General features: G+C 41.5%; 1 protein-coding gene and 3 long non-coding RNA genes across 7 annotated transcripts; 3 read left to right on the forward strand and 1 right to left on the reverse strand.

Annotated features, from left to right (window-relative positions):
* The first annotated feature begins 10,746 nt into the window (after positions 1–10,746).
* On the forward strand, positions 10,747–101,503 carry TSC22D1 (TSC22 domain family member 1). Of its 4 annotated transcripts, XM_063149338.1 has the most exons (4): positions 10,747–11,211; positions 11,837–14,688; positions 99,053–99,104; positions 100,094–101,503. In XM_063149338.1, exons 2-4 carry the CDS (start codon positions 11,870–11,872, stop codon positions 100,349–100,351), a joined length of 3,129 nt encoding a protein of 1,042 aa, XP_063005408.1. In that variant the 5' UTR covers positions 10,747–11,211; positions 11,837–11,869; the 3' UTR covers positions 100,352–101,503. The 4 variants fall into 4 exon arrangements, with proteins under 4 accessions (XP_063005408.1, XP_063005405.1, XP_063005409.1 ...); XM_063149335.1 differs by lacking the exon at positions 10,747–11,211 and having other exon boundaries at positions 11,828–14,688; XM_063149339.1 differs by lacking the exons at positions 10,747–11,211; positions 11,837–14,688 and adding an exon at positions 98,362–98,643.
* Positions 40,744–51,479, forward strand: LOC134414582 (uncharacterized). Its single transcript, XR_010026799.1, has 3 exons — positions 40,744–41,647; positions 48,156–48,406; positions 49,374–51,479. It is a non-coding gene; the product is annotated as an uncharacterized LOC134414582 (long non-coding RNA).
* A 2,949-nt stretch (positions 101,504–104,452) lies between the features above and the next one.
* Positions 104,453–106,497, forward strand: LOC134415198 (uncharacterized). The gene is made up of 2 exons (XR_010026960.1): positions 104,453–104,565; positions 105,073–106,497. It is a non-coding gene; the product is annotated as an uncharacterized LOC134415198 (long non-coding RNA).
* Positions 106,498–112,590: 6,093 nt separating this feature from the next.
* On the reverse strand, positions 112,591–121,106 carry LOC134415199 (uncharacterized). The gene is made up of 3 exons (XR_010026961.1): positions 121,048–121,106; positions 119,259–119,324; positions 112,591–112,829 (listed from the first exon to the last, which is right to left on the reverse strand). It is a non-coding gene; the product is annotated as an uncharacterized LOC134415199 (long non-coding RNA).
* Between the last annotated feature and the right edge of the window lie 23,073 nt (positions 121,107–144,179).

The raw sequence follows: 144,179 nt of genomic DNA on the forward strand, positions 1-144,179 counted from the left end.
GGCCAGCTACTTGATGGAAATGGCATTGGCCAAAGCTCACTCCCACACTGTGTTCCAGATCCACTTGGGAGACTGTTACAGACACAGGTCAGCACCACGCCAAGCATCATTTGGATAATTTGACAGTACAGAGCATTTGAATTTGAGTGGCCAAAACTGTTCCCTGGGACTGTTTGATGTAGTACAGAAACTCAAAAGGGAAGGGTTTAAGAATGTCCCATCCATAGGAAAAGCTTGGATCAAGGTCACTACCATATTAGACGAGGGAGAATCCAAGAATGAAGTACAAACCTTTAGGGAATAGGCCTCATTAAATCTGTTTCTGACAGAATGACTTGTTTAGCTGATGGCAACTTATTTAGAATTCACTCCCACTAGCAACCCCTTTCAGATATGATACAGAAACTCTCAGCCCTGGATGCCAGATGCATGAGTTGTTTTTGTTTTTAGTATTTATATAGCTGTTCAGATTTTGTTCTCTAGTTTGTTTGTAGTAGCTGCCACATTATTGTTTTTTTAAGACATTGTAATTATGTGCACCTTTATTGCTTAACATGTGAATCAGATAATTTATCTTATTTGCTATCTGTAGAGGCAAATGAGAATTCAGATTATGGCCTCCATAGCTAAAGCATGAAGATGTTAAAATCTTAGAGTATGAAGTCTGCTAACCAGCAGCTGCAAAGTCTCATCTTCCAGGGCACAAAGAGAGACAGAGGACAAATACCAAGTATCTGCACACTGGGTATCTGGAGAACAGCCTCCTGCAAGGATAAACAGCTGAAAATTGTAGCAATGCTGAGACGATTTAAGACTTGGATGAGCTGGAAACTTGAATGCCCATGAGGACTCTGAAAATTGTAAGCTGTAGGCTCTATCTCTTGGGTACCAGAGAATGAAATCTCATACTCCTGCTGCAATATTATTAACATCTGTTTGTATTTCACTGGCACCTAGTGACCCAAATCCAAGACTAAGCCAACCATCTGAAAAATGAATACACATGCACCATGGGTCCATGATGTGCACACACATGAAGAGAAAGACTCCAGAGAAGGAAACTCTTTCTGCATGCATCTTTCTTTGCCATAAATGCACTTGTTCCATGAATAACAGCAATAACAACGCTTGCCTACAGACTTTTGCTGTGTACAGAGCAGGTCTCCATCCTTCCCAATTCATCAACATTTTTCTCCTCACCAGAACATTGCCCCTCCTCAAGCCCTTTCTGCCCCCAGAGAGGGCTGTGTGGTGGCTGGCCAGACCTTGCTGGCTGAACCACAGTGCTGTGGCACTGCCACCCCAAATGGCTGCAGTGTCACCTGTTGCTCCCTGGAGCCTGTGTTAGGACCTCATCCTTTCCTAGGCTGCAGAAGTGCAGGATCTTCAGTGCTAGCATACCTTTGGGATCTCTGTTCCTCTCTGAAATGAACAAACAGGTTCAGAGTTATTAAAGAGGGGCTGACAGACAAGCAGACAGACAGCCAGGCAGAACAGTTGTGTAAGCTTTGTTTCCTTAGGAAAGCAGGCTAAAAAAAGAAACAAAATGCAGTATTCACTCATCATTGTCTACAAAAACACTGAAATCAGCTATTTAACACTTTGCAATGAGTGTAATGGCTCAGCAGAGTTATTTATTCTGCTTGAAAAACCTGTTTCTAGGCCTCAGAGGATTAGTTGAGAAGCAGCATAACCTCTGTGTGACCCTACCCGAGAAGAAGCTGGTCTAACTGGAAGCCTGAAAGCAGCATTTTGAAAGTGGTGGCAGCTATGTGTAGCTGTTCTAGGACTGAAATTAGGGGGAAGTTTTGCAGAGAACAGAAATATTCTAAGCATCAGAAAGGAGAAGGAGTCACAGAAAGTAAGTGAAAAGTAGGATTGAAGACAAGCAAAGAAAAAACCTCAGGATCAGCACATTAACAAATGCATTTAAGTGGGATAAGGAATATGGTATATAATTAATATTATAGGTTAAAGGTATGTACAGATAGTTGTTAAAAGCTGCATGGTGAAGAAATTTGTACAACACAGATTTGGTGTTCCTAAACACTTTTTAAATCAACATGAAGCATCACTGCCTCCAAACACAGTGGATGCCAGAGCAGAGAAAAGACGACATCATCAGTAATATGAAGCCAGGACTTAACCCAAAAATCTGCTTTCATCTACCTGCCAGTGTTGGGTTTGGAAGGTCATGTTCACGTGGACTGTAGAGAGATGTCCAGTTTGGGAAGAAGGAAGATAAGAAACATGGGAAGGAGCTCTCAGCTGCACAGGCCAGGCTAAACCAAGCGCAGAGCACCCTTGGCTAATAGCATCTGACAGCAGGAGGAGGTGGAATTGTCAATCAGCAGACAATGAGAGCACCACCAAGTTATGTTAGTAAACGTTATTGAGATTATTATTTCCTAACATATATGTTAGGAAACATATATTAAGATTATATATATAAAACAATACAATGTATATTTTCAAACAGGAAACCACAGATAAAAATATTTACTTACGTATGCACATATTTATATACATGCATAGATTTATCTATATAAAGAATGTGATTTTATTCCCCAGCATAATGTTAAAGACTAAAATCACATTCCTTTCTCCTCTGGATAATCACTTGTCACTTTAATCCTGGTGTCAGGTAAAAGTCTTCAATTATTGATTGTTGTTCTTTGCCAGATAAGAGTATTGTATATATTAATGGTAGGAATAATCCTACGGATTATATGAACCCTCTCTTGGTAAGCATAGGATTACTCTGTACAGGCAGTTCTTTAGTAATTTATCTTGGCTAAATTTGAGTGTCACTGAAATTGATTTTCTACCCTTTTCTCATGGGCTGTCATTCACTGTTAGTGTTCAGTGTACCTTCCAAACTGTTTCTTCTAATGTTCAGTCTAAATATTCTTTTTCTGATGCCATGGGCTCACATACTTCCCACTTTACCCAAGGTCCCTTTTGATGGACACCCACTAGACATCTAATTACCCTGGATTCTCCTAGCAGTCAGTGGAGACAGCTCCAGAGCATGCAGAGCTTGTAGGTGAATGTTCCTACTCTGTTCGAGCAATGTTACAGCAACACTTCTAATTCAGGTACCTCACTGGGGTTGAGCTGAATTTGGATTTTGAAATACTACCCCTCCCCTTTAAATAGTCACAGATGATTATCTTGTGATTTAATGCCTCAACCTGAGGACACTCACAAACAAACACATACTATGACTGAAACTCCTGCTTTTTCCAACATCAATGTTTGCTGCATTTTTCTGGGCTATTTGCTGTTCTCCAATATATTTCTAGTACCACAATGTTCTAAAATTATTACAATTCACAGGGCATATCAGCAACAACAGCTCCATAAATGTCACCAAACATTAAAAATGTTGCTTTGCATCCATTTTATATTCCAAAATCAGGTCTAATTTTGTGTTTACTAAGCATGTGAACTAAGCAAACACTTCCGGAACTACTAAGCCTGCATGTTATTTCCTGGACCTGTGTGATTGACACAAACACCACCTCTCACCTTCATGTCAATGAATTTCATTTGTATCCCATTCACTTCCTCCTTTATGCACCATGAAAAAAGTGCCATCTCCTGCAGCCCACGCCAAGAGGGAGTAGTTAGGAGTCCTCTCACCAAGGATTCCCTTTGACCATCCTCGCTAGGCTGCTTGGAGGAGGCACTTGTCAATTGGAGAGCAAGTGTTCTGCATGTTACTGAGCTCAGTTTAGCATGAGTGCTGACCAGGGTTTGTCTTTTGCTTCCCACAGATGGTTTCAAAGAGACAGCTGGGAAACACAGGGCAGGGGGTGTTTGCTGCAGGAAGCAATCCCCTCACTTACAATGTCACCACATTTTGTCTCACAGGACAGACACACTGACATACTGCCCTTTATTCAAGTAGGATGGGCTCCATCAGCACAGTCTGAGGTGTGTTTTGACACTATTTCTGCCTTTCCTCATGTGTTATCTAAGAATTCATTCAGCACTGAGATGTGGCAAGTAACCCCAGTGGGTTTTAAACTCTCATCAGTGCTCCCATGCTGAAACTACTAATAAAGGTATTAAGACTGAGGAGGAATAAAGCGCTTTCCAATCAATAGCAGCATGCATTTTTGTTAATGGCCTATTTAAAATAGGGAACTTTCTGATTTCTTATGAACAACAATTAAGATGCCTTAATAACAGATAAAAGTGGAAACGAGGTAATGTAGCTTGAACCTAAAACCTGCCGTGAAATATTGCAGGACTGGCTTTTAAGCTAAGACACAAAGCTCCATCAGATATAATGTCAGCATCTTTCAAAAAATATTGGCAGCATGAGGAGTAACCTTCTTCTTGATAAGGACTCAACAGTGTTACCAACTAAAGGTAAACAAAATCCTAGGTCTCCATAAGGCCACACCTTAGCACATACCTCATCTTTTTGTCTTCTAAGCCTACAAATATTTACACATTTAATGTTAAGTTTTTAGGGGTTTGGTGACCAAATGTTAATCAAAGGGACTATTCACATGACTGAAGTTAAGACTCTGACTTTGTGTTTGAACTGTCAGGACTTGGCACATCTTTTGTTCTACTGAAAGTGATAAAGACAAATTTTTTTCTTGTGCTTGACTTAGAAATCCTAAACCTGTTTCCAACTGAATTTTGTCACAAGGGCATTTTTAATATAACTTTCAAGGCTTGTCAGTGTATGTGTGCAGAAGCAAAAGTGACAGGTACAGTATTTAAAATGCAGAGAAAATCAGAGACAAGATGCTTGAAAAATTACAATATAGGGAAACAAAGACCTCACAGATACAGAAAAATTAAATTTACTGCTATTGTGAATGAGTTTGTAAGTCCTTTAGCAGAGAAACAGTGCAGTATATATAACTTGTATTATTGAAGTTATCAGGAAACTTACCAAGAGACTACTGATAAAAATTGTGTTTACTTCTGCTGTGCTCATGACCAGTCTGTGCTTACTTTCAGTAAGCAGTTCAGTTATATTACAACGAATGCATATAAAAAACAAAGCCAAAGTTTGCTCGAGTACTGTCCCATAGTAAATTCTGGATCTCTGCAAACAAACCCTTACTTCCACAGAATATGTTTTAAATGGCCAGAAATACTGTTGACACAGCCAAAAGGGAGATGAAAACTAGATACACAAGCTTCAGACAATTAAATGAGTTTAAGAAGAATTTCTCTGTACCCTCCACAATCAGGAGATCCTATCTGCCTCCAGTTACTGTGTGATAATATGACAAAAATTGTGTGGCTGTACTAAATACTAACTAACTATACATTCTACTTTTCCAAAGAATTCAGCATTGAAGAAACCCATCTCTTCAGGGGAAAAACAGAATTTAATTCTAGGCTGAGATTTTAAAGATTTGTGCCTTATCACAACAGACACATTCACTCATGACCATTCAAGAAAACCACACATAAATCACAGAACTTTTAGACATCACAAAATTCCCAGTGTAGTGAGGGAACACAAAGTACGTTCCCAAACAAAGCATTTTCCTAAATGCTTTTCTCTATCAAGTTTAGGATCAGCCAGAAGAAAACAATTCCACACAATCTTTGTAACTGAGAACTACAAACCAAGAGCTCACATTTTCTGCATTTTTATACAGTCCTATGCAATTTTTTATGATTAATTCATAAAACCTAATCTAAAAAAATGGTTGACCCATTACTTTGCTCATTGATTTACCAGACAAAAAAAAAAGGGGGGGGGGGAGGCTCTATTTAACTGTATGACCATTTTCCATTGATTTGATCATCTATTTTATTTAATCTTCAGCTTAATTATATATACCATTTGGCTGACTAATCAAAGATCAAACAGTTAGCAATCTAAGACCTGTACTCTACAAACACTTAATTAAATAAATGATCTCACACTACAGTGGTACTGCATTCATTACAGTTGCATGTTGAGGTATCGGGGAAATATTTTCCATAATTTGGCACTTCTGTAAGATGCAAATTCATCAGTTGACTACAAATTCGAGAGAAAATGGAGGAATAAAGGAGAGCAAGATGAATACAGTGATAAAATCATGGTGATTTTTTGGCTGTTAATTCATTAGTCATGGGCTGGTGCAGGGTTCACTTTTAACCTTTGCTCCCACAATACGGTTAATATAGTCCTGTATGTAGTCTACACACCTATAAAATTTAAAGTGATGATAAAGCTTCTAAACATCTTTCATTAAATCTGAATTTGAATACAATCCCCATTAAAAAGACTGCCTACTTGGCCACATTCCCCGAGTGCAAGTATAATGAATATTTTAAAACAACTTTTCCAGATGATCTAGAAAGATATGATTTTGTGTATATTGGCATTGGAATATACCTTACTAGTCTAAAGAGAACTGACTTTTTTCCCAAGACTGCTAGATTGCAGTCTTGAATTGTTAATTTCTGCAAGCATTTATTTAATAAAAACTTGTGAGAAAACTTCCCTTTCCCAAATGTTCAACATTATTTAATAAGAATTAAAATAAGGGATGAAAAATGTCTCAGTAGGCGTTTTGGAATCAGCAAACTCAACCAACCAACTAACCGGCCAACTAAAAACAAAACAAGAAAGGAGGATCAAGACTTGACTTGAACTTTCCAAGAAAATGCAGAAGCAGAATTACCACTTTTTCAGGGCTGAAAGGTGAGAATTTTCTTATGACAACTTCTCTTAGAAGGAAGAAAAAAATGCATACACCTTTGCAAATCAACTGAGAGACTACAGTCAGCAATATTAATGAAGAGAGAAGCTTTCTGTCTAAACCAACAATGGCAGATTCATGGAAAAAAATTCTTTTCATTAAATTTTTAAAAAATTATTTATGAAGCAGTCACACAGGATTTAAAGCATGCATCAGACTGATTTGTCATAATTCTGACTGTTTTGAGTAAAAACCCCATAGTATTCCTGCTTGTTGGCTTTATAATTACTTGGTACAAAGACATAAACTACTGCATATGCTAGGATGAATGCACGCAACTGTGTCAAATAGTAAAGGAGCCAAAGAAAAAAAATATTAAAATACTGCTTCTTTTGGTATCCTTGGAGAACCTGTGGTGGTAACAAGGCTTGTTGTTTCCTGTCTGAAGAAATATTACATATACAGGAGACAGATTTCTAAATATTTACACTTTGAAGATCTTGTTCTCTTGCACTAGCCCAAATTATAAGATTTTAAAGTTGAAATAAGGGTTATTACAGACACTCACTCTCCCATCAAGCTCATCTGTGCCTGTTCATTTGGGAAGCACGTATGTAAGAGATGCAATCCAAAGGGATTCCTCTATCCTGGCAACCCGCCAGCACTCTTTGGTCTGCAGCTGAGGTAATGAAGGGACTGCAGGACTGGCTGCCTTGTAGTCATGAGCACTGCTCACGGTCAACAAGCTGCTGAATCCATCCAGTGATGACACAAGTAACTCTGGTTCCAGCTGGCTGATCAATACAGTTAATTAAAAAATAGCAGGTAGACCTGTTTGGAATAACTACTGGGTAATTTCACTTACTTTCCACACATGGTCGGTTGTGTGGTGGCTGAATTTTGAAATACCTGGTGTTTTGTAAATTAGGTATATGATGAAATTTCGTTTCCCACCTTGAACAATGAAAGAACACCATCCATAACAATTATAAATTTCAGTTTTTAATTTTTTCATTTTAATTTCATATAGTTTAGTGGACATGAAAAGGAATTAAAATTGTTAATCTGAGAATCCCATTTTTATGCTTAGACTAATGCTAACAAAAAAATGAAAGAAAGAGAATTAAGCTTATACCTGAAGAAAATAGGCAAGGAAAGAAAAAGGGTGTAACATGAAAATATTCATGTTTACAAACAGCATTAAAAAATTACTTTCAAATGTGCCACTTCCGATGAGCTTTGTCTAGTATACGCCATTATTTTGATTGTTAACAGATCAGTGACCACATTATGCAGATAAGTTAACACTGTAATCTAAATTTCATTTTTTCTTCAGTTTCTCTTTATAAGAAGAGAACAATATGGACCCAATTAATAAAACCTCCATCTCACACACTGTACTATGAAGCAGCACAACAACTCAAATTGAATATAAGTTAATTAGCATAGGCAAAGCAAACATTTAATTACTAACAGTACTGCTCTTTTAATTCTTTTTCAGCCTTGCTGATATTGATTAGGTACATACAAACTTTACAGCTCAATCCTTTTTAGGTTGCTTTTGCACAAATTTTTAAGTCTAGAAACCAACTCATCTGTATTCATAGCCTCTGTATTCATAGCTTTAAAAGTAGTTGGACTTTGTTCAAACATTCAAAAAATCATCTTTGAGCTGTGAATTATTACAGAAGACTTAATTCCTCAAAGGAAATTGTTCTGGGAAAGTCATAAGCAGACAGAACAGGGATTTTTAATGGCAGTTGACTTGCAGTGTGGAGCTCTCATCTCAAAAATGTTTACATGTGTGAGTATCTCATTAAAGACAATCTAAGATTCCAATGTTGCACCAAGGATCAAGATGTAGACAGGTTGTGGGCACCTTTGTGATGCTGTCCTGAAATCTGTGAAGGTTACATGTAGGCAGCTCACTTTCAGGTAGTATGGTCTTTAAGTATAGGCTTCTGTCTGATTATCAGTTTTTTAAAAATAATATTGGCTTGCCCTCAGGAAAAGAAGAATCTTATTTAACTATGTGTCAACTGTTCTTTAATTTCTGTATAAAGACAGTACAGCCATGGAAGGAGCAAGAATTGCAAGTCTACCTGTCAGGTACCTGGAGACCTGAGTTGAATGCCTGCATTCCAGATAAAAGGAATTAAACTGCAAAAGGCAGGGTTTTCTCAAAAGCCACCCCTATCCCCACACCAAATGGGAGCTAGATAAGCAAGGTTAGCAGAGAGAGACAAGATGGAAGTCTGAAACTCAGGAACAGACAGCAAAAGCTCTCACTGTGTGTGACCTTGAATCCTTATCCTTTTCACAAAATGGAGCAAGAAAAGCAGCTTTTTAGTTCCTCTGTGATTAAATGCCACACACTAAACATGGGAGACTCAAATCTCCTCTCTGCCTAAAGGAACTAACATTTACATCTCCCATAAGAACTCTCTAATGACTCAGCTGTATGATATAATACCTTGGACTCTCACAACTTTTTTCCCCATTAAAGCTCTACCACTCTTCCTTATGTGCTTAAATATTCACTGCAGCAAGAGCCAAGCCCTGTTTTTTCTCCATGCCCTGTTGAATTGCCCTGACCTGTGGGCTCCACAGTCAGGGTACAACACAAGCCTGAGCCCTTCAAGTCCTGCAAACACTTCACTAGTGCTTCCAGGCAAGCCCCACCAATCTCAAAGCAGTGATTTGAGACATCTCCTGCCTGCTCATGGATGTCTCTGTTTGAAGACAAAGCCATGCTGCCAGGAGTTGAGAATATGAGCAGCTCTCCATGGTGCACACCATAGGTAGCATCAGGCTGCTGGAGAAGCAGGGCAGAGAGTGTGAACCTGTCCCCATCTCTGTAGGAATGCAGGACACTTATTGAGCTCTGAAAGGCTGGCTGGAGAAGGTTCTACTGCCAGGAGAGGGAGAGCAGTGCCAGTGACGGGGATCCATTGGGCTGGATCCATTGGTCATGGTGGGGCCATGAGATACCTGCCAGGCAGCTCTATGCAAGCCAACAGGCACAATAGCACAAAGGAAAATCTCAGAGCAGATCTGGGTGCATCGAGCATCTCTGGAGATCAGGTGCTTTGCTGCCCACCGAAGGGGAGAAGGTAGCTCCCTTTGGGATGGGACGGAAGCAGCCTCGCCGTGGTGGGCGTGCTGAGCTTTGCCGCCTGGCTCTGGCGATGCCGGCACTGGAACAGTGAAGGAAGGTCGGCTGATTTCACCTCGATTCCATTTAATAAGTTGTGGTGTTTTTTTTTTTGTTTTTTTTTTTTTTTTTTTTTTTTTTTTAATCAGCGCTTCGGTACGGTTCTACTGGAGCTTTCATGAGAAGCTCCTCCACACGTACACACACACGCACATTGACACACCGCATGTGGATGCGGATGAACGATTCCACCTGACCTCCGGGCATCCCTGCCCCGGCACCGGCGGTGCCCAGGGCGCCTGCGGTGCGGGTGGCGACCCCCGCCGGGGCTCGGGGCCGGGATAGAGCGGGGCACCGCGGCGAGCCGCCCGCCCCGAGCACAAAGGGAAAGGCGGCCCCGAGCAAGGGGGATGCGCGCACTCCGCTTTCCTCCCCGTGCGCGGGGGAAGGAGCGGGAAGGAATATTCTGGACGGAGGGAGGGGAGGAAGTAGAGAAGGTGATGAATAACTTGAATAAATCTGCAGCAGAGCTGAGGAGAGGGGGAGGGAGGCGGCGGCGGCAGGTCATGTGAGGCACAGTCATGCTGCGGGCAGAGAGGGGGCACCTGGCGGGTACACGATGCGGCCGGCGAGGGGAGGGGAGCGGGCTATCTACCGCCCGCCATGGCCGTGGCCGCAGCCTCGCCCCCTCCTCAGCCGGGACACCCCCACCCGCCCGCGGCGGGCTCGGCGCCGCTCGGCCATTTCCGCCACGCGAGCCGAGCCCTATTTCCGCCGGCCCCGGCCAGACGGGCTTTATGTCTGCCGGCGGGCCGCGCGTGCGCGGCGACCGCCGCCATCTTACGTTGTCTCTCGCCCGCCCTCCCCTTTGGCGAGCTCTCCCCTCCTCCCCCCCGCGGCGCCTCCTCCAGCGCTCCGTGAGGAGACGGGGCAGGCACGGGGAGGGAGAGACCCGCGGCGGCGGGGAAGCCGGGAGTAGACCCTGAGGGAAGAAAGGACGGGGCGGACGCACACGCGGGAGGAGGAGGAGGAGGACGGATTCCAGGCGCGGTTCTGCGGAGGACGAGCGGGTGCCGCCTGTTATAAAGGGGGAGGAGGCGGCGGAGGGGGAAGGAAGAGCGTGCGGAGCGGAGCCTCCTCCAGAGACAGCCAGACACAGGGAGGAGAGAGAGGCTGCCTGGCTGGCTCCCCCTTCCTCCCTCCCTCCCTCCCTCTCTCTCTCTCCTTTTCATGGACTCTTTTGTCGGGTTGCTGCTGCTGCTTTTCTTCCGTCCTTATTCCGTCTCTCTGATACCCAAAATGATTCAGCTCCATGGCTGCCACTGACGGGGATGTCCCTGCCCGGCTCAGCCTGCCGCTGCCGCCCTGCTCTGCGCCAGTCCTGTACGTATCCGCGCCTTCCTCCTCCTCCTACTACTAAGAGCGGTGATGGCGAGGGGCGCCGGCCGCCTCGCCGGGCTGCCCTGCGGGCCCGCCGGCTACCCTCGCTCCGCCGAGGCGGGGAGGGAGGGAGGGCGGTGCTGCCGGCTGCCGGCGAGCCGCGGCGCCCGGCGGAGCCTCCGCGGGGAGGAGGAAGGGGCTCGCCTCCGGGTCGGCCGGCTGGCTGCCCTCCCGGGTGAGGCGCAGTCGGGGGGCTGGGGAAGGGGGGGGCGGCCGAGCAGGGAGGTGGTGGTAGAAATCAAAGGGAGGCGGGGGGAGGGTGGTAGGGAGAAAGAAAGTGAATGGCGGAGGATTGAAAGTGTCACATTCAGAGGCGGCGGAGGACCGGTGCTCGCCCCCTCCCTGTCTCGGAGGGGAGGAGGAGGAGGGGAGGGGAGAGGGGTGGTGGTGAGCGGCGGTGCCGAGCCGCCTCAGCCCGTGCGCTGCGGGAGTCGGGGGGTTGTGCGTGCTGGTGTCTGCCCTGCCCTGAGCACACAGCTAACTGTGTGTGTGTGTGTATGTGTGTCTGTCTGTCTCTTTCCATACCGGGGGATTGCACTCTTAAAATACACTCGATACAATGCACCAGCCTGACTCAGCCGCAGACATTAGTGCTAGGAAGATGGCGCACCCGGCGATGTTTCCTAGAAGGGGCAGCAGCAGTAGCAGCGGCAGCAGCTGCGTTACTGCTCCCACTGCACCAGGTACCGGCGTTGGGAGCGCTGCCCTCTCCGCCGAGGATTATCAGCCGCCTTTGCTGGTCCAGCCGCCGCCTCCATCTCCTGCAGCAGCTTCAACAGCGGGTCCACAGCCGACACCCCCTCATCCACAAAGCTTGAACCTCCTCTCGCAGTCTCAGCTCCAGCCACAGCCCCTTGCACAGACTGGAGCTCAAATGAAAAAGAAAAGTGGCTTTCAAATTACCAGTGTCACCCCTGCTCAAATATCAGCTAGTATGAGCTCTAATAACAGCATAGCCGAGGATACAGAGAGCTATGATGACCTGGATGAGTCTCACACTGAAGACCTGTCATCTTCAGAAATCTTGGATGTGTCTTTATCCAGAGCCACTGATATGGGAGAACCTGAGAGGAGTTCTTCTGAAGAGACTCTAAATAACTTCCAAGAGGCAGAGACTCCTGGGGCTGTTTCTCCTAACCAGCCTCACCTTCCCCAGCAGCATGCTCCTCTGCCTCATCACCCACAGCAGAGTGTTGTGATCAATGGAAGTGTTCATCCCCATCACGTTCATCATCACCACCATCTTCACCACCACCATCATGGACACCATCATCCATCCCATCCTGGGGTGGGTAGTGCCCCAGTTTCTGGAGGACCACCGCCCAGTCCATCGTTTAGAAAACTATCAACAACTGGAAGCTCTGACAATGTTATATCAACTGCACCAGTTTCTGCTGCATCATCCACTGGTTCCCCGGCATCTGCCGTGTCTAATATCCGCACTACAAGTAGTCCTGGCAATTTAGGTATAAGTTCTGCTGCTGGAACTAGTACCTTAAGTAATATTGGTGCTGGTAGTTCTAGTGTGGCAAGCAATGTGCTTGGTACTATAAATTTAAGCAACATCATGAGTACTGGTAATGTAAATGCTTTGTCTGGAACTAGCAGCAATGCTAATGTGAATATCTTGAGTGGTGTTGGCAATGGTACGAGTGCTTCCTCTAGTGTCATTAACAATGTTACTAATCCAACTGCAGGAATGGCAGTGGGATCAAGCCAGCAGCAGCCTGCATCTGGCACGTCAAGGTTTAGAGTTGTAAAATTAGATTCTAGTTCTGAACCTTTCAAAAAAGGTAGATGGACTTGCACTGAATTCTATGATAAAGAAAACACTGTTGCAGTTTCGGAGGGAGTAGCAGTAAACAAAGCAGTAGAGACGATAAAACAAAACCCGCTTGAAGTGACTTCTGAAAGGGAGAGCACCAGTGGGAGTTCTGTTAGCAGCAATGTAAGCACACTGAGTCACTATACAGAAAGTGTGGGAAGTGGAGAAATGGGAGCACCTACTGTGGTACAGCAGCAAGCATTTCAAGGTGTGGGTCCGCAGCAGATGGATTTTAGCAGTGCTGCTCCTCCAGCAATTCCAGCATCTAGTATACCACAGAGTGTTTCTCAATCACAGCTTGCACAAGTCCAGCTGCATTCTCAAGAAGTAAACTATCCACAGCAGAAGCCAGGGGTCCCACCTCCTGCACAGGCCAGTCTAACCACTGTTACTGGGGTTCAACCAGCCCCAGTTAATATACTAGGTGTATCCCCATCTCTGGGCCACCAGCAACCTGCCCTTCAGAGTATGGCTCCACAGCAGCTGCCGTATTCGCAGCCGGCGCAGCCCGTGCAGACTTTGCCAGTGGTGCAGCAGCAGTTGCAGTACGGACAGCAGCAGCAGCAGCCAGTTCCTACGCAGATGGCCGCGGGTCACGTTAAGGCGGTGAACCAAAACTCTGTCACGGGGGCTATGCCAGACTACATTCAACATCAGCAGATCCTTCAGACTCCAGCCCCTGCCATGCAGCCAAGTTCTACAGGAGTAGGAGCTGGGCAACCGGTTCCTGTTGCCCAGGCACAGGGCATGCAGCCTTCAGTGCAAGCACATCCAGCTGCTGCCCCGGCTCAGCCTGTTGCACATGCTCCAGCAGCAATACCAGGTGTAGCTGCCAGTGGTCAAATGCTAAATGTTGGCCAGCAAGGAAGTGTAGCTGCTGTGGTGCAACCACCATCTGCTGCAAACCAAATTCCACCTCCAGTTATGCCATCAACGGCTGCTCCTCCATCTTCCCAGGTAGTGCAGCCTGTGCAGACAGGAATAATGCAGCAAGGATTACAGGCCAGTGCCACAGGCCTTCCTCAACAAATGGTCATTGCTCAGCAAAACACCTTGTTACCTGTACAGCCACAGGCACAAGGAGTGGAATCTGTAGTCCAAGGGATGACTGGCCAGCAGCTGCCTGCGGTAAGCCCTATACCTTCTGCTAGTACTGTTCCTGCACCAAGTCAAGCTGGTTCAGCTGTGCCTCCTGGCATACCTTCTGCTTCCGTAGGTTTGGGACAGCCACAGAATATAGCACAGGCTTCGGCTGTGCAGAATGGCAGCTTGGCTCAGAGCGTTAGTCAGCCTCCCTTGATATCAACAAGTATAGGTATGCCAGTGGCACAGAGCGTGCCACAGCAGATGCCATTAAGCTCTACCCAGTTCCCTGCACAATCACTAGCTCAGTCCATTGTAAGCCAAATGGAAGACGGCAGGCGCCCTACAGAACCTTCCTTGGCGGGTTTACCTCAAGCTGCCGGCGTCGAGAGCGGTGGTGGAGCATCGGCCGCTTCAGATGGCGCTAGCAGCAACGTGCCGTCCTCGGCCTCCCTCTTCCCGCTGAAGGTGCTGCCCTTGACAACGCCTCTTGTAGATGGTGAGGATGAGAGGTAAGACTGCCTGTAACTTTATTAAAAGATGGGCTCTCTGATAGTTTGATTTGCGCTAACTTGCAGGTCTTGTTACAGCCATTCTGTGAATTGAAGCAGTGTGATGTTTCTGTCTAATTAAAATACTATTTCGCAGGTCTCAGCACATGCAGATATTGTATTAAAGAACTTGTTTTCCACTTGAGGGGGTGGGTTGTATTGATTATGCTTTGAAACTACTGTGTGGGTAAATTGTGCTTAACAGTCTGTTCAGTGTGTATATTCCCACTGAAGACAAGAATACTGTAGAGTGTGGATATACTAGTGGTGATTGCAGTTTAGATTATTTATTGTATGGAAATAATTAGTATTTATTCTTAGGTATATTTTTTTCACAAGCCTGGACTTCATCCTGCTTTAGTTTGTCTTTTTAAAATATTGACTTTACTAAGGTTGAACCAGTTGCGATTCTGTGGTGTATTCCAAACCTCTTTGACAGCCAAGAGATGCTTTAGGCAAATGAGTATGGTGGGATAAGGGATGTTCAGCAACATTGTTGTGGCTCTTTGAATTGAACCTGGGTACTTTTGGTCTTGATGGTGTTGCTTCAAAGCGTTAATGCATGGTGAGATCTGCTCAGGCCTGCCAAAGGGTGGTGAACCTTTGCATCTGCTGCACCAATTCTGTGCAGTTGGAGTAAGAAAACTGCATTTTTTTTCCCCATTTTCACCAGTTCAAACTAAATGTATTCTCCTTTTCAAGTAAATGACCACTGCCTAGTCTTAATAGTATGTGCATGTGAACATTCTCCTTTCTTTGACATTGTGTGCAGAGAAGTTGAGACCATTGTGTGTGCAGGCTGAATTGATTGAAACATCAATTTAAAGTGTCATGGTTTGATATTAATTATGTGTGGAGAGTCCTCCATGTGTTGAGGACCTCTTGTGATATGGGTTTCTGAGTGGCCAGGAAAACTGGTGCTTCTTCCAAAGAACTTCTTGTCTAAGAAGCTACATTAATGAAGAAGTAACTTTTAAGATAAATAACCCTCCTTGGGAATGTGGAGCAGGACAGAAAACACTAGAAAAACTGAGACTAGGGTGAGGAGACAAATAAGGCACTAAACACAAAGTGGGAAAAATGCTGTAGCAATGGGAGGTGAAGCACTTTTTAAATACCTTCTTGGTGCCATAACTTTAAATCAGGAGTAATACCAGTGGCCAGACTATATTAATTTTATTTTTTTTAAATAAAATGGGTTGCTGGGAGAGGCTGGATTCTTTTCTTAATATTGAAAATCCTAACTCTATCAGCAGTCTCTGATTATGTTGATCATAAGGTGTTGACGGCCGTAGTGGCTTTCATCACATCTTTCTGAGATGCCAGAGAACTGTAATGAGTAGCAGCTTGTCTTCCAGGAGTGCTAGAAGACAAGTTCCAACACTGTTGCATTCTGATTATGTTTTTTTAGTCAATAAGTACATGAAGGTGATAGAAGACAGATTGGGGTGTTAAAGCCAACAGTGTCACCATTATGCTGTTAGCAGTTTTTCAGAAATATTTTTTGGTTTTCTTTCATTTGAATTTTGTAAACTGAGACCCTAATCCTTCTATTCATGAGTCCCACTGGCGTTTGGTGGTGTTGTTTGTTTTTGTTGTAGTGTGGTTGTTGTTTTTGGGTTTTGTTTTCTTTTATCAACCAAAAAATCCCCCTAAGCCTTCAGGGGATCCTAGCCAAGTAGAAAAATCATAAGCCTAAAGATAGGGTTTTGGAGAATGACATCTAGAATATGTCTGTACCTTGATTTTAACAGCATATGTTAACAGTTTGACATGATTGGTAGTTTTTCCAGAATGTTTAAATCCCTCAGGGTAACAATAGCCAGAAATACCTTCTTCCTCTGTTGTTTGGCCAGCCAAAGATCATATCCTTTCTTCTCCCATGCACGTTGCGTCTTTGTTCAATCTGTCATCTCCAGGTAGGCTACACTTTTGTTTCGCTGCAGTTGGAAAACCATTTATATTCTTTACACAAAGCAGGATATGACTCTATTAAATGGAGACCAAAAATAATTGGGGTTTTTTTTGCACGCAGTAGTGGCCAGGTTACTTTTGTGTACAGTCAGACCATTTGCAGCAGCACGTCTCCCTGTATTTGTATGTGACCTTAAAAACCCGGTGAGATTGCTTCTGTTTCGCTTCCAGGGGATCTCAGGGCAGGGTCTTTCTGTTGTCATCCTCACTGGACTTTCAGGCTGAAGCTGAGAGTTTGTTACTCACTGAAGGCAGTGCAAGATATGTTGTTACTGCGCACTTTTCTGGCCATGGGATCTCTCTAGTTCATTTTTTGCTGGTTTGGTAGGTTATCCCCTCTTTCACAGGAGGTAAAGGGTAGTGTATTGTGAAAGGACATAACCATTTCAGAAGCAGGTGTATTTTAATTATGTGTGTTTGAAATCCCCATGTCTCTCTCTCTTATCTGCACACACATATATCACTGAAGATTTCTATCAATACATCCCAAGTGATTCTAAACCTGGCAAAGGAAAAGGTAGGAGAAAAGAAGTGAGTGGTGACATAATTGGGCCAGCGAAGAAGCTGTAAAATTCCATTTAGCGTGCCTCTGAAAACACATCTGACCCATGTAATACCTTGTATAGATTAACTTCCAGCTTTCCTTAAAGCTGTATATAGCAGCCTTTAAGGCTGTGCCAGTATCTTTAACTCTGTTCAGTTTTTAGAATGCCATTTGCAGCTCTTTCTATGCCTGTTATCAGGGCATGGCCTTTTAAATATAGACAGTGTGGAGTGTATCTGCTTTGAGAGCCGTAACCTTTACTTCCCCAGTATGAATGACTTTTATTTCAAGTCATAGTGAAGATTAGATATTAAAAATGAGCTGCTTGGCAGAATGCCATATGGAAAATTAGTTTGCAAATGTTAATAAATAAAGAGGATGTGAATAATACTCCCTGTATTTTCTGTATTAAAAAAAAAAAATCAAACTGCTGAACAAAAAACCTCAACAAAATCACCAAACAGATTAAATTTTTCTGACTAGTCTTTCTTAAACCTGTTGTGTGTGCCGTAGATGTTTGTGTGTTGGTAGGTTCATCATCTCTTCATTTTTTGGTCTACAAAAATGCTGGCCAGTTTTTTGGTTGTTAAATACATTTTTTTTCCCCTTCTCCTTAGCTTGAGCCATGGTATGGACTCAGTGCATAGTTCTTAATTATTTTCTTGGATTTGGAGTGGTTACCTTGATTTATTCACTATAATTACCAAATCTTGCTAATTGTAGACATGGTCTTTTGAGTTTAGTATTTCATCTTTAGAACTGTAGAGCAGGATTGCTTTTATTTTCCTGTGTTTGATATTTAAGAGTGGAAGAATACGTGTTTGTATCACAGTGAATCTTTCTATGTATTTATACTTAGTGTTGCAAAATCAGTCTTACATCACTGTAGACAATGTTTTGCTGTACATGCTTGCAGCAAGATTTTCTATGGACTTACATTATTTTTAAGTTACCTGTAAAGTGAAGACTTCAAAAGTTAATATATTTTACAGCATCCTGTGAAGGCTGCTATATGTGAATTTAAAAATAACTTAATCTGAAGTGTTGTTTGCCATTACTCAAAAGCAGATTTTGTGAATGAAGGATAAGAGAACTAGTAACTGCCTCCCTGTCCTTGACAACATTTCCTGCAGAATTGTTTGCATTCTTTAGGCTGGTGCAAGTTGTGTTCACCTGTTTGTGCATGTCATCCAACGAAGCTGAAGAGAAAGGAGGAAAAGATGATCCAAACACAAAACAAGCACAGGGATTTAAAATATGTTTTATTATCTGACAATATCATTATTTTTTAAGAGAAAATTTTAATAAAAGATCCCTTTAGAAATGTTTTTTTTTTGTGTAGGATGTGTCTTTTGGCTTGGTACTAAGTTTGTAGAGGGGCTGGAAGATGAAAGCTGAACATGAGAATCAAGACTTGTGAGCAACTTTTGAGAGATCTCTAGCAGTAGTAACTAGTACTAGATTGTAAAGTGAAGTACATCAGGAAGCTGGATTAATGTTCATCATGTATACAGCCATGTAGTGAAAAGGTTTACAAGTGAGATTTTTACAGATGTAATTCAATACTTTTTGAAGATTTTAGCAAGCAGTAGTGAATGAAGTAAGTAAGGTAGAACTGGAAGGTTCAATTATATTTTTGCTGCAGTAACTATTTTGCATACTTACTTTGATTGTGTAAGTGGTTTTAGAGTTTATATGGGCTTTTTTGTTTGCTGGAAGTTTTGCTGCTCTATATTCGGTAAGAAAGGAAATCAATACTTTACAACAAAGGATTTCTGGTGGATTAGCATAGATTTATAGTGATTTTTTTTTTTTAGTTGCATTTTAGGGGCACTGGTGTTATTTTCTGTCTTGCGGATTTTAAACTTGATTCATAGTCTTGCCACCATTTTGAAAATCATGTAATTTAAGTTCTAGGAGATGAGCTGTTAAAAAAATCTGTTCATATGTTCAGTTGAGCTTTCTGTGGAACTTGAAAAAATTATTAACCTCACTAATGTCAAGTGAAGTGAGTAGAAAGAGAGACCTTCGAGGAAGAAAATGTGTTTGCTGTTGTGTCATGCTGACAAGTCCAGTTTCTCACTTTGTCTGATGGAGTAAGAGACCTATTGTTGGTGGAATTGACTTTGTTAGTTCTGCTCTAAGTGAAGAATAATGAGGAGTTTAGGGTGTGCACCTTGTATGTCTGCTGACCAGCTGTAGGTGGCAATACCTTTTTTGATGGAGCTTTTCCTGGCGTCTTTTATGGATGTCTTTTCTGCATGCCATGATACACTTTGAACTAAGGGTTGCTGCAGTGCTTGGTGTTACATTGCCTTTCAAGACAGGAAGAACCAACTGATACCAGGGGGTTATAAAAGCAATAATTTAGCACTTAAGGCAGATGCTGAGAAATTATCTCTTCAAGTGACTTCCAGAAACCATTCCTTAGCACTGCAGTTCTGGTTGCTCTTTGGAGCAGGGTATAAATATGAAACCATCTATGTATGTGTATGTGAAAATGAACAAACAAGATTTTGAAGTATTTAATTAAAGAAACAACCTTTGTTACTGTCTCAAGGTTTGCATTCTTTACAGGCTAATCTGAAAATTATAATTAAACCCACTGACAAATGGATTGGTAGTGAAGTGTTTCAGCCTTTACAAGTTACTGTGATGTAGATAATGGGGAACAGAGTAAAGACTGTATCAGTCCATCGTAAGCTAGCAAAGTTAGCAGAGTGTGAGGGGAAAATAATTAACAAACAAACACCACCATCCTCTCCAAAAAACCCTAACGCTAGCAACCCCCAATATGTTAATGTATCTTGCTTAGGCATAAATAAAAGGCCGTATGGTTAGCACACCTATGCTACAAAAAGACCTCCTATAACCTGTTCATCTTACAGATGGAAATAAAGTAAATAATCCTTTTCAGACCTGTCTCTCAACAGCTTAGGAAGTACATCAAATTGTAAATAGCAATATTGCTAGTCTGGTCTTTTAAAGAGGAAACTGCACATGCCTGAGTATCAGTGCAATTATAGGAAGTGATTCTTGGTATGACCTTTCTGGGAATAATTTGTGATCTGGGTTTGCAGTGTGATGTAGGTGAAACATAAAAATGACTAGAAAAGAATAGTGTGTCTTTGTTCTCATTGATTTAATGCACTGGTTCTTTTTCTGTTCTTTTGATTAATTTATGAGACTAAAATGTACTGTGTGTAATACATATTATACTTTAACAAGTGACTGAAAACTTCTTAAAGTGAGCCTATACCTTTCATTTATGGATTTACGCCACCAAAAGCTGTGCTATTTAAGATGGACTAAGGGTAAGATTATTCAGTAAATTATTTCATGGTAATGATTGCTGTAAATAAGAAACTAGTTTATTCTCAGCATGGTTGTACAGGAAACTATAGCCTAAAGCTAAGATGGAAAGAGTTCCTGAGTGACTGGAGATACAGCATTTTATTTATTTTAGACTGTTCTAAAGCATTCAGACTTAGGAATTGTGTGATGGAAGTGCAGCGTAATTATGGTATCAAATTGGAGCACCTGATCATCCTTCTGGCTTTAATGTCTGGGAACACTTTAACTCCTTTTCTGCCTTTGGAATTTGCTAACAAAGATAGTAATTGTGCTACAGTCAGTGGTGTAGAAATCCTTATCAGCTCATTTTGTGCAAGCCTCCAAACACCTATTGTGCATTGTCAGTGCTGGAAGCAGGATTTGGTTTGTGGTTGCAGTTATATGCAGAAATCTCTGTCTTCCACTGAGGCTGAATTGACTTTCCCAAGAGAGGTATTTAGAGGTTATAAATGTTTGGCAGGCAGGGATTGTAATGATGCCATACAGGCAAGTGGAAGAGCCTGTGGTAGTTCAGGTGTTCTGACATTGTTGGTTACCTTATGGACTCAGTCACTTGTTAGTACCTACTAAATGAGGGCTTCTGATTTTGGTGTTGTGCAGAGATGAAGAATGGTATTCATTATGTTCAAACACATCCTTATGCTTTAATAATAGAACTTGCTCAATTTTATGAAATTTTTTCATACTTGCAAAAGTAAGATCTTTAATGTGTTTTGGTAAAACAGAAAAGTCACAGTGAAATTTTTCACTGTTTTCTTTGAGCAAACAGTTACTTTGATTATGCTTCCTTTAAATTATTTTGGTATTGTTGTGTACCAAAAATGACTCCTGTGTTTTATCTTCTCTTCTCCACTGGGTTTTGTTAGATGCTTGTCCCTCATGTTTAATTGTTTATTTTGCTGTTTTGAGGTGTTGGTGAGGCTTCCTATATTGATGACATCTGACACTCAGGATGTAAATTTAAGAATTGTAGGCATTCAGATTTGTAGTTCTTGTTCCAATTTCTGTTTCTTCTTGCAGTGCAAGGTTAGTGATGGTCCAGAACAGTAAAAGTAACTTTGCTTCTTTCAACAGAGTGTGGCTACCAAAGCAAACTACTCTTTATAAGTAGCCTTCCTTACTGGGGCTTGTAGGTATTGTACAGTCTGAAATGGGTACAGAATTTTGAAAATGTGCTAGAAGAACAGAGTAAGAAGTAAAATAGTTGGGGATTTTGTTTATCATTATAGCTTGGGAATTTAACACAGTTCTGGAGCTTACTGAACTCCTTAAAGAGCAACAAATACACCTACCACTGATGCTAATTTTTTTTTCCTCAAGGAAATTCTCAGAAAATAGCTTTGTAGTTGTTTTAGTTAAATTTAAGGGGTATCTTGTTCATCTGTTTATATACTTCTGAGTAATCAATTTTTTGAGTTCTGTAGCTGAGAAGTACCATTTTATAAATTGCTAAAACAGGCAGCAGAGGATCTTCTCTAAGTTTAGATTTAGAGATGAACTTGCTGCTAGGTGAATGGGACCATAGTCTGTTAAAAAAGACAGGCAGTACTTCTAGTAAAGTATAGATTTGATAGCAACTAGAAGTTGGTTGTAGAGTGTTTTATAACCTTCTGCTTAAGTTGGTTAAATGGCTTGGCCAGGCATATTGTTTGAGCTTCTGTGTGATTGTTTGAGCTTTTGTATGGTTTTGGTATTTTTCTAGCCTTCTTTTTTATGTCTTTTCTTTTCTTTTTTTCTTTTTTTTTTTTTTTTGGTCTTGTTTTGGTTTTGTTTGGTTTTTTTGTTTGTGTGTGTTTGGTTGTTTGAATTAGCATGGATATCAGCAGGAAGTTTTCAGGACTCTGATTTCCCGGTGTGTTACTGAGTTTTGAACTTCTCCAGCAGCTGTTTAAGCAACAGTGTCAAAGTACTGTGCTAAATACTAGGGATAGTACTGAAAGCTGCTGAAAATGTGGATACACATTCAACAATAGTTTTAGCATCTTAATGTATTTAATAATAGGGTTCTTTTTTACCTCAGTACTGCAGTGTAGCTCGTAATGATGAGTTACACAGGTAATGTAATTTCAGCATGCAGTGCTGTTACTGTGTGGTTGTGTCTTTATCCTCACTGTTACACTTGGTTCATTCCCCCTGTAAGATCACAAGACATTGATCAAATGTAAGCTACACCATCTTTTTTGCAGATGTTGTTAGCCTTTTATTTGTAATGCATTGTCTTGTGGATCCTAGTTATTGATAACTGAGTTATCAATATGTTGATTGTCTTTGGTTCTTACATATCTAGTTAGTAGTCCTTTTAGTTACATAAAGTGTTAAATTCTGAGTTTGGTATCCATTAAGTGTTGCTTATGCTGGTTTATAAATAGTGTTTTCCTCCAAATCCTTGTAAACAAATAAAAGTTATAGAAATAGCTCTCAATGTTTCTCCAGTAACTCTGAAGTCTGTGCAATGTAGAGAGATGAAATCCCTCATTTCCCTCAAGATGAGAGAAAACTTAAATGCCTCTTAAGCTTCCTCTGACCTTCATTTCACCCAATTCCATCACAGTCATGGATAGATAAAAAAGAGAGATGATGACTGGCAGTTGACTTATATATATAAGAAACTGTAGAAATCAAAAATGTTAGAATGTAACCATACTAAGTTGGTTTCTATAATATTTAGTGCTCTTATAGCTAAAAAGGAAGACAGTGATTAAAAATTAACCCAGTAATTTATGTATGATTGCTTTTATGTCTGTTGTGACTGCAATTTTGAAATACTTCTCTTTTTGAAGAAAAGCAAGCAAAAATTTCTCAGACAGAATCTGAATAATGAGTGACTTGTTTGGCATATATTGCCACTGAGCTGGGATAAGCAAAGGGGAAAAAAAGGCTTCTGTAGATTTCCTGGAAGATTATTTTAAGCTTCATAATTTTACTGGATGTATGTGTGTTGAAATATCATAATGTGTTTTTGTACCATATGAAAGATTCCATATTTTTCTGAGGAAGTCTGTCTGTGGACTATAAACAGCGTTTTAATTTGTACTTCCAGATTGAGCCTGACAGAAGTGGAATGCTTTTCTTTCCCTTTAGGATTTTGTGAGGGTTCATGCTGTAATGCCTGCCATATAGAAAGGAATGTAAGGGGAAGGAGAGCAGCTTAGGCTGTTTCATGATTATTGTGTGTGTGTGTCAACTTGTGCATGGTATTAATTGTAATTTTCTCTTGATGTCATTTTCAGTTGAGGATTCTCAGACTATAAGCATCTCTGAAATCTGTCAAAAATGATTTTATAGTAATAATTAGTTTATATTTAGCATTATGGTTTATGTTCTAAGCTGTTCAGTGAGGAATCTTGATCTGACCTTAATTTGAGATGTCTCCTGAACATCTTGGTTAATTTGCTTTTGAAATCCTTCAGTCTGAAATTGTTCACGTTCCTTACCTGTATTTACGCATATGAGAGTATATAAAACTTTTTTTAATAAAACAACCCGAAACCAGCCTACTGGTGAAAGAATGAGCAATTGCTGCTTTTACAGTCTCATTTCTTGCAGTCTTACAAAATAAGACCAAGTGAAAATAAAATAAAAGGACCCATGAATTAATGACTACGTACTTTAAGTACTTGTTAAATAATTTACTGTAGCACCCAAATGAATTCCAGGTATAAATGTACCTCTTTAATCTGCTGAATGAGGTTATTATGTTAAGAATGGATCAGCATATTGCACTGCCAAGTGTTTCTGTAGTAGGCCTAATATCCCAAATTGGGTGAAATGTCGAATTGCTCATAAATGTTCAGGGATTGGTGTAGGATGTGTGTCTACCTCTGTGTTTTTTTTCTTTCCAAGTGTCTGAGATTCCTTCCAGTTCTGTAATTGCTTGTGAAAAAGAGGAGTTGCTGAGCCTCTATTTGATTGGAGAGAGAGGAGGGAGGGGAGAAGGTGTGAAAGAAATGCTCATGATGCTGGTTTTGGTTTTCTTCTTTATTTCTGGTGGGGAAAGGGATTTTAGTTTTTGAAATATTGTCAGGCATGCAGTGTGTCAGTCAAGTATATGCAGTTGTTGGCAATACAGCCTCTTCCTATTTATGGGATAGTAGCAAAAATGCCTTGTTGTGAGTTGGTGCCCTGCTTTGCTGCCTGCTTTATAACAAAGAGCAGAAAAGATAATGGTGAAGGACTTGGTGTCTGATGTCCATACAACTTCTGAAGCGATTTTAAGACAGAGATGCTTTAAAGCAGGCAACATCCTAAATGTTTTTAGTGGTTTATGGAAAAACAGAGCAGCAAAGCAGGATTAGTAATCTCTGTGTTCTTGTGGAGTTGTAGCCTCCTAATAATGAAGTGCATCATCTCAGGAATAGCACTGCACCGACAGTCGCTGGAGCTGCTGTTTTGCCATGAAGGCTCAGTCAGCCTCTTCAGGAGGTCGCACCGAGTGCCCTTGGGGTGTGTAGGTCTGTAGTGCTGCTCAAGTGTTGGATGTGGGGAAGAAACTGAGCAGTCTTGTTATTTCACTGGGATTTAACATGGAAATGGAAGATAATGATTTGCATTAAGATACCTCAGCTTCTAGAGCACTGTGATCTGTGGAAGGGGAGAAAGAAATGTTAGCATGTTATAGCAGACAGGTGTAGTTATCTTCACTTCCTGCATTTGACCATCAGAATCCAATGTAGAATCTTTATTATGTAGGTTTACTGTCAAAATTCTTAAAATATTTAGAACAGTTTTTTTTAATTCCTGTGAAATTATTGACTAAAAATATTTTCTCTGAAAAAGTTCTCCTAAGAATTTTGTAAAGGACATTGAACTTGTATGAGGTGTTCATACATATTTTCAAATAGAGGCTTGTCTTAATACTTAGAGTATTTAAGCAAGCCATGTAATCCTCCCTCTTAATACTTTTTATCTGGGGAGATGTTTAAGGAAAGCTGTCCAGGGTTTTAATTTTTAAAATTTTATTTTAAAAAATTTCCTCCTATTCCAACCTCTGAACATGATAAACTAAATCATTCTTAATGTTTCAGAACCATGTACATTTTATAACTATTTAAAATGTTCTAATTGTTTTTATATTCCAAGAACAACAATAAAGAACAAAAATACACCCAAACTCTGGGATATCTTTTTATGAAATAATGAAGCTTACATAATATGTTAGCCAGAAGATAAGTCAGATCAATATAAGAGCCATGCAGTACTGAAATCCCAGACATCCATCCTGCTAGTTTGGCTTTAAAATCTTATGATTTTGTGGATTTACAGCTACTCTTTAAAAATACATTCTTGAAGTTGCTGTCAGGTTGCTCTGGATTACATCTGTAGCCTTTGTGAATGCAGACAAATCTTCTCATGCTTTTGTTACTGTGATCACTAGAGTCATACATATTGTATTAATCAAATGATATTGCCATGTAGCCATGCTCAGCTTGGCATAGGCAGATTGGCAGTGTGAGGTCTGTGCTCACAATAGGTCAAGTCTAAGTTTTGGTTGTCTGTAGCCGATGGGAATATGTGTGATGTGTAGAATTTCTGTAAATTAAATGCCAGAAGTTCTTAAACAATGCATTTTCTACTAAAAACTTCAGTTTTCTTGGATACCATTCTTAAAAATGTAATTATGAGAAATCATATTAAATGAAACATATTTTCTTTAGTATTTTATATACTGAATTATATACTCTAACCCAAGGTATGCTTTAAAATGATGTTATTAAAATGGTTTCTTCTATTGCAGAATTGTTCAAGCATATGGGTAACCCTTTATTTAAATTTTTTTTTCCTCATCTGTTTCATGTTTTTCACCACTGATTTATGTTGTCTGCTTCTGATGAAGAGGCAAAATTTAGAAACGAAGCCATTTCAGAAATCATGGGATTGCTGGAAAGATTTGCATTTTGTTTCAGAAATAAGAGTTAAAAGTAGCTATCATTGGTAGTCTCATCTTCCTAATGTGACCACAAGAAAAATGTACCAAAAATAATTGCTGAGAAAAGTAGGCTTTTTTCTTCATGAAAGAAGGTCCAACCATGTCTGAATACTATTTAATTATAGTGTCTGTCAGTGAATGGACTAGTTTCTTTGAGATTGTTCTTAAGTCGTGAACGAGGGTTGTTTTTAATCTCAAACTGGTAAGAAATGGTTTGAAGTACTCTGTTTGAAGAGATGTGCAATTTTTTCTGGTGAAGCATGCAATTTTTTCTCTAAGTATTGATGTGGGGGATTTTATGAAGATGGCCCAGATAGGAAATATGAAAATTAGAACTTTTTGCTTCTGGCTGTTTTGAAACTTAAAACTGAATAGGAAGTGTTTGAAACATGGTGATAAACACCTGGAATGTCAGTGTGGCTGCTGTTGACTTGGCAGAGTGATTTTCTTGAAGGATGATCAAGTTAATTCACCTAACTGAGCAACTGATGATAACACTAATAGAAAAGAGAGATGCTGAAGAGAAGGCTCAATCTGAGCCTGAGAAGGCTCAATATATAAGGCTCTTCACCTCACCCTATGAGGTGAAGAACTTGGAAATCCTGGATTGAGGTTTGTCTTTTGGACCACTTTGGTTTTGAGTTCCAAACTTTTACCTACTGGAAACTTTTGAGTCTAGAAATCTATTTCTGTCCTATTATACCTTCAGTACAATTTCTTGGGAGGGGGTAGAAGGGTTATTTTCTTAATGGTTCGTGGTTGGAGACCCATTGCCATAGGGAGAAGTGGCTAGTGGAGAAGCATTTGGTCGGCTGAAGTGGGTTTTGTGGAGTCTGGCTGGTATGACTGAGTGTTGTGGGGATGCCATATGTCCTTGAAAGTGACTGTTTTAGTCAATACTTAACTGTTGAGGCTAAGACCATCCACATTTATATGCAGTAGAAGCAATTGTTTGATGTTAATTGTAGGTTTCCTAGGCTAGTATGTTTTATGTGTGTACAAATTGCATTTCAAGATTTTGTAGTGTGTTTTCTTTGCTTGGCATGAACTGTTTGTATTTTAGCTTCATTATATTGCTCTGCTTATATGCTGAAGGACAGGCTTCAGAACTTTGTTCTGCTTCTTTCCTAATAATGTTGGCAAGATGCAACACTTGCCAAGCTCAGTTACGCTGCATGAACTAATGCATCCCATTTCTAAGTCTGGAATAATGTCTTAGAGTTCTTTTGCTTCAGGTTTGTGTCCTGTGCTTTTTCCATTTGTCCACTTTGGTTCAGCATCTGCTGTTTGCTTGAGGACTCCTGATGAATGTTAAACACTTGGGTTCAGGAAAGTGAGGCTTCTGTTGGTGAGTCTGAAGAGTGGAAGCAATAAAAGGGAGTAAAGAAAAGAATGGTATGAATGATTTAACTAAAGTTGGTGTGCTGCTAATTCCTCATCAGATTGTGAGAAGACCTCCATTTGTATTATTTTCCCTTCTTTGTATTCTCAGAAAGTCATTCTTAGTGAACCAGAAGGCTTTTGTGTTGTCCTTGTAGGTTTGCTTGCTCCAAACATTTGGTGTCTATAGGAAGTGGAGCCAATGTTAGGGTCACTGGCTTTCCTTTTCTCTTACGTCACTGATATGTTCTCCAAGTACAACAGAGAATCGTACCCTGGTCATTTTTGCCTTTCTGAGGATTTTTCACTCTCACCCACTATTACTATGGTGAATTAATATGTTGAAGAGTTCAAATCTCTTGCTAAATGTGCCAGAAGGGTCATTTGGTTTTGGTGTGGACTGGTGAAAAGCACAGAATGTCCATCTTATAAATGAAGATGGTACTTCAACTTGGTTCTTTGAAAACAAAAAGCTGCTGTTGCTGAGGCCTACAACGTCTCAAAATTGAGTTGTGGTGTTGTATTTTTCTTAAATGACAAAAGATAACCTTTTGTCATTTAAGAAAAATTAGATTAGAAGGGATTAGAAGGAATTCAAAATGAAACAACCAAGTAATACCTAAACCAAGAAGTAAATCTCTAAAGCTGAATGATAAACCTACTTCAGACTTCTGATTGAGACATTGACTCATAAGGAGCCTTAAAGCTATGACAGCATAGTCACTTCCTTGTGCTTTAAATTATAAATGAGGGCTAGCTTAGATCATGAGCTAGACTGGATGTGCCCTCAAACAGTTTGGGAACAAGAGACCATGGGTAGAATTTCCTGGGCTAATATTAAGAAAGATTTTGTCTGTGGAGCCCATTGGCCGAAGATCCTGTGGAGACCTACAAGAAAAAACCGTTTAGAGGTTGTTGCACCTTTGAAGTAGGGGAAAGGGTAACAACTGCTCTATCCTGTCAAAGCAGAAATTAAGATACTGTGTAAGTAGAAGCAAGATATTTGTGGTGTCATTAAGAACAAAACCACTTATTCACAATTATTTTTTGGGAAGCTGTTCTTATGCTTGAAAAATGTAACGGTCAGCACAGCAATGGCTCAAAATAGCGTTTTGGATGTTACAGCACTGGCATTAGAGCCTCGTTGGCAAACATCCAAGAGGTCTGTAAAAGAAGAAAATGCCTTAAATGTGAAAGTTTCAAAAGCTTCTGCTTAAATTTAATTTAAATTTTCATTTATATTTAAATTTAAATTTTCTAATAGTATCCAATTATGTACCTATTTAGTCAAATATTTGAGAGTGAACTTAAAATCCTGTGAAAACACACTAGAATTCTTATTTGCAGCGCAAAATAATTGTATTGATTATAGGAATGCATGTAGGTAGGTAGCTGCAAAGAATTGCTCAAACTTTTTGTGTACAGAATCAAGTGGTCACTGTACCAGTGAGATGAAAAGAAATAATTTCAGTAGCTGTATTTTTCTGTTCTCCCTGCTTGTGTATTTTTCAAATTCTTAGTTCCATTGTCAGGTTACAGTGTAGGCCTTTCTAGGTCAGTTCTTTCTAAACATACAAGTAGGTTTAGTGGTTACCTGATGCAACTGAGGTGTGTTTGTCCTTTTGCAGGACACTGCTGGTGCCAGAGGGAGGGCTGGCCTTTAGCAGCCTCCTTCTCTGCTTTTCCCTACTCTTGGTAGTTACATCCTGCCTCGGGGTAGGAAAGGTGCCTCCTGTTGTAAAACCCCTCTTAGAGTGTCTATGGATAACTCCTAGCTGTTGCTAATGAATGAATAGGCAAATGGTGAGCATTTAATATTACCAGGTTCTCAGTTTTACTGCTGTGTAAAACAGGACTTGGAATAAAGGGTGGTAAATGCTTCCTGTGCTTCCATGTGTAATTGTATTGGCTAAATGCTGTTACCAAAGTTGCTGTGAAGTGTCTTCACAGTAAAAAAAAAAAAAAAACCAAAAAAACAAAAACCAAAAACCAACCAACCAAAAAAAAACTCCGAAAAACCCCAGAAAAATAAAGGGAAAATGGACGTTTTAGGTTGATTAATATCTTTGTGGTCATGTTTGCAACCAGGAGACTAGGAGTTACTTTTTTAAATTAGTTACCAAGTCTCTGACATCTGGCATTAGTTTTAAAAATATGCCCTCATCACAGTGCTCCTTTTTCAAATGTTTAAAGTAATTATCATAGAGGAGCAATTTGACTTTATGCTGCTAATAAATGCTGGAGCACATTTTCCAGGACTCCAGAGTTGCTGGCATATCTGATTCTCTGCAGATCAGGAAGCACGTCAGAGATCACTAAACCCTAAAGGAGACAAGTAATCTACTTAGGCATTTGGGGGTTTTTCTGACTTTATTTATAACTTCCAGTTTGAAATACATTGAAAATACCTTTCGTTTCATTGTGCTGTATTTTTGTTTTAATCCATCCAACAGCAGAGAAGGATATTTGTATCTTGTCCAGTGTGTGGAAACAAGTGTGCTTTAGACAACACCTGAATATGATCCCCCAAAGGGTACCATTGTGGGAAGGACTTGGGTCAAAACCTGGGTTAAAGACAAGGCCCAGGTACTAGATCTGCCATTTCTCTCTGGCTAAGTATTAGTGTTGTGTTTGATCTACAGCACCTGTTCCAGACCCCCACTTCAGAGGCTGGAGGAGTCTGCAAACTTTTCAGGGGTTATACTGAGGGTGTTTGGAGAGGATGTTTGATTAGGTTTTAAAGTGGAGTGTGTTGTGGCTTATATAGAAATAATGCATAATGTTGCAAGTCAGCTCTAAAAAGAATAAGAAATGCAGGAAGCCTGTTGATCTTGTTTTCCATATAAAATGTTTGGCAAAACTTAAGCTTTTTTTGTAAAAACTAATTGCAGTTATGAAAGTCAATAAATAACCCTATTTACTGTATAGAAATACAGAAATTGTGGCAGCAAGCAACATTTGAAGTAACATTTTCTTTACAGTATTTACTGTATAGAAAATGTTACTTCAGATATTGTTTGCTGCCACATGAGGTAGCATTGGAAAGAATTACTCTGAAAATACAAAATTCAAAACCCAGTGTAGTATACTCCAAGGCTTTGCATGACGTACAACTAATGTATGAGGCCAGTTAGCAAATGTGGTTTTGCTTAGTGTTAGTCTTGGCATGAATTTCTATTCTTCATCCATTTTTTCTGTCTATAACCTATTTTATGTAGTAAGTTGATCTATAGTATCTTTCCATAGCCTTAGAGAAACATCTTGAATATGAAATTATAATATGCTAAATTACTTGTGCCTAAAATAAGGATTAGCCAAGTGTTCTATTTATACTTCAACTATTATTCAGGAAATTTTTCTTCCTCATGCTGGGTAGTCATTTACATCATATTATTGTCTGGGTGATATTGTAATATGCTGTTTGCTGAGAACACTGAGGTGATGGATTACTTTTTCAGTAGGCTTTGAATATCTTAAAGTTCTCTGAAAATAGGTGCAGAATTACGAAAGTGGAATAAAATACACATAAAGCAATAACAACTAAAATTCTTACTGTGTTAGTCCTTGCCATGTGCCACATCTTGCTCATGTCTACTGGAAGAGGCACAGAAACATGAGCATTTTACATTCTTGGAAGAAAAACTGCTGAAGATTGAGGAAGGTAGTGCAATTACGTATATAAGATACTTGTGTAGCTTTACTCTTAAGAAAATGTACCTGATCCTCTCTAATATAGCTTTGTTGATTTGCTCTGTAAAGCATCCTAGGAGAAAGGGGTCTGAGAAAGATGGGACTTTATTGATCTCTGATTTTTGGGCTTGTTTTGTATCATGAAAGGGACAGCAATTTGTATATATGGCTGAGCAGTAAATGGCCTCTGAAGATCAGGAGTAGAAGCTTGACTGCAGGGGAAGATTGTGCTCATGAAGGTGGTAAAGTACCCAACATACAGGATAAAGAAGGGGTGCTGATAATAAAGACTAAAAGAGTATGTTCTTTAGTAAGAAATCTTCTTGTAGGGAATGTTTATAAACACTGGTGGGTGAGAAGGGGCAGGTAGGAAGATAAAGCCAAGGCTGTAAGTATATCCTCCTCTTCCTCCAGATACTGCTCTCTAACAGCAGGTGCTATTTTAGCCCATTATTTTAAGCCACTGTACTGAGTATCTTTAGGTATATGTAATTAGACTGGCTAGCATATTTCAGAAACATGTTCCATATTGTCATTGACTAGAGCATTGTGCTCAACTTACAAGTGTTAATCTTGTCTTCTTGTCTTCCATATTTATGGTACTGTATGATATTTAAGATGTGTCTGTAAGAAGTGTCTGCGTACGTGCTGCTTCCTGGATGCAAGCAGATATGCTTGTGATGAACAGCTCAACAGCATATGAAACTGAACTCCTCTGAACTAGCCATGTGATTCTGTAGAACAGTGGCAATTGGGTTGGATAAGTTTATAAATCTAATTAGTCTAATAACTTGGTGCCAGAAATTTTAATAGGTGCCTTTTGCAAAACCTTCTATTATGCAATCAGTTTGGATTTCAGCGTAAGTGTTTGAAGTATGCAACGTTGGTTAATAGGCTTTGGAGATGGATGGAATTTTATTTTTGCTGGATGAGGACTTTAAGCTAAGGTGCTCTTGATATTCTTCTTTTTATTTATTTAAAACCAAGAATTGTATTGACTCTCTTTTGCCTTTGAAAAGAATTGTCACTGCTATTTGTGCTTTGGAAACTTTCATGCTCTTGTAATTAGGGGTTTGAGACTAATGGAAGAAAGCTATGAAAGGGATTGCTGAGTTTCTAGTATTGCCAAGTTTGGATAGTTAGGTTTGGTTAATTGATGTGGATTAAATAGATTTAAAAACTGTGTACCAAGATGGTACTGAAGTTCTTCTAGCTAAAAAAAAGAAATGTAAGTAGAGTAAGGCTGAACACAGAAGAAAAAATAAGCCAGAACAGCTCAGTGCATAATTTATGCTATGTAAATTGCTTTGAAATTAGTGACCCCTGATGTCAATGCCCTTAAAAAATGCAAAAGGAAATAGAAAAGCTTGCATGTTATGTACATCTTGACTGTAAAGCTTATTACTCATTCTAGTATGTCTTACTTGAAAAAAAAGATAAACTGTTAAAATCCAGAAGCTTAAGGAGTTATCAGATGGAGTAGAATAGATGTAGAAATTCAGTGACTGTGTTTATCAATAAATGCACTATTTGTTGGAATATGAGACGGAAAAGCAAGTACTTTTACATTATTTGAAATTCATATGGAATATGTGACCAGTTGTAAGCGCTGTGGGACCTTTGTGTATTTGTGTAATGCCGATTTTCTGTTCTGGTTTGGATGATCCCTCATGTAATTTAAGGTTTTCACATGTTGAACAAGTGAACCTTACATTGTATTTCAGCATCAAAACAAACTGTTAATTTTTTTTTTTTTGTCTTTTAAAGGTTAATGTAATTGGTTCAGATGATTAGCTATGTAATGAAAAGCATACTTAGTAATAAATAAAATCCCATTAAACCTCAGGCTTAATGCATGGAAGTCCAGCTGAAGGGAGATGAACAAATACTTTCCTTAACTTTTTAATTGATACTTAATAATTCTTGCAGTACTAGATAGATCTAGGAAAAGCATTCCTAAGATATTTGTATGTGAGTAGTTATTTCTGTGCTGTATCTAGGCAGAATGAATTTCAAAGCCTTTGACAAATGCCTATTATTTCTAGATATTTGGAGCCCATTTTTCCCCCGAGGAAGAGTGATGTATCTAGGGAAGAATTTTCTATTGGAATTTACTCATAGCTGCCTAAAAATTGAATATTTGTATTATAACTGCTTATCAATGTTTTGGGGTTTTTGTCAGAATGGCTCTCTAAGGAACATCAGCAAGACAGTGGGAAATGTGAATTGCCATGGTTTTGATACAGAGTTGATTATATTAGTTCTTTGAACTTCATCTATCTCTTGTAACAATGAAACTCAAAAATAGGAATCTAGATACATTCCTTGAAGATTTTAATTTCTCATAACTTTGACATTTGAGTAGTTTTTGAAGTTATTTATGTATTTAATATAACTTCAGTTGAAAACATGTATGTACTTCAAGAGATTTTATTGAAGTCACTGAGATTGCACATGTTGTGTTATATCTCTCCTAGTGTGTTTGCAGTATAGTGTGTTCTTTATCATTAATGTGGCCATTAGTTTATGAAAGCTAGAAGAGATGTCTTAGCTTAAAAAAAAGTCTTTGGTGTTTAAAACTTTATTTTATAATACTTAATAAAGAAGTGTAATATGGAATGCCCATGACAATTTCAGTCTTTGGTCCAGTTTAAATAAATCACTGTTTTTAATGGGTCCCAAGTAACTGTCAGTGTTTACTTGAAAACTTGGGAAGAGCAGTTTTGTCTCTTTAATTCTTCTTATGGATTTAATATAACTCAACACTTAAATGCCACAATAACAAACTAACTCAATCAACCAAAAAGTCCCTCCTGCTTGTATTCAGGTTCCAGGTATGTTACTTGCTTTCTTGCTCTTTTGGTTTATTTTGTAGTCTTGCCACATACTCTTTTCAAACATGTGTGTTCCAAAGCATCCCGATGAAAATCTCTTGAAGTCAATCAAAATAGTGTCCCTGAATATTACTTGCTGTCTTTGCACTTTTTGGAACTTGCTCTTTGAAGCTTCTCTGTCTGTTCACACTTTGTTTTTTCATGTCTTTTGGTGTTTCCTAGGTCTTGCAGATAGATAGAAAAAAATTCACACATTTCCTGTAGCTGTCTCTTTGCTCTTTGGTTTCAAAACAAGTAGTTATAAATAAAAAATGCAGTTATTGGACTGTATCAGTTGGAAAAGAATTTAACAGCTTCACTAAATGTTTACACTCTTGAAATTAAGACTTTAATATGGCAAGCTTTTTATTTGATACCCTAATTCTGCTGTAGAGAAGTCTTTAGTAACAAATCAGTTATAGACAGTTCTTGACAGTGCGGGCATGGTATATGGCCTGGAAGAAATTGCTGACAAATAGAGAAAGGCTTCCCCTAAATTGGGAAATATCAAATTGTGACACATGTGTAAACAAAAAAGTTTACCAATTTGATAATCAGGTGTCAAAATGAGATGTTAAATATAGTTGCCTCGTGGGCTGTGGCACATTGTGCATCACTGAATGTTTGATAATTCCTGTAAAGAAAAAGCCTGTTTTCCCAATAAGTAGAACACAGGACTCTAAAATGAAGCTTCTCTTTCTTATAAAGGGAAGTACCATTGTTACTCACTCTAAAAAATCAGGCAGGTAGAGAGGAAGGTGGTCTGTTATTTGCTAGCCCCATTTGTTTCTGCATCTCAAAAGTTGGCACACTGTGGTGTATTCTTTTGTAGCTTCTTACTGCCTTCTGCTAGCTGGCCCTGCCATGAGCAGTGGTGTTTGGACTCAGTGGTCTCCAGAGATCCCTTCCAGCCTCACCTAGTTGGTGGTCCTGTGAGAAATTCAGTACAGTTGCATAAATTTATATTTTAAACTCTGTTTCTTACAAAGCAAGGTGATGAGATACTTGTTTGGTAATTCTATTTTTTGTTGCCTTTTTTTGAGAAATGAACGTAGAAATTGGGACCAGTAATTGTAAAACCAGAACTGAAGGTGGTGCTTCACTAAAACAATGTTCTTCCTCAATCACAGAACTGAAGCCAGAAACTCTGAGTATTTTAGGATGATGTATGGACTGCAAGCCAGAGTTTTATTAATCCTCTTAAGCTTGCACTTAATTGTTGGTTCTCTAGAACACCTTTGACTTGCTCATGATGCACACCTGTATTTTATTTAGATTTTTTTTCACCAGGAATGTTATTCATGAAACTTTATATAGATACTGCTGTAAATTCCAGTGGCTGCCTTGTTTCAAAGAGATTCCTTCCTATGGTCCCTTTACTTTTCTCTGCCTGCTGTCTGTACCTTTGCCTTTCTCCCCAACCTGTTGGTTTGTTCTATTGAAAGGCTTCAGATGGGATGTTTTGGGAAGATGAAAGGAAAGATGAATTCACTGTAGTATTTTTCCTCTTAAGCCCATGGTTGTGGCACTGTTTATTATTATATTATTATCACATTATTATTATTATATTAATATTATTAATATTATTAATATTAATTCAAATACATTGTACAATTGTAAGTTTAACTTAAAAATTGTGAGTTTTAGGAAGTGATAAAATTTGTGTTTTATATAACACAAATCATAAAAATAAGTATTTGCCATCAGTATATAACACTATGTGTGAAGATGGTGAACATACTTTTAAAATGAATTTAATTTACTACAGTGTAGTTTGAGAGAGAGAACATCCAACTTTAAATAAAGTTTCTGGAAGGACCATGAAAAACCTTACTGTTCCTTCTGCAGTCTATAACTAGTGCTTGCCTGTTTTACCTTTTGCTTGGTTATAGCCATATCATGTCCCCTTTTCTGGCTCCTACAGTCTTGGAATCTACAGTGCTATTGGCAAAGCTGCTATGAGCTCCAACTGTTGGAACTGAAGGATTTTAAATTTTGTTATGCATATTTTTGGGGAGATACCTAAGGAATGACTGTCTTGGTGTTGTTCCCATGTTTGAATTCCTTTTCACTGCTGTTTGTAGAAGGGAACAGAAACTTGAAGTAAAGAATTGCAAAGTTTGACAGAGTATAGCAGAGAATTTGCTGCTTTCTGTCAGCAGTTCCACTTTTTGTGGTGCACTGCTAACCCATTGCTTTGGCAGCAGCCTGCAAGCTTCTGGACAGCTGACAACCTGTGCAAGTCCAATAGTCCTTCCAGAGGAAGCAGCAGCTGGATAGGCAGGATTGGCACACAAGGGGAGAGACATCTATTGTACTTGTTGTGTGCATCTCCAATTCTCAAGGGTTCACTATGCCTAGTACTTCAGACTTACTGTTTCTGGATATTCTAGAACTGGAAAGTTTCTGTTCATCACTTTCTCATTTTGTGTCTTCTGATCTGGTAGAGAATGTGGTATAAGCGCATGATGGGAGTGAAAATGACATGCTCAGACTATCATTAGACCAGTAATTCAGAACTTGTTAGGTCTTCATGTGGGTTTACTTTGGCCAGTGAGCAGACCAGAGTGAGTGTGTTGGAGCCAAGGAAATGGAATATGCTTTTGAACCACTGTTCAGGTTTATTCCAACTCTTCTTCCTCCTCTTTGCTGAATTGTTAAATGGCTTTGGTAGGTAACTTGAGGGAAAACAAAGGTGGAGGAATTGGCAACTGCATGTATGTCCCCTGTTGTGAGCCTGTTGATTACCTTTTCGTGAACTTCTGTGAAACTTTTTCAAAAAGCTTGGATGTTGAATATTAAAATAAACAGGAGAGGGAGATATCTGGAAGTCTGTCTTCCCTTAGCCAGGTCCTGTGTTTTGGGGACCAATAATTTCATCATGACAGTGGTAGTTTTACAAATGCTGAATGTGTTTTCCCATGGTGTGTTTTTAAGATACATTTGCGTTAGGGCTGACAAACTGCTAGTGTTGCAAATGTCATCCTGAATGTGTCTTGATGAAAAGGAAAGCAAGTCTGAGGATCAGGTCAGCATGAGAAACAAAACAATGATTTTAACTTCCTAATTGAGTTAAATTACGTGACAAATCAGACTTCAGAATGTTTTCTGAGGTTGTAGGCTGTCTGAAAATTGTAGGAAGGCACAGCATAGGAACTGGGGAAGGCTCAGCAAAACTGCTTAAAAGATTCTGTTGCCTTCCTGCTACAGTCTTAGATTGAGAATTCCCAAATTCTTTTCAATTAGCCTTTCAGGTGAGTGTTTTTTAATGTTGAACTCTTTCTGAGAGGGTATGGCACTAGCTTTCATAAATGTTTCATAAGTGTGGTTTTGCTTCTTTGGAAATACTTTGAACTTTGGTTTGTGTAGGTGAAACAAAAGTATGGTCACGTGTATTGTACTTTTGACTTAACTATTGCATTCCTTTTTTTTTTTTTTTACTGGTTTGTTTTTCTAATAAAACTGCTTGAGTTATGGTTAATTCTCAATTTCATGCTGTCTCTTGGATGATACTTATTCTAGCACAGAATAGTCTCATCTAATATTTTTCTAAAATGCACTTGTACTAGTGGTCTCAAAAGAAGAATGCTCCTGAAACTGGGACAAGGATTCTTCACTCAAAGCCATTTGCAATTGGAGAAGACATTCAAAACATTTGTTCCTGATTTGGTTAGTGCAGGAAGAGATTTCTAAAATGTTGGGTGCATAAAAACTGGGAACTTAATGTTCTTCTCTCCCAATATGAGCAATTAAAACAAGTGTGGGAAAGAACAATTATATCTATTGCAAAATATTCTTGACAGGGCCTAATTTCTTCAAGTACTTGGTTGCCAGCTCTGGTAAGTGCTAATGTGTTCACTGATCATCCAAAAAATTTTGTGTAAAAATTCAGAATTAAAAATACATTAAATTGATGAGCTGTAAATTCAACTGATGAGGCTCTTTGACACACAACACAAATAGGTGTGTACTGATTGGAAATTTTCAAGACTGAAAGCTGTCTTCCTGAGAATTCCTCTGCTTTGCTTGTTTAAACCTTGATACAGTCTGATTTTTGAAGTGTCCGCTGTAAATTCTTGGGCCTCTATTAGAAAAATTTTGGTTGCAGGGTACCTGTGATGCTTTTAAAATTTTTTTGCACAGTGATGCCAGATGTTTTTACCTTCATTCAGCCTAAAGTAGTAACATGGGACTAATAACAAAAAATGTTTTGCCAGCTTTGTGTTACTTAGAAGGATAGATTTTAATGTCAGCTCTCTTGTCAAGCATAGCAGTCACTTCTATGAATAAATATTCTTAGTAGTAGATACTGTTGTGTGATATTAGAATGGTTCTTATATATTTGGCAAATAAGATGGCAACTTGCATTGGAACAGTGTTTGAAAACCAGATAAAAACCATACAGACTTGCATCAGATCATGAAAGAAACTGAATTGTACTTAAAAATAGCATGGCTGATGCAGTAGTCAGGCTAATGTTGAAGCCTAAGTATTTTACCCATAACACTGACTCTAGTCCTGCCAGTGGCTTCATAAATGAATAAAGTTAATGCTTCAGGAGCATTGAATTCAGTGGAGTTCAATCCAGTCAGTGGTTCTGCTACAGGGTTAATGTAGGATGTAGGAACCAGCCTTGAAAGATTTTATTTTCAAGTATGTTTGCCGCCCTGGGTATTTTTAATATTTGAGAAAGAAAAAGATCCATGAGTACTGGAGTTTAAAAAAAACCTGTGTGCATGACTTTCAGGGGTTTCTGTCAAAAGTCTCGTTGGCTGTGGCACTGCAGTTACACTTTTTCTATCTCCATGCTGCTCTTCACTTTGCCCCCAGTATTTCAGTTTTCTCATATCTCTTTCCCATGTTCCCTATTGTAGTTTCCCTTTTGTTTTGTGTATTTTGACTTGCTGACTGTCTGAAAAGAAACCCTGGCTGGCCTGCTGTTGCTTTTTGCACTTGTGGTGTACTACCTGGCCAGCTGGTGGTTGTCCATCAGAATAAGTAATGTTGGGGATGCCTCTTTTATGTTCCTCACCTTGTACTTCCAGAGGCAAAAATAGGACCATGCTCATCTACTTCATTGGTCCAGTCTTCTGTTCTTTGAGGTGAGACACTGGATATAAAATTGTCAGTGGCTTCAAAAGTGGTTTTGTAGCAAATGTGCAATAGAAATACTTGTTTTCTTTTGTTATTTAGGGTTTGTGTGCTTTTGAAGACCCAGTAAGAATTGTGCAGTAGGCAGTAATCTTGTTGAGTATGAGAGTTTTATGTTTGCAAACTACTTAAATGTAATAAGTAGAAAGTTTGCAAGTCCATGGAGTTACAAACCCTATGTGTGAACTAAATACATTTCTATTAACTTTGTCAATTTCTGAACAAAATGAATGGTTCTAATCAAACATGGAGATGAGTTAGTTGTTACAGTAGCTATGAGCCCCCTTTTCCTGTAACTTGTATGTTTCTGTATTTAATGCTAGCTCCAATTCTGAGAGATTGTTAAACTTGCTTGGATTTGGCTTCCTCATAGTAACTCCACTTCCTCCCTTTGAATTGTGTACTTTGCCTGGGCCATGGGGAGATGGATTACTGATGTCCTTGTCCATAGTATCGTGTTTTTACATCAGACTAGCTTTGGTTTTGCTGCATATTCATTCTGCAAATGAATGTGTAGTGGTAGTTTGAATCTGCCTTATGATACTTGGAGAACAGGGTAATCAGATGATATTGGCTTTTCTGATTGCAAGCTGCTGCACAGGCATAATTTTTTTTACGTTATTATTTAGGACGCTGCTCAGAATAACAGTTTGCTTAGCTGTAAGTGATGAAGAGGAGGAAAGGAAGATGTGTTAATGCATACTGGGGAATGGAATGGGGAAAAAGATGGATTGGTAGTGTGTAAGAAGAATGTTAATGCTCACATTTTATCTCGTAACTTTCCCTTTAAAATACTTAAGCTTTGTCAAGAATGTCTTTTACCACTGCTACTAAATTGCAGTTAGATTCCTTGAACCAGAATGTTTTGTGTTGAAAGGACCTTAAAGATAACATAGTTCCAATGCCTGTCATATATTTGCATACATTTTTTTAGTCTGTACTCAGTATTGTCTTGCTGCAGTTAAAGAACTCTAGATATAGTAGAGTTCAAAAATCTGTGCTATCCAGTTAATGATTCATTTCCTTAAAGGCCAAGGTTATCATGGTGAAATTATCAGCTCTTTGAGAACAGTCTGCCACATGCTTCTAACAGGTGATCAAGTGATTCCACTGGAGTTGTGGAATTATACCCTTCCCCATGTGCTCCCCTGCCCCAGTGCTCTATGTCCCAGCTTTGGAGATGGGTAGCATCTTCCAAGTAACTTTTTAAATGCAGACTGTTTTTTATTGCACATTATTGTAATGAACTGCAGTAAGTATGAAAGCAAATCATTACCTGATTGTGGTTGTGAGCTACTTGGTATTAGGCAGAAGCATTTTATTAAATGTAACAACTCTTTTGAGGAAACACTGACCTTTACTTATGTTTGATACAGCAATCAGAGATCAGGCAACTCATTTCATGCTAAAAGAGTCATGTCAAGAATACCTCCATTGTATGTTATTGTCAGACTTGCTTCAAAATAAACTCTGCGTGTTGTAGATATTCATCATATACAGAAATGTTAGGTAATGATTCAAAAGGTAGTGTTGTTTTCAAGAGGGTTCCTAAGTTTTCCTACCGTAATGATTCTGTGATACCGTCTTGCATGTTTGCCTGAGTGCGTGGGAAGCTCTTTTCTATCTGCCCTGGATTGTGGTTATTTTTATCAATGAAATCTCGACTCAAATGCAGGAAAGAGGGTCCTGTGAGATTCAGTGTGTGGTTAAACACTCTCCAGCCCAGATCAGTCAGTGGGGTAAGTTGCTATTTTGGTACGGTTATGTGATGTCTGACTTTTTTCCTGTTGTGAATAATTTTTGTGAAGACAGTATGCCTAGCCTAGAAATCAGTGGTTTTGTATGTATTCTTTTATGTATGACTTGATACTGTTTTTTTTTTCTTGTATACAAGCTAAACCAAGTGCTAATATTTCAACAGATACAGAATGACAGTCAAACACTACACACTGGTATGCCTGTGAAGAGGCACTGCCAAAGTTAATTGTGTCTAGTGCAAAAGCTTGGAGTTCTGGCTGATCAAAGCAGGTAGGTGTGAAGGTGCTTGCATGGAGAGAGGATAAGGGGACTCAATGCAAATAGTTTTACATAAGCAGAACAAAATTATACATTCCAAATGGCCTTTACCTCAGCTGACTGAAACATTTTTAAAACTTGCAATGGTCTTATTCCAAGCGGTTTGGAAAAAATGATGCAATTTTAATTTCATACTGAAATGTGGGTGAATTGAGGCACTAGTCCAATAAGGAAAGTTAAGTCAGCAAATCTTCAGAAAACATTAAATTAGCTAATTAAAGACAGCATATTTTGTATGCTGGTAGCAGTACAGGACAATTTAGAATGCTTTTTTCATATACTGTTAACACATACTAGGTAAAAATATAAAAATGCAATTCTGATCTAAAGCATCACTGGCTTCATATGAGACTTTTTAAACTTGTATCTTGAACCTGAGAGTCAGACTGTATTACAGACGTGTATCATGGTGTGCTTGCACATCATTTGCAAGTCATGACTAAATCAGTTCGTCTTCACTGTCAACTGCTCATGTTAGACAATAATAATCCTCTGTTGATCACAGACCTGTTAATGCTGAAGAACTAAGACAGCTTACAATAGCATTTGACATCACTTTGTGCCTGAGCTGTAACAGTTACTAGAAAATTCAGTTTTGGCTGTAGACTTCTTACTGCTTCTGAAAATGAAGAAGGGATCAAGCCCGTTGCTCTGAGTGCATTCTAAATTTATTAACTCTAAGAGTAAGAAAACCCTTTGTAGAAATCAGGACTTGATATGGGAAGTAACCTAAGTGCTCAAATATGAAATACAACTTTTGAGTGCTTTCCAAAATAAAACTTTGTGAAATTTATGACTTTAAAAACCCAGGTAATTTGTTTAGCTTTTATTTATCAGTGCGCCCATGTTGCCTTTTACTAGCATTAATCTATTAAATACTTATATTGGAGTAAATATTGCATGAAAGGGGAATTTCTCTGCTGTGTTTGAATTCTCCAGAGGGAAGTCACGAAGTGTCAAAATTTACAGAGAAAAGCCTTGAGCTGTTCTCATCTGGAAATTCAGATAGGACCTCACCCTACCTCCAAAAAGCCCAACAAAAAAACCAGAAAGCCCACCCAAAGCCCCATAAAATCAACCATCCAGTTTGATGTGGCTGTTGGAACGGCACTGAAAGAGCACTCCTCCTAACTGTGTGGTATTTCAGCTTCCAGGTTTAGATAGCTGGTCTGGAAGAGTCTGACCCGAGAAGTGTAGGAATTATGTGAAGATTGAAAACTTAGTAAGAGAAATGGTGCTTTAAAAATTGTGTAAGAAATTTCTGTTACCTAATTGTATGTAAATAGAATCAAATTATTTTGAGCAAGCCATGTATCAAGAGCTACAAAGGAAAATACAAAAACCACTGTTAACATTAAGAAACTACAGGCTTTATTTAATTTTTTCAAGGAAGTTCAAGGTATAAAGAAATGCTGTGACCTTTATTTCTCTAGTTGGCTTTCTAAAGCAGAAAAAAGCAAACAAATTGCAAAAAAATCACAATCGTATGATGTCTTAAAAAAAAAGTTTTTTTAAATATTGGCTCATGCACTCTGCCCAGAAGCATAGAATTTCCCTAAGACTGAAAGAAGGTCTGTTTTTATGACAGAAATGTATGTTAGTGCCAATAAAGTCTGTTAATCTGATTAAAATGTGGTTTAGTTAGGCCAAAAAAGGTTTGCTTTCAACTGTACTTGGCATAAAAGCTGACAAGAAATAAAAAGCATGTTAATGAGGACATTTAAAAATATTCTTGCAATATAAACAGTTTTAAAAAGAAAAATAATTATAATATTGTTTAGCAAATACCCATTTCTTTAATTGCATAAAATTGATGCTTCTATTAATGGAATTGTTTTTAAAAGGTAGTATTTTCTATAATCAACCAATCATTCATTTTCATACCTCTAGTGTTTTCCTGTTGTTGTATATGTGCCAAGAAATATTGGCTGTGTGTCTCAAATGTGTGGTGTTGTGATAGCTATATATAATTTTGGAATTCTGTGTCATGCTGAGTTCAGAAACGCCAGGGTTTTTTGCCACTCCTAAACTAGGAGTTTATGGAGGGTCTCTCAGGGATTGGTACCCCTGCCAGTCTTAACTAGATATTGTCTATGCCTTGTCTGATAATCTAGACAATGCTGTGACCCTCTGGGTCTTTAAAGAAGTTGAGCACAAACATTTCTGGAGAGAGGCCAAATGCTTTTAAAACACCTCCTGGAATTTAGAAAGTCAAGATTGTTGCCATTCTGTTTGTTGGCATATTTATCTTTTAATGACAGGGTGCATGATAATCTTAAAAATAACACTTTGACCAAGGTTTTTGCTGCCTTTTCTATCCATCTTGGGACGAAATAACATTATATAATGTAGCTATTATAATGTTCAAGGACTTCTGCCCTTCTCTCCAATCAAGTCTCCTCCTTCTGTCTCCCTGTCCCCCCCCAAAACGCCCTAAACCAGAAATTTTGGAAAGCTGCTATTTTTTTTGTAGTTTCAGTAGCTTGGAATTTAAACAGCTTATATCACTCATTTTGATACTTAATATATGAGCCATGTTGGTGCTAGTTTCTGGGAAAATTATGTTTTACTAAAATTTGTTGTTCTTGTAATGTTTATTTTGAATAACAGTTCAGCTGGATGCTGGTGTGTAGATCCCATGGTGGGTTTGCAGCCTGCACATATGTCTAGAGGTATAATTAATGGCAGCAGGAGACAGCAACTATATGAGCTGCAAATGCTCTGCAGGGGTAGTTGCACTTTACATCTCAAATAATTGCATATTGCTTTAAAATTTCAGTTTGAGGCTTGAGAAGTATTAGACCTGACTGCAAGTAACTTGAATTGGGTATGGCAATTTGTCTGTTTTCTATATTCTTTCACTTGGATCCTGCAGTTGTTGGAGCTACAGTATTATAAGTATGAAAAGTATTGTTGCTTATATTCTGTACTATTAACCAAATATGGAGATTCAATTTTTTGCTTATTTTGCAGATGATATCCTGTACAATTTACTCATAATTGTTTAAACTTTCAATTTCTTGGCTATTGAGCTTCTGCTCACTGATGCAGACAAATGGAGACCACTCCTCAGGGACTTGTGAATTGGCTGTGGAATGTGCCTTATAGAGAAGGAAGAAAGCAATAAAGGGAATTTTACTCTAGGCATATTTATCAACAGTCAGGGCACTATGGAAACACATTGCAGAGATTCCTCTCTTTGCCCAAAGAAGAAGAGGGTATTGATTATAGGATTCATGACCATCTTCCATATGCTCACAAACAGAAGTGCTGGTGCTTTCCTGACTTCATCTCTATCTGTAGATCACCAGTGTGTTTTTCTTGTGTCATCATGGCCATAATTTCTTTCTGCTTCAGCCCAAAGGATCCCATCAGAGCCTGCCCTGTCAACAAACTGCAGTACAGTGACTGAGAAAAGCTGTTGGATATTCAGCTGCTTGAAGCTGACTTAACATTCCATCTAGGTAGTACAAATCACTTCTGGTGGTTGATATGAGGCAACAAAAGAACTTTTCCCAAAATTCCTGTAAGAGGGATTCAGGTACTTTGGATGGTCTTTTCTAGACTTCCTTTTCATTCTTTAGAATTTTATAAGGGCAGTGGAGTATTCATTAACATTTCTCATCTCAAAATGCAGAAAGATTTAGTTGTTTCAGCCTGAAATACATATCTCTGTGTAGGAATCAATCAGGCTAGGGTTTTTGATAGCTAGAACACAAAAATTACCAAGCTCATTTATTCTATACAGTTCAAGACAAGTCTGCTCAAGGAAAGAATTCTGTAGGAAAGGATAAAAAGAAAAGAGTTCTTCCTTTGTTGTAAAAAGAGCGATACCATGATCTTGATGAAAGAAAAAGAATTTAACATCAAGTCATTCCTAGCAGTTTATTTCAGATTGGTCTTCCAGAAGCTGTTCAGCTGTTTCTGTGAGAACACCAATGGACAAAATCCTCAGAATGCTTTTTATTTTCCCCTTAAATTTCACTTTGGATCTTCGTGTCTTCTGCTGAAGAAGAGACACGAATCAAATAAGACCAAGTGCTCCTGTCTCCTACGCCCCTGAAGCTGCAATAGGTGATGTCAGACTGTTTAGTGTATTGAAGGTGATCTGGAGTTTTTTCCATTAAATAGGGTCTTTTGTGTTAAGGACTATTTCTTACAGAGGGCCTAGACAGATTCCTGTCTGAAAGGACCCTGCAATAAGCTGGGTCATGCTGCTTTGTCTGGGCTGATCTGCTCTGATACCTTCTGTTGTTTTGAATGTCTTGATACCTTCTGTTGCTGGAAAAGAATATTGACTTAGAAAGTCAGTAGTGCTTGTAAGCTTCAATGCATCACCTGAAATGAAGCTTGTAGTGCTGTGAATGGCATTGTAGTTTTGAATGATAACTAATATTAGAGTTATAATATTAACAATATTAATATTAATAATAACAACTTGCAATGCCTTGAATCTCATGAACATATCAAATTATCTGGTTAAAAAGAACCTTCTCTTCACAAGGGAGTCTTTAAGAAGAAATAATGCTTTCAGCTGCTACTGTCCTTTTATAATATTGTTCTTAGCCAGCAGATAGAGAGCGATAGACACTTGGGTTGAACACGTTCTGTTTATTGTTATTTTGTCTTCTTTCATTTTCTTCTGTCTTCTTTACTGGAAGAGGAGAGTACAAACATCAGCCTGGAGACATCTCTTGGCCAAGTGCATTTCTATTTGTGTTCATCACTTACTCTTTCTGAATAGGAAGAAACAAGAACATGCATGTGGGATGAAAAGACTGAGCCTCACTCTCTAATCTTTGAAAGTTGGTCTGAAATAATAAGACAATGTTTTGTCCAGTTGAAAGGCATAGAAACATATCTAGATCTTGAATTGATGAAAAGTAATGAAATGACAATAGAAAGCCCCCCTCTTTTTGTGAGCCACTCTTTCTATTTAGACTACAAACTCTTACCTTAGCTTGAGATACTGTAACCATATTCAGGAACAAAGAAGCAGAGTATCCTTCTGCATGCCCAAGCGGTTTCTCTAGAAAGAACTTGCTGATTTTTCTGTTTTAATTACTTTAGAGTATCAGAGTTTGTCCTTGATGGCTTTATCTGTCACGAGTTTAAAAAACAAAAATGTTTCCTGTATGCTACTCTAACTGCAAAATTGCTGTGGTTTTAATGACAAAACCTTCCCCCACCACCCCAATTTTCTTGTGTTATTTTGAGCACAATGAACAAAAGAAAGCTTTTTTGAGCAGCAGAAAGCTTGTAATTGAAGAACATGTGAGGTATCTAACCATCTGAAGCTATTTTGTTTAGGTGTGTGCTCTAGAGGAGAGGATGAAGAAATACCACCAATTGTCCCCAAATGAATTAAGCGAAATTCTTGGAACATAATGAGTAACGTACCTCCTTGGTTAACTGTTGGATCATGCTCTACCTGATGTCTTGAGAGCAAAGAAGAGCCTGCCTGGTAAAGTGATGGTGCCTTGTGTGCCTCAGCACAATGACTGCCCCACATGCAAATGCCTGGCACTGCTGTTGTGCAGAAGGTACTGCAGTGGATAATAACCAGTAAATGCATATGTGAGCAGCTATCCCTGTAGCTATTGGCAGTCCAGTGACTTCTGGTTCTGTTGTGTTGTATGTGGACTCCATGCTACTTATAAAATTTCACAGGAGTCTTAACCAGCTTTCAGGATTTGTGAAGAAGAAAATTTCAGCTCTCTTACACATTACTTTTGTTTGCTGTTTGTAATTTACAACTCCTAGGGCATTTGGGTTTTCAGGAATAAAAAGAGGAGTATTTTAGAAATCCAGAAATATGATGCAGGAATTTGAGTAGGTTCTTATCTTCCACAGCAATCATAATCTGCCTAGGCTAGATCAAAGGTTGTCACAACAGCATTAAGATACTATTAGTGTTCAATCAGTCTGATTTTGGCAAATAAAGTAGAAGACCTGAGATTGGACTTTACAGAGGAGTTGGGAGAGGTGTTAGGAAGTCATTGGTGAGGGAAACATTCAGGTAAGTATGACCATTTCTTCTTAAAAGAGATTATGGGGAGATGTTCACTGCATTGCAATAGATGCCATTTTTAATTCACTTGAGAAAAAGTGAACAGAGGAGAGATTTGAATTATTTTTCCAAGAAATGAGCACTTAAATTTCCCCCTCCCCCCCACCTACATCTACTTGTAACAAACTGAGAGAACTTTCTGGACAAAACATCTTATGATTGATCTCATCTGTTGCTAGATGTCTTAATAGTCTTGAAAGTTCACAGTTCAGCACTTTGGGGTTGGTTTTTTTGGCATCAGAGCATGAAAAAACTGCATGTACTAGTACTCATCTCTTGTCATCCTCCCCTATTGCAGTGACTATGTGTATGTCTCTGTGTGGCAGAAAATGAGGGAATACAGATCATTATTCAAGAAGTTACCAACTAGCACTTTTCCTTCCCCTCCAGTCTTTCTGCCTCCCTACCCTGGAAGTATGGAGTCCCTGCCTCAGCCTACGGCTTCATTCTTTTTCCAGCTGCCCACAAAAGTAAAGAACCAGTGTGAGAGTTTGAAGAAAGAATCCGCTCAGAGTCTCAAGCAAAAGCTCCAGGTTGCAGACTCAGAAAGAAACTTCCTTTGGGGAAGGATCTGCTTCCAGGATTTGCTCGTCTCTTTTTCCTTGGGCAAACAGTTCTTGAAGCAAACGACAGGGTTGCAGGTAGGTAGGGCCCCTTTGAACTGCCATCCGCTGAGGTGTGAAGGATGACTTTATGCTGTTTATATCTGCATTTTTTTTTTGTTGATGTTGTCTTCCACCTCTCTAAGCTGAGAGAGGGAAAGAGTGTGAACATTGTAAAGAAAAAGTGTTGGGGAGAGAGAGAGGAGAAAAATGTTCTGGGCCCTTGGAAAGAATGCCTCTGTGTAAGCTTCCTGTCCATGGGTCATATTTGTACTTCAGTTCTGTGAAGCACTAATGACGTTCTTGGTGTGACCCTTCTCTAGACGGGAAACTCAGTCAAGAGCAGAAACTGGTGGCTGGAGCCAAGATAAGGCCAGTGATTGTGTATGGTCCATAGCCACACAGTTTTCATCTCCTCCCTGTCTCTTTACACTCCTGCTAGGTTTGAATGTGCAGTAAGGCAGAGATCATCAAATGGGTTTGAAATCTGATGTGATTCCCAGCACTGAAAAAGTTTCCCTGTTCTAAAAGTGTAAATACGTTTCTTCCTTTAGAGGAGCCTGTGGCTGCTGGGTTTGTAAAGTCCTGTTCTTTTGTCCATGTGAAGGAAATAGACTGAAATACTCTGATTAAAGGGATGTGCTGCTATCCCACATGATCAGCAATCCCTCAGGCCCAGAGAAGGGGAATCAGCTCAGGTAAATTCTGCCTTTCTCGGTTCATGCTGTGCAGAGCAACAGCCTCTTCCTTGCAAACATCGGTAGCCCACAGTCAGACCTTTCTTTTTCCAGCTATGTCATTGCTGGCACGGGAAGTTTATTCTAAATTCCTTTTTGATTTTTAGCAAAAGAAATCACTTGAAAACTGGCAATGAAATTCTAAGGAGATTTTACCAGTTCCTCTTTCGTGCTGAGTTTGAAGTCATTTGGAACTATGTTACGTGCATTATTACTTTGATGCATCTTGTGACTCTCTCTCCCTCTTCATTCCCTCCAAATTGCTTCAGGACACCTTCTAACCTTTATACTGCATCACAAGCCTTCAGCAGAAGATCTTATGTTGCTGGAAGATGACTGGGTTTGGATCTTGGCCTTCCCTAAGCAGGATCTCCTGGCAAAAAAATGGGATTGGGAAAGAAATGGCTCCTTTTTCCATCACACAGAACCACCCTAGAAATGGAGGCCTAGGCAGAAAATTACTTGTAATGCATTGTTCTTTAGGGAATGTGTTTGGCCTCCCATGGTCCTTTTGTTACAATGTCATATAGATATCCTTTATAAAACCTAAACCTGGCATCTTGCTATATGAAGATGAAGTCAATAAATCCAAGATAAAGAGTGTACAGGTATAATAATGTGATCGGGTCTTGCTGTCCCTTGCATAGGAGATGCCACGTGAATCTGTGAAACAGGGTTCTGCTGTGGTTCAGACTGTTATATTTGTAAAGCCTTTTCTACTTACATTAAAATCATTAGAAATAATAAAGGTTCTTGTGAAAATGGTATTTAGACTTCTACCTTGCTGGGTATAGTTAAAAAATAAATTTGAGCCAAAATGTCACAATGGGCAATATGGGAAGTAGTGCATCTTTTGAGGTTTCCTGTGGCTTTGTGTCACAAAGAAGTGTGTTGGAACGGTTGAGAGCTATAAAAGGGAAAATCTTAGATTTTTCTTTAAGAGTGAGAAGTTGTTTGTTAGAAAGCAGAAAGCTTTTAATCGTTCCCCCTAAGGGATTGTGTAGTCAAACTTAATTAAATGTCTTCTAAGATCTCAAATGAAAACCTTCTGTTTGGCAGTAGCGAACAGCACACACATGCCTGTGCACTTGTGTTGTTCTTACTATAGGAAATTAGTTTTGAAGAATAGGGCTTAGTTCTAATGTTCAGATTAGGAAAGGGGAAAGTTTTGTTCTGAAGCTGAATGTGAGAATAGGAGGCAGGAGGGTGTACCAGACCCTCTGGCAGTAGGTGAAGAGCACTTTCATTTTTCTGTTTTCTGCTTCTGGCAGTTGAAGTAAACTAGCCAGATGCTTATACTTGAATCCAATTAATTTCTTGAATCAGTTGCCACAAAACATTATTTTTTAACTAATGCCTAGATCTTTTGTTAAATTCACCAGCTTATTTAAATTATTCAATAGTTTTAACATAGCCCTGAGGCTACTGCTTCACGGCAGTTGTCACTTCTTACTATTCTGGAATGCACTGCAGTCCTAGTACATTCTAAAAATAATTGTTCAGATGGTGCTGTTTAAGTACATACTTATGTAGTGAGCCATTTTCACTGGACTTTCTGAAATTGGCTTTCTGTTGGATGGCTTTTTAATATCTTATTTTGCTGTGATTATCAAACTTGTTTATCTTGGTGCTTCTGTGGTTATTGAGTAAAGTGCTGAATTTATAACCCGGTATTTTTAGAGAGCTGATAGTCATATGCCTGTGTTAAACTATGCAAGCACAGTAACAGTTGTTAACTTTGAAGTTTAAAAAAAAACCAGTTTAATGTATCAAATTCAATCCTATTACAATATGTGGAAATATGTATGTGATGAACTTAAAATTGAGTAGTTGCTACAGATGTAGACATGAATTGTATACTGAACAGAAGTAATCTAGACATTAATAGCTGAAGATCTGTGGGTCTCAGAAATGAATTCTAACATCTGTGACTAGAGTTTTGTGCCAGCAGTGCTTTTAGTTGAAAATACCTGTTTTTCAAATTTCTAGTCCATTTGAGGTCTGATATCCTTTGTGCCTTAATAGGTTTACTTACACTTGCCTCAGCCAGTTTTTGGTCATTTTGATCTGTAGTAGGTAAATTTAGGATTGTCAAATACTTACGAAACAGGCACTGAGGCCTGTTTATGTTACTGTCTCAGTTCTTAAAATGGCTTTACTCTCCCCATCACAATTAGGAAACAAAACCACCAAAACAAAAGGAAAAACCAAACTAAAAAGCCTGTTGGAATTCTACAATTGGTATTTGACATTTGTCTTATCACCGTAGTGTTGGCATGTTTCTCATGCTGAGTTTTACAGTTGGAATCCTGGGTTCTTGGTACATCCTTAGAACAATAACTCATGCCTTTGTGTTGCTAAATAATAAAGATACCTGAAACAATTTTCTTCTTGTTTATATTGTACTTGCCATAAGTGTATGTATCGAGTGACTCCTCTGACAAACTCTGGAATGCCAGGAAATGTGGAAAAACACTTTATGATTTCAGAGATTTTTAATGCCTGGTACTAACAGAATTTCAAAAAACAGGCCTATTTTTCCTCTTTCTATTCTCTTAAATATTTCTTTTGACTATTTGAGCTACCTAACTCACTTCACGTGATCCTTTATGTCTTCTTGACCAGATACCAGCCCCTTATAATTGTTTCATAGCCAGTTAATAAAATCCTGGCTTTTGACACTGTTTTGCCTGTCCCAGAAGAGCTGTCTTGTGTAACTTGAAAGTTTTGCTTTCTTTTTTTCACCTTATGTCCACGCTTTGTGGCTTATGCTGCAGCTCTTTCTCTATTACAGGATGCTTTGAGGAAATACGCTGCAAAGATCAGGAAATTTGGGGGAAATTCTTGCTGATGTTGCTACTTCAGCCAGAGCTAAACTTGTCATTTGTGTGAGAGATGCTTGGTCAGTTTAGTTTCAGGAAGGGAGATGTATCAAAAAATGTTATTTTTGTAAGCCAGAAAATTACTTTGATTTTATAAACAAGAAAGTGGGACTAAAGAGCATAGGTTCTGGGGTGTTTCTATTCCCTTGCTTTATACTTAGGAGGTGGGTAACAAAAGATGAACAATTTTATGTGATTTTCTGTAAGCCAGACATGTTCTTTCAGCAATGGTGTTACTTAAGTTAGATTTCTTTAAGTCCAGTTTGCAGGATGTGGGGATTTGAGCAGGTAACAGTGTCAAAAATATTTTTCAGATCTTTCTTTAATTGAGGAAAGTAGGCTCATAACTTGGTTTATCAGACATGAAAGCATCCTTGAGTCTCAAAAGAATGAATGTGATTTAGGGGTAAGTTTAGAAAAAGTGTTTTTAACTGACAGCTGGAAAAAGGCATTTTCTGCAAGCAGTGGTGACTAATGGTTGAACCATTCCAGTTTTGTGTGTTGCATGGACTTTGAGAAGAATTGACGGCTGCACGGCTCCTAGGACAGGTCCGTAAGTTGATGTCAGCAACGTGAGGTGAGTTGGTGGGTTGTTGCAGGAATTGCTGTTTTACTATTTAACTTGAGTTGTCAGTTTAAAGACCATATTAAGTTTGTGATTCTTTTGCTGATGACAGTGACACTTCCCTGATCACTTGCTAATTTTTTTAAATTATATAAATTTACTGTTCTCCTGAACTGTTCTGTGTTGTATTGTTTTGTTTCCTTGGTTGCTCTCACTCGAGTGGCTGGCTTTCTCCCTGGTAGAAAGTGACATTTCTTGTTTTTTCCGTATACTGAAGAAGTGGAGGACAGGAAAATGCGTAGGTTTTAGCCTGGTGTTAAAAAACAGTAAGTGAAGAAATTGTACCTTGCACAGATGGGTGTCACTTTCATGGGGGCAAGATAATATTTTATCTTGAGAGAAGGTTGTAGGAGGTTGCACAGTTAAGGAGGCATGTGGGTTTTGGTGGTTTTCTTCTGGGTAACTACTTCAACAATTGTAACCATACCAGTATCTGACCTCCTCTTGCCAGATTCAGGTTAAGATATCACCTGTAATGCTGAAGAAAATAGCTTTTAAATAAATAACAACTTGATGGTTATAAATTGATTTAATGAGATCATAATTGGCCTTCAAAGATAGAAATGTGATTTATATAGATTTTCCCAAACTATAACTTTGTCCTGACTTAAACTGAACTTTCATCATTGGATGAAATTACTTTAGAGCTCACATTAAAGCATCCTTATCCATTTGAATGTTTCAGAGGAATTTCCACATACCTGCTGCTGATGTATTTAGAACTTTTCTGAATAGTAAAATTTGAACTATTTTTTGAGCTAAAAATGGTTTCCTGGTCTCTGGTAGCACTTTGTATTAGATGAGAAAGCATGAAAAATTGATTTGCACAATCTTTGTGTGCATATATAAACAATGGAGAGATGAAATCAGACGGAAGTGTGTAAGAGTAAATGAAGAACAGCTGACATCAGCACAGCTGCTATGTACAGATGGAATGTTCCTGGCTGACTTCAGGATTACAGTGAAATCGAAGCTTAGTTGGATACTGGAACGGCACAGGAACTGGACTTACAAGCAGCTAGCTAATGTGGGAGCTCTCCCTTAACAGGCAGTAGACTTGACATAAAATCACTTCAAGCAGCTAAGTCTTTTTTTCCCCCTGTAAGTAATGATAGAAAAGTCTGGACTCCCAGATTTATAGCTTGTGTGGTTAGGTTCTCTGGTGTATAATAGAGTACAAGTGCTGAATTGAAGCTTTATTATACCTCAGGCACTAGTTGTGCTTATCACCTAGTGGTGTCTGAAACCTGAGTTGATGCTGCAGCTTTTTTTAAGGGGAAGAAATAAGGGACAAGTTAGAAGGGCTTATGGACTTGTACATTTATTCTTCTGTAGCTTTTTAAGACCTTTTATATCTGTAACACTTGCAGCTGCTTGAAATTAGGAGCAGGTCAAAAAATTGAGAAGAACATAGGAGTAAGGATATTCAAAGAAAGAACTTACATTAGTTTCTTTCCTAATAAATTAAGAGTGGCGATGAAAACAAGAATGTGCTATTCATCAAAAGCCAGTATCTGTTCCCTTGTATTACTGCTAAATTTTATAATAAATTCTTAGCTATTCTTCCCTATGCTTGCATCTGTTCTAGAGATTTCGCCCATTTATCCCTTTTCAATGAGTACGCTAATCTTTGATACTTCCTTTTTAACTAGCTCGGAACTGTTGGGTTTTTAATTAAGTAGCTTGAGAACAATGAACAGTAATGCTACATTTGTTCAGAGAATAAAAACTTCTGTTCCCATGTCAGTCTTCACATCATTCTCCAAAACGATATGCTACTTGGAAGACCTGACTGTATCTCCTGTGCTAGCAGTCAAACCAGTGCTTCCAGTGTGGTAGTACTGAAGCTACAGGGCATTTTGCCTGTCTCTCCAGGCAACATTGACACCCAAATTCCTGCTTGTAGTTGAACTCAAGTTACTGTTTCAGATTAATTTTCTGCCTCCTTCAAAGACTTTTTAAAAACTGTAATTTTGATGACAGTGTAATAATGATACAAAAAGCTATCTGTGCTCCTTGCTCATTCTATACAAATTTGCCAGTTGAGCATTTTTCTCCAGTGTTTAGCACCACATATGAATGGATAAGTCTCAGATCTTCACTTGCCATTGCTCTTAAGCAGTGAATGGTTTGTATTGCCACGTTTTGTCACCCTGAACTACCATCTGTTTTGTGTCCCTCAAGCGCCTGCTGTTTCAAAATCTGGCCTGTTTTTTTGAATCTGTGTACATTTTTCCTAAAGAAATTCTCCTTTCTGCTGTTCTGTAAATACCAAAGTGTATGCAAGATGTTATGGCTTGACTAGCTGTTCTTGTTTGGTACAGAATGCAGAATTAGATTGGAGATGTTTGAGAACCACACTGTGTAATCCTTTGGTTTAGTGAATAATCTCATCAGTTTGATTGACCTGTGACATTGACTTATTCTCAGGTTGTTACTTTTTGGAACTTTGTTTTTATGTGAACTTCACTGGAATAAATCATGTAGTAACTGGCTTTCTGTGAGGCAGGTATTCTTGTTGCCTGAAGGATTTTTTTTCTGCACTACCTAAAAAAATATACTATAGAACTGCTAAAGCCCTGTATTTATTCCCCTTCTTCACTCTTGTTTTTGCTCATTAATTTCTGACACAATTAAGAGGTTTATTTACTTGGCAAACTCCATCCACCATTTGGAGAATCCATGCAGGTTAGATAAGCCTGGAAAATTAATTGCTTTTAATATGATCCATTATTTAATTTACAAAGTACATTAATATCAATAAAGCCTCACCCTGTATCAAAATGTAGGAATTTACCTTTCAACTTAAAATTACAGTGACTGTAAAGTGATGTAAATGCTGTTTCCACCTACTCCCTCAAACCTAAAATTCAGCTTAGTCTATATAAAATTCAGGATGTAATTATTTTCTCCTTTTTCTCTCTATGCCAAGAAGGAGACTTTGCTTATTACATGAGACCATTGGATGGTGTTTCAGTACAAACATAACTAATTTGTTTTATAAGGCAAGGGATTTTATTTACACCCCAAATGAATGTCAATTCCTCATTTGCACGTAAAGTTAAAGATTGTTCCCTCAAAATTCTGTCTTAAACATAGTCTGTCATACAAGGATTTTGCTATGGCAGAAAAATCTCCCTAAGGTGGAGTTTTGGGACCTGTAGTATAAAGTATGGTGTAATATGTGATACAATATCTCTTCTTAACATGACACAAAAATAATTACCTTCAGAGACTGTACTCTCTTGGGATTTTTTCCTCCCAGTCTGAGGTGTTTTAGAAAGGAATAATTTGTACTTGTGAATGGTGTGAAGCTTTGTTAGTGAACACCACCATTTTTTAATAAGCCCTCTGCCCTTGTTGCCTAGTTGCTGTCTTACTTAGCACACTGACCTTTTTTTTGGCTATGTTTGTAGTAGTGTCTTCTTCATCTGAAGACAGTAGAAAGACTTTTTTTTTTTTTTGTTAAATATTTGAATGTTTATATGCTGCTTTTTTACTGTGGTGTTAGTGACAGCTTCACCTGTGAGTTTGTTAGCCTTTTGCTAAATTAAAACATTCTTACAGATAGGGGAACAAGGTATGTATTTTTAGTATTTTTTTAAATAAACATTGTGCTCTTGTAAATAGAAGTGGTCAATTAAATACAGATATCTTATTAAAGAACTGCTTCATGTCACTAGGCATTCATACTGACCTTTAAAATGAAAGCTAAACCCCAAAGAAGCTCAAACTAAAGCAGCTAACATGACTGCTTTCTAAAAACCACACTAAGATAATGAGTTCTCTGAGTATTCTGGGAGAAGCAATTCCAGTGGTCATAAGGAGGTTGGGTTAAAGATGCAGATGATTAAAGTGAGGTCACTTAGTGAGAGAGGATATTGTTTTCTTCAGCTCCAAACCTATTACTTTTTGGTATCTTTTTAAGTGCTTAGTAAATTTAAAAAATGAATTTGTGTCAACTCCAAGCTCCTGTTGCTTTTAAGAATAAATTGGAGTGCTGGATCTATTTTGTCTGTGGAAATGGGATTATATGTCTGTATATAAACAGATCCATAGCTATGTCTATTTCTACAGTTAAAGCAAGTTGGTGTGGAATATAATTTTGTTAACAGCTTTGGGAATTTAGAATTTATATTTGTTCCATTTGATTTTAAAGACTATCAAACCCAGCCTCTAATAATTAAGTACTACGGGCTTTAAAATAACTTTCCCCTAGCTTTTCAAAGCATTGTTATTATACTGCAGTTATCTAGTTTTTGATGATTCAGCACTAATGTATAATCAAAGGGGTTTGTCCCCCACAAGGAGCAGTGATCACCCTCTGCAGCAGTGGTGTCTCTCTGTCTCTACATGGGGCCAGCAAAGCTTTTTTTGCTATTTTTTGTTACAACTGTGTGCTGATTTTTGGACTTGACCTGAATGCTCTTGACCAGTAAGGGCAGTAAGGTTTAAATGCTGAGCACAGACTGATTAACAAGGCATTAAGTTAATTCATCAGTTAATTCTTTCATTTTTAAATAAAGTATTAATGTGGTTTTGGTGGTCACTGATGTGCATTACAAGTTAAACAGATAGCTTATATAAGCAGTGTGGATTTCTAAACTATTTGAAGATTTTGGTAGTTTTAGTCCTCAGTCTTAAACTGTGGAGTTCACAGAAATTAGGTTGCTGGATTTGCTTTCTCATGGTAGCTGTTGAGGTATTGAAAAACAGGTATGTCACTAACTTGTTTAAAGAGGAGGGTTTTAAATGAGTTTGTGTAAGCCTTGCTCTGTAAATGTGGTTCTTAGAAGTGATTTTCCTGTTTTACAAAACAACTCTAGATTTACTGGGCAAGAGGTGGCTTTGCCACTCCTGTGGCTTAGTACCTGAGTGCTGGTTCAGTGAAACTTGAAATAAAGTGGGCTAGGGCTTGAGGAAGGTGGTAGTCATGTCTGCTAGATGGTACTGAAATAACATGACCTATAACCTAATTTTTCCATGCTTTATAAACTTCAGATATGGTGGACTTCAAGTATTTCTGTTACATCCATAATGGTGGATAAGATTAAGACCAAAAGTTCCACTGGAGGAGAAAATAAATTTAAATCCTTATTCTTTAGAAGTAGTTTCAAATGCTGAAGAGCATGAACTAAAGATTTCTGTTTTTAGAAGGTGCTTTTTAGTCCTGAGGCCATCTGTAAAAAGATTTTTCATGAAAAGATCTTACATTCATCTATGAATTCAAGAGGATTCATTAATACCACTCTTAATTTTCATGGAATTGTAGAATGTTCCAAGTAGGAAGTGACCCACAAGGATCATTGAGTGCTCTGTGGGGAAGACATAAGAATTCTGTATGGCTTTAACAGAGGACCTGTTACTGCAGGGCAGCCTCCTTGAGAGGTGTCTGCTGAATTTTCATGGAAATACTGTGGTGCTCATAGATAGACAGACACTATCCAACGCTGTTACCAGCTTGTGCCATCTTAACCTCTTAGGACTCATTTTGATTTATGCTATTGTGAGTTGATGTACTTTTGAAGGACATGCTGGCATTCCTGGTTGATATAGTCACCTGTTGTATGCCTTGCAAATTATGGGGTGCCTTCTGACTCTAATCACGTGCTTAATTAATCCTGTTGCTTGGAAGGATGGCAGTGCATAGGACCATGCTTTTCCCCCAAATGCTCTGTTGAGCAGTCCTGCTGGGTCTGTTCTAACATCTCACCTGGAGATCTGGGGCATATTAACAGGTTTTGGATTATACTAAACCTGTTTGTTACAGCATGTTAGAATAGATGTTGTGTTTGGGGCATGTGTAGGGAGAAGAGACAGACTTCAGGAGAGGCTGAGTTCCTGAGAACTCTTAACAATTGTGTAAGACTTTGTACAATAAATACAAGTACTCCAGGTTTATCTTGGCACCCTCTCCAGCTGTGTATCTTTTGTGTGAAAGGCCATTAGTTATGTTTCTGGATGCCAGAATAAGATAGAGAAGTTTATTGCTTGCAGATGGTGCTTCACATGCATAAATAAATGATTTCTGCTCATGCAGTTACACGACAATGTTACACAGCTTGGTTGTAACTTTAGAATTGTGCTAACACACATCTGAGGCCGTAGTTCTTGGGTTTGACCAGTCCTTTTCCTAAGGGTTATTTTGATGTTATGTAGACCAACTAAAAGCTCTTAAAAGGTTAATTGTTACAACAAAGGAATCACAATTTACTGAATAAATCTACTGCTGTCTTGCTGATGGCCTTTTAAAGTAGGATTGAAAGTGTAAGTCAGTATAGGAAATGGCCTCTGAGCCATAAAGATTTTTTTTCCTTCCATCATATATATACTTTGGACCAAGTACTGTACTCATGATTTTACATGAGAGGAGAGTCTGCACAAAGAGCAATTAAAATAATGTTGGTAATGTTGGTGTAACAGACTCTTGGTGGTCAGTCATTTCCTCTGTAATCTGAGTGCTGAAATCTCAGCAGTTTGACAATTTTTAAGTTTGTGTTTCTCTGATATCATCACAGAAATTGACAACATTCTCTTTTTTCAGTAATATTTCCCTCTGAGGATTTTAGGCCATGCATAACTACTGCATCTATCTAAAGACAATTTCATGAAAGGCCTCTTCTCATGCCTTCATGTTATCATGGTGATACTCAAGTTTCAGCATAATTGGATGTGTCAGGACTTAGCATTAATTTTGGTCCAACTTGTTATTTTGATAATGGCATTAAACTTGTACAAATTTGATGCTATCACATTCAAATTCTAAAGGTATCCTAGTCTATCAGTATGTGAGTAGTTCTCCATTGACAGTGATGATGGGAGCTTTGTTTCCATTCTCTTTTACTGTTATATTGAAATATTGTAGGTTTATTATAGGATTTAAAAACCCATGACTGTTAATCTGAGTAAGCCTATATAATGTACTTAAAAGCTTCTGTCTGTCTTGTGTCACTTCCTTCTGACTTTCCCTGGAAAAAGATTCAAACATTCAAAGATGTAGTCTCTAGAATATCTTACATTTTAACCCAGAGACAGAATTGAAGTATAGTCCATTATCCACAGAGACTTTTGGTGTATTTGATGCCAGGTAATGCCATTATATACATATTACGTGTGTATTGTTTTATAAAAGTATTTAACCTGAAGAAACTATTATTCTGCTTGGAATGTGTTTTTGTTAATGAGCAGTGCATGTTAAGTAGGCATTGTAGGGCTGGAGAGGTAGGCAGTTGTCCTTTCTCTTCAAACTTACTCTTTCTAATTCTGATTCCTGCTGATAACCAAAATTTTAGGAGCATTGCCCTGGAAGTTTTTTTCCTTTTTAAAAGGGTAGTAATATTCTTCTGTTTTGGCAGCCCACTTCCACTTGGTGGGTAGGACATTGTTCTTGTCACTTCTTCCTCCCTCTGCCCCAGCTGTTTTATTGTTGACTTTGCAAGCAAACTGAAACTTCCTCTCTGATGTTTAATATAGAAAGGAGATTCTCTGTCCTAGGACCTTCCCAAACTATGCTAAGAGGTCGATGTTTCTGCAAAAGCAGCTTAAATCTGTTATCTTATCCTCTTGTGTGAGGGTTCTTGCGCTTATTTCTGTGTTGAGCTTTAGGCTGCAAACAGTGATGCTACAGCTTCTCTGGTAATAGTACAAGTAGGAAATTAATAATCATGAGGGAAAGAGCAAACCAAAAAATAAAGCATTTAGTTAGGGATGTCTGGTATAACCTAAGCATGTGGCTGTGTGGGTGGCCATAGACTTTTTGGAGCTCCATATTTAGAAAACCTGCCTAACTAATATTTGGATGTTTCTCTAGCTAGTAGAGCATTCAGTTCCAGACACTTGGTAATCAGAATTTTTGTAGTCATGCCCACTGCTCCAAATTCCTGTCATTCATCTGTGTATTTTAATGTGTCTCTTGTGGAGTAGTTGTAAAATTACCCACTGCTTTGACCTGACAAATGGGAATATGTGAGTTCCTCCTGCTGCTGTTCAGCTGGTGTATGGCTGCTTAGACCATTGAAGTGAGATGATACTTCTGCATGGAAGAATGGGGCATGTAAAACTATATGCTGACTTGCTATATGTTTGACCTTTCCATAGCAGTGACAGACAGGGTCAGCTCATCACTGCAGTGTTGAGAGTGTGTTTTGTTTATTCAGTCAGATTTTCAGAGCCTCTCACTGAAGTTCAGCCTTTACAAACTTGCTCCCATAAAAAAGCCTGTTTTGCTCACCCTTAGTGGGCTTGCCCAGCCATACTTCCTCCCTCAGGTTGTGTGGCCAAGCTCATTGCTCCCTCAGAATATGAATTTCTGTAGGATCTTTTGCACAAGGCAGTGAGCCATTTAACAGTGAGACTTGGGAAACAGGGTGTTAAAAGTTATCAGTAATAGTAGCTCTTCTGCTAGGTTGTACATTGTCATTGAGATCAAATCGTTTGGAAATAGTGAGGTTTTGATTCAAATAAAACATGTGCTTTTCAGAGAAAATGGAAAGGAAGAAGGATCTGAAAGAGCTATCACCCTCTGTACTGGTGAAGGAGAGCACAGGCTTACTGGAGAAGGCAATATGTAGGAGGCAGTGGAAGGGGACAGCTTTTTACTCCTAACATAAAACCCCAGCCCTGCTTCCTCTTTGTCTGTTCCTCTTCCATTTTCTAAGTAATTCTTTTTCTTCTGACTAACTCTCTTGTTCTGTACGTGAACAGATTTGCATTTTGCAGCTACTGTAACCACTAGGTAAGAAGTGATGAGTTCTCTCACCTTCTAAGCATAAAATGTGTTTCATGAATTCCAGATGATGTCTGCAGTTCTAGTTCTGCCTTGCTGAGCTGCTGTCTAATTAAAACTTCAGCTTTCCTCTTATCTCCTATACAACCCAAACCTCCCATGTTTTTTAATCTCTTTACAGTTCAAATTTCTTAAATACTAGTGGTGAATGAGTTTTTGTCATCCAGTGATTTGGATAATATATCATAAGTTTTAAAAAACCTGTTCAGTGTTAGTTAGGTGTGTAATTCTGTGAATTGTCAACCAAAAGAGTTGAAAGTCATTTATTTGCTGATAGACAGTGCTATGCAAATACTGTATGGTAGATCATCCAGTTGCTTAGCAATAACATTAACAGTCATGAGTGTTTATAAAGCAAATATAATACGATATGGTCAACAAGGTATGTGGTGCTTTTTGTATTACTTAAGTGTCCTGATAACTGTTGGAAAACGTTTATTAGGATTACACATGAGCCAGCACCTGACACTTAAAAGCAACAACTTGAATGAATAAATTGGATAAATTATATGCCTGTGTTTTTTAATCTAAACCCCCACAACTTGAAACAAGTTGTGAACATGATGGTTTTCCAAATACACTAGCTTTGAACTTTGAAATGTTATTTTCATGGCTTTGATAAATACTCTTATAATGGCTTGGGATGTTCAGGCTGGAAATACTAAGGGTGATAGGTTATGTGATTGAAAGGCTTGTCTCCGTGTGCACAGCAAAGCCCTGAGGCACAGCAGTGCATGGGGGAACTCGATAACCTCGTCAGAGAAATGAGCCCCCCTGACCTGGCTCCTGCCAGGGCTGTCACTGGAGACTATCAGCCCTTGGGGACCTGGGTGGCAGACACTTGAGTTAACAGAGGCCAGCTTGCAGACTGGAAAGGGGTAGATGCAGGTAGGAACATTTTGGAATCATACCCAGCTCAGAATGGGATGTTTGGGGAAGGGAAAAGGTTGGGGAAAGGAGGGATCGGTGACTTTGTGGGGAATGAACCATGGGTAAAATAAAGGAGCAAAGGGAGCTGCTTGTGTGTAAGCAGGTGGCTGCTCAGGATGTTTGTGAGGCCATGCCCTGGCCTCATCAGTGCAGTCTCATTGAACTCTAATTGTTTGATTGTGTAAGGGGCTCAATGCTGTGCGTGTGCCTATAGGGGGTCTCAGTGCCAGCAGCTCGAGTCTGACCATGGGTCACAAGGGCCCACGTGGCGGGGCAGGTGAGGGGGTGTGTGTGGGATGTGATGACTGAGGACAGTGAAGTGGGAGAGGAGACTTGGGAGTGGCCATGAAGTCCAGAAAAAACCCAGTGTGCATCTGTGTGATACAGCTGCAGGAGCTGGGAGCTCAGGCCAAGTGCTGCAGAGACTCTGGGGTGCGGCGAGACCCCCGTTAGTGTGCGTATTTGTGCGGGAAGTAACGGGAGGCTCTGGGGGCCAGCTGCTGGGTGGAGAGGTTCCAAGGCCACATCCCAGAGGGCTCTGCCATGAGTGTCTGCATGTTTGTGAGGGGGTCTCAGCACCTGGGGTGGGCCGTGGGGGCTGCTGTGCCCTGTGCTGCTAGCTGGGCAGAGGCGGCTGCTGGGCAAAGTGTGAGCGAGCCCAAGGGCAGTCACAGGCCGGTTGTGCTCTGAGTGCGTGTGCACGTGTGTGCGCTGTCTCCTGATGGACTTTCACCCCGGCAGCGAGCAGCGGGAAGAGGATGTTGGTGCCGGCTCTGTTTACCCAAGTGCTGAGTTTGCAGTGACCTGTGTCGCCAGACGTGTGTGTGCTGTGCACGTGTTTTGTGTGTGCCTGTGGGGAGCTGTGCTCAGCTTCACTACCGGACCTTGGGGTGGGGAGCTGGGACTGGAGCGCCTCTCTTGGGCTGCTGGATTCGGCAGCTGCTGCTCAAGGGCTGTGGGTCTGAGAAAAGGTGCCAAGGCTCTTGGAGAGGCTCTCAGCATCTGAGATAACTGGAATCAGTATCTTCTGAAGTAAATTTTCAAATGTACTGTGCTGGTGAAACACATTAGAGAAATTGTAGTATAATGGGAAATAATTTCAATGTAAAGACTCACAGATGCTGGGCCTTACAGAAAATCAGAAGTCTGAGCGTACAGCATTTATAACTAATTTAGAACATATATACCATTTAGAATATAAAATCTGGTTTAAAATACAGCTATTAAGTGTGTCATATGGTGTTGGGCAGCATTGTTCCCCTGCTACATCTCTACTTTTCAGACTGTTACTGAAATCTTTTTGGTAGTGCATTGTCATTTATTTATTACTGTTGCACTTTGTTTTGAAACAGCTTAGGGAAATTCAGATCTGACCTTGAAACCTTTTCTATGGGTCCTAGATCTGACCTTGGAACCTTTTCTAGGCATGAGTACCCTAAAGCAAAATCCATACAAGCAGCACATACTTAAGTGTCTCCCTTTTCTGGGATAGTTCTCTATTTTGATTTAGCAGAGGTTGCAAATCGTATTAGGTCTACAATAAGTTTCTCTGGAATGATATAAGAAACGTCATCTGAAGGAAAGCCATCATTCATAAAACCCTCTAGATATTTAAGCTCTTACTGAGTAATATTGTCTAAACTTATGTAAGTTGACAAGTTTTTAAAAAATACTTTGGTGAATTCTCTCAGCCACCTGTTTGGCTGGAGGAAATAGCTATCAGTAAAAAAAAAAACAACTCAACGACCTTGATACAGAAAACCAGGAAAACTGAAAAGCTCCTTGAAGCAATCATGAGAATAAATGTTTGATGTTGTGCTCTGTGAAGCTTCAGATACTGTGCTGCAAGGCTCTTTCAAAATGTGACAGGCACTGTGTAAATAGGTTGGTAGTATATTCAGCCATATTCTTGTACCCTGATACACCTGTCCCCTTTTTATTTATTTTGTTCTTAAAATGAGGTCAGACCTATGAAGAAGCTCACATTAGACATTTGGCATCATTCTAGTGTCTCATCTATGTTAAAGCAACTGATGTAGGGGGAAAATGAGGAATGATTTGCTTCATACAAAGTACATACTGGTAAAAAATCAGCATGGCTTGTGCTGTTTGGGGAATGGTATGAAGCCCAGTGGCTGAAGACTGAGGTAACACAGTAAAAAAGAGTTAAAGGTCTCTGGTGTCTTAATGTGGAGTAAGTTAATGCAATATATAAAAGCTGAGGGGGTTACTGAATCTGGAAAGAATGAGTTCATTCAAAATATGTGGGTTGGAATGCCTGCATCATGAAAATGGAAGGAAGAGTCCTCTGCTGAACTTAAAATAAAAGAATTTGGACAAGTTTTTGAAAACTAGAAGTGCCTTATCTTTATCTGTTTGTTTGGCTTTTTTACTTACTAATTTCAGCAGAGGAATATTTTGGAAAGAACATGTTATGCAAACCAAGTTTCTAAGGAGTCTGTAGGCAAAACAGAGTTCAAGACCTGATATGCAAAATGATTCATGTTCTACTGGAATTAATTATTTGGGATATGTGTATTATCAATTATCTAGTGTAAAGGATTATATTTATCCTTGAACAGATCCTTGTGTGAGAATTTAGAAAGACTGACACTCAGCCTTGTGTGACACCATTGTATTGGAAACAAGATTTTGCAGTTCAGATGACCTGTGATATTCTGGCTCTGGCTGTTAAATATGGGTCAGATCTTTGAGAGCTGTGGGAAGGTCTGAGTTCTGGACAACAGTGAACTGATGAAATAATTGTGGTACCTGATTTTGGTTTTTGTTTGTTTGCTGAGGATTATAATGGGCACATGTTCTTTCAGCCTTTGTGCATTCTTCCATTATGGGTCCACAGTGCTTTTGTTTTGTTTCCTGGCTCACTTAGCAGGTGACTTCCTGAGAAGTCACTGGCAACTGAATACTGTGGCTCTGTTATAGGATTAAAACTTTGATTCAGAAGTCATTAGCTTCATCCTTTTGACCACTAAGTACTGAAATAAATGTTTTCTATGTTATGTTCTGTGAGCTTCTACAAGATACAGCTTGACTTCTAATGTGTGTTAGTATTTAATCATAATTAAAAAAGGGTAGGTCACTTACCTGAATACTTAGATAAGGACTTTTTTCTTGTCTATGTAGTGTCTGCTTTCTGATTAGTCACTTTAAAATGCAAAACATTGGGGTATGGGAACAAATGTCTGCAGTGATTCTGGATTCAGTTTCATGATAATATTTTCCCTTCTACTTGTTAACACAGTTGCATGTCTATTCCTGCCTTCACTGATCTTATAAAGCTGTTGGTTCTTTCCTATTCTTGTTTGCCAAAAAGTCTTAGGCTAAATTAGTTGATGAAAATGTCTCTATTTTGCTGATGCTGAGTCAGAAGTGTTTATTTAAAGATGATGAATTTAGTAATCATCAAACCATGTTTAAATCATCAGGAATGCTAATTATAGATCATCCAACCTATATTTCTGAAATCCTTAATGACTTGAAGTCCAAATCCTCCCTGCTTAGGTTAATAATAAATGCATTGGCTTCAGTTGGAAATAGGTGACTGTAGTTCACAAAAGATAAAACTAGTAATTATGAAGATGAAAACATAGAACTTCTTTCCCATGACATGGAGGGGAGAGAAGCTGAAGTTCTCTTTTTTCATGTCATCTAGAGTAAGAAAGGAATAAAAATATTTTGAGGTTTTTCAAGATATATATATATATATATATATATATATATATATATATATATATAAAAGTTTTTTTGGTGTTTATGATGCTTTCCTGTGTCGTGGTATATTTTGATTATTTATTCTGCCTGATTGGTAAGTTTTTTTCTTAACTTTTGTGGCTTTTGTTAGCATTTTTATTAATATTACTAATTACTAATATTTGAGGATCATACTGTTGATTATGGCTAGTTTGGGAGTCAATCCAAGGAAGAAAAGTCTTCCCTTAAGCCTTTATGATTTATTTAACACTTTATTCCAGTAGGTGTTTATAGTGGTAGTATGCTTTAATAGGTAGGGGAACATTTCATGGAAAGCTAATTCTGGGACAAAGCTATTTTAGAAAAGAATGAAAAAGCTGTCTTCTGTGCACAGACAAGGGGAGAGTTACTGATGTAAAGTTTTAGTCTAAGTTGTTATCATATAATTTTTGTCCATTAGATGTGCTGAGGAAATATCCAGATTGTTGTGCCTGTCCTTTTTTCAATCTGGAAATTCCATTTTCTTAGTGATTGTGAAATGTAATGGGCTTGCACTGGTTCTGCAGGCTGTTGTGAAGCAGCACTGCTTTACTGAATGTAGACGTCCCTTACATTTTCAGGGACCAAAATACCATTGTTTCTGGTTTTGCTTTTAAAATTGGTGGAAATCCGGGTCCTTCCTAGTAAGAATCTGTGATGAAAAGAAAGAATATGAAGTATTTTAATATCTGACTAATTTAGATGAAGGATCTGTCTATGTTTGTGCCCTATTTGCTTTCAGAAACTGATGACTGGTTCTAGGGAAAAGTTTTGTTCCGTTAAAATTGGCTGAAAAATTATTCAGTGCAGCTTCCTAATAGGGCATCATTTGAACTTAGTGGACCCTTACAGGTTATGATAACTGGTGTTAAATAAAATTAATCCAGAGCAGGCAGGTACAATTACTCATACTGAAGTTACTGTTAGAGTGTCTGAATTCAAGGTGTTTGAGTGTTATTTAATCAAATTTTAAATAGAAATAGTGAATCTATTCTAGGGTCTACTGGTATAAAACAAGGCATTCAATAGTCTTCATTTTCCAAAGTGGAATGTTAAAAAAAAAAAAACAAAAAAACAAAAACAAAACTAAAAAAACATGTTTTACTGTAGACAAGATGGCTATGTTTTAGGGGCTGGGAGAATTATTGCTGCTATGACTTTATTTTTTCAGTGTATGACAGTGGCTTCAAGAGAAATGGTACGGAATGCATGTGAGATCAAATAATGCTAAGTTTTCAAAATTTATAATTCTGACAAATATGGGAAATTCTATGCTGTTAATGAAGGCAGATTTAATACGGCAGTATTGCTGATGAAAGGCAGACTTAATTGCCTTGGATAACATTACATGCTTTGTTAAAACTCTCCTTTCTGCACTAGCCTTCTCCTTCAAGTTTAGTTTTACATGGATGCATATAAAGGTAAGACTACCTTAAGATGCTTCAGGTTTCTGAAAGCTTTGGGGAGGAAATGACTGTGGCTCCCCTGAAAAGAATGTTTTATCAGAGGTTTTCTTTAAATTCTACCCAGAATTCAGAGATCAAATATACACACGTTTTTTGATACCAAGTGTGAGCTTCTCATTTAGTGTTGGGAAGAAAATAAGATTTTTATCTTGATGATGGGAAAAACCCAAGTCCCAGCACCTATTATCTAATTCTCTTCACTGAGTTCCTGTTTGAGTTCCTGTTGTGTCAAATTACCCATGGTTTGTTACTTTTTTTCTTTTTTTTTTTTTTTCTGTGACCTGAATCTCTCAAAACTTTGTGACAGCAGGGGATTGTCACCTCATTAAACTTTTGTATGGCTTTGGAGCCAGGACAGTCAGTGTTTGAGAACAAATGAGTCTGAGCATCAGAAGAATGTTTTGTGCCTGTGTAGAGTCCCAGTTCATAACTGCCAAGTTTAGGCAACTGCTTATCTTTGGGCTATTCTTAACCTCAGCAAACATGTATTGCAAACATTTCCAGCATGTCTAACCTTGCTGTTAGAGCTCAGTCTAGAGTACAACTTCTGGAAAAAAAAAAAAAGGAAAATTCCATCATAACTTTGCGACCATCATGTTTTTGGAACATTTTAACTATTGGAAGCTATAGTATAGAAAGGTGTGTTTGGTATTGGCAGTGAGTGCAGAAAAAAAAAGTAACTGGTCTTAAAGAGACTTCAAAACCACTTAATATTGTACTTATATAACACAGATGTTTTGAGAATAATGTTAAATTGGGATGATGTAAGGCTAAGATACATCTCCAGTTCATTTACAGTCTTCATGTAACCTGCTTCCTCTTGTAGTAATAGCAATGTTGATTTCTACATCTCTAATATTTCTGTCCTCCTTTTCTGCTGTATTTTGCTTTTGACTTGTGATTGTATGGAGCTGTACCCACTTAGTTACTAATTAAATATATACCTTTGAACTTTAACAAACTACTAATAGTGATTTTATTCAGGCAGCATTCATCTAAACACTTGGACTGAAACAGTTGTTCAGAGTAATAAATTAGAAAGCAGTCCCAAGCTACACAGGTGATAAGCTTTGTGAAAGTGGTCATTTGAGTATTATAGAACAGCACCAAAGCATATATATAAAACTTGTGCAGATTCATAAACGTGTTTTTAACTTAAGACTAAAGTAGCTAATTCTTGCCTTTGTATCAAGGTTTTTTTGTGATATTATGTATATGTATGTATTGCAGATGTGGCATTTTTAAAATTAATTCTACTTGGCATTAATGTTTTGGATCAGTCTCTGGAGTTATTTTTTGGATAGAATCTCTCTTGCCTTCTTTCAATGCTGTCTGCAGCCTGGATCATGATGTCATACCTAATTACAACATAACTGTTTGTGACCATTGTTTTTAAATATGTAATTGAATCTAATTAGCACAATCTGCTAATACAGTTACTGTGTTGAATTCTTGAGGTTTCGGGGTGCTTCGGAGCTACGACCTAGTCCTATTTACATTTGCTAGGCAGAGACCAGGGCTTCATCTGGGACAGTACTACAAAACCTGTTGCCTTCTGTGTGATGTATTTGGTGGTGTTTTCACTGTCATTTCTCCCTTTGGTACCCCTCCTGCCCTAGTTCAAATGCAATTTGGGCATTTATGAAAAGGTTTTGTGTACTAAGTTTCTTGCTGTCTTTGCCTGTTGCCTTGATCACTTTTGCCAGTAGAAGTCTGAGGGTATGAGACCTTCCTCCTTAAAAACATCCATGAGGGAGGAGACTTGTATTTCATTTTTCAGGCCAGTATGGTCTCTTACCTTAAACTGTCACAAGAGAATAAATGTGACATACTAAAGGTTACTGCTTGTAGAGAGCTGAGATTCTGGTTTGCTCTCCAACCAGGAGTGCAGAAACCAAATAGCTGAAGTAATTTCTCAAACACAGCTTAGTATGTTAGTATGTTCTGATGAGTTGCCTGCTGTACTTTTGTAACTGTACTTTGGATGAGCCGTACAGTTTCTCCTGGTTCTCATATCCTAGAGCTGTAATATTTTGGAAATTGATTATTGGTTCTTCGGATACTCTACTCTTTTCCTTTCTGCTGTTCCAGAAAATAACTTGTGCTGTTTTAGTTGAGGATAAGCAGATCATAAATGTGTGTCTTTGTTGGTCTGAATTTCAAGGTCCATATGAAGTTTGCACCATTTCTGTTCACTGCTCTTCAGCATTCCTAAAGCTGAGTCTTTTGGATGGCACCTTCCAACTTGTGGTCTGTCAGGGTAGTGGTGCTCATGAGCTTTGGGTTCTGTCTGTTCTTGTACCATTGCTTCAGAAGGCAGCCTGACGTTATTTTGAAGCTCGCCTTCATTTAAACAGGAGGTTGAACTAGAGGGAAGCCAAAGGACCCTTCCAGTCTAATTGTTTTTTTCTGTTACTTTGTGGTTGGTAACACCTGTATTATACTTAACTAAGTGGTTTTGAAGTCTTACATTTTACCTACTTGTTTTCAGTGTTTTTTTTCATTTTATTGGACTTGCCGTGTTATTATTTGTTCACATATGTTGAAGGCAGAAACTTTCAATTCTTGGACTTGTAAAACCTATAGCAAGAGACATTTGGTAAAATAAGAACTGCCCATCAGTATTCTTCCCTATGCATCCTGGCAAAGGTCCATTTTCAGAGATTTGTCTCATACAGAAAACTCACTGACTGCTTCACTTTTTTGTGAAGTAAAGAGTTAAAGGAACTTGACTACTTGAAGAAAGCTAAGATGATTCAGTGAAATAATTGAATAAAACATTGCTTTGATAATGTAAAAGTATACATTTGGGTTTGATCAGATAACTTGTGGAGCCTACGTGCTGTATTGAAACTACCATAGTAGACAAAACTCCAGGTTGGCACAGTAACAAAAGATTCAAACTCTTGTATCAAATCCTGTTATGACAGTTGATTCAATACTAAATTTGGAAGAGTAGGTTGCATAAAGTACCTGTTTTTCATTGAGTTCACAATATTGCAGGCACATCTTTTTCTTTGACATACTGTGTTCCAGTGCAGGTGTAGGTAAGTCAGTGAGGGAGAAGGTGAAATGGAGGAGTGCAAAAAAACTCAAGACTTGATCCCTTTTTTTTATTACCTTTGCCGTTTCTTCAGTCACTTGAGTTTCTGAACATAAGGATCTTCATGTGAGTTGGAGTGATTGTTTGAGGTGAATCCAGATTTTTTTTTGATCTTGTTTTGTCTTACAAGCTTTCACGCTGCTGGGCTAAGAAAACTAACAATAGTTTCCATTAATGCTTGACCTGGCAATGTGTATGTTCTGCCTGTTCAGAGGGAAGGCCAGTGTTACTAACAAAACAGTGCTGACATCACTTTTATACTAGTGATGCTTTTGGCAGTTGAAGAACAAGTCTGTGCCATGTTGGCTGATGCTCTGTTAAAACAAACAAACAGTAAAAAAACAAGGAAGGAAAAAACCAAACAACAATACCTTCAAGTGTTTTGTGTGTTCATAAAAAGGAAAAACACTAGACTGGATGTTCACCAACACTGAAAATGGTTGCACAGGGGAGTACACTCTCTTTAAGCTTCACATTTTTCATAAAGAAATGCTAAAAAACCCCATAAAACCTGATTTGTAAATGTATTCTAGCAGTAAAAAGTCTTGAAAATGAAGACTCTAAAATCTGTGTTCTGAAATAAAGCCTCACTTGTGTGCACTGTGTACATACCCACACTTGTGTGTATTTTTTTAAGCTAGGTTCAGCAAGGGCTTGTTTCTTGTGGTATCCCTGGGAACAGTGGCAGGATTTGAGTGCACAGCATCTCACTGATTTAGTATTTGCTTGCAGGTAACCACCAGCTACCAAAGTTGGACTGGGTTGGAGGTGAGAGTGCGATGACCCTTTGGCAGCTTCTGCTAAAACAACTCTTTGGATTGTTTTTATTTCCTGTCATATGTTGTGAAGCTGGCCCAAAGGATAAGAGTCCCTTCTCAATAAAGCTGCAATGCTGTGGGCATGCATTTTTTGTGCACTGGCTAATGACCTCCTAGCAATAGAAAGGACTAAATTTAGGGGAGTTTTCAGGAAAACATAAGAGGGAGACTGGTAATCAAATTGATAAAGGATTGCTTCAGTCTGAGAAATGACAATGGCTTTACAGTGGGGGAAAAGAGAAGGTTTCTTAAATACGTCAATTCAGTGTTTGGAAAGGAAAACAAAAAAACGCGTCTCTTATACATTATGCCACCATAAATTGAAATTGTCATTTTCCCCATTTCTCTTTAAGTGTGGATTTTCTGGTGTGACACTAGTATCTTACTACCTGTGGCTTTTTTGCTGATGAGAGGACTGAGGGGAGGGGACTGTGTTACTTCAGCTCGATTTGAATTGGCAAGCATGGTATACTGCAGCCTGTCTGCTGTGGCGTTCTGCAGGTTACTCTCCCAAGAAAAACATGGTGTGCTCAGTCTGATTCAGATCACTGTCTCTTTCTGCCTCCATTCACTAGCAGGCTCCAACAGTCAAAGCTGTGCTGGCTTCCTGTATGTGCAGCACCAGGGAGATTTTTCTGGGCTTCTCCTGCATGCACACAGCCTTAAATATTTGGTTAGAGGGAAAAACCAACAGAGGTTTTGGCTCCAAGGTCTTTTTAGACCTGAAAGTGTAGTGAATGTCTGGTGGATGCCCAGGGGAAGAGGCTGGTAGTGGGGCTGGTACAGTGTCCTGGAGGCACCTTCTTCTCAGGGCAGTCAGAGAGATGAGTTGCTGGTGGGAACATGTCTCAGTGTAAAGGCTCCCTCTCTCAGACTTTTGGTAGGACTCTGTCCCTGTGAGCTTTCCCCTGGCACTCTTTCCATGCAGTGGGACTATAGTAACAGAAAGGGATGTATAAACGGCGTGTGGCCCAGGCCTAGGGTGATGCACGGTAGCTGGGAATGGATATGCCCAGCAAGCCGTGGTTTCCCATATCCGGCTGTGCTCCACCGACGTCCACAAAACTGCCTTTCACTGTCAGTCGGGTTTTGTCTGCTCTGATGCTTTTATTTATATACCCAGTCTGTGTAAAGCCGAGATATTTCTGTGCCAGCGTGCTTGGCCGTTATCGCTGTGGGTGAAGGCCAGATAGCTGAGTCGTTGTGCCTCCGTTCTCAGGCTGTTTTCCGGGAGATAAAGCCGTTTTCTGTAGGGAGGAAGGAGGGGGAGCCTGGACCGCTGCGTGCAGTTCTGTGTGCGTGTCTCACGGTTTATGTGTGTAGTTATTTATCTGCAGCAGGTGCGCGGTGGCGCCCGAGCGCGGCTCGGGGCCCGCACGGGGAGGGTCCCTGCGCCGGGCCCTTCGGCGGCGGCGCCCGGGCCCGCAGCGCCCTCTGGCGGCCGTAGCGGGGCAGTGTCGCCTTCCAGGCGGCCGTACGGGCTCCGCCCGCGGCTCGGCGGCTCCGGGAGGGATGGGATGGGATGTTTCCCTCCTCAGCCGCGTCCTGTGCGGGGTGGGCGGGACGGCCGCCCCGCAGGACACGGCGGAGCGAGGCGGCGACAGCGCCCGTGCGGCGGCGTGTCCCGCTTGCAGCGGCGGCGCGGGCGCGGCCGGCAGGTGGCGCGGCTGAGCCACGGCCGCCTCCTCTCCATCCCTGCCCAGCGCCGGGGCGGCCGCGGTGTCCTGAAATAACCGATCTGTGTCCAGCTCATTCCCGAAATAACCGATAAATACTGCGGGGAACGGCCTCTGCTGCTCCGGGCTGTGTCCAGCCCATTCCTGAAATAACCGATCCCAGCGGCACGGGCACCTGCGGGGAGCGGCCTCTGCTGCTCCGCATTGTGCCGAGTTGATGTGCCCAGGGGAAACGGCTCCAGCGTGTGAGTCGGAAGGGAAGCTGAATCCACAACCGGCCAAACTAGCGGTAGTTAAGATGAGTGGGGAGTGGGTCCAGCGAGGGACAGTGGTGCCCCATGAGAATGCAGATTCTGTTTGTACATGACAGTTGTGAAATGAACTCAGTAAGTTAGGCAGAGCTTTGTACTGACCCTATATATGGGTTTCTTGGGAGGACAGGGTTGATGGAAGTAGTTAATAGCATTAAGGTTGCTTTTTGCATGTATGTATCATGGTGACTATTCCAATTTCTTCCAGACTGATTCTGCAGAGGCTGGTCTGGTATTTCCTATTTAAATTTCACATCGATTCAGCTTTAACTTAAAAGTTATTTAGAGTTAGACTTGTGGGGCAAAGGTGTCAGTAGGGGCTTGCCTGACATACGTGTCTGACCAGAGAAGCATCTGCCTCTCCAAGCCCATGGACCCCAGAAGGACCGAAGCATCGAGGGAAAGAAAGGCAATAAAAGCTTTAAAGCTGCCAGGGTAGGGTGGTGTTCAGCTGACTCTGCAGTCTCAGCAGTGTGGTGCATTGGAATAAATTTTGCTCAGGCAGGACATTCTCAAGGTATCCCTTATTGCAGTGGTTGAATAACTCCCAAATAGGATGAAGCTTGTGAGAAAAATAATGAATGCTCTAGAGCTGTATGTACACTTTACAGCTTTCTTGTCTGAGCTCCCAGTAATAAACAAGGAAGGCTTTTCTGTCGTAGCAGAAAAGCTATTATCTGACTGTTACAGATAATTCCACATATAAAGAGCCCTCTGGGGGCAAGGTTGGTGCTGATAACATTGAGCCATTCTGCACTGAGAGTGAGGAATTTCTGGTTATGCAAGCATTATGCATTTTTAATTCGTGTTTTTGGGCACAGTGTGCTGTATGGGAAGCTTAAGAATCTGTGTGACTTCTTTGCTTCTTTACTTTTCTCCAAGCATTACATTATGCACGTGGTCACAGGATGGCTTCTTGTCGTTTTGGGGGATTATGTTTGGTTTGTGGGGTTTTTTTTTCTTTTCTTTGGTTTTTGTTTTTTAAGCTGCATTTGTATTTTAGATGCATATTTGCAGTGCTGATATTAGTGGCAGTTCCATCTTGCTCTAAGTTGATGCAAAAGAGAAGTGTTTGTTGAAAAAATGGATTATTTGTCTTTTATGCTTGTTGTATGGAAACTAGTGTTTTTAGGCAGTTGAATTATTATATAACAGGGGCTTTGAGGAAAAAAATAGGCACCTAACTGGTGAAGGGAGTTTCAAATCAGTCTGAATAACCACTTGCTTTAAAAACAAAATCTAGAATACCTTTTAATCCTACTAAAAACTTTCTTTTATGGACAAGTGGCAATGTGAGACTGAAAACTGTCTAATTTTCTCTTAATTCAGGGTGAAAAGAAAATCATTGGGATAAATGGTAAAACAGCAATAAGATGATAATGTTCCCGTTTCTGAAGGTACCTTCTGCTGTGTAATTGAGCAAAGGTTCAAATCTTAAAAAACCAATTATTTTCATCTTCAATGGGAATTGAAGATTGAGCAGATATTGAGCACTCTTTTTGAGTTGTTGAAATAAATGTAAAAATATCTGAAGCTGAAATTATTTTAAGGTTAGTCTGTGCAGCTTAAGATAATACATAATGATTTCTCCTTGGAGAAATCTCCTTTTGTTTTTTCAATAAATCTTGTTATCTCTGGCTTTCATAAAGGTGCTGGACTGACCTTTTCGTGTGGCCGTAGATCTCAGTTTTCCTTACAGTATGGTGTGTTAGAATTCTCTGCATTCTCTGAGACATCTGCAGCTCAGATTAATTCTGCATACTTGGTATCCATTGCCTTCACCTTCTACCCATCTTCTTATGCTTCCCTCATGCTTGGAACTTTGTTGCCAACTGTGTCTTCTGGGAATAGGGGAAAGGAGAACACCTGGAAGGTTTACTATGTGCCAGGTTGGTAAACCAAAGGGAAAAGTGCCTGAAAGAACAGAGAAAAGAATACAGAAAAGGTGGGAACAGAGAAATGGATGGGCTCAGAAACCAGCACAAAGCACAGGAACACAAAAGGTGCTACTAAAATCCTTTCCAGTAAGGGTCTCAGTTTCAATAGCTTTGTAAAGTCATAGTATCTGTGGCTGCTGTGCATAGTAGATTTTAGCTACCAGAATTCTTTTTTAATTTTGGGGGTTTTGTGTGCTTGTGCTTTGTTTTATGAGCTTTCCTTTTGGCTTATGCTGGCCACTGAAAAGTCTGCTTTATAGGAGGGAAGGATATTTATAGATACTAACCTCAGTTCAGGATATTCATTCTGCTGTTTCTGTGATTAGTGGAGAAAAGGCAGTGACCCTGGATGCTATCCTCTAGACATCTAACCTTGTCTATGCCAAAGTGGGCTTTAGAAACACCACTTGATATCCAATATATGAACTACTTCTACTAAGCTTATGAGCAGACCTTTTTTAAACTGCGCACTTACCTTGCAGGGTGCCTTTGAATGGTCCACACAGTTAAATGTGAAAATGACTCTAATAATACTTTTGAATAAAATAATTGGATAATGTTGTATCTGTGTCAATACCTCTCTCTTCCTAGGCACAAGTGATTCAGTCACTTCTTGAGTGACCCTGAATAACAGCTTTAATGTTAATTGTACTTGCTGTTGTGTGTCTCTTAATACGATAACTTTGATTATAACTGAAATTTTTTTTCTTTTTTCTGCTGTAATTTCTGCCTGCCTGCTTATCTTCATTGGAATGTGGTTCTTCAATTGTTGTGATAAACTTCTGACACAGGTAAATACCAGTCTGTTTGTATCTGTATTTACTGAGTATGCCCTTAGCTTGGCAGTGTGCAATGAATCTTGAATCAGATATGCCACACAGCTGTGGACTGTGAAAGGGAAATGCTACTGCAACTGTGTGCATCTTTAGAAAAGATAATTAGCCAGGAATATTTCTTTCCTTATCTGGTCTTCCTTATTCCTCCCTCACTTTTACCAACAGTAAAATAGATCTCCAGATAGAAAATAACAAAATTTTGTATTTGCTTTGTGGTGGTAGTATATCCTGCCTGGTGTTTCCTGGGAGACCTTATGCTCGTAATGGAGTTGGCGTGTGTGTAAGGAGGGGGAAAGCAGCCTAGAAAGAAAAATGTTTATACAGTCTCACTCTTCCCACTCTGCCAGTCACTCATTTCTGCCTTCACTTTTATATTTGTCGTCAAACCATGACATATTGTTCACATGGAGTAGCAGGTGGTAATTTTTGGTTTTCCTTCAGATCCAATGAAAAGGAGGAGGCAAAAACATGTGGGCAGGATGAAGTAGGCGAACCTTTCATGGCAGTTAGTTGGAGCCCATTGTGAAATACAATAATGGAATATGTGTGATGGAGTGAGAGTAAGAGAATGTTACTCAACTTGCCTTGTTAGCTGCATTTGTGCCTTTTATTAAAACACATAAAGTTCAGCCTTTGTCAGTGGAAGGCCTGTAGCCTTGAATGCTGAGCAGGTTACTTACATCTTTGGACTTAGCTCAGTATGTAAGTACTGATAAGGATCAATGCAAAGGTTTCATGGGATATTGAACTGTTCACCAACGGGGAAAGTAATAAACTTTGATTGGTTTGGGTTTTTTTTTCCTCCCCCAACTGCCTTGGAAACAAAACTCCTCATTCTTTTAACTTGATAAATTGATATTCAGAAGCCAGAAGTACAGAGAGTTTTTGGAATACATTTAGAACTCATCATCCTTACTACTTCTGGTGCATTGTTCAGTGAACAATATGAAGTGTTAGCCATTATTAACTACAGCTGAAATGCACATAGGTCAATAAAGTGGTATTGCATCCATCCATCTGTCCTGCCCACTCAAAATGACTGTGCTCTGAAGAGGAGTGAAAACAGCAGCATATTGTTCAGAGCTCACACGGGAATGCTGCTCTCCTAAAAATCCTCACACGTGCGGTGACCAAATCAGTTGTGATTGTGGAAAGATGGATGTAGGCTGGGTTTTGTGATTGTGGAAAGATGGATGTAGGCTGCTTTGGATGGTGCTTAACCAGCCTGCACTGAAGGGCAGCTGCTGGTGCATGGCTGAGCTGCAGTGCCCCTGGCGGGACATCCTGCGTGCTGGAGGCACTTTGGTGGCTCCAAAAGGCAGGACAGCACAGTTCAGGGCTGGATGTGTCATTTTGGAAGGAGCTACCCTAGCATTGTCACCTTAGCCCTTTCCAGAGGGTAAGATGAGCCATGGAAGGGTCTTGGCTAATATAACTGCTTTACTTCTGGTTCTTTAGGTTAAAGCATTTCTCTAGTACACTGTGTTTGGAGCATGAACTAAAGGGAGAGTCATCACAGGCTGGATGTTTTTGCTCCTGTACGTGGAAAAGGGAGCTTGAGAGTCTGAAACTCTAAATTTTTTTTTCCCTTTTTCTTCCTCTTTTCTAAAAGTTGTCATCATAAGACAGTGATCCCATGTGATTGGTTTATCAGTGGAAGTGCTGTTCTGCCAAGAGAAACTGCAGGGCTTTGGCAGCTACTTGCTGTAGATTTAATTTCTTGATTCTTCCCTTCCTAGATTTTTTTTTTCCCCTTGAAAAGTATGGCATGTCCAGAAATGCTCTTTCTGGTTTTCAGATGTTGTATTAAATGCACAAAAAAAACCCCCATCCGCTGTTACCTTTCTTTTGGGTATTTTTAGCCAATAATTTCTTTATCCTCTTCACTCCCTCATGCAGTTCCTGACCCATCTCTCTTTAATGCTTTGCTCTCCTAACTGTTTGGCTTACCCTGATTACTTTTTTTCCCCTCTTTCTTCCCTGCTTCCACTTGCCTTTTTATTTTGAATCTTTGCTTCTTGTTGTTACAGTTCCCTTAATTCACTGACATGTTTTTCTAGTTTCCAAATGTGTAGTTTGATGGTTTTCCTGTGGTTCAGTTATTTAATATTTAATTTCATTATAAATACATTTTTTAGTCTTAATTGCAATGTATATAAAAATAATCTTTCTTCCTCTGAGATGCAGTGATACTCTTCCAAGTGCTTATTTTGGTCTCCCAAATATCCTTCACAGCTTTTTGCTCACCTGATTACAGCAATTCAGTTCAAGAAAACCACTGATAATTACTGGGTATGGAACTGACTTCCCAGTTTCTGGCTTGAGGGGCATTTCAGCGCATCTGAAATGTTGTCGCATACTGTGCTTCTGACTGATAAGGGAAGAAGTGAAAATGTTGTCAGAAGGTCTCTGAAGAAAATGCTTTGTCAGAAGCAGCTAATTTCATAATTGCTGGCTGTTGTTACATAGCCAGATAAGAAAATTGAAGGTGATGACTTTCAGTCTTTTCTGAAATAAATATTGGCAAAGGTAGTCAGTTTAGAAGTATACAAAATAGACACAGCATAAAAGTTAAATGTTCATAATAAAAATAATGAAGTATTGGACTAGTGCTGTCTTCCAATGCCTGCTAAAGGAGCTAATGCCTAAAGTTAGGGTGTTGTTGACACTTGAACTAATATAGCTTAATCATTCCTGGTGGGCCACTGATGGGATTCATGACAGGAAAAGACCTGTATGGTATCAGTGTCTCAAAGTGGCAATGTATTTAGTTTGCCACCTGTGGTGTTACTTCACTGATGCTGTTTTCCTGTCAAATTCTCTTAAAGTATTTCAGTAGGTTTCACAGCATGATGGAAGTAATTTGTTCAAGAACAGGTAACACACAGAGCACTTGTCAGACTGTGAAGTTTCAGTTTCAGCAGCAAGCTGCACCTTTCTATCTTCTGCTTGCACAGCACTTGCCTTGTGCTGCTCATGAGAGGTCCTGGGGTGGTCCAGGAGCCAAATGCTTGGGCCTGGTGGAGTCACCTTCTCTTGGGAAGTGATGTGTTAATGGAGGGTTTTATTCTGGTTTAAACATCAGAGAATCACTTTTTAGCTAGATCTTGCCTTGCAGAATTTCTGGCCTAATTGAAGGAAGAGAGAGAGGATAACAAAGTGTTTTTCCTTCAGTGGGAAAATACTTGGCATGGCAGAGAGAACCCCAGTCCATCTGGTCTCTGCAGCTTGCTTAGAGCAGTGAGGGTCATGTTAAAGCTGCTGTGCCCACGATACCAAAAGGGCTTGGTTACTCCTGTATGAATTGGTGCTTTTGTAGTGTCTCAGAGGTGATGTTCTGCTTGCCTCCTTTTCTAATCAGGCTGACTTGTTAAAAATAAGACAGTAGCCTTATGGCTCCCAAAGCTTATTGGGCCTGAAGTGCTGCTTGAGTACAGGCTGTTCTCTGAAACCTGAAATAAAGGAAGAATTTATAACTCTACAGCTGTCCTCTCCCAGATTTTCCTCTCTTGATAATGGTTAGAACTACATTATTCTAAATATTTTATTTACTCCTTTAATATGGATGTCACCAAATGCTCAAGGAATGTCTGCTGTAATTTAGTTTCATAAAGCTACAATATTACTGAGGAAGGATATCATAAGCATAGCTTTAACTGGTTCCTTTTAGCTCACACCTAGCAATGAGTCTCAGTTTGGAGGTTTAGGCAGGACAGAGATTTAGTCTGCAATTTTCCTCTGGAGGTTTTGGATGGACCTTTTCAATAGGAAGCTCTGAGTCTTTCTTCATGGTGCATTTGTCTGTCGAAACTGTGAGGCTCCATTTCATGGATTGTATGACTGGCAACTATAACTTCATAGTATTCTTAAGTTCTCTCTTGAATGCTTATGTTATATGCTGACATGTTTTGGGGGGCAGGGTTCCTTCCCCTCCAGTCTGGCTGAATTTCTGCAAATCCTTAATTTTTAATTGTGTATTCAGCTGATGTAACGTGCAGAATAAATTGTCAATCCCTTGCAGCAAAAAATGTTGAGCTGTTGTTAGGTGCTGTGCCAGTTCATGTTCATCAGGCTTCTTGTTAATCAGAGATTCTGCTGGTTTGTGTTTCACAGGTACTACAGCAAAGGAAGGGAGCACTCACTTTAGACTAGGCTAACAAAGCATAGCCAGGCTAGAGACATGCCTTACTTGCAGAAGTGGAAGAGATACTGGGCTTGTCACCTGTAGGCTTAATATGATTTTATTCATCTCCACAGTACTAAAAGCAGTAAGCAGTAACTATTCTAATTGGCAGTGTTTGTTCAGTATCAATGCTAACAGAGTTGCACAGTTTGAATATGCTTTGATGACATTTGCTCTTCTGTATGATTAAATGACAGAAGTTCAGTGACTTTCAGTTAGTGGAATGCACAGCCCTCACTTGCAGATGGCTCACTGTAGTTCTTGGAGAAGACTGACTCCTGCAGCTGCTCCTTCATGCTTGTGCTGGCTTCCAGGTGTTTCTAATGTGTGTTTTTAAATCAGGGCTGCTCTTGAGATTCAAAGTCATATCTCTTTGAAAGCCAGGATGATTGATGCTTCATATTTGATAATGTAAAAAAATGTGTCTTGCCTGGGTAATTAACTCCAAATTAACCAGCCAGAATTTTACAAAAACTTCAGAACTCTGTGATGTAAGTAATGTCTTGAAAGGAAAATAAATTGACCAGTTCTTGGAAAAAGGTTCTCTTGCATCATTAAAAACACTAAGTTATTTCTTCTTGTGCAGGAACTCCTCAAGCTGCTGGTTGCTGGCAGGTTGGAGGATACTGTAGGAAAGTTGCATTTATCTGCTTGCCTTTTGGTGTTCTCACCTAAATAATCTGCTTCTGACTATGCCTAGAAGTGGCTTCCAGGCAAAATGGATGTTTCAATCTTTTCTGGTGTTTCAAGATGTTTCAAGACTTTTTTGAAATTGCTTAGTAATGGACAGAAAGTTATCTTCTCTAACTGCACTTCATTATAGTCATTCAAAATACAAAGATAGCAAAAATACAGCAGTGATTTTTGCTGCTGGCATTTGGGAGTGAGATACTTCCAGTTTGTTGTCCATGATCTTGCCTTTCACTTCAGTGCTTTGGTTTTCACTGCAGTGCAGATGTCTTTTTACAGTTTGTCTTTTTTTTTTTTTTTTTTTGTGCTTTTTACCTTTTCTTGTAATAAAAACTATTTCATTTGATAATCTGGCATGCATTGCTTTACTCATCGGTTCTTATATTTTCTGAAGTCAGTTTTAGTTTTTGTGTGCTGCTGTTGCTGACTAGCAGCCTTGCAAAACCCTGTGTCAAAGCACTTCATGAAGATTGATTTAAAATAGCAGGGTGCTATTAACGGGGCATTAAAAATCCTGTAGGTTAGGATGCAATTGATGCATGGGATATCTCCAGTAAGCACTGCAACTTCATATAGAGGTTTCTTTGCTGTATTTGTAAAATATTTTTTTAACCTCTAAATATCTTAAGGATTGCATGTTTGTAAGTTTAAAGTCTCCAGAAGAGCTTGAATGTCTGGTATATTTTATGCTTTATCAAGCACTCATAGGCACATCCAAATTTTAAATTTATTCTTTGTTTGTTGCATCATGTCAAAATTGATGGTTGTTACTGTAGGGCACTTTGCCTGTAGTCTAAAAGTTGGCTTTATTTTCTGCTTTGTCATATGGTGAAGTCTGCATTATTCAAACAGTGTCTGAAGTCCTCTATAGAACGTGGAAAGTGAACCTACTAAATGTTTACCCGTGAAGGTATGGCAGCTCAATCGGTGATGTGTAACATGCTGAGGAATGTGGGCTGAAGTGCTACACTTTATTCAGACTGACATTAACAGTAAATTCTGCTGGATGAATGCCAAATTCATTCACTTACAGGTTAGATTTAAACTTGGGCTGATGTATTTTTTAATTTATTTTTTTTTTTTAGCAAAACTGTGAAACCAAGAATCTTAAAATAGGCCCCCTCTTCCCCTTTGGACATAAGAGCTGTGGGTGGGGGAGAACCTAGGTACCTGATGCTCTCATGCATGAAATCTTGTTTTTTGTTTCATTAAATGTTAAAATTTGCCTGTATCTGACATTCTCATGTACCTAGAGTGATAATTCAGCTGTGTGCAATCTGTCACTTTATATAAGAGCCGGAATAGTTCAGGACAAAGGAAGGAAAGCAGAGCTTGATGCTGAATTCTTGAATGTGACAGGAGAAGAACGAAGATCCTTGTACTTCAGGCATTTTTCAGTTGCAGCTAGAGGCTATTTTTCAAAGCAATAAAAATATTCAATCTCTTAGATAATCCAGTTGTTTTACAATTTCTTTGCGATTTCTGTTACCTGTAAGTTGTTGACTTGCACGTAACTGAGTAATGCTTTTAATTACTTGAATGCACTGGAACCAACTTTGTCAGATTTATGGGAAATGCTTACAAAAAAAATTACACAATTGTCAGAATACCTGCCTCTGAAGCAGTTGTATTTTCACTTTAATTTGTTTTCAGTATGGTAACTGACAGAGCATATCCTTTGCCTTTTGTGAAGGTGAGAAATGGAATTGATATAGCGCACAACCATCTCCCAAATAAAAAGCTGGTTAATTTGAATCAGGTGCTTCTAGATCAGTGGTATAGAAATAATTTTCCTTGACATAGCTAAAGTATCATCAAATGAAGTCTGTGAGTGTTGCCTTGCTGTAAAGTCATCACCAGAACTGGGGCTGAAGCGTGAGGAAAGGTGATTGGTGTTACCAGAGATGGAGCTAGCTGTGGCTTTTCTTTGTGAGTGCAGCAGTGAACTTGCTGCTCTGCAGAATGAAGCAGCTGCATATATGCTGCAGTCCCACATCATACATGCTTAGGTGTGCATATATTTGCTTTTCACTTTCAATCTGACTCTGATGTGGCTTCTTCTAACAAGCATAGCAAATTGCAAGAATTTTAGCAGAAATTCATTTCACTGCAAAAATAATACGTGCAGTAGTATCTTTTTATTTGTGTTTGCATGTGAGTTGATAGTACAGTTATTAATATTTCATAAATTTTATTCAGTGTTTAAACTTGTGTCTCTTAAGAAATTCCTATCCTATCACCATGTAATCTAACATTTAGTGATCTCTCTGGCTATATGGGAAACCCAGATTTGAGTCAGAACAGCTTTGGAGCTGAGCAGTGTATTAGTCAGACATGCCCAACTTACTGGACCCTACTTTTAACTCTCATGGCACAGCTGCTAGCGTGATGGAGCTCCTGTTCAGAGGGCATCTCAGAATAGGAAAGGAGAAAGTAAAGACTGGAAAGGTTCATGTCACTGCTTTCATCCTTTCCCACTCCAACATATGTCAGTGTATATTCATAGCTTCAGGCATCCTGGAAAACACCTGTGACCTGTGCAGGTACTGTATGCACAGTAGGTGTGGAGGAAGATGGGTTCTCCTGCCTGGTGTCAACTGTGCAGCTTTACAGGCAACAGAGATGGCAAGAAGGATGTTAAACAGCGTTAGGAGAATGGCATCTTGAAATCTATCAGCTCTCTTGGTGCAGTTCTGTGGGACACAGAGTTAGCTGAGCCTGACTGCCTCTGCTCAGCTGTGCAGAATGTCTGAGAGAGGTTGTAGCACACCTAATATATGGGATTATGTAACCAGCAGGATTCATTAGGAGTTATTGCTGTACCAAGTCTCCAACTCTGGAAGTATATGTGTAAGGATGCACCCAAAGTAAAATTTCTGTCTTGGTTCAGCTTTTTGGAGTTGGTTTTGAGCATTCTTCTAGTCAGCTTGATGCTTCAGCTCTTTAAAATAAACAAGATTCCATGCTATAAGTAATATTTCATTTTGAATACTTAAGTTACTAAATAATACTGAGTCAGACTTTCTCCATAGTTGTTAATTAGTGTTTCCTTTGTTCCTTGTTTATTTTCCATTGAAGGCTATTGACTTTGATTCACCTCCCTCTTATATGTAGTTGTATGCACTTGAAGTTTTCAAGAGTAGCTCTGCTTTCAGAGTAAACATCCCTCTCTTAGGGCTGTTATATCAGTCTGCCTCTTCTCCAAGGACCAGGATCCAGGAATACAACTGCTCCACCATCTGAGTGGTCCCACCTCTGTGCCTTTTCAGTGGGAGTGCGAGGGAAATGCTAAAATCAGCCTTGCCTGTTACCCATTCCCATGCTGTGCTGAGAGAGGTGGAGTTGATATAAAAAGAGAAACTTTTATTGTAAAGTGTAACTTTTGTCAGCTTCAACTCCTTGGTGTGCCTTAAAAGGAACATTATGCTCTGTCCTTGTAAGACAGGCGTACAAGGATCTGGGAAGGCTGTTTAGAAATATTCTGCCCTCCTTCACAGTTAGTACATCTGAAGTTCCATTTAAATTAGCTGAATTCCCTCCAGGCTTTGGGAATAGGAAACTAACCCCACTGCACCCCTCATTTCCAACAATTTGCATTTTTTTCTTTTCTTTGCTTCCTCACTGCTTCCTAAAGAAAATATTCCTTGTGTGAGATGGTAGACTTCTTGGTTCTAAGTAGAGTTGGTTTTAACTCTCCCTTCCTCACCCAAGCCAGACCCCTTCCTGTTTTATTGTATAACACCTACTTCTCTTCCCATCGATCACCTCTTCACTGCCTTGGCAAGGTACAGCAGAAGTGCAGGTAAATAATACATGGCCATGCTCTGAGCCAGCTGCCAGAGGGCAAGTTTAGATCGGATAACAGGAAGCAATTCTTTACTGTGAGAATGGTGAAACACTGGCACAGGAGGCCCAGAGGAGCTGTGGATGCCCTATCCCTGTTCAAGGTCAGGTTGGATGGGGTTTTGAGCAACCTGGTCCAGTGGAAGGTGTCCCTTCCCATGGCAAGGGGGTTGGAACTAGATGGTCTTTAAGATCTCTTCCAACCTAAATCATTCTATGATTATATGATTCTTGGTTTCTTTCTAATGTATTCTTGCAAGGCAAATCTACTTGAGGAGACACATCTGACATCACTTTAGCAGTCAGCAGTAAGCCCAAATAACATCTGCTAGGTTTGATTTCTGGTTTTGTCTCTGCATTTGTGTGGTCTTGGTCTGATGGAAGGGCGTAACCATTGCAATCAATGCCCATGCTCTCTGGTGTGGTGGGAGCTCCTGCACACATACTGCAAGTGCCTGGCTGTTTCTGTGGTGAGCATTCTCTCTTATTCTGCAGGTTGCCTGTGGAGTAAGGAAATTAATCTTTCCTTCTCTACAGTGTGCTGTGGGCACTTCTTTCCCCACTGAAAAGCATTCAACAGAGTCAAGAAAGGAAAATGCTTACATTGAAGCAATGTTGGATTATGGTATCTCTGCATATAGGCTCATAGTTACATGGCAGAGAGCTACTACAATGCACCAAAACCTCCTCATGGCAACCTGTGAGGAAGAATATTGGACTGTAGTTTGGCTTGATACATGATGAGTTGCTATCTTTATCTCACTAACTAGATACATGTCTCCAACTCTCATCACTGGTTCTTTTTAAAGTAGCAATGACGGACAGGATTTGCCTGTGTAAAATATTTTCTGGCAAACAGGCTACTGTCATTTTTGTGTCTAATTAGAATTGCCATTAAGCCTTAGAACTTTGATTTGAGAAACAGTACAACTCATGCTGCCTTCCTCTAAGCAGAATTAGCTACCTGTAGTGATTAATACATGCTTCACAAAAAGTGGGAGCAAGTTGAATCAGCTTCAGAGTTGACGAATTTGGCACTGCTGAGAGAAGATGCATTTGTTTGAGATTTGAAAACGTAATCATGAAGATTTTAATCTCTTTTGATGCTTTATGTAACAGAACACCATGTGACCTCAGGATCTGTGGTGTCACTGTTTGCCCTTCTTGTTTTTCTTGATCATGACCAACCAGTATTAAACTCAGCAAACTTTGAATTGAAGCAAGTGGATAATCTTTAACGGGCAAGGCTTTGCGATTCTTAAAGTGCTGCAGAATTCAGGACCTGCAGTTAATAGTGGAATGCTAATGCTAATCTTACAGCCACCAAGGACTGAGAGGTATTTCTTCTGGCCCTCCATCTGGGGGAAACTAATCAACAGGTACTAAAAAGACACATCAATGAAAGTGGGACTTCTCCAGAAACAAGTGCCTGACCAAATAATCATGAAAGTGTTATTCTTGGAACTGGAACAGCATCTGAAGAGGTATTTGTAAATATTTTTAATATGTAGATGCTTGATTTATTTGTTTTAAATTTTGGGGGAAGTTCCTTTATTTTGTTTGTGCAAGTATTTAATACCTCTAAATCAAAGTGCTTGGCACTTGTTAAAACTATTTCAGGCTAGGAACATCATACTGGTTGAGAGTCGCATCATGCAGAGTTGATTCCTTATTCAGTGGAAATCTACATGCCTTGAAATATGCAGTATTTAAAATAATCCATATTATAAAACATTTGCTCTTACAGTGCTTTTATTTATTTTTTCAAAGAACATTATTCCACTTATTTCAAATCTTAAGTAATGTAATATTAAACCAAAAAAAAGGAATTTAAAAAAACAGGATTTGAAACTCATTATAAAGGAAGTTTGTATTCATTCAAATACTTTTAAATACTTCTCATACATAATATGCACTATCTTCTGTACTGTCATGTGATGAAAGGAAAGTTTAGTTAATCAGTCTTGTTAAATGTTTGGAGAGAACTGAAATACAGCTTAGTCTTCTGCAACCTCCTTTTCTGTATTTACAGTGAAATATGAACTGCATGGTGTTTTATGTGGTTCTTTCTTGTGTTTAAAAGAAATACCAAGTAACTTGGTGAATTGGAAGAATTATTTTACTGAGTTAAAAATTCATGACAGTGAAAGGAAAAAATGCCCTGACTCTTCATGTTGCAGAGTTGTTTTTCTGTGTGCAGAAGGAAAATACCCATCTGTGGGAGGGAGCACGGAATTTGTTCCTAACTTCTGATCTCTGAACTGGTGCTTTTGTTATGCCACACCCTTAAAATCTAAACCCCTTGATCTTATATAAATGTTTGCATATATCAGCTAATACATTCAACTTCATATTTTTGTCACGTTATGTTTGTGGTATTGCCTGTGGAGAATAGCTTTCCCTTGTGAATGATGTTGCTTTAAAGAATATAAAATTGTACATTGGAAAACTTTTTAAAAGCTCAATTTTATTTTTTTCAGTAATTGATAGTTTATGAAAACATGTTGGACTTTCAAATGAACAGTAGAATTGTAGTAAATTAATCTGATTGCTTAAGGATAAGTATAATATTCTATCACTGCAATTGATATGTAATGGGAACAGTTATATTATGTGTGAGCAGCACATGTATACAGCAGTGATTGGGATCATGTATTACTGAACAAGAGAACTAGTATTGAGGAGGTAGCATTGTTTCCTACCATCAACCAAGCTATTCCACAGAATGTGTAATGAAAAAGGTCTGGTGAAGTAAACATGTAATTTTCTTTAATCCTTTTGCATTATTAAAAGGTTTTGTTGTGACTGACCTTTACTGATACACACAGGAGCATGATGTAGCACCTCTAGTCATAAACCAAAGTCTGCATCTGCCAGCATTATACAGAAAATGGGGACAGTTTCTCCTGTAGTCTTATTCTGCAAGCTACTTTCTATTTAGTTTTCATTTGCCTTTATTTCCTCTAGTTTCTCTTGCAGAGATGCTGGTTTTCTCCTGGTTATTATTCAGTGAATTCAAATTGGCTGGTTGTCCTGTCACCATAAATAGCAAATGCTAAATAGCAAATGCTAAATGGCAATCTTGGCTAATATTGTATGTGACTATGTTTTTTCTCAAAACTGACCCTGCTAGATGCATGGGTCAAATACAAAGAAGCATTTAGCTTTTTCTGGTGTAGATGCAGAATTTGAGAGTGGGTGCACTTGTGTGTGGTTTTCTGGAGGAAAGAGAAGCAATTCTGGGGTCAGGCATCTCATTGAAAACTTAAGAGATTATGAATATAGTTGGTGAATCTTTTCCTTCTTGCAGTCCTTGGTCAAGGGCACTTTGCAGCATACTGAGAAGGACTTGGACTCTTAATAAAATTAAATACTTTATGCATATTTTGCATTTTAAGTTTGGCTGCCAGAATGAAGTTCAAGATTCAGAGTTTATGCTCTGGAGCTCCACCAAGTTGTTTTGGCAAAGCAATCCCTAATGTCTGTGTACTGCTGGGGAGCTGTCTAGCACTAGACAGCTGGAAATGATGATTGTATGGGTGTGCAGGAGCTGCAGCCTCTTGTGAAGTGCAGACTGCAGACAGGTGACTGTGTCCACTTTGGATGTACGCCACCCTCTTTCCATATTCATACAGAAAGAATAGTGGTGTGGCATTCTCCATGTTTCTTTTTGAAACTTGGTTGGAAGTGCAGAAGATAGGAGGGTAGGGGGAGATGAACACAGAAGATATTTCAGCTTTTAGTTATGGCATAAACTGGAAGGAGAGAGCACTGGGTACATGTGCTAACTCTTAGGATGGGTAAAATGGGCTGTAGTTGGTTAAAATACATGAATAGTGAAGGCAGACATGAAAGCATCTGTCTTGCTGTTATATTTAGGTCATCCCTATTGGCCCATCAATAATTTAAATTTATTAAAAGCATACCTGAGTGATGGGCATCTAGTCTCTGACAGGTGGACTTGGCAGTGTTAGGTTTTACAGTTGGACTCAATGATTTTAAAGGTCTTTTCCAACCTAAATGATCCTATGGTACTGTGATATCAAGGGATAGAAATCGCACTGTATTTATGAGCTAATGTTGTTAATCTTCTTTAAAAAGAGGTTTTAACTCATCATTAGGCAAGTATTAGGTAGTTGTACTCTAGTATGAAGAAGTAAAACAAAAGTTTAATAGCCCCTTAAACCTAGTGTTTTCCCTATTTGAAGGTATTTTTTCACTCAAGTCACATCTCAGTCCTCCCAAGGATTTAAAGGATCCTTTCAAGTACCTTGACATCTTTCAGTCTATCAGTATAAGTAAATCCCCCCCCAGCCTCAGAATCAGTTTAATGTTTCTGTTCTACCTGCATCAGTTTATTGACAGCTTGTTTTAAATGCAGAGTTCTTCAGAAATAGGGCTGAAAAACAGGTTTGGGCAAGTCAGGAGCCTATCTGAGTGGCAGCAGTGCTATCCTGTGACTCAAACATTCACTTACAAATATTTTTGTTTGTAGTTGTCATGATTGCTTGTACCTGAGCTGCTGATTGATGTTACTGTCTACTTGGTGAGGGCCTCTATCCATTAGTAGTAGCTGGGAACAGTCAGAGAGGAATTCCCCTGTTCTGTACCTTGTGTGGGAGGAGGCAGGCCTCCCTGGATGGGAGGTTGCCTAGTGTGGGTTTTAGAAAAGATCCTTCTGTCCTCTGTGCTTGGTGGACAGCAGTGGTTCCTTGGCTCTGTCAGTGGAGATGGAAGAGGGAATTTAAATTCTGTGTTGCAGTAGGGATTTTCTCTCCTTCCCATATATTGAGAATAGTGTGGCAGCTCATTGTGTTGTTGTTGTAGAAGAGTGGCTACTGGGCTAACCCTGTGTAGGAATGAGGAAACAATTCCTGGGAGCTGTTCTGGACTCCATGCATTTCTAACTGCATTACTCAGACTTCTGATACTACAGTTACTTTGGGTTTGTTTTTGTGGGGATTGGGTTTTGCTTTGAATTGTTTTAAGCCACAGAGGTTCAGGGTATTTTTATAATGACAGTGGTTTCTGGAGGATGAACTAATTGTTTTTCAGAAGTATTAGGTGCCTGACAGTATATACATGAGCCTTGGACATTATATATACAAAAGACCCTTGGACATCTAATTAAATGGTTTAGGTGGCTATCCAGCAAAAAACATGCATCAGCAGTTTTAGGGAGAGGACAGGAATGCTTCCTAAACCGGGCCACTCGTAAATGCAAATGCAGCCGTCACTGTGTAAAGACGATTACCCAGACACTGATTAGGGATGAAATGATAGGCTGCAATCTTTCCTTTGCAAATTGTGTATTAAAAGATAAAGAGAATGTCTTCTGCTGTTTGCAGAATGCCTGGCTCAAGGGCAGCTAAATGTCAGTGGTGTGTGCCCTGCATGGCCACCATGGATCCTGCTGTCTCGAGGTGCTTGCTGCAGTTAAGCTGGAAGATGCTGTCCTGTGGAAAATTAGAGCTTCTTACTGCCTGAGGTTCCTTTCCAGGATCAGTAGGGTACTGAGGAATGCTGGCTCCCATTTAAAGGAGAACCAGGACTTCAGGATATACAGCCTTTTGGAGTGAACCTGGACCCATGCCAGCTGTTTGCAGTCTCTGGCCTAGAAGGTGCTCCAGGGACATGTTCAAAATATGCTGAGCCAGCACACCTGTGTTCTGTTCTCTCTGGTTTGCAGTGTGGCAGGGTTTTGAGAACAAAGTGTTGTGCTAAAGTAGGTAATACACCCCTAAAGCCACAAGGCAGTCAGGTCAAACTGTAATTTTGATCAATCTGTTCTTTTAAGTTTTGAAGCGCACCTAATTTCATAGTCTTACCTACTATCCCAGGTATCTTATATTCTATTTCAAGTCAGTATCATTTTACGTTTTATTCCTTCAGCAAGGAGAGTGTAAATGGAGATACTCTGTTGGGATTTCTGTGACTGTGAGTCAGCAGGATTTGTGTCTCTTAAATCACTGAAGCTGTGGCTGGATTAAGAAGCCTGGGAGTGCTTTCCCACTGCAAAGTTGAGCTGAACCCGTTTCTCAATGCTGTACTGAGTTTAAATTCATCAAATTCCTCTCATATGCTTGTTTTCACAGATGGGGAGAAGGTAGAGGTTAGGCAGGAAATTATCCCACAAATGCTCAACTCATTGGCTGTTAAAGGAAATTAAGATTTTGGGGTATACACACTGTGCAGTAAATCAGGTCATATTCTTATTTGTTTGTGGAAATTCTCCCCATGCTTCCTGAATGGTAATGGAGATACATGGGGTTTGATTTCTAGAAATTTAAATTTCCATTCAGGTAGAAAAATACCTTTAAATTTGCTACAGTAAATTCAGCCTGATAAAGTACAGTTCTTGCATGATACAGAAGGTCTTGAATTTTTCCTATATTTTTTTTTTTAGGATGTCACCAAATTATGATAAACTGTGGGTTGTGGCATTACTAGAGCAGAGTATTTTGACCACTTATAGACTAAGAAATACAGCGTTTCAAATTTGTGTAATATGCATGCATTGGAACCCGGGGAGTTAAAGTGATTTCCCTACTTGTACATTGATACTGCTGATAAATGTGAAGCCATTTGCTGGTGACTGCAGAGACTGAAACTGTGGGAGTGGAAATGGGCAACTGGATAGAGGTCTATTGTCTCAAAATACTTAGTGAGGAAGAAAAGTGGCACTGAACTCTGAGCTTATTCTCTTTATTTTTCTATACGTGTAAACAAGTTGCAGTGTTGGGAGGTTATTGTTATTTAACAGAATGACCTAAAAATGGTTCTGCACAGCAGGGTGGTAACGAGGGATGAGCCACCACAAAAGCTGAGAAGTGGCCGATTTTCATCCTCGTTCACGGCAGATCGGATTCCACATCCCGGCTGCTCCTTTCCCACACTGAGGGCTTATATTTTGTTTCTGTACTTTTCATCAGCTGTTCTTAATAATTTCTGTAAAAGCTGGGGTAGGGAACTTCATTCCCAGCTTCCTCAAGACCATAGGCCAACTCTAGTTAATTGCAGAGGTTTTGGCTTTTTTTCTAGCAACCCTGAGTTGGCTTCTAGTGTGATGGGCTTCTGTAGGGAACACAGGCGTAATTTCAAATGTCATACCAAAAATGGCCATCAAAGGGCAAATGGTATTCAGTGGGAAGTGTAGACCAGCTGTTAATGCTGTATAAATAGTTTTTTAATAAGCATGACTAAATTATTAGCTGATCCAAGATTTTCAGTATAGTTTCAAGGGTAACAATTAGAAACAGGGGAGTAGATGGGAAAAGAGGAAGGAATGAATTAAGGAGTTGAAAAAAAAAAAAACCATAATGGGTGTAAACTTTACAAGGGGCTGGGAACAGGGGAAATGAAGAGCCTCGAGGTCCTATATCTCCCCCTTCCACAATTAGCAGTACTCAGTAAGACATAATTTTCCCATTTCATGAGAGTATGGTTTTTCCTCAGCCTTAAGCAAACAAAAAATAATACAAGTTCAAAAATAATAGAAAATTACCCTTCTTAGTTACAGTTAAATTTGGCGGGTTTTTAATTTGCACGGGTTTTTAAACCCACTGTGTACTATTGAAGGTAACCTGGGGTGGGTGGGTGTCAGCCATTTTCTTGTAGTCCTTCCTGGGCTGTTTGTCCCCTGGGTTAGAGATGATTTTTAATAACAGAGAATTTCATCTTTCCAAATGCTTGTCATGTCAGTGTACCAAAACACTCCCTATGCTTGCCATGCTTGTTATGTTAAGTGTGACTTAAAATGCTCCTGTGACTCTTTCCTTCCCTCTTCATTTAATTTTGGAGTATGTAGTTGAAAAATCTGTTGTACAGTTAGAATGAGTGAGATTAAATATTTGTGTAAGTGGTTTTTACTTAGAGGTGTTCTTGCCTTTGAGAAAAGCATTTACACATGAAAAGTACACAGAAGACTAGGGAATTGAGCACTTTCTATGCATTAAGTCTTAAATTATGGAAGCCAAATTTCATATGAAGGAAAAATAAATTTGGGTTGTGAAACTTAGAGGTTGTAACATTTTATCACTCTTCTATATATACTGCATTATGACACTAAACTTCTTTCCCACATCCATCCTGGGGACAATGTCAGCATGCAGTGTGACATTGTGTGCAGCTTTCTGGAGGAAAGAAAATATTCCTGGCTCAGATGTCTCACTTAAAACTTCCAGGATGCTAACATGTTGGTGGATTCTTTCCTTTGCAGTCCTTGGTCAAGGGCACTTTATGGGATGCTGAGGAGGAGGGCTTTCACTTGTAAAGTCAAATATTTCAGACCTGCTTATTTATGGGTTTCTGAAATCAGGAAAGCCTGTGATTCCCAAGGTGCATGTTACTGCAAATGCATTACTTCTTTAAATTTAAAGTGGAGTAGCATCTGGATGTAATTTCAGGTTTTGAGTTATGATAGACCTCAGCTGGCTCTGTGAGGGGATTTTAAAACTCATTGGACATGTACAGAGCACAGACCTTCATCTCAACTGCATTGCTAGATGGTTATCTGTGAATGATCTCGGGAAAGGGGATGCCCTACATCCCTCTCCAAGCATCAAAATTGCTTTAAGATGGCTCATATTTCCCTGCAGAGCTCTCTGATGGGTAACAAGTGGGTCATCTCTTTGTTTGCCTGTCCAGATACTTGATTATAGACAGAATGTTTTGTTTTGTCAGCATTAAAATTGGTAGAATCATTATAATTCTCATTAAAAATAACTAAGATTGACTTGGTAATTAGTTGCCTGTCAAAGAGAAAGAGGATATCCTCAGAGGAACCAGTGAGAACCTCTCCTTGTTTTTCTTTTGATCTTATATGGTTATCTTCTTGCTTTAAATGCAGCCTTCTCTCTCTTGTGCAGAGCTCACAGCATGATACTTCTGTGTATGCACTGTGATCAGAGATACTGTCAGGTTATTTCCAGAGCCCCAGTAGGGTGTGTGTATTCTTTCCACTAAATATTTATTTAGTTATGCCTGCACATCTGGAAAAAAGAAAAAAAAAAAAGGATGTACAAATACAGCACTTCATTTCACTGGCATATTGCATAGCTTTCCCTTTTATCTGTTTTTCCTGGAACTAAACCCCAATTTCTAGCAAACAAATAAACTAAATTATAGATGCAAATAAGATTACTATGGGGGAGGAAAAGCTCACATTTAGGAAAACTGAGAGAGTACTGTCTTGTAGAAAGAGCTTTTTCAATTTAGCAGAAGTATGTAAATTGAAATAGTGGAATTCAATCTAGAAATAAAATACAAGTCTTTTGGAGCTGAGCAGTAAGTTCTTAGTGGCTTGGTTTCTTTAAATCAAGATCTTAAGTAAAGGTTTGGAGCTGGAGAAGGAAGTTGGCTGAGATTTTGTGATCTTTATTTAGGCTATCTGAAGATGGGGCTTGTGTGGGTGGAGTTATTTTGTTTGTTTGGTTGGGTTTTTTTGGTCCTTAGTCTGTTAAAAATAGTTGATTTACTGTGGGAAAGAAAGTTTGTTGGACAGCTTCTCCAGTTATGTACCTTTACTAAGATGAAGAAAAAAAAAATCATGGTCTCTTGAAATAAACCTTTAGTCCTTGATGTCAAGTGCAGCCAGAGCTGTCTCAGTTATTAGCTTGGCACAATTCTGCATAAGTTGGATGCCAGGAGGGTTTCTGTCAGTACACAAAGAATTTTGAATCTATGAATTTTAAGGCAGAATAGTACTCTGCCATTTATTCTCCATTTTTAGATGCCAAGTGGAATGCGCAGTCAGATGTCAGGTAGAATCTAATTACTGAAGCCTTTTTTGAATAAATAGCAGATTTTATTTTTAACCTTTTCAGTACTTGCACTCTGCAGCTGAAAGCTGTAGTTGAAGTTCACAAGATCTGAGCCTGTCTGGGCATAAGAGGAAAGTGTACTGTGACAGCAATTGCTGTTTTTCTAATATGGTTTCTGGTGTGGCATCTTTGTAACATCATCAAAAGATGAGATTTATTTTATGTTCAGAAGATGCTTATCGAGGGTTTTTAATGTTGTCATCTGAAGGGAGCACACACTGACAAGGTACTTAAAAGGTAAATGTTTTAACTTAAAGAACTTTTTAACACGCATGGAGAAATATGACAAACCCGACTTGCACAGAGACAAAATGATTGTGCTGTAGTTTACCTCATTATGTGCTTAAGATGAAAAGCACTTTCTTCAAGTGCTCAGCATGAATAAATTGAGACAAGAGGAAATTATTTAGTGGGAGGAACAGTGTTTAAGAGCTGAAATATTACAAAAGGTGACACGTGCTAAAAAGTCTGATTACTGTTTGTATGTTCAATTTAAGAAGTCAGTTTACTTGAGGATCAAAGATGCTGGTGAGCTACTCCTTTGCTGTATTGTTCTCTACCCTGCTGATTTCTCAGGAGCCCATCTCGAGTCTTTTTCTGTTACTTTATGCAGTTTGTGAACGCCTGGGGTGCTCTGTAGATACACAGGCTTTCAAAGCATGTGCTAACAACATGAATTTGTCCAACCCAGTGCAGGCCTAGAATGCTGTAACCGAACTGAGGAATTCTGCAGCCTTTTTCACCTCTACTCCCAGGAATTAAGGCTTTTCCAGGAGTCGAATACTGTTAATGAGGTCTTAAAAGAGGTGGTTATAATGTTTTGAGTAACACAGTAGTAATCTTGATCGTCCTTCTAGAGGAAAACTGAGTTTGGAGAACCATCTTCCTTAAATCTTCCATGTACTTTCATGATCATGAGACATTTGTTAAAAAACAACAGCAAAACCCCAGTCCTTAGAGTTCAGTGTCTGTCCTTGTCAGGCAGAGGATGGGGTATTGAACTGAGAACATTAGAGATAGTGGTGCTGTCCCCTCCTCCCAAAAAATTTCACCCCAATTTTGGAGATTAAAGTAATTTATATAATGGGGTTTTTTTTAAAAATTCCTAGATGATCCACTTTCTCAGCCATAAAGGGACACTTATGGTTTGCTTTTTTGTAGAGTGGGCAAAGCAGAGCATGCATATTAATATGCAGTCCTACTTACGCAGCTGACAGCTTTCTGTTGAATCACAACTCTGCTTGTAGGCATCTAAAAATAAATGACAAATTTTGTTAAAAGCCCACTGAAGTTAATGGAAGATGGTCAATGAGTTTAGTGGGAATTTGATTTAGGATCATATGTGTTATCTCTACTTTGTGAAGATTAATATAGATTAAAGATGGCAGTGTTGTTAATTTAGTTTGAGAATGGTATAATTTTTCTGTTGTAAACGGAGTAATGGTATTTAATAATTATCAGTCGTTATGGCAGAACCAACAACCATCTTGGAATGAATCCATGACTTTATTTCTACATGTATGAATGAAACCAAATACAATTGTCTGCTGTCTGTCCTGCAACAGCAAAGCAGGAGTTGTCAGGGTAAGTCTGTCCTGGCCTGTGAGTTAGCTATCTTCAAGTTCTTCTATGAGAGCCTGATTAGCAGTGATAGGACTTCTGGTTTTGCACCTACTTTGCCCTTTCTCTGAGAAAGAACTCCAAGGCACAGAGGTGTTCCCAGAGCTTTTGTCCAGCTGCAGTTTTGTTAATTGTGCTGAGTAACTGCCGTGGGGAGGAGTCATTTGAGACATCCCTGATTTTGAGCCCAGCCTGTCACAAAACATGAATTTAGCTCCAGCCAAGGAGCTGATGGAGATTCCAGCAGCGATGCCGTGCTGCTGGCCCTGTGTGAGGAAGGGCTCACCCGATGGCAGTGTGCAGGGAGAGTGCCCGGGAGGTGTCCCTGCAGCCCGTGGCTCCCGGCGCTGTCCGTGGCGGGAGCTGGAGCCCCGTGCGCGTTTTCAAAGGCATCGCTTCCCCTCACTCGCTGTCACGAGTTTGCCAGTCAGCACAGGCAAGGGTTTTTCTAAAACACTTCCTTTAATTGCCGGCCTCTTAGCTGCTATCCTGTGCAAATTCCCCACATATCCAAAGGGTGGGATGAGAGCTGTGCCTTTGTGGGATGTGAACCCTCTATGTATGGTAGCAGGAAAGTGGCTGTGAGGAATTATTATTCTTAAATGTGACCTCCCTGTGAACAGGATTAGTTTGTACTACTCTGCTGGCATTACTGAATGAAAGAATAGTAGTCCAGGACAGCATAAATAAACTAAGAAGGATGATGCAGATACGCAAATGCTAAATTTAGCTTTAAGATGATTATTCCGTGCCTCCTGGCTTTCCTGCTTCTCTGGGAGCAGCACCTGTGATGTATGTGACTTGTAGCTCTTGGAGGAGTTTGCTGTAGAGAATGGAAGAGGTTTTTGACTTCTTTTTGTGCCTTTAAGTAATGTAACACATGCTGAAAGTGCAGGTCTAGAAGAGAGTGGTTTTAGAGGCTGGCTGTTTCTTGTGACGGGATTTGATGGTGGTCTAGTTCAGCCTTGGCTCTCTTTCTAGGCTGTAACTGGTAGAGAAGATCATTTGAACAGGCACCGAGTTTAGTTGCTGTGTTCCATGACGCATGAGAGCATAACATTTGTTGAGAAAAACACCACAGTTAGTGGGAGAAGGATCTTATCCTAAATTATTAAGGCATGTACTGCAACTTTTAAGACTAAGTGCCTTATGGTGCAACCTAAAAATAAGTGAAGAGGCATTTTCCCTGTTACTGCAGAATAATATCAGCCGGCTTGTTAGAAATCCACAGGTTTGTGCCGTATGTGCTTTTGTAGACAATCAGTGGCTGGATATTTTTTTCAAAAAAGGTTTTATAGGCTCGCTAGGTGTGTGTAAGGGATGGCGGGGTCTCGTGGCTGTCTGAAAGAGTTTTATCTGCAGTGTGCGGGTATCCTGCTTTTCCTGCTTGGCCTGGGCGAAGCGAGCAGAGCTGCGGGCTGGGGGCTGCGCTGTGCGGGCACAAACGTGCGGCTGTCGGGCCGCGCCGGAGGCACGGCGGCTCCCGGACAAGCCCGGGGAGGCGGCACCGGGACTTCCCCGCTGCCGCGCGCCGATAGGTGGCGGTGTCGGCGCGGCCACGGGCGGCCCTCGGCGCGTCCCGCGCTCCCGCTGGGCCGTGCGGGGTTTCCCCGCCGCTCCTCGGGCCCGCTAATTATTATTATTTTTTATCTCTTTTTTTTTTTTTTAATTTTATTATTTTTAATCCCCGCTCGGTCGCTGCGGGCAGGGACCGGCAGCGCGAGCGGCGCTGCGGCAGCAGCGCGCGTGCCGGAGCTCGCGGAGGCGGCGGGACCGAGCCCCCCCCCCCCCCTTCCCGCGCGTGCGGGTCCATTCCGCGTGGGCGCCACGGGCCCGCGCGGCGGGGGGGGGGGGGGCGCGCTAATGAGATGCGCGGCGCGGGGCGGGGCCCGGGCAGCGCAGCCAATGGGAGGCGGCGCCGGCGCATAAATGATGGGGGGGGCCGGGATGCCCGGGTTTTGTGCTGCGCGGCGGAGCGCTGACCCCGCTCGGAGCCGGCCGAGCGCAGCCCCGCAGGGTCCCGCAGGGTCCCGGCCCCGCCTCGCCCGGCGGAGCGGCCCCGCACGCACACACGCCTCCGAGAGGAGCGAGACCTGAAATATTTTTTTTTCCCGGGGAGCGTTTCTGGCCGCGGTTGCATGAATGCCCAATGTTGTAGACCGGTGGCAATGGATCTAGGAGTTTATCAACTAAGACACTTCTCGATTTCGTTCTTATCGTCATTGCTGGGCACCGACACCTCGTCCCTGAGGCTCGACAGTAGGTAAATAAGTGTTGTGTCCGAGCGGCTCTGCCGGCGCGGCGGTAGCGGGGCAGGTGAGCTCCTTTGTCCGGGGGAGCCGCAGCGGCGGCACCGGCGCCCGCCTCTCCCCTCGGAGCTGCTGCCTTCCCCGGCGCCCAGCGCTTCTGCCGCAGCCTGCCATCGAGCTCCATCTTTATGGTCCGTCGGGGGGCAAAATGTCGGGATATTTGGTCGGGGCTGCGGGCGGGGGGGCTCGGCGCGGCTTTACAGGTTGCTTTGCTGCATTAGAGCATCCTGGTGAGGCGGCGGCAGGGCAGCGGGAAGATGACTTTCTCAGCCAACTGGCTACCAATGCTCGCGTCTCTTGTCTCTTAAATAATTCAGCCGCCGCTAATGTTGTATGTTTTTTCTCTTTCTTTCTCTCTTGCAGCTCCTCTGGTGCAAGCGTAGTAGCTATCGACAACAAAATCGAGCAAGCGATGGTAAGTACCGATGGGGCATAAAACCTCGTTCGTGCTTGCAGCGGTAAACAATATGGGGATAGAGCGGCTATACCGTGCTGGGACGCGTTTCGGTAGCGGAGCCGGGACAGAAGGGGAGGCACGGCGTCGGTTTCGGGAGCTTTTTGGTTTTTTGCTATTTTTATTTTTAATTGATCAAAGGCTTCCCGCGGGGAGGAATGCGCACGTTTGTGTATTGATGCCGGGGAGGGAATGACGGCATTGCTCTTGGCTACTGCCTCCCCAAACGATTGATCCCGGCTCCGTGCGGCGGCGGAGGGGCGCTGCTGGGCAGCAAGCGGAGCGTATTTGGGGGGTTTTACATTCCCAAAGAGAGGAGGGCGTTTTGGGGTACTTTTCATTTTATCTTTTTAACTCCCCCCACAAGCGCAGGCGAGCGCATCCCCCGCGGGCTGCAGCGGGACATGCTCGCCGCTGCGCCCTTCTCCCCGCGGGCGGCACGGGCGCTGCGGTGCCCGCAGCCGGCGGGTTCGCCTCGGGGACCGCCGCGGCCGCTGCCCCGGCCCCCGCCCGGCGCGGAGCCGGGGGCCCGGCCGCCCTTTGTTACTGGAGCGGTGCCTGGAGCCGCTCTCCCGGGAGCCTCTCCGGCTGTTGCTAGGCAAACTCCGAGCCTTTAACTCCGGGCTATAAATAACTCGGCCGCCCATTGGCCGCGCCGCGCTCTGACGTCACCCGCGGCCGCGCGCGGACGGCGGGAGGGAGGGAAATGCGGCAACCTGCGCCCAGAACTGGCTGCAGCCGGCGCGCGCGGGGGCGGGGCCTGGCGGGGGGCGGGGCCGCTGTGCAGGCCGGGCCGCACGTGAGTCCCGCGGTGACAGCCCGGCCCGGCTCGGCTCGGTACGGCACGGCAGGGACGGCGCTGCCCGGGGCCACCCTGCAGAGCGGGGTCCGCCGCCCGGGCCCACCGCTGCGCCGCTCCCCTAACGCGCACACTCTGCTCTGCGTTGCAGGATCTGGTAAAGAGTCACTTGATGTATGCTGTCAGGGAGGAAGTGGAGGTCCTCAAAGAGCAAATCAAAGAGCTGATAGAGAAGAACTCGCAGCTGGAGCAAGAGAACACTCTGCTAAAAACACTTGCCAGCCCAGAGCAGCTTGCCCAGTTCCAAGCACAGCTGCAGACTGGTTCTCCGCCTTCCTCTTCCCAGTCACAAGGGACAGCACAGCAGCCTGCTCAGCCGGCATCACAGGGCTCAGGGCCTTCAGCATAGCTCCCGATGTCATCGCCACCATGATTGCTGGCTTCTGGACTGTCCAGGGCGAGGAGGACTAGCGGGAATCCGCCGCAGCCACCCTTCATCCATTTCAATGCACATTGCAACCCAGACTGAGGACTCCATGCCTTGCACACATCAGGAGAGGCTTCTCCCCCTTGTATTACACACTCATCTGTCTCTCCCTTACCTCCCTTACCCCTTTGGCTTGAAGGAGTCTATGTCCTTAGGTTGGTTGAATAAAATAAACTTCTTCCAGAGAATTAGCACAAGTACACTGGGGACTCGAGCAGCTTCTGCAAATGGCTGAGAAACGAAGCTGCATGCCTGAATTTTTTTGGTTTGTTTTTAAATCTTCCACTCATCCAGTGCTACAGCTGATACAAGTGCTTTTCAAACTTGGAAACGTGAAGAAATAGACTGGAGTAAAAAGTGATGGCTCAACCCCCTGTAGTGCATTGGGGTTCCAAAGTGTGGATTGGTGCGTAGGATCTAAGAGGAAGAGGGAGAAAGGTAATCTCAGTGTTTAACACTTAATTGTCACCTGAAACCTTAAGTGCAAATATTTGCACCGTTTTCTGAACCAGTGGACAGGTGCATAAAGCTGTATTATATATAGAAAACAGGTAGGTGACAATACAGTTGTTGGGTCATAGGATAATTACCATGAAGGTTATTTGCCTACTGTACATTTGTGTATTTAGTGTAATTACTTTGTAAAATAGAAAACTGTAACTATTTAGGTTGTACAGATTGAAGTTTAGTTGTTTCATTGGCTGATCTGAAGAAGTTTGAAAAGTTTTTTTTTTATGCTACATAAATAAGAATGCACCTACGCAAATGTTCAGAATTTGGCAAATTAATGCTGTTTGTGTAACTTCTGAAGTTCCCTGGCTGCTGATTATCTTGAAGTAAATCATTGTTCATTGTAGTTTGGTTCAAGATGGGGAAAACCACTCCAAAAATTATCAAGCCCTGCTAGCAAAGAATTAAGGAAAAAAAAATTGGATTTCCCAGTATGGATTTTTTGCATATGATCTGTATAGTAGTATGCATATGTTTTTGTGCATGTTCTCTACAGTTGTAACACGTCGATGTATTTAACTGTTGCACTTGTCAACTTTCAATAAAGCATACAATGTTGATAAATCACTGTTTGTATAGTGTACTGGTGTTAACCACAGTCACGTTTAAGATGTTGCAGTGCAGTTTTACATGGGTGGTGAGGTCAGTTCTTGAAAACAGGCAGATACTGAAGTTAAAGGGAGGAGGAAGGGAGTAGGGCACCCTTTGACTAAGCAAAACGCTGGGTTTGGTCCAGTCCTGTATGGTCAGGACTGTGGGGCCACAGATACCTGTTGTATATAACAATATATAAGTTTCTTAGTGGCAAACTGTGTCCTTGCCTGTGCACTGGTCATCCCATGCTGGCACAGTTCCCACCCTTAACTCAGTGACAAAGGCAGCTATCCCACCAGTATTAATTGTGCCTTCTGAAAAACGTTGAGAATAATTTCCAATTTTGTGCATGTAAGTTTGAAAAAATGCTTCTTAGTAATACTGATTAAAATGGAATCTGAGCTTATGAATTTCTAGATGAAAGAGTAGTGAAGGTGTGATCAATACACGGCAACCAGGGGAGCAAAGGAATTTGCAATTTTACAGCCGTGGAAAAGAAATTAATTTGACTTAAAATATAAAGGTTATTTACAAAGGGTTTTTAATAGGGTCATATGATTGCTCACTTGTAATGAAATCAGGAGATACTATTTTTGTGGAGCTTCTTGTTACTGAGAGTAATCAAGTGTAGCACAGGAAACAAGAAAGCTGAAGGTTCAAGGTGGGACAGGTCACTCTTGTGTAATTCATAGCTAAATTTCTGCTTTTGGTGCATACTTACCATGTAGCAGTTAAGGCACTGCTTAGCTGAATCACAAGTAGTTGAATTGTCTTTATTGGGATTGCCATATTAAAGTGCTCATGTGAGTGTGTCTTCATGGGAGTGTGAACTTGAATTCATAGCTTGTGTTCTTGAGATTTCAGTGTACAATTTAAGAGTGCTCTTAATGAGGAAACACCAGTGAGAAATGCAGGGTTTTTCTTTCTAATGGATTAAGCTAAAATTAGAAATTGTTGATGGCCTTTGTGGCAGAACAACGCTTGAATTATTTGGATCCGACAAAAGGAATGCTAATTTTGGTGCTTTTTAAAGGGCTTAATTGTCTGCAGTTGCCTTTATTTTCTGACTGTCTCTTCAGTGCTTTCAGGCCGTAACATTGTAAAATTGACTTTTTTAATATACTTACACAGATCTGTTTTTTCATCTGCTTCAGCTATCAAAATTTGTGAATATTTTTATTTTTAATGAAATGGACCTCTGGGGTTTTTTTAACTGTTCTTTAAGAAATTATTTGGAAGGCTTCAGGATTTTGGTTAGGTAATACATTAATAATTTTACTACACTGTGCTAAACAGTGGCAAATCTGATCATTTATGTACTGAGTAGTTCCAAACTCTGGAGCTGGTTCTTGGAACTGTTTATTAACCACTAACATGAGGCCAAGCAATGTTTTGTTGCCGAGATGATTTTAGCAATAGCACTGTCAAAGCTGCAGCCTCTTCATGAAATGGATTCAAATTGACTAAAACTGTGCTTAAACTCCAGACAAAGAGTAGATGTTTGTCAGTTATGTTGTAATACTTCTGGAATTAATTGTTTTGATTTTTCCTTTTGTTCTAGAACAAATAATTTTTCAGAGAACTTTAAATCAAATGTTATCAGTGGCGAAGAGTGTTGTCTTTTTCCGCCAAAATTTTTCTTTTTACAAACTCTGAGATGCTCATGTTTTCATCCGCACTGAGTCATATTAAATGTAACCTCTCTTTTATATGTCAACCTTTTTATTCTCTGTATATCTCCAATTCAGTAACTCTTCAGGCTGTATTCAAGCTGTTTGTCATTTCATTTCTTGCTGTCAATTAACTGCACACTGGCTTTATTTCTAACAGCAATATGATAAACTGAACAAAGCAAATTATCACTGAGACCAGGTTGCTGGTCTTTTTTCTTCTTATGCCTTTTTTTTTTTTTAATCCAAAATTTTTTTGGCAAATAATTCTGAGGCAAGTCTAGGCAGTTCAGATTTTGGGGTCTCCATAAATACTTGAAAGTGGTAACTAGCTGGGGGTAGAACTACTTTTCCTCAGAGTAGCTGATCATGGGCTGGATTTGTGACCAAAGTAGATAACACAGGGATGTGTTTGATACAGCTGAACAGGGCTGACACTGAGTCAGGGCTTTTTCTGCCTCTCACCCCACCAGAGAGAGGGCTGGGGTGCACAAGGAGCAGGGAGGGGGCATGGCCATGACAGCTGACCCCAGCTGACCATAGGGCTATCCTATAAAATACGGTGTTGTGCAGAGTGTGTAGAGCTGGGGGAAGAAGGGGAGGAAGTTCAGAATGATGGTGTTTGTCTTCCCAAATCACTGTTACATGTGGTGGAGCCCTGCTTTCCTGGAGATGGCTGAACACCTGCCTGCCCATGGGGAGTGGTGAATGGATTCCTTGTTGGCTTCTCTGTTAAACTGTCTTCATCTTAACACACGAGTTTTGTCACTTTTCTGATTCTCTCCCCTGTCCTACTGTGGGGGAGTAAGGAAGTGACTGTTGTGGAAGGAAAGAGAAACAAGAGCAAGTGGCTGTTGTAGCACTCAGCAGCTGCCTGGTTAAACCACAACAGTCCTTTTTGTCACCTGCTGTGGGGCTCAGAGTACCACCAGATGTGATTGGGATGTGCTCCATCGATTTTATCACTAGTATTGCTGTTTTGCTATTAATTGACAGGCTCCTGTTTGTCACAGGGCTTGCTTGCCTGAGTCTAGTGCTCATTAGTGGCTGCCCAGTGCACTGCTGTGCAGCTTATCTCCTTACTCTGTGGTGCCTGAGAACATTTCGATAACAGCCATGGCAATGTGTCGGGCTGGCAGATAGCCAGAGCTGCTGCTGTGCTGCTGCTCTGGACAGGCTGGAACTCCAGCATGAACCTGAGTGGAAGAGCCTGGGATCTGTGGGTGAGTCCATGTGGGAGCTGGACACCCTGAGGCATCTGTGGCCCTGGATAAGGCCGTGCCAGAGCAGGTACATCTCAGCATCTGTGGCCATGGTGTCTGTGCCACAGCAGCTGGACTCCGAAGGGATTGTGGCCCAAGGGTAAGTCCATACTGGAGAAGGCACACCTTGAAACATCAAGGTTCTACTTGAGGTCATGCAAGACTACTCCAAAGTGTGTGGCTGTGGATAAGCCCAGGAGAGAGCAAATATACCCCTGGAGGGACTGCAGTCATGGGTAAGGCCATAGTGGAGCAGGTTTATTTTCCAAGGGACTGGCTGTGGGTGAGGCAGGAACATCTCTGAAGGCGTTGTGCCCCATGGAAAAGACCATGCTGAAACTGGTCTACCTCAAAGCAACTGTGGCTGTGGGTAAGTCCATGCCACAGCAGGTGGACCCCTGAAGGGTCTGTGGTTCGTAGATAAGGCTTCACTTGGAGCAGGTATGCTCCTAAAGGAGTGTGGAAAAGTCCAGGCCCGAGCAGGGCAAGCAGAAGAGTTAACTGCAATTTTAAACCCCATGGTCTGCTCCAAATGAACCAGAGGTGGAGATTGTAATGGAAACATCTTGAAATTGTTCTAATGTGGAGTTTGGCTTGGCTGTTATAGGAATTACTGCAGCAGGAATCACCCAAACCAGTGGAGGACAAGCCTTACAGGAAGCAGTGCAAGTGCAGCAGTGACCTGACGTGACCTGCCTTGGTGCCCGGTGACTCCACGCAGCACACCACATCTCCTGTCCTGACCAAAGCCAGGGACTAAACAATCTCAAAGGACATTTTGTGGATGTCTGTGGATGCTTGACAGACATTTCACAGGACTGATCCATAGACTAAGGAAATGATCCTGTGTGTTATATCAAAGGATGGTGACAGTGGTGGTGGGTAATGAGGATGTACTGGAGAGTGTGGGACCTGAGCATGATGTAAATTGTATGGAATCAGGAATGGAGAATATGCTGGTTTTGGCTGGGAGGAGCTAGGATTCATCATAGGAGCTAGTGTGGAGCTATAGTTTGGTTTTGTGTGGAGAACAGCGTTAGTAACACAGGGATGTGTTTGTTACAGCTGATCAGGGCTGATGCAGAGTCAGGGCCCTTTCTGCCTCTCACCCCACCAGAGACAGGGCTGGAAGGGGACACAGCTGGGACAGCTGATCCCAAAGGGATATCCCAGACCATATGGCATCATGCTCAGCATATAAAGCTGGGGGAAGAAGAAGGAATGTTTGGAATTATGTGGTTTGTCCTCCCAAGTCACCATTACATGTGACTGAGCCCTGCTATCATGGGGATGGCTGAACACCTGCCTGCCCATGGGTGGTGACGAATGGATTCCCTGTTGTACTTTGCTGGTGTGCATGGCTTTTGCTTTACCTGTTAGACTGTCTTGATATCAACCTATAAACCTCACTTCTCCAAATCTCTCCCCCATCCCAGTCAGGGGGGAGTGAGCAAGTGACTGTGGTGGAAGGAAAGAGAAATACTCTTCAATAACATGCCTGGAAACTGTCCAGAGAGCACCCAGACAAAACCTCCCAGCAGCAGGGGAGTAAATGCAGTGCCTTAGAGATGCCTCTCCCTAATTCTTAGGGAATAAATCAATGCCTGGGAGGCAGCTTCCTGTGGTTCAGCTGCAAAAAGAACCCCACAAGGCTATTTGGGAATTACCACCCGTGATTTTTTGTAGCTACAAATCTCAATACAAAGAATTTTAAGTATTATTTATTCCTTGCAGGGAGAAATAGCAGCTTGCTGGCTGGAGGCATACTTGTTTATTTAATATGTGCCGTTTGCAAAACCTCTCGTTAAGCATCCTGAGCACATTACTAACAGGTCACATCTTACAGATGATGCATTATTTGTCACTTTTCTCCTCTCTTTAAGGGTTGTATTTTTTAACTTCCTGGTGAATTTTCTGCTGGACTAAACCTGAAATAAGTTAGAAATTCAAGGAAATCAGCCCAATTCCAACCTTTGCTATTCAGTGTTACTTCAGATGTTTGAAATTAAATGGAGAATGGTTGCTGGAGGGACCTCCTGAGAAGTCTGGAGTGAACTTAGGCATTTGAAATGTTTGGGGATATTCTGGAAAACTCCTGCCCCTGGGCCAGTCCTTTTCCTGTGATGAGTAAGCAGACTCTTCTGACTGCATTTATTTAGTATGTCCTGAGCTAGGTCAACAAACGGCCTGCTTGAGAATCCCAGGCAAGGAGTTTCCAGCAGACACTGGCAACTGCCCTCCTCAACTGGGGTCCAATTTCCAACAGGAGCAAAGCCAAGCTCAACAACAAAGTTAAAAGCCAAACGATGAATAAACTGACTTCCTTACATTGTAAATACATCGGAAAAGGGCAGCAGTTCAAAAGGGAAAATCAGCCAAACTCTGATTATTTTCCTTGAAACTGAATCCCAGGGGGTGATTGTCCATTGAGATGCCCCCAGGAGAGTTGTGCTGCGCCAAGAAGCAAGAGGGTTTGGATAGGACATGGCCCAGAGGCCTCCAAACTGTTGCACAACAGGAATTTGGGTACAGTGTAACAATCGTCTGAGGAAAGGGAAAACAGTTCTCAAGAACCTTATTGCTGAGCTAAAGCAGGTTCTCAAGCCATCTTGAATTTTGATTCTTCAGCTGCATTGGGTGGGGGTGGCTTTTCAGTGATGTGTATGTGGTAATACACACTGGATGTGGCTCAAGCCATCATGAGAAAGTAGCTGCAGGTAAAAAAACAAAACAAAACAAAAAAAAGTCATAATACTCCAATTTATAGTCTTGTAGTTTGGGTGCACTGAGAGCTCTGTTAAAGTTCTCCCTCTTTGGAGCTCCAAAGGCACTGTAAGATGATGAGAGGTTCTGATCTGGCAAGTGCAAGCTCAGGGCAAATCCACCTTAATCTTGGAAGTAACAAAAGGGGAGTGAATAAAACCTTTCAGCCTTAAAACCAAAGTCAAGAAGAACAAACCTCAGTGGCCTTCAGAATGGAAAGCAGATGAAGTTGTTCATCAGGGAGTACTGGAAGCAATGGACATGAGCTTATTTGTGTATTATTTAAATTATGGTTAGCTGCTTTCCAGTCCAACATACACTCAGGATCTCTAGGATTTGGAAGCTGGGCATCTGTGCTGAGGTTTCAGATCTCTCGCCCCACATCCCCCCCAAAAAAAATCTTGTTAAAAGAATCTACCTGCATTATGCTCCCTGTGGAGGCTGCTGTAAATGGCCACTCTTCCATCCATTAGTTTTATTACCGAGAACCTCCCCGTCCTGCCTTTGCTCCTGCTTTAATTGAAGCTTTGCTAGCAGATAGCCATCAGAAAAGGCATCTGCAATTCAATTAGATCTGTGCTTACACTCCTGATCTCTGTGAAACCGGCCGCTGCCAGAACAGAGTGCCCTCCGTGGGCTCACCTGGGGCTGCAGCCTGCCGTGCTCTGCACTGCATCCCCCTCCTGCCCTGCCGGTCCCGCTTACAGGCGCTGGAAACGAGGATCCATTCCTCACGGGAGGCTTGCAGGAGCTCATTTCCCCTTCCTTGCACAGCCGAGAGAAGCTGGAAACTTGGCACCGCTGGGAAGCCGTGAAACCTGCTTTATAATGTACTGAGAGTGGTTACTTCTCTAGTCCACAGAAGAGAATCTTTCTGCCATGGGAGGTAGGGCATTAAGGAGTTCCAAAGGTGCTCCAGGGGTAACTTATTGCATCTTTTGCATAGATGTGAAAGCATGATGAATTCATAGGAATGTCCATACTAAAAGCAGTTGGGCTTTTTCGCTGACTTAATTCAGTCTCTGGTGCTGTTAGTGGCATCTTCGCTGGTGCCAGCTACTCCAGGGCCACCATTCCTGCTTGCACTGACCCTGTGAGGTGACTGAGGTGAGGACCAAACATCTGGGCAGGCCAGACCACTGAAACTCTGCAAGGAACAGTTCTTTGGAAATGTTTCCATGACCCTAGAGGTAAATGTTTGTCTCTAAGTGATGTCAGGCTGGAGCCTGACACAACCTTGTTTATAAATGCTCCAGAAGGATGTTACAAAGTGCTTCAGTGGTCTTGCTTAAAGCATTTGTAAGAACTGATTATAAAGACTTGCAAAATCACAAGTGAAAGAAGCCAGAAGGCTTCTTTGTAGAAAAGATACAGTTGATGAGAACCCCAGATCTGAAGAGAAATGAAAAGTGAAGGTGAGCATGAAGAGTGGATTTGGTTTGCAGCTCACTGCAAGCACCCCTGCCTTCAGGGAGAAGTGGCCCCCAGTTGATAGAGGGGAAAACCAAATACTTACCTGGGATGGGAGAAAATCAAATGCAGCTGAGCGAAGCATTTCAAATGCATTATCAGAATAATGCAGCTGAGTGAAGCAGCTGGGCTGAAGTGCTGTACCTGTCTGTGCCCCTGAGTACAGGGGCTCAGCAAAGCCTTGTGAGAAGCCTGCAGCCATGGGCTCTCTCCATCTGCCTTTCACAATATTGCTGCTCTTAGTTTATTTTTAATAAATCAAGTGAAATCTTACAGGGGAAGGAACTAGTCTAGCGGGTGTCCCTTTCTGTTTTAAAGAGTTGATAGTGAGGAGTTTTGGGGCTGCTTTTCTACTGGAGCATCCTCAAAGCCTGCAGTGTTTTAACTTGCTCCTGGCCAATCTGGGTTTTGGCAGAACACATGTATGTGCCTAGACCCCCCAGGCCATACATTCTGAGCCTGTTGGATCAGGAGGTGGAAGGCCTGTAAGACAGGTGATACAGGAGCTTTCAGCCGGCCACTGCCCCCCACCCTTCCCTCAAGGAGCTCCTCCTGAGGGTTATGCCCCCAGCCACTGGTGAGGCACATAGGGCAAGGAGAGGGCTGCACCTCTGCACCCTATAGCCCAGAGGAAAACACTTCCACTTCCATGGATTTTCAAATTCCATCTCAGCATGGCTATTCATAGGCAATCTGGAGGTAAAATTAACTTGCACCACAGTTCTCTTTGCATTTCACCACACTGATTCAGTGGCAAGCACCCCTTTATTTAAAAGAGTTTCCTTTTGGGGATGTGAAAGTATAGGTATCAGTTGTTAGTAATTTAGAGAGGAAAAAAGTTTTGTATCAATGCTAAAAAACTGATGTAAATATAAAACACTCTGTGGAAGGCCACAGCAGTTCTGCACACAGTGATGTACATCCCAGGGGGAAGGAAGAATCCTTCCAGCAAAGCCTGGCAGTTTATGGCCGTTCCAGCCATGGAATCTAGGGAATTTCATTTCCAATCTAGGGAAAGGTTGAAATGAAAACACTCTTTTGAGATGTCATATATGAAAACTCTCAGACATTAATTTTCTTTTCAGAAAAAGAGAAAAGCATATTTTATTTTTGGTCTAAATTTTCACAAAAGTCCATTTCTGTATTTACTTCAAAGTTTGTCAAAGAAGCTACTTGGCAACATCAGTACAGAGAAAAGATATATCAGCCATCATCTATGTTAGAAGCAAACTCAGGATAAACCTTCAGTATTGCTAATTTCTGATGACCTTATCATAATGCCAGATAGATTTGATGTTCCCATTAAAATGTGAGTTCCTGAAATAATGCTGCTCCTGTGAGATTTGTACATTCTATTAAGAATGAGTCAGCTTCTAGCCTTGGGTTTCTGGGTAAAAGAGCTGAAAATATCAACGAGCTGCAATACATCAAGCTAGAAATCAGAAAAGAAATAAGAGAAGAAAATTCCAAAATTGTCTTTTTAAGATAAAATTACATATTTGGCCTGAAATTTTGGATAGTTTGACAGCTCTGAAATCGTGTTGCACCAAACTTGTGCTGTGATAGTGACACAATCTGCCTTTGGTGTCATGGTGCCCTGATCCTGCAACAAATTAATTAAGGGTTTGGGGTTAAACAAACACAGGATCAATCTTCCTGTTTCATGAAATGGGACTGAATTATTTTCCTCGATGTGTGACAGTTTTGTGATATTTAAGCATATGCTGGATTTTTAACCTTAAATACCATTTATCTCTTCCCCTCCCAAGGAGCATTTTGTATTCAGTGTGTTTTATCTGGTGACTCATATTATCTGCAAATAATCAAGCTGAAATACTAATTGCTTTTGAAGAGGGAATAAAGGATGACATTGTTCTGGATCATCAAAAGCAATTCAATCTGTTCCTCAAGGCAGGAATAAAGGTTGCAGCCTTGTTTACAAAAATGGGGAAGGCAAGGGGCCACTCTCTTTCAGCTGTGCATATGGGTGAGGAGAACCAATGTTCAGACTGGGTCTATAGAATGCTACAGCTCGACTGAGCCTCTTAAAAGTAGCATTTAGTTCAGAGGCAGTGGTGTTCATTCGCTCACCCCAAAAGAATCTGGAGGGCTTTTATTATAGCTCTGCAACCTGGGCAGTGTTTGGCACCAGCTGTAGAAGATTGCTTCCCTGGAGCTGGAGCCCAGGCACCAGGGATAATGCCCCTCAGTGCCCAGGAGCACGGCCACCCTACAGCCAGCAGGGCTTTCTCAGTGGCCCCAACAGTGGGGGCAGGACTGTGGATCCAGAACTCTCCAACAACAGCTTTCCTAAAGGTTGAGTTTTGAAGGGTCAGGAGAAAGCACTGACTTTTCTGTTTCCCAGAAACTGCTGGCTGAGTTATTGAGACTGAAAAATAGAAACAGCCATTTCCAGCAAAAATAACCAGCAGCAGTAATGGTCCCACCTCCAGTCAACTACATCAGAACTTCATCAGGAGCACAGCAAAGGACAGGAGAGTTGTTTGAAAAACTGGAATCATACAATAATAGCACAGCTTCTGGTTGGTTGGCAATGCCCAACCCAAACCTTTAGCCTCCCAGGCTCTGGATTTAAGGGCCTGGAGGAGAAGCCATATGAAGAGCAGGTGAAGTCTCTTGGTCTGTTTTGCCTGGAGGAGATGAGGGGTGACCTTGCAGTTCCCAACTTCCTTGTGAGGGGAAAAGCAGGGGCAGGCACTGATCTCTTCCCTGTGGTGACCAGCGACAGGGTCTGAGGGACTAGCCTGAAGTTGTGCCAGGGGAGGTTCAGGTTGGACATTAGGAAAAGCTTCTTCACCCGGGGGTGGTGGGGTACTGGAACAGCTCCCCAGGGTAATGACCACAGCACCAGCCTGACAGAGCTCCAGAAATATTTGGACAGTGCTCTCAGGCACATGGTGTAACTCTTGGGGACAGTGCTGAGCAGGGCTGGGAGTTGGACTCAATGATCCTTGGGGGTCCCTTCCAACTCAGCATCTTCTGTGATTCTATGAGTAATGATTTATTGCACTTTAAAATACTTACTGCTGGGTTGAAAAGACAAACGTACACAATCCTATGGCTTTTGGTTTTGAACAACTTGCTTTTAAAAGATGAGAGGCTGATCTAAGGCTTAATTGTTTCTTGAGCAGCCTTTGTTCCACTGATGCTGGAAAGTCATTTTCCAGGCTGTGACACCTGCTGACCTGAAGCATCAGGGGATGAAAGCAGACCCAAATATGAAGTGATCTGCACTTGGTGCCTGTTTGTGCTGCACATACTGACACAGAACCCCGGTGTGCAGCGGCCTGGGCTGTGCTCAGACATGCTCTGTGTGCTGACGCCACGGGAGCATGTGGTTGTGTTGGACAAACAACTCGCTGTGCCCCCAGCCTGGTGCTGCCTTGGGTCTCTGCCTGACCTTGGGTGGTGTCCTTCAACCCCAGACTGGTCCAAATGCATGCTTGAAATGCAGTTATTTGGGAAGCCAAGGACTTTTTCCTAGAAGGATTGGATGCTGTGCCTCCAATGGCATGTGCCTGGAATGGGAGGTGATGACCTGCACCACCAGCACAGCAAATGTGGGTAAGGATACAAGATCACCCTTGGGAAAACCTGAGACTTGTTATCTCCTGGCCTGGAATTCATCACATGATTGCAGGGACAAAGTAGCATACATGTAGAATGACTGAACCTTTAAGGGACCTGGGGAGGTCATGTGCTCCAACTTCTCACTCAGGGCTGGGCTAATTTTGGCATGAGGGCAGATCACTCAGGACTGTGTCCACATGAGTTTTGGAAAACTCCAAGGACAAAAAATCCACGGTCCTTCTGAGGAATCTCTCCCACTGTTGTTTGGGTTTTTTTCTCTAATACCCAATCAGACTTTTCTTTGATGCAACTTTTTTCTCGGCCCATGAAGTTTCTCACCTCATTTGTGGTAAAATAATTTGCAAGTTGCAGATGAGGAGGAGTGCCCATCTTTTCCCACTGGTGAGACCTTGTGCATGCTGCTTCCCTTCTGCTACCAGGTATCCTGGGCAGCAGACACCTCCTCCAGCTGCCGTGTCCATCAGAGACAACCAACCCTTCCTCAGCTGTGACTGTCCACATGGAAAGCTGGAATAATTTCTGCTGACAAAGCAGGAGAAAACCTGCTTTTAGGGAGAGGAAGAGAGACTGTTTGACTTTACCTGCTCCACCTGCAGCTCCCTGTTCAGGGACTGCACACTCACACCCAGCCTGTCTGTGGTGTCCATGTGCTTGGTGTAGGTGGCTATGGAAGAGCTCATCTTCTCTTCAGAATGCAAATTAAGATAGAAATTACAATGTGCATGGTTTTGTTTGCTTGTTTGTTTTTCCACAGTGTGTATTTATGTTATTGGAAAGCCATGGGCTCTCTGTGGAGTCATCCTGCATCCCAGGATAAAAGGCAAACATGTATGGGGGGCTGGTCGGAGCAGTGCATTTGAGAAATATGGATCATATACTCCTCAAGCAATTAACTTATTTAGGAATGACAAAAGAGCTAGCAGGTGATTCCTTTGTTCTCTGACAGGGACAATAATATTTAGTCTATAAATAGGCTTTTAAAAAAGCTTTTTAAGTTGAATCCATCAGAATTTTTTCAAATTAAGTGTTTTTGACAGAAGATACTGATCAAAATTAAAATAACTCAAAAAAATAGCCAATTATGCTACAAAAAGGTCATAAATCTGTAGGGGAAAATATAATAGGAACACTTTCAATTCATAAGCTGTTCATTTAAAAAAATCTGGAATTTCACAGTGATATTTTTAAAGTTATATGTTCTGTAGGGTTTTTTAACATCATGGCTGACATGTCATGAAATCATCACGGCGCATAATAACATCTTATCGTTCCTAGCTCAGAGTGTTGCCTGTTTGTTGTAGTGAAACAGTTTGGCACCTGATCAAAGTGTCTCCTGCCTGTCTTGTAAAAAAAATAATGTCAAACTTCCATTACAACACAGACAGGAGACACTTTGATCTAGAAAAGAAAGTATGCTAGTGTTTACTAAGTGGCAGATGGTTTTAATAGTTTTGAAATGAAACAGAATAAAAAAATAATAAGGTTTTCCTCTATAATATGCAGGACAAATGAAATGCCATGAAATCATATGAAAAAAGCCCTAAACCAGAGATAAAAAGCAGGAAAGAGCATTTCTTAAGAGAAAATGACTTTTTTTGGTATGGGTATTTTCTTTTGTCATTTGCTTTTGACCAGGCTGGGTTTGCCAGGCACTGAGTCTTCCCTGCACTCTGCTGCTGGGATGTGGGCATGGAGCTGACAGGGCTGTGAGGCTGGAAATGCCTGACTTGTTTAAAAAGAGAGATGAGGTTGACCCATGTGACAAGGATGACTCCTACGTTGTTGCCATTGGCTCGTTTAATGTCCAAGGAAAATTCCAGATCAGCAAATATTCCTATTCTTGGCAAATACGCTCCTTAAACAAAAATAAAACTCGAAGAGCTGCCCAATCTGGAGCATTAACTTGAGACAGTTATCTGTAGTACTTGGGGATCTGTTCCAGGAAACAGCATGCTGAGCTCTATGTCTGACTCCAGCTATTTGGGAATGGGGTGCCAGTGTCACACTGTATGTGTAAGCATATAACAATAACTATCATCATCATCATCATTATTGTTATTATTATTATTACTATTACTCCAGCATCAAACAGAATCATATGATAGTGTGCACACAGTGAACAGCATCCAGAAATAAATAGACACAAAAAATGCTTCCTGGTGAGAGCAGAGGGAAGTCAGACCAGCTTCAGGCTGGCTCACCAATATGGTTTAAATCAGGACAAAGCAGAAATGTCCTTTTCTGTTGCAGGTCCTTGTAGTTAGGTAGGTTGGTAGAAGCCCAGTGAGGGTTCCTATTCCCCTCTGATAACTCATCCTGCTCTGTTATCCAATAACGTGAAATCTTCACTGCTGATTGTAGGATCATTTAGGCTGGAAAAGATCATCTAGTCCAACCGTAGAGCACCAGCTGAGCTTGCAGCTGCCAGCAGCACGGCTGGCTGGTGCTGGGACATCCCTCTGGTTTCCTACCACAGGCTTCCAGCTGCACAGGCATCTGCCAAATGGAAGAGCAGCTGACTGCCGGCGTTCCTGTATCAGGCTGTGGCAAGTCCTCAGAAGACATGAGGTGGCCAGAAATGTGTTTGCATTTTTGCCATCAGAACAGGGGTGTCCGAGCCCGAGGCACAGCTGTGACATGGAATGGCTCTGCTTCTTGCCTGTCCCTGAGGGCCTGCCTGAGCCTGCAGTCCTCCTGTGTGGTGCTAAGGGCATCTACCTGCCTTGTCTCTCTGCAGGATGGAGCCAGCACACCTTGCAGTGTGTCCTGAAAACTTTTCACCCTGACATTCCTTATATGTGGCTCTGTTGGGTGCCAGCAGCTTTCCACTCTGATGTTCATACCAGGCCTCCACGTGCCTGTGGAAAGCAAGGCCACGGCACATGAAGGGTTACAGCAGGAGGAAGCACAGGAAAGAGGAAAGACAGATTTCAAGCCTCGAGTCAGCCAAAAAGCTGAAATTGTAGGAAGCTGCACTGAAAAGATGAAAAAAAATAAAGAAAAGAAAGAGAGATTTGAATGGATCCAAGCCTGCTGAGCGGGATAAAGGAGAAAAACAGTGCGGGCATGAAACTCTTCCAGCTGCTTTCCACAGACCCGGCACAGCCCATTTGTCACAGGAAGTAAAGCAGAGAAAGGGAGCGAAATGGGTCAGGGCAAAGAGGGCACATGGAGGGATGCCTTCTACCTCTGCAAGGCTGGAGCACTGAGCCCACCTCTGCATGTGGGCCTGTGACCAGAGCCGGATTTTGGGTGCCCTTGGAGAGGCACAGCGGGGATGTGGATGGGGCAGGATGGGGAAAGGTCCCCTGGGACTGGCAAAAGCAATTGTGTCAGCTCTGTCCCCAGGCAGTCAGGGTGAAGCAGGGAGGAGAGCGAGCACTGGCTGCTCGGTGTGCCTCCTCCTGCGAGGCCTGTCGGCGCCTCCCTTCATGCAACAGGTGAAGCAGGGAGAACACAAAAAAAAAAAAAAAAAAAAAAAAAAGGAGAGAAAGAAGCCACTCAGTGTAGGAGATGAAATTGTTATGAAGAAGATGCCTTTCAGGTGTGACATGCCGTGTCAAGAATGCCCACGGGAGAAGGTTACCACTCATGCCTGGTGGGAAGGCCACACCACCACGTCCTGCAATCAACCAGCCTGGAGAAATGTTAATGGTTAATGACTCAAAACAATGGCCCATTCTGGGGAGGCGGCATGGTGCTTTGCACCCCCCGAGGGGGAGGAGGTGAGTTTTTGCGTGTGTGATGGCAAACCTCTGGTCTGCATAAGCCAGAGGGGCTGAACAATCACCACTGGAGCTACAAACTGGTTTTGAGGCCGATAAGAGGCTGATCCTATAAGGTGAGATGGTGCTTTTCATCATTCCAGTTGCCCTCCCTTACATAAGCCACTCAGTTGTAAAGCTCCCCTCACATCTCCACCTGGGAAAGGTCCTGAGGGTTTTCATCCCTCCTGATGGGGCATTCCTGGCTCAACTGCACCGATGTGAGAGGCAGCTGCCATGTCTTAGGAGGTGTCACAAACCATCAAAGACCCCAAAGTGCCCCCAGACTCATTTCTGAGGCTTTCCACCAGGCTTTCTGAGGCTTGCCCCCAGGGGAGGTGCCTGGGTGCTCCCAAGGAGCCCGAGTGTATTTGAACCCATTGGACCCTGTGTTTTATGGCCTTTTTTCCCCACCCTGAACAGATCAAGACTGTGATCATCACTTTGACCCAGGGACACTAAATTGCAACAGTCAAGTCTTGCCGTGAGATCCATGGGTGGTGACACATTTCTACTCCTACCTTTTCTTTCTTTATCTTTCTTTTCCCTTACACATTTTCTTAAGTGAGTGATATTTTTATGCTTTCATATTGACATATTACTGTAGATAACAGTAACCAAAACGGCTGCATGCCTGCTTTATGTTGCAACCAAATTGTTCTAAAATTAACCCTCCATATATATATACATACACACACACACACACACACACACACACACACATATATATATATGTATATGTAGGGTTAATTTTATATTCATTTATATATTTGCAAACACTGATTGTCCAATGTCCTTTCACTCTAATCCACCCCAAGGGATCTGTTAGCAAGAACTTAGGTTGCCCTCACCTTTTGGGGCTGGGTGTGATAAACCCCTGCTGGAAGGGACCCTGGGGCTGTGAACCCAACTCCCGGGGGATGGGATGGGATAGGGAGCAGTCACCAGGGAAGAGGACGTTAGCTGAAATGCTACAGTGTTGGGGAGAAAAGCACTGGGAATAGAAGTGACAGCTGGTCCCATAGGAAAAGAAAGCTACAAGAAAGTTGGAAAGGAATGTTTTACAAGGATATGTAGTGCTAGGACAAGGGGTGAAGGCTTCCAACTGAAAGAGGGTGGGTTTATTTTAGGTATTAGGAAGAAATTATTTTCTTTGAGGGTGGTGAGGCACTGGCACAGGTTGCTCAGAGAAACTGTGGATGCCCCATCCCTGAAACTGTTCAAGGCCAGGTTGGATGTGGCTCTGAGCAACCTGATCTAGTGAAAGGTGTCCCTGCAGGGAGGCTGGAATGAGATGATCTTTAAAGGCCCCTTCCAACCCAAACCACACTATCATTCTATGAAAAAGGGTTTATGGGTAAAAGCCATGAGGTTCAGGAATCTGTAGCAGCCAACCTGAGATGCAGTGTGTGCTTTTCACCTTTGGTATTTAGAAAAGGCCTATAAGAACCATGCTAATACATAAAAGATGCAGGCCTGTGCATATAACCTCTGGGGTCACTTAGGGTCCTCCCTGGGGAGAAGTGAGCAGGATGAGGATGGGAAAGAGCTTTCAAAGATATATACCAACAGAAACAAGAACAAGTTGTTGCTCTGCTCTTGAAGGTGGCAGGTTAGTAGCAATGGCCTGAAGCTGAAGGAGGAGCAGGGTTCAGGTTAGACTTAGATACTGCCCAGCAGTGAGAAGTCACTAGCTGGGGTGAAGCTTCCTGGACTTACATGGAGCTTGACAAGTGATTCAGAAATGGCTTCTGCCAGCAGGAAATGTTTGTCTAAACGCAGCTCTCCCGGCCATCTTATTAAAGCTGGAGTTTCTGAGAGACAGCACTAAACCCATGTCATTATCAGTGCTGTCTTTTCAAGTTGGGTCTCCAGATAATGACACTAATTCTGTTTCTCAGGCAAAATTTCCACATGATTTGCTGGAGGCTGTGCACAAAAAATGAAATCCCTGAGAGTCTGATATTACAAATTTTTGCTCAGAAATTAATCTGTTGATTGAGGAGGTCATTCCATGCTAGAAAAATTGTGTTGTCTCTGAAATCCAGCCATGAGCTTAGGGAGAGGAGGCTACCTAGTCAGATGTGAGCTGTTGACTTGATCTCCACCAGAACACACTTGAGCTCCTGTGCTCACTGCTTCCTCCACTGCCTCCTCCTCCTCCTTGCCATCCCAGGTGCTCCAGGTGCTCTGGGCCAGACTTTGTTTTCCTACAGAGCTGGTTCAGTGTGATGAACATGTGGGAAGAGAGCACAAGAGGCAGCTTTTTGCTGTCTGGCCAAGTATCCCTGAAATGGCTGGGCACCTCGTTGTGACATGGAGCAATAGTTTGGAGATAATGATAATTGAAGACATACTTCCAAGAAGCTGTTTTATAATGTTTTCTTAAATAATTTCCCTCTTAGCTAAAGGTCACAAGATCAAAAAGCCACAGCAGTCCAAGTATGGCTGTTCTTAAGCACCAATCCCAGCCTGGCCAGACTTTGCTGAACCCTTGCAAGGAGACAGCATTACATGGTGATTTGTACTAGCACACCTGTGTAGAAACATTGTGTTGGGATACATCCAGCATGATCACTGGAACATGTAAAACATGCCTTTGAAAGCACCTCAAGGTCTGTGGAAGCTTCAGTGGGTTGGAAAGGCCTCTAGGTACCAGCAGACCACAGCACAGCTCAGGGACCAGATGTTCCAATCCCCACATCCCTGCCTGAAAAAGTGGCCCAGTTCATCCCTGCTAGAAGTCTTTAATGAGCTTGTAATCTAAAACTATAAATACAGGAGCAGATTTTGTCACCGGGGCTCACCCAAAAGTTTTCCCTTGAGAGTGATTAAAGCTATTCCAGATGGCAGCAGTGACAGTCACTGCCCTCCCAACACCAGATAACAACCCTTGGGAGAACAGCCCCCAAACCCCCTGCACTGCTGCCCAGGATCCCAAGAACTGAGCAAACTCCCACCAGCTTTCATGTCCAGACAGGTTTGCTGTCAAGACTTAGCAGCCATTAAATATTGAACGCTGAAAGTTTGGGGAGGAAAGGTAGCAAATCAAACTTTATTGCTATTTCCAGAGCTGTTTCCTAAGGCACAAACACAAGTGTCAGGGGGACCCATGCCAGGCTGGTGACTGCCTTCTACTTTCCTGCTTTCCCTCGCTGCCCACCCTTTGGAAGTATGTTCCTACCTGGTCTGCAGACAGAAAAAACAGAGAGAGCCAGCTGCTGGATCCTACAGGGGACTTCTCCTGTGGCTTCAAAAATATGGGTGGGGAGAGGGGAAAAAGGAGTTTTCGGTTGTTAGTGCTTTGCTCTTTTGCTCTGCTAGCTCATGTAAAAACAGATGCAGAAAGACAAGATAAGGAACTCTGTGGTTTCATCTTGTAACCTCAAACAGCAAACACTCCTCAAAAACAGTTTACTATGTGGTCACATTGCTTCGAAGAAAGGATAAGAAGTCCAACTGAAAAAAACATAATATAGTAATTGAAAAATAATATTTAGTCACAGAGGAGCTATAAATAAAATAGAAGATGCCCTGAGATCTGAAAGCCTCAACAACTCAATAGCATCTCTCTCTCTCAGAAGGTTTCTTCTTCTTTTTCTCTTGTAGAGATGCTTCAGTTGCTATTGATACAGGCACCTCCTCCCAAAAACTGGCTAAATGGTTTACCCACCCCCCAAGTCCCATTAAAATAGATGCTTTTCAGCATGTGCCAGGAATAGCCTTATGTGAAATGTGCTAAGATGTTGCAACTTCTATTGGATTTATTTTGAGTGAGTACGATGAAGCAGCATAAGGCAGGGCGGCTCTGAGGCTGGGGACAAACGTGGAAAGGAGAAGTTCATTAATTTATAGTAATTTTGAACTGCTGAGTTTCGTTTGCTTGTGTACTGCTAGCACAGCACTACAGAACAGGTTGAAGATTTAAAAGAAAAAAAAAAAAACATTAAATACCAATATGTTAACTATAGCACTTGCAGCTTCACAGAAAAAACAGATGTTGTCTAAATGCAGGTGTTGCCAGTACTGAAATAACAGCTGGCATACACTGATAATTACTAACTGGACTCGTTCAGTGGGTAGAGATTAACAGCGGCAGAGTAAAAGCAGAGTAACAGACTGACTCCTTCTCCCAGCTCCAGAGCTCTCAGTTTCTACTTTGGCTTCCCTTTCTTCTTCCTTTTCCTTGCCATTTTTAATATCAGCCTTCCAAGAGCCTCTCCCCCCACTCTGGGTACCCACCCCACGGATTCAGGTCCTGGGACAGGTCCCTGCTGGCAGCTGCCAAAGCCACCCTGTCCCCAAGGCAGCTGCTGAGCAGCGAAGGAGGTTGGGAGCAATCAACCTGAGGGGTGTCACCCACATTGGTCCCCCTCCCATTGAGGCCAACATGGTGTCTGCCTGATGCCAAGCAAGGAAATTGAGCTTCAAACACAATCTTGGTGCAGGGAGTGTAAAGTCCCAGTAACCAGCACAAGGCAACGCAGCAGAAACACCACATTAACTCCAAGGGGTGAGACCTGCAGCTGCGTGGGGCTGTGGGCAGAGGAGACGGGCAGCAGTGGAGAATCCCTGGCTGTTTATGCTGTGACTGGTAGCTCCTGCTGTTAGCTGGGGGCACTTTGAGCTAAAATGCTGCCTCACACATCAGGGAGTTGCAGAAGTGAAAGAGAAAAACAGACTGACTTGATTTAAAGTAAACACGAGAAAAACAAACCCACCCAAACCCTCACGCCGTGTTATCAGAAAGGTACCAGGCTGTAGGGATGGTGTGGGCTAAATTAGCCTGTAATAGCTCATTTGGAGTTGCTCTTTTTTTGTAAGAAAAGCAAATCAACAAGTTTTTCCTAAGGACAGGAAAACACCAAGAGCTGTAACATAATTATTTTAAAGTTTGTCTTCAGAGATGTGAGGACAATTCAACAGTAAAGCTGGATTGTGGCCAACCATATCTGGGGAAGAGTCCCACTTACCATGGTGTAGTGGGTCATTCTGCCTGGCCACACAAAAATTGTGGCTGTGGCTCTCCCACTGTGGTCACCAATTGTTGTGGTGTTGTGAGGGTCCCCAGGACGAGGTGAGAGATGAGAATTGACTCCAAGTTCTCAGAAGACTGATATAATAATATGATACGATACGATACGATACGATACGATACGATACGATACGATACGATACGATACGATACGATACGATACGATATAATATAATATAATATAGCACATAACATAACATAAAACATAACATAATATAATATAATATAATATAATATAATATAATATAATATAATATAATATAATATAATATAATATAATATAATATAATATAATATAACGTAACTATACTAAAGAAAGAGAAAGGCTAGACAAGAATGAATAATAAAAACCTGCGACTGACCTTAGAGTCTGACACAGCTGGACTGGGATTGGTCATTAAGTAAAAACAACTCACAGGGAACCAATCAAAGATGAACCTGTTGGTAAGCAACCTCCAGACCACATTCCAAGCAATCAGATAATTATTGCTTACATTTATTTTCTGATGCTTCTCAGCTTCTCAGGAGAAAAATCCCGGCGAAGGAATTTTTCAGAAAATATAATGGTGACATCCCTCCACTCCTTTGGGACACCAGAAAATCTCCTTGCCTCCCTTCCTGGGGAAAACCCTAATGCTGAGATGGAGGGAAGGGAAAGGAGTACATCTGTGCACTTTCCACCTATCTCCATTTCTTGGTGGGTTTATACCAAGGAAGAACTGTAAATTAGTTTTGAGTGGAGGCACACTAGGCTGGGATGAGAAGCCCTCCATAAGCCAGCTTTTGGCTGCGACCAGCTTTGGCAGCCCAAGTGCTGGAGAGCTGGTGGGCCACTGTGGCCAGATGGGCTCTCAGCCCATGGAGCAGCCCCACAGCCACAGGGCAGAGTTTGGATCCCTTGGGCCACAAAGCCTCCCTTGCCCTGAGCCATCTGTGCACAGATACAGACATACACATTCACACAATATTGGTTTTTTTTGCAGGGTGTGGCTTGACACTTCCTCTACTGGTTTCACTGGGTCAGAGATACACTTTGCAATGAACAGGCAGAAGGTTTTCCTCCCTTTTGAAGAGGAAGTCTGGGAAAAGAAGTCCTGCCTTCTCCAGGCCCCAGGGGAGCATACTTGAGTGACCCTCAGAGAGCCCCCCTAATGCCCTCCCCCACCCTCACACCGCCTCAGCATCGCCTCACCAGGGCTGGGCTACTTTTCCTCCCTGGTGGATGGGGGTTTCACTGTGCTTCACACTTGCCTTCCAGATCCACTGTCTGGCCATCTTTGCTTTCTTATTTCATATCTATATATTAATTAGTTGTTAGTACATATGCCCAAATAATTGTATATCTTAGTGTAATCTCTGTGTTTTAGGTATAATTCTCTCACATCCACCTTTTCTATGGAGGGCTCGTGCAGAAGGGGCTGCTGGTGCTCCTTCCTCTGGCCCTTGAAGCGTGCACATCCCCCTGAGTCCCCTTGCCCACCACAGGCTGGGACACAGGGAGGCCCTATGGGAGGTGAGGACACTTGCCTGGAGAAGTCTTGTGGGTGCCCTCAATCCCCAGTGTGCCCCCATTCTGTGACCCCCATTCCTCCTGCCACCTGTGTCATGCTGTGCCTGGCCCCCAAACCCCTGTGTCTCCCTCACATTTCCACATGCTCTCCCATGTGTCTCACCACTTCTACACGTGTCCTGCTGTGGAGAAGGACATGTGACCACTTTTCCACACCTGTCCTTCCATGTTTGCCTACATGTCCTGCCATGCTTCCCCGTGCCCCACCACACACCCATGGGTCTCCTGTGCCCCCCCATGCACCTCCCCTGTGTCCCAACTGTCCCTTTGCACCTTCTTAGGTGTCTATGTGTGCCACGCATGCTTCCCACACCCTTCCCACACCCCACTAAACCCCCTGCATGTCCCCAGAGGTCCCCAGTGCTTCTCCCACTGTGGCTCCATGCCTGTTCCATGCACTCTCCTTGTGTGTTCCTCACCAGCTCTCCCAGCTGCCCCATTCCTTACTGTCCCTGGGCAGTAGAGTCTGCTGACATCTTGGCACACTGTGCTACCAAAGCTTGAGGTGTCAGTTTCTGATTTTGGGAGAAGCAGCAAGGTTACCATCTAAGATGAAAGCAAAACTCCCTTTCCTCTTGCCACAAGTACTACTTGTTTCAAGCCCATGTGAGCACAATCTTGAGTGTTTTGGTGTAAATTGCCTGCTTGTGACACACAAACCAGTTCCTGAAAGAGTGCAGCGGGCTCACTGGCTGCTTTGGTCTGGGGCTGTCTCAGCTTTCAGGATGTAACACATCCCCAGGAATTATTTCAAGCTGTAGCAAGAAAACACATGGCAAACTGTCCAGCTGCTTGCAGTAGCCCTGCAACAAGATCTGTATTGTGAAAGTATGACTAAAGATGGCAGGAGAGAGAGGGTGCCCCATGGCATAGCTCCATGGCCAGGTGACTTTTACTGTAAATAATGTAGATTGTTATTGACAACCGAAAAGCAATAAACCTATTGCTACATGCGTTTTAGGCCAGCTTTTGGCTGGCAAACAAGGAATGTGATGGACCTTCCCAAGGCTGGTATTTTGTTGTTTGCTTTGGTTATTGACATTTTATATCCTATTGTTAAGGGCTGGGAAAAAAGTCACTTATTGATTGGGACAGAGTTATCTTTGTGGAAAGGTGTAGAGGCCTCCTTTTCATATTATTTGCATGCCTTCTCATTTACTGTGTGTAGAGAGAGCAAGGCTGTGTCTGTGACACTGAGTGGTGCACAGACCTCCCACCCTGGATGTGCACTGAGGTGACAGCATGGCTGATGGAGAAGGCCATGTTGTGTGGGTTAGACTGGTTTCGCATCCAGTCCAGCATCCATCTCCAGTTGTTTTAGGAGGAGGGAGGACAAGGTTTGTAATTCTTCTCCTGCCAGGCTCTGTGATCTTTGTTCACTTCCTGCAGGCTCCTAGTGTTTGACCTGCTTTCTTGACTGCTGCCAAGGGCTGAGTTCATGCTTTGGTGGACACTAAACACAGGACCTGGCTCCGGACCAGCAGTGGTCTGTGCAGAGCCCATGTGAGTCCAGGACTCTTTTTTCCCCCCTCAAAATACCTAGTTTTGCAGTTGTGTATGTTGAATTTGATCTGCCCTTGGACCCCTCACCGTCTGCAGTTCTCACAGCCTGTCCTTGTCCTCAGCCAGCTCCTTATCAGTGGCCAGCTCTCTCCCCTCCCTCCTCACCCCTTTTCCAGGCCGTTTGTGAAGGACTGAGCAGCCGAGGTCACTGCACAGAGGCAGACCCCGGCGGAAGGTCACTGCTATCACGCTGCCATATGAGAACTGGCTGTCTTCTCCTGACCTCCATTTCCTGTTTTTCAGCCCGTTGCTTGTAGATAGCAGGACCCGCTTTCTTATGCCTGAGTGGCTGTATTTCCTGAGGAGCTTTCTCTGCAGCCTCATTTAATCCTGAGCAGCTTCCTGGGCTAATGGAGCTGTTGTGCCCACAGGAGTTGTGTGCTGGTCCCAGCTTGCCTGAGCCTTGGGATGGTGGAATATGTGCCAGCAGCTCCAGAGCCACCCCACTGCCTTGGTGTCTTTGGTAGAAACGTGCGTGTTTTGGGTCCCCCATGCAGTCACTGCGGGGCAACAGCTCCAGACTCTCCAAGGGGCTGGTCTCTGCCCATCATCCAGGGCAGATGCCATCATCTGGGGGTCCTGCAGCCACCAACTCAGGGCTGAACAGCAACCAGCAACAGTCTTAGCTCAGCAGAAGTCTGTAAGAATACGTGGCTAATTTGGTATATGCACACGTGCTACCAGGAGCAGTGTGGTTTCTGAACAGGCCCAGGTGATTTTGCAGCTGGGCCAGGGCTCAGGGCACATGTTTTTAACATTGTTGTTTACCTCACGTGGTGGTGAGTCAGGTCCAAGACCTTTGTTAACTCTGCTCTCTCCATTTCTCCTTGTTGCCATCAAGGTTTATCACCATCATTGGGATGTGCTTCCCCCGCAGCACGTGAGGAGTCTATGCAGGAGCTGCAGCTGCACCAGGGTAGAACATGCTGGATAGGCACAGCTTGCTTCTCTTGCCACAGCTCCAGATGACAAAAATAGCACAAAATGGTGTCAATTCTCCTATTGTTTTATTTCATGATAATTTTCTTCTCTCTCCTTTCTCTGCCTCACCGAGGGACGTTTTGGCAGTTTGCAAACATCCCCCTGTTCATATTCACTGAATGTTACTACAGGCATTTCTTTCATGTGACAGCTTAAAAAAGGGATGTGAAAGCTTTCCTTCTTGTCTTCCTGGCCTTTCCCTCCATCATCTGACCCTCATGAATGCTCTCCAGCAAACAGTTTGCCTTTCTTGCATGGTAGAATCTGGAAATAATTGCCTGCTGCAGCACTTACTTCTATCAGTGAATAAGCTTGTGTAATTGCGCCATGGTCTTTGCTCCACAGTTCATTTTCTTAGCTCAGAAATGTGCTTTTATTTTTTTTTTAACCATTGCATATAGTCTGTTTATCCCCACAATTCATTGTTGCCAATAACGGAGGAAAATAAGGGATAATCACCACTTAAATGCTTTAAAACCAATGCCATGTGTGGGGAAAAAAAGCCCCAACCAAACAAGGAAAACCATCCTCAAAGGAATGTGCATCAAATGTACTCTAGCCAAAGCACTGGCTTTTTCTGATGGATCATATTAAAACTCAAGGTCCTGATAATCTGACAAGCCACAGTTTGATTCTTGAATCCCCAACCACGGCTCAAAAGTGGGCTGACTTGTACCAGAAGCTCTGTAGTTATGGTTGTTGCTGATCATTTGTTTGTAATTGGTATAGCAAGCTCTGGGAGCAGCGAATGTCATAATCCTGTGTCACTGTATAGCTCCAAGGAGATTGCTGATAAATAGCAATAATATACACACTCATAATGGATACAGGCAGCAGCCAAACAGGACAATAATTGCTGTCTTGGTGGAGCTTATTAACTTAAATCAGCCAGAAAGAGATTTTGTGAATGGATGCCGCCTTTGTAATTTCCTGGAAAAAAAAAAAAAGGCCAATATACAGCTTTCAAAAGATGTGCCTTGAGAGATGTGCTTCATGTGACCAAGGAGGAGCTACAGATATATGTGTCCTGGTTTTGTTTTTTTTTTTTTTTTTGTTTTGGTTTTTTTGTTTTTGTTTTTGTTTTTTGGTTTTTGGTTTTTTTTGATGGTATGTAGTCTTTGCCCCAGGACTGGCCACAGAGACTAAACTGGCCCCATTTGATCTGATTGTCACTGTGACCCAGCCACCATCACAGCATATTTTCTCACTTAGCAGCAGATCTACACTCAACGCCCTGGAGTGACCCAAGCCCAGCTGACCTGAAAGTCCTCCCTAAATCTGGGAGATATTTCAGTGTCTTGGGATGGCTTCCCCCATTTCAAAGCCCAGGAGTGTCTGTTCTGCATGCCCTGGTGCAGCTGCCTGACTTTCTCACCTCTGAGCAGGACTACTTTGGGTTTTGATAAAAATTAAGGATGTCCATAATACAATTCTCTAGCTCCAGTGCTAGCCAAAAACCCAGCTGCTTGGTTGCCCATCCATGGTCTGTCTATATAGGAACACATATATTCCAACAGGAAATTCCAGACAACCTTTGGCCAGATTCAACTACATGTCCAAGCTGCTTTTTGCCATTTCATTTATGCAAAGTAGTGGGAAACACAAGTAAAGCAGCTACTTGTTCAACACATTTATCTCTATTTTACAGCTTGGGATTGATCTAAAGCAGTAGCATAGCATGCCTATCCTGAGTACATACATTTTGAAGACATAAAGGGGAAATCTTGGTTACAGGGAAATTTATGAGTGTTTGCATTCACTAGCCTGTGAGTCCTGTCTGAGATTCACCATCAAGCCAACATCATTATGTTCATTTCCACAGGTGAACCTCACAGCTGAAGTTCATGGAGCTGACAGCTCCCAAGGAGGAGTCCCCACAAGGAGGATTTTCACCTCTGTTGGCTGGCATTAGTGTGAAGTCAGAGGAGTAATCCTCAGTACATATTGGTTTAATTAAAATTAGTCGTATCCTCAGTCAATGGAAATTATCAAAGAGGGAAATGTTAGGGAATTCTCTGCTGCTGAACTGTGGAGAAATGTACACAGAAATAGGATTCCCAGGTCCCTCTCTCAGCTAATGAGGTGCACGGCATGGGCTGGGTCCCCTTGGTGCAAATGTGGGATAATCAGTGCAGTCTGGAATTGCACTCTTGGGAGAACCCGTCCATCATGCTCCTGCACTGCAGCTCGAGTCTTCTTCCATTCTGAGCTAATAACAAACACAACCCAGCTAAGTGATATACGTGACACGTTTATTACCATGTCCTTTAGAAGCAATTTCCTTTCTGCTCTGTTTTCTCACAGACAGTGTAATTACCAAGTTAGAGAGAACAGAGGAAAAAAAAAGGTTTCCAGACTTGATCTTTCCCAGATGAAATGACAAAATTACTGAACCAGTGTACAGTCTTCAGATCTGTAAGGAGATATACCTTAGGGTTAACAGCTGCATTTCAGCAAGCCTTCAAGTGAAGGGACACAGTGAAATCAACTCCATATAGGTACAGCTTAGCAGCAGGGGATTTTTATATGATTATACTGAAGCTGTTTATGCCTACATGGAAGGCAGACATTGTGACATTCCTAGCTATGTTTTGCAAAACGAACCCAGGCACCATTCCTGGCATGACAGATTGCTCAGTTCCAAACAGGGAAAAAAAAAAAAAAAAAAAAAAAAAAAAAAAAACACCAAAAGAAAAAAAGAGGCAAAATCCTAATGCAGTAGGAGGAGGTGACCATTGACTTTGTCAGAGTTAGGATTTCCCTCAGGCTTGCACAGGGTGAATGCCATGAGTTTTGCATTTATTATTCTTCCTGTTCACTCTGTAGCCGCATCACAGGGAACCTGTTCAGCTGAGGACCAGAAAATAATCCCTCAACTGCGGATTGCTCAACAGCAGGTGCCCTAAGCTGTCCTATGCATAATAGTTGCATATTGAGCACAGTGGAGCTTGTTAATGGTTGGATTTGATGATCTCAGACATCTCCAACCTTAATAATTCTGTGATTAATAAACCAGAAGGCTGTGAGGAGGGTGAGTGAGGGTGTGCAGGCTGAGAAGCACAGGGAAAAAGGCCTTTGGATTTCTCTGCACCAGTGTGCCCAGTGAGAAATAGTTTCCATACATGCTTTCAGCTCCTTCTGCTTGGAAAGAAAGGACACAGCCCCAAGGCATGATGATTACAATGGGTTCTATGTAAGTTGCTCCTTAGAGGCATTTGTCAAACTGCAGTGAGCACAGGACAGTGTAGCAATGTGTCCTCATTCAGCAGTGGTTCCCATGGGCCATGGATCATGCTGGGAACCTGGCAGACTGCTGCTGGGTTCTGGCACAGCAAGGCAAGCTAAGGTGCTTGTGTTTTAACCTCTAAAATCCCAAATTATTTGGCTTCTGATATCCTCAGAGGGTCAGCAGTGAGTGTTTTGGTCAAAGCAGCAGGAGCACTGTCTGGGTGGCAGGACCTGGGTGTTCAATCTTTACCTGCAAAGGGCGCTCTGCTTCCCTGTTGGTCAGAGATTTGGAAACTTTCAGAGCATACTGCAAAGCTAGCAGTTGTGTGTCTGCCCATCACACATTAGCTTTCAAGGAGGGAAATTTAGCAGTAGAAAAACAAGGAGGCAGAGCCAGCCAGCAGGAGGGTGATGTGATGGAGGGCCACAACACATGTGCCGTGGTGTGAGGCAGACAAGGACCCCACACTCACCTTTCCCAGCACCACCAGACAAGGAGCACATCCAGACCAAGCACGAGGAGGACTCCTTGGAAGAGTCAAACCCTTCTTCCTTGTGGAGAAAGTCTCAGAAGATGGTTTTCAGGGGCTGCTGTTCTGTAGGGCTGGTCTTGAAAGCTGCCTATGTCAGGGCAGGAATTGGGCTCCCCACAGAGCCCTCCCACCTCTGAAAAACCTGTTGTGTGACCCCCTCGTGGCCATCCCAACCAGTCAGTGGGCCTGGTGCCCCAGCAGAGTTTCTGCTTCTTGCCAGGCAGCTGTCATGATGTTGGTCTAAATGGGGATCTTTACTACAGCTGAGGGCAGACATGGGCACCCTCGGGTCTGAGATGCTGGGATATCCCCACGCTGTGGGTCAAACATAAAGAACTAATTAAGTTTAATCCTTCCGAGGCTGAAACCATGGGCCAGATTTCAGCTGGTGTAAATCAGCATGGCTCTGCTGGGGTCAATGGAACAAACCCAGCTTGTGCCAGTACAGCCTCTGGATTGGTGCCTGCCATTGTGCACAGTCACAAACACTGCTGAGTGCCACGAAATTAGAATGAAAGATTAATAAAATCATATTTTGCATTGTCCTCAGGACAGACAGGCCATTTGAAAGAGGACAGCAGCCACGTATTATTGGTGGCTCTGAACCACATTGCTTTCAAAATACACTGTTGTGTACAGAAATTAATATGGCTACATGGTGAAAAGTATTATCCTCTGCATTATTTGTTAATTTAGGCTTATGGCTAAACAATTCACTTCATTTAGCCTTATAGTTTTTATTTTAAATTACACACAGCACTTTCAAGTACTTTATAAACTCAGCTGTTCTCTAGATTGTTGTTCTGGGAATTTAGGAGGTGGTGCCCTTCAAGGTTTTGCTCATAGAGTGTCCTCAATACCAGGTGTGCTGGAGGAAACATCTCTTCACTTTTTCTTTTCCTCCTGCAGTTTCTGCAGAATTCCTCTTTACTGACAAACTCCCTGAGGAAAGTTTCATTGCAATTTATGATGGTCATGGTCATCTAGCAAATTGAAGTCCACTCCTTTCCTTTGACAATATGCATGATACTGAGTGAAAGACTTAATATGCAGATTTTTTGTTTTGAAGCAGTATCTTAGGACTATGTACTACCCTAACACCCAGGCTCCTTTTCCCTAAATAAAGTAAGTTTTTCTAAAGTTGAGCCATTTGCTCCCTATGGCTTAGACTCTGTTCCAGAAATTGTAATTGAATTTTGCAGCTTCTATCTCAAGCTTACTTGCTTAGGATATTAAAAGTTAGTATTGCCTTAAAAGCAGTAATAGTAGATTTGCTGTTTAATCATATCACCCTTCTGATTTGCAACAGAAACAATTTTGTGGTCCAGCTGAAGACTGGAGCTGAAATAAAGCAGATCAAATTTCATTTCTTGGAGATGTAATAGCCTTTATTCTTGCAATTATTCACCTATGTCTTGTCAGATTAGAGTTAATTACTGGGAAAGATAAGCTATTCTTTCTTTCATTGTTACAGCTGGGGTGATACTGGATCAGAATGACTTGGTACATGCTCATTGCACTTTGAGAGACATATTCTACAGTGAAAATTGACAGAACAATTTCAGCAGACATAAAACCTCCTGAATTCACACAAGGCCTGCAGATGCTCCTGCCACAGAGTAAGTTTCCATACAGACAGTTCAGGAGAAGGGTGATGTGGTGTTGTCTTAGAGGTTATGAGCCCTCAAATATGTTACTGCTTTGATTTCTTGTCCCTGGCACACCCAGGGTGGTTTGCTGTGCATTTCCTCATGGAGATGGAGCCTTACTAGGCTAGCTGGATGACAACAGAAACATTAACAGGCATCCTTTGCTTTGGATATGCTAAAGGGCTGTCAAGCATCCTTAGATCCCTGTTTGATGTCCTCTAAACTGGAAAAGATTTCCCAAAGGAAGGGGTTTCCAAACAGCTGTTGCTGGGATAGCTTTGTTTCCTGGGCTTAGGTTTTGTCCCTGCATTTCAGAAAATATCTTCATAGCTCAAACTGGCAAAGCTTGGGATCTTGTGGTGCAATCTCATCTGTGGTATCTGTATCAGACATATCTCAAAGGTAGCTCTGAATTCTCCTGGAGCTCCTGTTCCATGTCTGGCCTGTTAAAGCAGGTATTTTGGGCCACCAGATCTGTATTGTATGAGTTGCCATGGCAGATGTGTGAAGGTAAAACATTAATTCCTTTGGAACCATTAATGTCTGGAGTTCGAGGAGAAATTCCCTTAAGGATCCCAATGTGTCTCTATTGACCCAAGGTCAGTGGAAGGAAAAAAGGATTGTCTAAAGAGGAGTCAGAGTTGCTGCTGCTCTGATCCATCCCTCTTCCCTTTGTCTCTTGTTTACTGCTAAGAAAGCAAGTTGATATTGGCCTGATCCATTAACAGCCTGTTTCTACTCCTCAGCCTCCCAGCTCAGCTCTGCCTGTGCCTGTTACCTCTCTGATTTTGCATATCATTACCTGCTGATCATCACCCGTACAGCTTCATTTTCTCATTCCCTCTGGGAAATCTGACATCCTCTCTGTCGGAGGGGTTCCATCCCAGGTTCAGCTGGGGGCTGGCAGGAGTCAAAGCCAGCATTGCTCAGCCCGTGCATGCCAGCAGGGCAAGGGGCTGGCCAAGGGAGGCAGGCAGCCTGAAGTCCCTCTCCACTGTGGCCTTGCTGCCTATGCTGAGGGTCATTTCCTCTTAGCATTCCCCACTTCAGCCCAGTTTGGTGAATCCCTTTGCTATTGGGCTGGGCTTTCCAAACATTTCTAACTATTTGTGCACCATCATGCTTGACTTCCCACCTGTCTTCATTCAAATCCCCCTTGAACACTCAGTCCTTCCAAGAGGCCTATAAATGCTAACCTAAGTCAAGATAATGTCATTATCACTGCCATCGATGAAGTAACCATCGAGTGCTGAAATAAATAATTTTCTTTGGGGATTACTGCCTGAAAGCCAAATGTAATCAGTAAAGCTTGGGTTTGACAAGGCTGTCACAGATAGAATTAATTTACTAATGAGTTCCAGCCTAAAAGTCCACATTGGTAATGTGTCTGTGGTTTTAATGAAACATTACAGAGACCTTTTTTCTCAGTATCTTTTGCTTGTTAGATATGCTGTTTGTCAGATAAGTCTTCCCACTTGATGTGCAAGTTTTTTTCTCCCTCTCCCCCCAGCTGAACAATAGGTCTCTAAGCATTGTGTTGCCAAATGCTGTTTTCTAAAAATCTTATTTAATCCTTTGGAATAAGGATCAAATTGGCCAAAAGCAACATGTCAGCTATGCTATTGCCTGTCCGTGGAGGGATGCTGCCTCTTGCAGTGGTTTTTACAAAATTGTTCCCCCTGACAACCACTGAGTGAAAAAGAAGGTGCTATCTGCTCACCACACTATCAGGAGAAAACTTGAATCATCGATAAGGATGGTTTCTAAGCAACCAAATGCAGTCTACAACCATAATAACAGCACTCTAAAAGTAAATCACTTAGTCTGGTACATGCCCCACTCTCCAATTAATGGCAAATTCTTATCAGCTGTATTGTCTGGCAGACACACATTTAAAAGGCTGAAGTAGTTCTAAAACAACACTTCAAGTGGTAGAACAAAACTCAGAGGTATTCAGATCTCCCAAAGACTAATAGCTTTATAGAGTTTTTACAGAAAATACCCTAAAGATTTTAATGGAAAATAACAAATCTTACCTTTTCTACCCTATAGGATATTCCAGTGAATTGTGTCTCTGTTCAAGGCTGACTCCCCAAAGCTACAGAAAAGATGTTGCCATAGGTTTTTGAATATTTTCCCTGATGTTCCATATAGAAAAGTGACTAAAGTACCATCAATGTAGTGTTTATTACAGTGCAGAAAACTCACTCTTTGTAAGAGAATCATATACTGCATCATTGTCTGCTCTACTGAAGTGTAAAAACCAGTTAAAGTAGGAGGAAAATTATCTTTTTCAGTAGGTACTATTGCAGGAGACATTTTATACCTGTGAAAAGTACCTTTCCCTGCCACAGTCCACTTCCCAAGTATATTACTCATCAGCTTGACTCCCTGCCATCCATTTTTCTTTCTTGTCTGCTTCTCTTCTCCATTTACTGCAGAGAGAGGGTGATGCTCCCCAGTGAGCTGCTCCTAGAAAAGGTCTTCTTGCCTGCCCCTGGCAGCCCTCCTCCTCCTCCTGTGGGCTGAGAAGCATGGGGAGCAGCACCCCCCAGTTTCTCTTAGCTGAGCAGCAAGCCAAGAGGACTCACATCCTCATCTCCATCCTCCTGGTACATTTTAACAAACAGGGAGGGGTGTAGGGGACCTGATGGGCCACGAAAAGGGATGTTTTAAATGTTTTAAAATGCACTGCAGGAGAGAGCAGGCAGCAGGCAGTTGTTGTTCTGCATGGCTGTTGTGAGGAGGGGAAGGGCAGCAACTCTTTCTCAGGTGGCCCCATCAAGGATGTTGTTGGGAGCTGCTGACACAGAGCACTGGAAATGGGAGACTGGGGAAGCAGGCATCCTTCCTGGCCAGGGACCAGCTGAGAGGGGTGGCAGGGAGCCTGGGGATGCCTGCTTCTTCATGTGCATGGCGTTGAAAGGGCCACAAACCCTGCGGTCTATGTGGGAACAAGGACCAGAACTTTAAAAAAGCAGATGTTTGCTGGGGGAAACAGAGGCACTGTGGCCACCCAGGAGCCTGACCAGCTTACAAAGAACTTTTCATGCTGCAGTTTGGGTCCTTTTAAGTGGAATGCTAAGATCTCCCCTAGGTATAAAATAGGAGGTAGAAATTGTGTGTCTGCCCTTGCTTTATCTGATTTGTCTAGTTTGACAGTGTCTGGCATGATGACAGTGCTGAACACAGCTGAAATACAGGCAATACCAAATAACTTCCCAGAGGAGTTGTAGAAGCTCAAGGATGCAGCAAACAAGGGTAGGAATCTGGGTCTAGGACATGGGACAGGGAAATACTGTGACTGCCTTAGCTGCAGACCTCTATGCTAACATACATTTGACAAATATTTAAAAAAAAAATTGGCATCATAGAATCTGTCCACATGTTAAATGCTCCTGGCAAGCTTGATATATATTGAGTTTTGGGAATGTAACCTCCATTTCTTTGAATGCAAGCAAGAACCAGTCTCCTCTCCTACTGCTTTCATAGAAGGACATTTGATCAGAAGCCTCGACACAGGGCAGCCTTTGGGGAGCAAAAGGTCCTTGAGTCCACCGTAAGCCACCACATGACAATGATGTGTCTGCTCAGTGGAGGATGCACAGTGAAATTTAGGGAACTATGGGAGAGGAGGCATGAAGGGAGGAGCCCCTTTTACTGCAAGTGTGAGGATGTCTTAGGCTGAGTCAGATTTGGAGATGTGATGAACAAGCCAGATGTTTCAAAAGTTGAGTTCTGGATACTTGGAGGGATGCTCACCTAATGCCAAAGAGTTCTCCAGGATGATGAGAAAAGTACAACAAAGAAATGTAATGTTGTAGGTTTTATTCCCCTCAAACCCCCAGATTTATGTATTTCTCATGCTACCTGATTAAAGATCATATTTTTGTTTAGACACCAAAGTGAATCCTGGGAGTGCTTCCAAGTCTGAAAGGAAGAAGTCCAAGGAATATTTGTTCTAGTGGAGAGACTATGACATTAAAAAAATATTTAAAGATACATTTCACATGTCTATATGAAAGGTGGCAGCTATTGAGTATTGCAGTGAGCAGCAGGGTATTACAACACCGCAGAAGACAAGGGTAACCAGGTCCTTGTTAATTCCTTGGGGTGGATTAGAGTGAAATGACACTGGATTGTTTGTAAATACATACATGTAAGGGTTATTACAGAACACTTTGGTTGCAAAAGAAAACAGGTAGGTAACCATCTTGGTTATTATTGTTTATTGCAATATAAAACTACAAAATCTTTGTTTTGCAATATGGATGTGCAACAACATCACCCAAGGACATGCAGGAGGGAAAAGAAAGAAAGAGAAAGGACAAGAGTGTGAAGGTCCCACCACCTGCAGGCCCTGCGATGAGACTGGGCTCCATTGAAATGGTGGCTGCAGACATGATCCATCAGGAGCTGGGGGATGTCCTAAGCAGTGATGGGAGAAAAGCCTTGGCAAAACCCACAGAACACGGCATCTCCACAAAGGGGGGAATGTTTTGAGTCCTTATCCCTTAACAGTTCCATGCAAAGGACACAGACAGACCCATCCACATGAATCTATGGGCAGTGAATTTCTCAGCTGAAACGAAGAAAGAGCTTGTGAGCATGGCTTCCTTGTTGACAGCACAGCACTGCCATGCCTCTCCTGCAGCTGAAAACACAGCCTGGAGAGGGTTTAGGTTCTGATTGACCTGGTGGTCTGTGCTAGGAGGAACTCTTGAGGTGAGGGTAAATTGATGCCTTAGGCAGTGCTGGATACTCTAGACTAGTGACAGTGGAGGGCCAGTAGGAGAGGCTGGGATAGGACTCCCATCACAGACCTACCTCTGCTCCCTGAGACCCATGAAAGTAGTGTGCTACTATTGCTAAAACAGCCCCTGCCTGTGCCCTGTCAGCCACAGATGTGTTCTCACAGCACAGAACCAAAACACTGAATAGCAGCTGCGCTGTTGAGAGGGCATAAAGAGCGTAAAGTTCTCACCAATACACCCACATCACAGTTACCTGTGCTATTAATTACCTCCAAGGAGGGAATTAGAAAGTACAGAGCTAAGGGATCTCTGGGGTCTTCACAGCTCTTGGAAAAGCAGAGTTCAGAAGCCCCAAACCTCCTTCTCAGGGCAGTTTCAGATATTTGTCTCCTTTTAAAAAAAATTTTCACGTCAGCTTCTCAGCTGTACTTGCATATGGGGTACATATGGAGGAGAGAAAAAAAAGCAGTGCCTGGCGCCAAACGGGGCCTTCTGCAGCCTTTAACAGTCCTCTCCTCTTACTATTAAAATGCAGCTTTCCCCAGTGAAAATGCTGCTTTATTGCTACAAAAATACTTCCCAAAGACATGGCCCTTGGAGCACAGCAGGGAAACATGAGGTGAAGCAGGCAGCTTTGAAGGGGCAGGCAGAGGGGCTGAGTGCAGCAGCCAGGTCAGGGCTGTCCCAGAGACTCCCAGCCCTGCTGATCTGGCTGCCAGGGGCTCAGCAGCATAGGAGCTGCTTGTAGGTGGGCTGAACAGTACATGGGCCAGGGCTATGATGGGGAAAACCACCAAAGATGCACAGTCCAGGCTGCCCTGGATCACAGCTCAGGGGATGGGACCATGCTGAGCCTTCATCTATCCCTCATGTTTTGCTCCACAGATGGGCAACTCTCCTCCATCTCACCTGGACATTAGTGGGGACATGTCTCCAGCTCCAACAGACTGCTTTCACATGGGACCTGGCTCTCTCCTCTTCACATCCCACGATCCTGGCCTCATTTCCTTGCTCCCCAGCCTGTGTGCATCAAAGAGCAATTGCACATAGGAAGATGTGTTCTGCGTCCCACCATCATGTCCCACTCTGGGGCCAGCTGGTACTTCTGCTGTCCTGTATTTTGCATTACACTGCCCAGAGGGATGAACCCTGGTAGGGGGCAGGAAGAGAAGTGACAGCCAGGACCTGGAGGAGGACACACGGGTGAGGCCAGGAAAGCCCACTGTTTTTTGACACTTGTGGGGGGCTGTGGCCATGCTGCTGTACCCAGGAGTGGCTGGCAGCTCCTTAGAAGCCTCCTGCCCTGTCTGCCTGCCAGCTGCTCTCCATGCTGCAGCTCCCCATACAGGCACCGTGGGCAGGAGGCAGAAGGGGAGCGATGCTGAGGCTCAGGTTTGGTGGGATGGTGAGCTGCCTGCAGCAGGGACAGGCCATGTACCACCCATGCAGCATTTTTGCAGATTTTTGGAGCTGTCGCTGCGAGCTAGGGTCCTTAGGGTCTTCCTCCCCTCTTCCACAGTACCTGGCAGTCTCCAAGCAGCACGTCAGAATCTATTTCTGATCAAGACAAATAGCACTTCAGTGGGATGCGTAATATTTTGTAGACATTTGGCTTGAAGTTGTAGGAGCTGTAGGTGTAAACAGCACTGTTTACACCATGAACCTGCAACGGGACAGTGCTGATTACCACATAAACCTAAGTCACTGTTTCAGAGATGTCCAAAAGAGAGAAGAAAAGTTTGGCCTTACTGAGGTCAGATGGGTCTTAACCCTTTCGGTGGGTTCTTGCCAAAGCCCCTACGAAAAAGAGCTTGTTTTTCAAAAGTTGTTTTCTTGCCTGCACGATCTGTGCCTGTTCTCATGCACTGTATGCATCTCACCCACCTGGCTGCATCCTCAGCAATCTGTGAGGGCTGCACACCCTCTTTAAAAGCAACAGCAGGCTGTGAAATACTTTGTTATCAAAGCTGTCTTTTGGCTGTACTGCACCTGTCATCAGTACCCATTTTAAGGCTTCTTGCAGGACACTGCAGAGTTTTCATCTCCAAACAAGACACAGAGTAGATGGGAAATTGGTGCATTGTTTTGGGGTTTTTTATCCTTTAGTTCCAGTGTGTATAACAAAAATATGTGGCTAGGGACATAGTTTAGTGGTGGGCCTGGCAGTGCTGGGTTAATGGTTGGACTTGATGATCTTGGAAGTCTTTTCCAAGGTGAACTAGTCTATGATTCTTTATTTTTGCTTTCCCTGTTTTTATATCAAATGCAAAAAACAAATACACACCCACACTTTTGCACTACCTCTGATACCCACTCACATTCTCCTTCAAAGTAGGATTTGTATCCATCTCTTCCTGTAGCAGCCCATTAGTGAAGAGCTGAACATTTTAGCAGTTGTAATCAGCTAAGACCAATTTTGATGTTACTTCAGAAATCGAAAGTGAAATTAGAAGTTAGATTTCATTGTAAAAGAACAGATTGCATTAAGGGGCAGTGGAATTAGTAAAGAAATATGGAATAAAAATTATAAATAATAAAATTAATGAGCTTCAGGAAAATGTTGGCATTGTTTTTCTTTTTGGTTTTTATTTTTTTCCCCAAGCATTTGCCCACACCCAGAGTTACCCTTCTGTGAAAAAGAAAAGGATCCCATTTTTTCAGAATAGTCTCTGGCAGCTGTGATAAATCATGTTTATTGTTGTCACCTCACCTCCACCATTCTGAAATTTCTGTGGCAACCACAGCCAGAGACAGAAGTGAAAAATATTGGGTTGAAATGGAAAGGAATGAGTGGCTGCTCTTGGGCTATACAGGTGTTAAAGTGTCCTCCAGTGCCAACCCAAACAAAGGGTGGTCTGTGCTTAATTTTCCTTGGAGTAACAGGAGTGTAGTTTCCAAATACAACAAGATTTCTTTCCATAAAATTTAGTTTATGAATCAAGATTACGTTTTCAAACTGAGAAATTAACAAGTCCACAGATTTCTGGATTCATATGCTTTGACAAACGAGGTCGATTTTAATGACATTAGCACTGAGTGGACAAATGGGACTAATTTGTAGGAGAGTGGATTCCAAATATAAAAAAAATTGTTGGTGATAAAGATTTATGAATACCGTGTTCACACTGATGAAGTGCTTGGTTGTTGCTACTTAAAATTTAATACTGGTTCCCCTTGGATTTTTTTCTTTTGTTTTCATCCTGTGGCCTTTTTGAGGGCAGGAAAAGAAGAAGACAGCAAAAGGATTTAGAGGATGTGAATGGGGTCAGGCTCCGCACGCGCTAAAGAAACAACAAATCGTCTGAGGTTGTAGACATTGTTAAATTGCACTCAAAATGTCCAGAGCTTTTGTTCCAGCTGATATCCTAAAGCAGATGCTTGGTTGTTTATTCAGTATGGAGATAAGGCTGAGCTGGCTGTGGTGGGGACAGTCACTGGCCTCGGCAGCCTGCCTGGGGCACGGTGCCAGCAGGAGATGCCTCAGACCCTGGTGCTGTGCTTTCCTCCCCAGCAAGGGCAATGATGCCTGCAGAAGGGCTCAGGAAAAGGTGCCTGAGACCCACAGGGTGGTGGGAATGGTGGGAATATCCTGGCTCATCTCCCTCCTGCTGCTTTGCAGGAAAAGAAGAGGAAAAGGTGTGGGGATTTCTAAGGCAAGGCATAACTTCTGATGCTGGATCTTTGGTGGCGTTTCCAGGCTGTCCCAGGGGGGAAACAGGTGGAAAGGGAACAGCCTTTGTTGCCTCCTTGAACTATCCATGCCTCTATAGGACATGTGGGTTTTCCCTCTCCCAAGCAGGAGGAGGGCAGAGCAGCTCCTGGGGAGCCTTGGGCAGTGTTGAGCTCCTCATAAAGGCCACTGATTTCAGAGGCAGTTTTGCATCAAAATGTTTTTAAGAGCTTGGGGGTTTTTTGCATACTGAAGTGGCAGTACTCTGGGAAAACTCTGGTGGGCTGAACACGTTTCCATCAACAGCTGATGCCATGGAATAGCATCAGGCTCTGTGTTGCTTCAAGCAGCATCATAAACCTGATGGTAGCCAAATGCTTCTCTGGGCCATTCTGCCTCCAGAACCTCTTGTTATGCACTGTTGGATGGGATGCTGAGTAATTTAGGCAGAATTCCTGTAGCTACTGAAATATTCTGACCTTTAACGTGACCTTATTCCTCTATCAATGACTAATATTAGTGAATAATAATCTTTCTTTTCTGATTGATCTTTTAAAAAAATGATAATTCTAGGGGTGTGGTGTAAGGTAGCAATTGCAAATAGACAACATTTCTTTTGACTTGTCAAAATACACAGACAAAAACAATCCCAAGAAATGTCAGAAGGACTGACTGGGCAAGTAAAGTTCTATTACTTTATATAATATTCTCTTTGCAATGTAGGTTTGCAGTTTCATATCATACCATAAAGAGCAGGTAGCTCATGTGCCCTTCTGAAGGGCAAATGAACCCTTCTAATTCACTCCTGTAACTGTCTGGTACATGCCTTCTGTTCAGCCATTATTTAAAAAAAAAATTAAAATGTGATCTGAATAATTTTCTGCTTCTGAATTTCTTAGTTTTCTTTTCACTTGTTTTTGCCCTAAGATACTATTGGCATTGCTTTTTGCTTAGGGATGTTACATAAAAGACTTTAACCTGTAGCAGTTGTTTAAAATTAACTCTGGCAAAATGAATGGAATATCATCATATTATTCTAATAGGAGGTGATTTCCCTGCTTCAGACACCAGAATATCCATGCAAAGCATCTGGTGAATTAAAGTCCAGGAGGGAAGAAGCTGGCAAAGAAGGCAGGGACACAGATGAAGACAGAGAGAGCCAGTGTCTTTTTCCTTTTAACTGTTGGCACCTTCTACCAGCACCCCTGCTCCATGTCCCCAGCATCTGATGAGCTGATTTGATGAACCTGTACTGTTAGGCTTGTAACCTCATATTTTGAGGTTACATGTATGAGGTTTAGGGCCGCATTCATCCAGAAGTAGATATGCAGCTGACTGATCTCTCATGTCTTTCAAAATTGGGCATCTCTAGAGGACAGTTCACATGTTGGGTGGGACATATCAACATCTTTTCTAAATAGACTAAGGCCAGTTTTGCAAAATATTGTTCCAAAATCATCTGTCTATATTGACAATTCAGGCACTTCAGGAAGTCTTGCCAAGGAAATGGACCACCAAGTCACTACACCTAAAGAAACCAGGCAGTGAAAACATTTCTGCCCTTTTCCCATCAAATGATATTTGAAGACAGTTAGAAAAGCATCTTTCAATCACTTTGCAATGAAGATGAGGATGGGTGCTCAGTGCCATTGTCAGATGCCAACCAGTAATGCATTTCTGTCAAGATCAATAGGAGTCGGCAAGGTAACACTTTTCACATTCTGTGAAGTAGAAACTTCTCTTTCTAAGCTGGCCATTAAATGCTCAAGAATCTAAATCTCCCTGAAAAACCCATTTCTTGGGAGTTAAGTTGCTTCTCAGTGTGGTATATTTGGGATCCTAAGTCATTTTTCAGAATGCCTCTTTGAAAAGTGGGATTGTAAATCCTCTTAGATGCTGCTTGTGACCACAATATGTTGGGGAGGGCCAAGAAAATTTGATTACCTGTTCGTTGAGCATGTTCTTAGGCAGAGCAAGTGCAAAGAGTAATTTTATTTAGCTTGAAGTATCTGGTAAACATAAAGAGAAAAAGAGCTCTGCAGTTGGACAGGTCTTATCTCAGTATCTTTATTTACATATTCAAAGAACACTGACGCAATCAAGCTACCAAAAGAGCTGCTTTCCATCAGCCTGGGAACAGAAACAAATTAGTCTTTAATAGTGTTGTGTGAAAACTCTGATGAATGTTATGTAAAACTGTGCAAACAGAATGTTTGTGTTCTAGTTCCAGGTCATTTAGTGGGCAAAAAGAGAGACATTTTGTGTGAAACAGCCATGAAGTGGTTTGCTATTATATAAGGATAGGAACTGCTAGATCAAACTAATGGTGACATGCCCAGAACCAGATGCTTCAAAGCAAAATGCAAGACATCCCAGTGTGGATAATTATGAAATAGTCTGACCATAGGGGAAATTTCTGCATAAATGACTTTAGTCCTAAAAGGCTACATGTTTGTATTGCTTCTGAAAAGGTTTAGTCCGATTTCCCACAGACACAGGGCTTATGCAACCAGTGAGCTGCCTGGCTGTACAAATCTCTGACTCCCTCCCTATCTGTCTAATCCCCCATCTCCAGCAACCTCTGAACACGTCCAAACTCTGCCACATGGAGCAGGGAGGAGCAGGTCTCACAATCAGTTAATTTCCTACAGGTATCATGAGTATAACCTGCTCCCTAGTGAGCAGAGACAGGTAATCATGCCAGCTCAAGGTGAGCTTACACCTCATTAGAAACCAGAGAAAGCACACAGGAGAGCATCTTATAAGTGTTCCATCGGTGGGAAAAGTTTCAACCATGGCTCTCCATCAGCATGAGATGCAAGTCCTTGGTAGTCACTGGCACTATCTCTTTCTCCTATTGATTATAATTGTGGACATCCCCAGGATTTAATACAAATGCTTAAATCTTTGTTACTGAACATGTTCTCAGCTTTTACAACTTCCAGGAACAATGAGTGCTAGTTGAAAAAATTGCAGATAGGCCATTTCTTTTAGGTACCCGAAATCTACAGATTTCTTTGTAACTCTTCTCATGAAGCAGCTGGGCTTAATTAGTGCATGATGCTCTTTATGGGCCAGCAGGCTAATTTGTAAATTAATTAGAAGTAAGTTGAAGGCAGTCTTCTGCCCCTCGGGAATGCTGCAATTAATTGCTTCAAGGTGGTGAAACCTTGTCTCTGCCACACTGGGCTGGTTGACCCCTCTCTGGAGTCAAAACCATGTTAGAAAATTTATGTTCTCTCTCTAGTCAGGCCAGGACAGGGCCACTCCATGGCATCCATCTTTTTCACACTGGGATTCTGTGGAGTCCTCAGGATGAAGATACAGGGTCTTCAAACTTGGCCATCTTCTCAAGGACCTGGGCCACTGTGAGCTGCCCCATGCCAATCTTGCAGTGCCCCTTGCACTGTCAAATGCCACATCTGGTACCTCTTCTTCATCGCCTTAACAGCAGCATGAACTAAATAAAGCCTCTGAGGAGAAGATTCGTGGTCCCTGCCATCGTGCTCACATTGCCCCTGGTGGTGTTTAATATTGAACAAAAGTCACAATAGGAAGTTCTAAGGTGGGAAATTGGGTGCTCTAAGCTAGAAGGAGATATGGATATGTGTTTCCCACAAAATTCAGGAGCTGGTATAACATTGCTAATGGGGGTGATGTATTCATAGATATTTTGGCAGCTTCTCAAGGCAATCTGATTTCAATTGCAATTGCACAACTCGCCTTTTACTTTCCACTAATGTTTGTGCAAGGACTTTATTGTTCCTAGGAGCAGTATTGCGAAGGAACTTTGACACACCCATCTCTGGGCTGCTTGCTCCTAAAATGAAGTAAGCAAAATAAAATGAATCTATATTTCATTTGGAAGCCCCAAATGATTTATAAGATGAACCAACTTGTCAGGGACAGTCAGAACGGGCAAGTAATATGTCATGTCTGAGATGGTGGATTACACGATTCAGCTGCTTGACTGAAACCCTCAACTATGCAGGAAAACATAGCTCTGGAGCCTGTTTAGGCAAGACATTAATTGAATACGTCCAGAAATTCACACTGTATATACTCTGTCCTCACAGCGAGCCGAGCCATGTGTTCATTCAGTTTTCTTGGAGATGTGGCTTTGATTCACACAGAGGCGCTGAAATAACCCAGCAGCCTGAGAGAGGAGCAGCAAAGCCCTGCAGGCCAGAAGGGACACAGACCCTGGGAAGTCCAAAGGACTGATGGCAGTTCTTGTCACTTTATTTCTGAAACAAGGCTCTGAAGAATTTTGCTTGGTCCTTTTGTGAGCTAGCTGAGTGTCATGTGTTTTTGACAAGATGAGTTATTTGATGTAACTGTGCATCTCTGGGAAGCCACACCAGGATGTTACTTTCCATACCTTCTCTTTGGCCCTTGTAACTTTCTGTCCATGCGTGCAATATACTTTGTGTTCCAGTCTTCTCTTGCATGTCTACCACAGATCCTTGTTTCTACACTCTCACATAATCTATTTAAAGGGTGATATTTTTAGCTTTTAAGAGCAGTGTTAACAAGGATCAGATGCTGCCATCACTTAGGAAAGAGCGAGCTTTCCTTTGCCAGTTGTACTATGCACCGGCAAAAAAAAAAATAAATAAATCCATCAGCGTGGACATTACAGTGAGGCTCTTGTATTTAGCAGGTGAAAAGCCAGCACTCGACCTATAGTGAGATTTGCTCATGGAAAACCCCTGGAAGCTGTTTTTAGCAGCACGGCATTAGTCACCCCTGGAAGGCTGCTGGCTGCTCCGTGCCGCTGGCTCGCGCTGTGCCACGCCACGCCACGTGCGAGCAGCGCCCTGAGTGCTGCACGGCGCCAACAGCCGCTCCCGCCTCGCCACAGGTGCTGGGCTTAAGTGCACAGCTCCTGCTTATTTTAGGAAAACATGAGCTCACATTCCAGACTGCCTTCTTGGCAGCCAGGAGGTGTGGGCTGTGGTCCTTCCCTGCTCTGGGGGGCCAGGAGGGGTAAGGCTCCAATGGGCAAGGAGCGCGTGGTGGGATTTCTGTCGAACAGGTCTGGGGACAGGGGGTGGTCAGGAGATAAGGCAAGGGGGAGGAAGGGCTGAGAAAGGGATGTTTTCCACGTCAGATGGCAACC

This window comes from Melospiza melodia, chromosome 2 (assembly GCF_035770615.1).
Source record: "Melospiza melodia melodia isolate bMelMel2 chromosome 2, bMelMel2.pri, whole genome shotgun sequence".
NCBI lineage: Eukaryota > Metazoa > Chordata > Aves > Passeriformes > Passerellidae > Melospiza > Melospiza melodia.

Excerpts from the sequence above, each read along its gene's own strand:
- TSC22D1 (XM_063149335.1), top strand. The coding sequence starts at position 11,828 with ATGCACCAGCCTGACTCAGCCGCAGACATTAGTGCTAGGAAGATGGCG. Across the intron at positions 14,689-99,052 it reads GTAGATGGTGAGGATGAGAG|CTCCTCTGGTGCAAGCGTAG; the intron begins GTAAGACTGCCT and ends TCTCTCTTGCAG. Across the intron at positions 99,105-100,093 it reads ACAAAATCGAGCAAGCGATG|GATCTGGTAAAGAGTCACTT; the intron begins GTAAGTACCGAT and ends TCTGCGTTGCAG.